General features: G+C 47.2%; 1 protein-coding gene across 2 annotated transcripts; it reads left to right on the top strand.

Moving 5' to 3' along the window:
- The first annotated feature begins 41260 nt into the window (after positions 1-41260).
- Positions 41261-111029, top strand: Nuak1 (NUAK family, SNF1-like kinase, 1). 2 transcript variants are annotated; one of them, NM_001004363.2, is made up of 7 exons: positions 41261-41814; positions 72193-72313; positions 87786-87937; positions 89608-89673; positions 101063-101182; positions 103705-103837; positions 106542-111029. In NM_001004363.2, exons 1-7 carry the CDS (start codon positions 41572-41574, stop codon positions 107681-107683), a joined length of 1977 nt encoding a protein of 658 aa, NP_001004363.1. In that variant the 5' UTR covers positions 41261-41571; the 3' UTR covers positions 107684-111029. The 2 variants fall into 2 exon arrangements, with proteins under 2 accessions (NP_001004363.1, XP_011241905.1); XM_011243603.3 differs by lacking the exon at positions 72193-72313 and having other exon boundaries at positions 41567-41814.
- Positions 111030-126048: the final 15019 nt, after the last annotated feature.

The raw sequence follows: 126048 nt of genomic DNA, 5'->3' as shown, positions 1-126048 counted from the left end.
GTTGTGAGCCACCATGTGGTTGCTGGGAATTGAACTCAGGACCTCTGGAAGAGCAGTCAGTGCTCTTAACCATTGAGCCATCTCTCCAGCCCCGAAGTTTTGGATTTTTTTTTTTTGATTTTTCGAGACAGGGTTTCTCTGTATAGCCCTGGCTGTCCTGGAATTCACTTTGTAGACCAGGCTGGCCTCGAACTCAGAAATTCACCCGTCTCTGCCTCCCAAGTGCTGGGATTAAAGGCGTGCGCCACCACCGCCCAGCTGGATTCTTTATATCAATCATAACAATAGACATTTTTTACTTGCATAGAACTGTCAACTTTAAAATGGATTTTAAGCCCACAGATGGAATGCCAGATCTCATGTTTTGCTGTCCCACATTTCCAGCTGGGACTATGATCTGTCTCCTCTCGTGTGTTTGTAATTACTTCCCCTTTGAACCCTTTTCTTATCCGGCCCCGCCCCCACCTCATGCTTGCAAGCTTTCCTCTCTACTGGAATTGTGGACATTGCTCATTAATTTTCTAGTCCTTGAGGCAACATTTCACTGATGCAGGCTCCTATGTCCCTGAAATGAAGTCTCGGGTAGCCACGGGTGTTAGAGGAGAGCTCTCTGAGTTGCAGAACAGCTCAAGCAAGGACCTGGGGTGGTGGGTCTCCACGCTTCTGTGGTCAAGGCTGTGGACAGAGGGATGCTGTTACTGGGATTTCTGACCTTGGTCATGCTAAGCTTCCTGGCTCAGCCTCCTGGCTGGTTTTCATTGCATCTTGGCTTGGCCAAAGCCAAGCAGTTTGTGCTGGGCCAGCAGTTGTGAAATCTCCAGCAGAGTGGTATTGTTTATCTATTTTTAGAAGTGTGTCCTTGAGGCTACCAAGAATGGAGCGTGGAGGGGTTCCTGTGGTATCTCACTGCCTCTCTTGGGACTTGCCATCCGAGGACTGACCTCATTTTCATTCGCCCTCACTAATTGACTGCAGAGCCACGTCTGTGTTTCCCCAGAATCATCTCAGCTGCTTTTTCCTGCGTGCACCCATGTCTGAGCTACACACACACTGGCTTCTCCCCCAATAGAAACTGATCCTGGTGCCAGGCACTGCTCCAGTACATTTCTCTATAGCCACAGAGGAGATGCTGTAGACCAGTGGATCCCGATTTACCCACGGGTCTCCACTTTCCATAAGCTGTTAAGTAAGGGGAAAATGCAGACCTGTGACAGTTGATTCTAATCTGACACAAGGCAGCTAGTTGAAAATGTGGCTTACATTCCCCACTTCTGTTCTCTACCACCCTTCCCTTTACACCATTAAGGGATTTGGCCATTATTGTTTACACAGTTTCACAGAGCTTGCATTAGCTAGCAAGTCATCAAGATCACCATGACCCAGGAACATGGTGGGAACAACCACAGCTTATGTCGAGTGAATTCTGAGTAAGCTACTTGAGAACTAGGCATTGCTCATCTTTCAGTTCCATTTTTGCTCAGGATTTGGAGACAGTAGATCGTTCCTTAATATCTGTGAATGAATGAATTTCTGCATCGTTGGCTTCAGAGTTGGCAGACTCAGTCCCCAAGGGTTACAGGACAAAGTGTAGAGTTCAAACCGATATTCACTGTCTGAGTCTTTCTCTCTGCATCTAGAGAAAAGAAAATATATGAAAACAAACACTACCCCCAAGCAAGCCTTTTCAACCATCAAATCAGACCTTGCTCTTATTATGTCCTGCTCTTTCAACCAGTTCTTTGTCTTAACTAGGCAGTTTTGCTTTGTAACATAGTATCAGGCAATGACACGGGTCATTGACTCCTAAAAGTGCACCTGCCACCTCTTTTGGTGGGGTAGGGGTGGGGGCGGTGAGAGTATCGACAGACCCAAGAAAGAACATGAGAATAAAACTCATTTAACAAACCCACAGTAAAATGGATAATAGTTTTCAAAGATTTTTCTTTTTACTGCCAAAATATTATGAAATAAAAGAATCAAGGCTCCCCCTGGTTCCTACTCTGAGGGCTGGGTCTTCTTGAGTCTAGCCAATTGGGTAGTGTTTTGTTCAGATTTAATTTGGTGATTTTCTTTTTATATTTGATATACCACCTGTGTGCCATATAATCTGGTTTTTATCCCCTCTCAGAGACACACCTGGATAATCGGGTGATATGGCTTTAGTAATAAACTGGTTTATAGAGCTTGGGAGATACCGATTATAGGGGTAGACCAGATGTCCAAGCAGGTGGTTAGTATGTTCCTCAAGCTATTTCAGACATTGGGATTCAGAGGACTGCTTAAAAACACAAGGAGAATGGATGTCTGGCCTTTTGACAAAGCAGCCACAGCTGAGCCCTCAGGAACCTGGCTGCTATTGAGTGCAACTGTTGTGGCTTGCTTGTATCCTACACAATGTTCACCTCCATGCTTGAACTCTTAGCCTTCCTGTGGCTTCTGAGATGAAAGCAAGCATCCTTTCCATGGCCCACAGGCCCAGGCAACTTAGCTCATGCCGGCCTTTCTGACTTCATCTTGTTTCTTATAGGGACAGCAAATATCCACTCTGTGCTAAGCTTGGTTAACCTTTTGTAGTGTTGAGGGAAGGTTCCATTACCGCCCCTCTTACAGGGGGAGGGGCTGAGGGACAAAGACATCACTTGTCCAGGGGCATGTGGCTGAGTGGGGACTGAGACATCCAGGCCACCAATCCCTCAGAGACCTTTTCCTTCACCATGCCTCCAAGTCCTGAGGTCCCCTCCCTGCATGGGACCTGGGTGCTCTTGCTCCCCACCCCAGAGGCTTTCTCCCAGTGTCCATTATCCTTCAGCTCCGCCTCAAGTGCAGCATCCTCTGAGAGGTCTGCTGGCATCCAGACTTCCCAATCCTAGAGTTAGGTGTTCTCAAGTAGTATCCTCCAACAGGAGCATCTGTGACAAAGAGACACTGCCCTTGTGCCATGCAGTGGGGAGGCTGCCAGCTATACTTCTCCTTGGTGATGTAGAGTTGAACTATTCCTTTTGCTTAATTTTAATTTATTATAGATTAAATCAACACAGCTGTGGAGTGTTCCCCTGGGAGCACCTGTTGGGAGGGTAGACAAGGTGGTCGCTGCTGTCCAAACCATTCTTCACCCCTTCCTCTGAGCCTGCCCCACCTTTGCTGAGGGAGCCACTTCAGCTTTCTCCATCAGAGAACACCGTGGACAAGACCATCTGAAACCTCAGGACAGGGGTGATGCATCAGCAGCATGGTCACTGGTGTCACCTCTCTGTGTGACCCCAGCTCTAAAAGTCCCAAGTTCTGTGGCCCTCAGGTTCCCCACTGAGGAATGGGTGAGATTTTCTACCTCCGAGGGTTGCTCTGCAGAATAAATGAGGGTTGAGCTGGTGGCATAGAAGGCAAAGTGCTTGCTCTGCAGAAATGAAGATCAGAGCTAGATTCCCAGAACAAGGCGCATCTAACAAGAGGTGGCAGGCATGCTTGCAATCCCAGAGCTGGAAGATGGAGATAGGAGATCCCTGGGGCTGAGTGCCCTGCCAGCCTCCCTTCCTTGGTGAGTTCCAGGCCAGTGAAGAGACTCTGTTTTCAAAAAGGTGATGGATATCTCCCACAGTGGGACAGTGGGGCGTTGACCTGTGGCCTCTACCATCACGAATGCTTGAGCGTGCGTGAACACACACACACACACACACACACACACACGAATAATTGGTTGTCACAATGGTATTAAATTCTCAAGAGTCTGCCATACATTCTGTATCACTCAGCCCTCCCCACAGGCTGAGAGATGGAGGCAGCCCAGATGAGAGGACACTTGCTGTGGCAGAGACTCACTTGAGCTCAGCAGCTTCCCCCCCCAACCCCCACTGTTTGCATTTCATCTTGTGTGTGGAATCCCAGGCTGGCCAGCTGCTCCTCCCTGCCCTGTCTGCAGTCCCTGCCTGGCCAGATGCAAGAATGAGATGCATGGTGTGAGGCTCTATGGACAGCTCTGGACAGCTTCAGCCTTTGTGGGGCCCAGGGGGCTGAGCAGGGTGGGACAGACAGACCCCTCCCCCTCAGTACCCAGAGGCCCAGAAGCCTGGGGTAAGCGGAGTGCCAGGTGTCCCTGAATGGGCTCTGGTGACCTCACTGTGACCTTTGACCTTTCATGGACTCCATGGGTCACATAAGCCTGTCAGGCTTGGCGAGGTCAGGCTCCCTGCTTTAGTCAACACGGCCTGTATTCACACTCCATAGGCCCTCTTGGAGGCTGGGGGGGACTCAGACTCTGAGACCAGAAGGGAGAATGAAGAGGGTTGGGAGGAGGGAGGCAAAGAGAAGCTTTGTGGGTGAGGGGTCATCTCTGTCTGGAGTGCTGATAGCTAACATCTAGCAAGTGTCTAGACTGTGCTGGGTACTATTCATGCCATTCAAAATAACCTTTATGATTTAATCCTGTCTGACAGATGAAGAAACTGAAGGAACAGAGAGGTTAGGTAACTTGCTTATCATCACACAGGAAGTGGGAGAGCCAGAATTCCTACCCAGACAGTTGGACTTTCTCACATCAGTCTTCATGAACTGATCCAGTCTGATTGTTTTTGTTGTGGAAGAACTGGTTAGCAATCCCTGAGCCCTTGCCCACACCCTGCTCCATTTCTAGTTGACATGTGAAAATTCAGAGTGGAAAAGACTTGTTCTAGGAGACTCCCGCCTGCAGAGGGACTTCATCCAGCAACTGATGGGAGCAGGTGCCGACTCCCATAGCCAAATGTGAGTTGGAGCTTGGGGAGTCCTGTGGAGGATGGGAAGGGAGGATCGGAGGAACCAGAGGAGTCAGGGACACACCATGAGAACACATCCCACAGAATCAACTGGCTGGTACTCGTGGGGGCTCAAAGAGATCAGGGGGCCTTAGGGGACTGACCTAGGTCCTCTGTATATATGCTATGGTTGTATAGCTCAGTGTTCTTGTGGGATTCCACAGAGTAGGAACGTCCCTGACTCTTGCCTGCCTTTGGGCCCCTTTCCCTCCTACTGAGTTGTCTCATACAGCCTTGATGTGCCTGGTCCCGGAGATTGATGTAGTGTTTAGTTGATGGGAGACCTGCCCTTTTCTGAGGGCAAATGGGGTGGGGGAAAGGGTAGGTGGGGGCAGGGAGAGTAGGGGAAGTGGAGGGAGGGGAAACTGCACTTGGGATGTAATATATGAGAGAATTTCTAAAAAGAAAAGAAAAGAGAGGCACGCAGCCCCTCCTCCAGTTGTGGCAATCTGAAGTCACAACTCTGTCAGCAAAGCTTCCATATTAGTACTGCCTACAGCCTGCCTAGGGCGCGGGTGAGAGGCATCGAGAGGAGAAGGTGGTAGAGTCGGTCTCCATCCAGATTTGATGACTAGGCGTGAGCCCTGTCCCAAGTTAGATTGGGTTGTATTAGAGGGAGAGATGAGCTGGCTGCGACGGGGCGTGAGGTACACACCAGGGAGGGGGTTGGGCTAGGGCAAGGCTGCTGATTTTGGAGTTGTAAGTCATGGGTTACCACTCTGTCGCCTGTGTGTAAGGGAGGGCTGCTCCTTACACCCTTCTTCCTGAGGGTGGAAATGGTTCTTGCATATGTGTGAGCTGACATGGGCGTGCTGAAGCATGTAGGGTACAAGACCATCTCACCCAGAGACTGCTCTGAGTATTTACACACACACACAAACATACAATTAATAAAAACGTGAAAAGTCAATTAGAAAATCAGAACAAGACAAGTCTGAAAATTGAGCCGAGGTCTTCCTGACCCTGGTCACTTCGGCCTCCCTCTTCCCTTGCCTGAGACACTCACTCATGGCTACAGGAGCTGGTAACGTGCAGGGCTCTTCACCCTGTCTTGTATACTTGACAGTGTTATATTAAACAACAAATAACATAAAAGAATGAAATTACTTCTTTTTCTAAACACAATTTTTCTTCTTTTAGCTGCCAGAACAAGAGACCTAAAATCTCAGGTTTTAAAAAACATTTGTCTTAGTTCTTAAAAAGTGTGTGTCTCTGTGTTAGTGTGTATCTGTGTGTTTATATGTGTGTGCTTATGTATGTACACATGTGTGTAAATATCTGTGTGCTCATGCTTTTGTGTGTGTGTCTGTGGATGCATGTGTGGATGTAGGTTAATGTGTTTCTGGATGTTCATATGTGTGTGCACACATCTGTGTATGTCTATGTGTGTGAGCATGTATGTATGTGCACATGTATGTACCGATGTGTGTGTCTCTATGTGTGCATGTATGGGTGCATGTGTTTGTCTGTGTGTTTATGCATGTGTGTGTTCATGTGTGTATGCATGTGCACACATGTGTATATGTCTCTGTCAATGCATGCATGCGTGTACACATTTGTATGTGTAGGTACATGTGTGTGTTCATATCTATATGTGTGTGCATATCATGTATGTGTGTGTGTATATACCACAAGTGTGCAAGTGCACTCAGATGCCACAAAAAGCTTTGGATCCCTTGGAGTTGGAGTTACACATGGCTGCTGTGGGTGCTGGAGTTACACATGGCTGCTGTGGGTGCTGGAGTTACACATGGCTGCTGTGGGTGCTGGAGTTACACATGGCTGCTGTGGGTGCTGGAGTTACACATGGCTGCTGTGGGTGCTGGGAACCGCACTATCGTTCTCTAGAGGAGCAGCTTGGGTTCTTAACCATCTCTCTAGACCCTAAAATCTCAGTTTTAGGATTAGAATTTTTCAGTAGCCCTCATCACTAAGAAGAGAGTGGTTCATTGGTCCTGGAAGATGTCTGATAGAGCTGCATCAATGTCTATTGGGATCTGACATGGAAGTGACAGTCCCATAGCCCTCCATGCCTATGGGTTCTGCATCCTTGATTCAACCAGCCTCATATTGAAAACATTCGAAAAGTAACAGTCTATACCGTATATGTGGAAATTGTTTTCTTGTAATGATTTCCTAAACAATATACTGTAACCACTACCTAGCCAATGTGGCAGGCACATCAGAGATCTCTTAAGAGGTGTACCTTGGGGCTGGTGAGATGACTCAGTGGGTAAGAGCACCCAACTGCTCTTCCGAAGGTCTGGAGTTCAAATCCCAGCAACCACATGGTGGCTCACAACCATCCGTAACGAGATCTAACTCCCTCTTCTGGAGTGTCTGAAAACAGCTACAGTGTACTTACATATAATAAATAAATAAATCTTAAAAAAAAGAGGTGTACCTTACTGAAGGGTGCTCACAGGTTGTATGCAAAGGCTGTGCTATTAAATTCTATTTTATTTGCATGTGTGTAGCTGATGCACATGTGTGTGCGCATGGGTGTCTGCACCTACATGAACATGTGCTGAGGGAAGAGGAACAGGCTATGTGGACTGCTTTATCATGATCAACTTTATTTCCTTGGGACAAGGTCTCTCACGGAACATGGAGTGAGGTGGACAGCCAGCTAGACTCAGTGATTCTATTTCTCTCCCCATAGCACTGAAGTTACAGATGTGTGTGGCCACGCCCACTTTTTATGTGGGTGCTGAGAAGTCACACTCAGACCCCTTTCTTGTGCAGCAGGTGCTGGTACCCACTGATCCGTCTCCCTAGCCACCAATCTATCTTTCATCAAGGACCTAAGCATTTGCCAGTTTTAGGATCCCCAGGGGTGAGGGTGAGGAGGGTTAGAGCTTGTTCCGCTCAGACAGTGAGACGTGACTGTGTACTTAAGACATCACAGGAACTTTAGGCACATAATTTCATACATGTAATCTTTCTAGAAGCTCTCCCATTTTCCTGATGGGGAAACTGAGACTTAGAAGAGTGGAGCAGTAAGTGAAGCTGCTCATTACCAGCAGGCACAGCTGAATTCTAATAGTTGTCCCACTGCACAAGCAAGGCGGTAGCCCCGCGGTGGGAGCAAGCGGCAGTCCCGAACCTTCGCCCTCATTAGCAAGGACTTCTGTCGAATGCTCTGTTTTCATTCACCCATATTTTTTTTTCCTAAAAATCTGTCTCCTTGGGGGCAACACTTTCCATCACAGAAAGTGATTTGTTTTGGAAACGTTTGAGTAAAAACAGCTCTGCAGTTCTTGATTTTCAGAGCATGGAAAAACATGTGCTGTTTGGTTGTGTTTCCAACAGATGCTGTAAGAGGCAAGATAGTCCCTCATAAATTATTTCTTCCTTGACGATCACTCCAAACACCACCCAATAGCATTTTCCAAGAATAACCAGTGAGTGAAAGGGGAGTCAAGAAATAGACCGGTTAAGTTTGAAATCCATGTTCTGTGCTTTGGAAGCATCAGCAAGCTCAGCTTCCAGTTACCACGGAACCATGGTGTACTGGCTAGTTTTGTGTCAACTTGACACAGCTGGAGTTATCACAGAGAAAGGAGCTTCAGTTGAGGAAATGCCTCCATGAGATCCAACTGTAAGGCATTTTCTCAATTAGTGATCAAGGGGGAAAGGCCCCTTGTGGGTGGGACCATCTCAGGGCTGGTAGTCTTGGTTCTATAAGAAAGCAGGCTGAGCAAGCCAGGTGAGGCAAGCCAGAAAAGAACATCCCTCCATGGCCTCTGCATCAGCTCCTGCTTTCTGACCTGCTTGAGTTCCAGTCCTGCATCCTTTGGTGATCAACAGCAGTATGGAAATGTAAGCCGAATAAACCCTTTCCTCCCCAACTTGCTTCTTGGTCATGATGTTTGTGCAGGAATAGAAACCCTGACTAAGACAAATTGGTACCAGTGGAGTGGGGTATTCCTGTGACAACCTGACCATGTTTTGGGGAGGACTGTGGAAGGACTTTGGAACTTTGGGCTTGAAGATCCATCCATTGTTAAGACCTCTGTCGGATGTTGTGTAGGAGCTTGGAAGATAATGTTGAGAACACTGCAGAAGTTGGAGCTCTGGTGTGTGAAATTTCAGAGGGAAAATTAAAGACTCTTTTCAGGGCCATTCCTGTTTTGATTGTGAAGATTCTGTAGTTCTGGTTAGCTGGGGCTGAAGAATCAGCTGTGATTAACAAGATACCAGAACTACTAAAGCAAAAACTTTGCATTACTGGGACTATTGATGCTGGTTAGCTGGAGCTAAGAAATTAGCGGTGATTAAGAAGAGACCAGCATCATTGAGGTGACATCTTCTGGGAAGTATTTTCTGAAAGCACAGTGGCTGTGTTCCAGATATAGCCAAAGTTGTACCTTGTGCTGTGGCTGGACTTGGTAATGTGTAAGGGTCACCCAGGTGGTACTGGTTTTGAAGGCATGAAGGAGTTGAGCAGAGCAGCTGAGGCTTGGCACAGTGAGAGGCCATGGAAGGCCATTGGTGAAAGTGCAGCCTCAGTTGCAATTGATGGCCCAGGACTGAAGGGGTCATGCAGTGTTTTGGAGATGCCAGTACCATGAGATGACCACCAAGAGCAGCAGCAGCAGTGGAGTACAGGCATCTGGAGCCTAGAGGATGACTCGTGTGCTACAAAGGGCCTGGTTGGAGAAGTGACCCAAGCCCTTGGAGGAGCCCAGAAGATCGTGAGTTGGATCCCAGACATTGGACAGTTGGAGATTGACTTTTGCTTTTGATTGTGACTGTGCCCTGATATTTTCCCTCTTGAAGAAAGAAACTGTTTTAGTGGAGCCCACAGTTAAGAGACTTTTAATTGTAAAAAGACTTTGGATTTTAAAAGAGATGGATATTTTAAAGAGATTGAAATTTTAAGCATATGTAAAGACTGTGGGACTTTTAAAGTTATTTAGAATGGGGATGAATAAGATTGTAAGGGTTGAGGCTTACTAGTGATGTTTTTGTGTGTCAAGTTGACAAGGGGTCAATTGTACTGGCTAGTTTTGTGTCAACTTGACACAGCTGGAGTTATCACAGAGAAAGGAGCTTCAGTTGAGGAAATGCCTCCATGAGATCCAACTGTAAGGCATTTTCTCAATTAGTGATCAAGGGGGAAAGGCCCCTTGTGGGTGGGACCATCTCAGGGCTGGTAGTCTTGGTTCTATAAGAAAGCAGGCTGAGCAAGCCAGGTGAGGCAAGCCAGAAAAGAACATCCCTCCATGGCCTCTGCATCAGCTCCTGCTTTCTGACCTGCTTGAGTTCCAGTCCTGCATCCTTTGGTGATCAACAGCAGTATGGAAATGTAAGCCGAATAAACCCTTTCCTCCCCAACTTGCTTCTTGGTCATGATGTTTGTGCAGGAATAGAAACCCTGACTAAGACACATGGGTAGGCGTGGTTCCTGTTTGTGTTGAAGTTTTGACTGCCGGAATCTCATGTGCCCAGTAAAGCTGTGAGAAGCTCTGTGGACATGGCGGCTGGAGTTTGTGTAGTGCAGTGTGGCTCAGTGAGTCCGTTCAGAGAGGATTTCAGCAGCTCGCCCATCAGGGTTGAGGAGCAGGCTATCCTTATTTTATAGAAGAGGTAAGTAGAGTGTTCCGAGATTACGGTGGCTGGTTGGGATCACCTGCCTGGACAGCAGGGGCTCCACCTTCTCTCCAGTTAAGGGATCCATCTGTGGTCTTTCTGCAAGGAAGCCGGCTGATTGGGGCTGAACGACTCCTCTATAAACCTCACATCTTCTATAGAAAGAGCAACTAGATGCTCTAGAAAAGGCCAGAGAGGAGCCAGGGAGCCAAGGAGGGCCCAGGAGACTAATGTTTCAGAGCAAGCTCATCAGAAAATGGGTTCAGTGGGAGAAGTCAAGAAGGCTCATGAAAGTGTGTGGTCTCCTCCTTGTCCCTCCACTCTCTCTCCTCTCTCCCTTTTCTTCTTTTCTTTTACCTCTTCCTCTTCTTCCTCCTCTTATCGTCCCCTTCCCTCCCTTCCCCTCCCCCCTCCTCTCCCTCCTCCTCCTCCTTCTTTTCTTTCTCCTCCTTCTCTTCATGTGTGTGTACGTGTGTATGTGTGTTTACATATGTGTAGGCCAGAGATCAACGCCAGCCTTCTCCTCCTCACCTTCCACCACCTCCTGAGCCTTTTCCTGAATGACCACCTTGGGTGTTATCTGCAGTCTTGGATCAAATGCCAATAGTGAGGAACCAGACTTCTAGAGTGTCCTCTACAAATCTGAGAGAAAGTATCCGGCCTTGTTTGGTTTAGGGTTCTTGCGTATGGGGCCAGGGTGATGTGAATCCAGCAACCACTCTATATTTAAGCCATTGCCATTTCTGCAAGCCAGGTACTGTGGTTACATCCATGGTTTCATTTTCTTCCTTGCAGACACTCTAAGAGAAATACAACGAACCTCTATTTATTTCCATATGAGGAAGTTAGGACTGAAAAAGATTAAACCATTTTCCCAAGACACGTAGGCAATGGGAGGCAGAGGCTAAGACTTGGCACCACCTCCATCCTGGGCCAGAGCAGGCACATACAAACACCAGGTGGCCCTGTACACAAGGCACATAAGACTCCTCCAAACAAGAATAATGAAGAAGGAGACGCTGTGGTTCCATCATGGCTGTGTGAAGTGTGGGAGCCTCCTAGGTGCTTGTGGTGATGTGCTGGCTCTGACCATACCATGCTCCTTCCTGGGCCCTTGCTTAGAGCATCTTTCCAGCTTGTTCATCTCTCAGTTCTCTAACTCTCCCCATTCAAGGCCCAACACAAGACACCAATATTTACATTCCCAAGCTCCAATCTGTTTTTGTGCTGTCTTTTGGTCCTCAGTATGGGGTAACAGAGGAAACACAACTTTATCAGAATAGGGGTGTGTTTTTCTCAGTCCATGCATGATGGAAGGCTGGGAGAGTCTTACCACAGAGTGGCCTAAAAGGGCTGGACACTCACAAAATTAGCTGTAGGTGCCTATCCCCACCCCAGATCCTTAGTAGAGCTCAGCTTAGGCCTGGGAGTCAGGAGATGCTTGGATATGGACAGTGTGATGCTTTCCCATCTCTGCTGGTTAGGCCTTTTATTTACTGATGTGGGAAGCAGGTAAAGTATCCTTCACACTCAGCCTGACACTGGCAGGTGCTGAAGCAGCTCATGAAGTCTTGGGGCTTCTGCGGAGGGCCGAGATAGGAAGCTCATGATCAAATGTGTCCTCGGCACTGTGCACACACAGGGACAGGCCAGCATCCCTTGACCAGTTTTTGTGTGTTTGCTCAGCAATATCATGGACTGCAAGGGCCACAAGGGTCATTTCTTACCCAGGTCCAAAGCAGGGCCTTCACTTGGCATTAGAAGGGCGGTGTGCATCTCTCCTTTGACTCTTTTGCAGGACCTTGAACAAGGAACTCATCAGCGGCTACACTCAACCCCTGACCCTATCTTCTGTGAGGGAGCTAGCTCTGAGGACGGAATGAGAAAAGGGAGGCGTACCACTTGGTGTGCCACACACTGAGACACTATCTTCTTTCCTGAGGTTCTCTCCCTCAGGAATCCTTGGGGACAGAGCTCCTGAGTCACCTCTCTCCGGAAGCCTGCCTAGGCGCAAATCAGAGTGAGAACAAATTCCTTCTGTGTTTACCACAGGTTGGGCACTGGCCTTCCTAAGGATCCTCTTGACAAGGGATCCTAAAACAAGTGTTCGTTTTTTTTGTTTTTTGTTTTTTTTTTTTATGCAGTCTCCTTGGAGTGGTTTGCATGGCTTTATTCATGATCCTGGTTTTTAGCATTAGAGTTTTTATCTGGGCACATGCTTGCCCACAGCTTAAATCCCCTCTTACATGACTGCATTATCATGAAAATTAGATTAGATTGAAGATTCTGGACCCTTACAGGAAGATCCTGTTTTCTTCTTACTCTCTTTTCTGTCCAGTTCGATGTCACATGACCATGTTGGCCTTCCTAGGCACTGTCTCTGGAGCAATTTGTTGGGGGTTCCTAGCAAGGCATCACAACATTGGGGCTTATGTGACAGACATGCATTACCCTACAGTCCTTGAGGCTGGGAGCCAGCAATCAGGACTGTTCTAAGGACTTCTGAGGATGTGAGCTGCCCAAGGCCTCTCCTTGGGTTACAGGTGACAGTTTTATTCTGTGGCTTCACATCATCCTCCCTTTGTGTGAGTGGGTGTGCAGATTTTGCATGCTTATAGGGATACTGGTCACAGGGTATTACGGGCACATCTTGATGATGTCATGCTCACTTAACTACATCTGCAAATGACCCTGTTTTCTATTAAGATCATATTCTGAGGTCCTGGGGGTTAGAATTTCTGCCTATATGCTTTTTGAAGGCGAAACAATGCAGCTGGTATAAGCCTTGCAAACAGACACTGGGCCTGGACACCTGGATCACCTTTTAGACCTGGGAGGCTATGGCTGCCAGCTTGCAGCTCTCAATGTGAATTGCTCCCAGGGGGTGTCTGTGCATCCAAGATCACAAACCTTCCCAGGTGTAGTCAGGTGCCTGTCTGTGAATATAAGGCTTTCAACATGGATAACCCTAAAGGCCGCCATGGCTTCAGGGTACTTTTCGGGCTGCTGAATCTTTATCTGTAACCACATCACCACCCAGCACCTTCTGTGCAATCTAGCTTTTATTCCCGTTGGGTTGTTGCCAATCCTAAGGCCAGTTCTCAATAAACTGGAGGTCAGCTTTGAGTTGGCGTCCTAGATAACACCACAGAGAACCCAGAGCCTAGAAGCATCCTCTGTACCCAACACTGCCAACACAGCATGAGGACTCAGCCTATCTACAGTTGGTCTGGGATATGGACAAGAAAGAAATTCCCCTTTCCAGAGACTTCTATTCTCAGACTGTCCTGTTGCCCCAGAGCCCATGCCCCAGGGCTGCAAGGAGCCTGCTGCGGGTAATTTTCCAGGTCTCCATATTCTGTGGATGCAGCATAATACACCCTGCCCCCTCCCGAGCATGTCTACACATCACTAAAACATGCTTGTTTGTGGGTTTTACCCAGAATGTTGGAAAACTAGCTGGTTGTGTTCCAGGAGCTGAGCCTGGGGTGCAGCTGGGATCTGGGCTGCTCTGGTGCTATGACACAACACACTGAATTTTGACTCAGCTCCAAGTTGTCTCTTCCCACCATGGACCTTCTAGCCCTCACCTCTAAAGCATCACCGGGTTATCTGAAGTTCCCTTGTTCTGTCTGTTTTAGAAAGTTGCACGAGGCTGAATTGAGCCCAGATGAGGACCTTGGAAAGGTCAGAAGCACAGTCCAAACACAAGGTGCCATTACCATGATTGCTTTTGACATTAAAAGGCTGTTTTGGTCCCAGGTTGTGTGGAGCCAAGGCTTGACAGATGGCACTCTCTGAATGCTCACAGGGGCCTCTCTGCCTGGGGATTTTCCACTGAATGCAGCTTTCTTTCAAAGTTTTGTTTTGTTTTGAAACTGGAGAGCCAGCGAGGAGCCTGGGCTAATCCAAGATGCTGGGCTGAGCCACTCAACCGGCAGAGTGCAGGGCAGGCCTTTTTATCCCTACTTGAACCGATTGAACTTTCAGCTGACCTGGGAGGAGGTAGATTCTCAGGCCCTGACACAGCTGGTCGTGATAGACCGCATGCAAGGGGCAGGCTTATGACCCATCCCAGAAGCACCAGGACCAAGCTGAGCTAACTCCTGGTCTTTGTCTTGATGTGTCTTTGGAAGGGCAGGTATTGGGGGGTGAGGTGGTGGAGAGGGAGAAGTAAGGGAGTCATAGCAAGGTTGGACTTAGAGGGAAATGTGTCCATTTAATCCAACCTTCTCTATAGCTGATCAAGGCCCAGAGAGATTTCAGAGCTCACAAACATCACCCAGCTCAAGTCCAGAGAGAGCCAAGGACTTATACCCTCTCAGCCTCTTGGGCAACTTATCCCTCTGTAGAGTTGTTGGCTGCATCCATTGCATTTTTTTTTTTAACCAGGGTTGGAGAGAGGATGGAAAGGTTGGTTACCTGATTTCACAGTTGAGCAACAGGGTCCTCCCTTTGGTGTGGCTAGGTTTTGGTCAATGGACCGACTCCCCAGTCATTGCTGTTGAGATGAGAAAATGGCCTGGATGATTTTACTCAGATGTGCACCTGTAAGTCAAAGTCAGACTCTTCTTACCAGAGTTAGGGTGAGAGCCTGGGCCCTGACAAGCCAGGCTCTGCCACCTTCCATCCACAGTCCAATTGAAGACACAATCACTCAGGAGAAGTAGGAAAGGAGACTGTATTCAATGCAGCCACATTGGGAAGAGGAACAAAGAAGTCCAGTGCACCCTGGCGAGCCCATCCTGAGTGACCTGAAAGACGTTCATGTTTAAGCAGAGGGCAAGAGGTCTGCACAGCTATGCAGACCTGGCATATGGTCTTACCCATCACTATTGCTCAGGCCTCAGTCTGGCCTACAAGGTAGCCTGACAGATGTCAGGACTGTACAAAATATCTTTCCGGGAGACAAGTTCTTTCTAGGGCTGGCACCAGGCTCCCTTCCTGTCTTTTCCTTTACCCATCAGAGAAGTCCTGGAAAATTCCAATTTGATGGAATCTATTGCTTCACTGATCTGATAGCTAAAGGGAGTGGCAAAGGTGTCACCCTAGAATCTCTTCATTCTTGTCAGGATGGCCCCCATCAGCAGACTGCCCAAACCCAGGGGAATGAATGCATTCCTCCATGAAAACTCTACTTTGAGGTGTCCCTCTAGAATCTTCTGGGAAAAAAGTAGCATTTTTGGGAGTGTAGCTGACCTCTATGGACAGCTGGTGGTTCTGGAGGACTGGCATTCCTGGAGGGGCATCTGTCCCTCTTGTCAGATGATCTTGGTCTGGTCTTTACTTAGCTTGGGAAGTCTGGGTAGTCCAGACTAGCCTCAAGCCTTCCTCTGACTCCCCTTATAGATGAAAGAGTGAACTGAGGGTGAGGGGACTGGACAAGAGCCATCTCCTAGAGCAGAGATGCTAGAGGGTAAGCGCCCAGGCATGGGGCCTTCTTTCTCATATGGCCATTTCTGGGGCATAGAAGATACCAAAGGCATGGTACTGCTGTGTTGGCCAGTCAAGGAGGGTCTTTGCAAAGAGAGGTGGGAGTGGGCCTCTATTTCTTAGGTAGATCCAAGGAAATGGAGTACTGCAGCCCCTAACTGTGTCCTTAACTGCCTTCTCAATAACAGATCAGCATGTATTAAAACAAGAACATTAGGACAAAATCAAGCTCATGACTAACACACACACACACACACACACACACACACACACACACACACACACACACACTACAAAAATCCCCCAAGAAATTAAAACAACATTCCTGGATCCTGGAATCTTGCCTACAGCTAACCGCTGTAACTTCTGGGCACGTGTCCTCCCAATAGTTGGCATCTGTGTGCATGCATAGGATCTGACAAAAATAACCCTCTTTCTTGTGTAACGTGGGAGCCTCTTGAGAGCACGGGCAGGGTAGGTCCAAATAAAGAGGAGGGATGACTGGTATTGTGAAGGTTAAGGGTCAAACAAGAAGTGGCCTTACAACTAACAATAAAGAATTCAATCTCCTGAGGGGGTGCTAGGAGAAACCTGAGAGGATGTGGTTAAAGGGTAGAATACAGGGCTATGGAAGGACCCAGAGACTACAGGCAAGAGGCCATTCCTACCCTCTGCTCCTGCTACAACTGCTACAGCTCCCTATTGCTGCACCCAACTGGAAGCTAGAGGACATCAGAGCCCAGGACAGAAGAGACAACCCACAGGGATCAACCTCTGGGGCAAGAGAAAGGCTAGAGAATGGATCAGGGCAGAGAGTGGCACGTGACAAGTCTTTTTCTCCTGGGAGAAAGGAGTGAGTTTAGAGTCAGAGGGGACCATTGGGATAGCAAGACTGTTCTGCAAGGACGTGAAACTCAGAAAAGAGAAAACCCATTCTAGTCCATTTTATCTATGCATCTATGTATGCATGTATATATGCATGTATGTATGTATTCATCCATCTGTCTTCTATATATCCATTTATCTACATTTCTATCTATCTACTATCTATCTATCTATCTATCTATCTATCTATCTATCTATCTATCTATCTATGAAGCATGATTTATCATGTTATCTGTTTTTAAATCCTAGAAGACAATCAGAAGCACTGTAGATTAGCAGTTCTGTGCAGGTACAGAGCCAGATCAGGAGGGTCTGAGCTGAGGGCTAAGGGGGGTCACTGTGCAAGCCTGAACTGGCTATTTACTTCCAAGGCTCAGTTTTCTCATGTCACAATGAGACTGGCTGTGCTTAGGAGACCTAGATGAGTAAATAACATTAGAACATTGCCTGAAACATAGCAGAAAGCTACAGCAACAAGTCGTCTTAAGTAGACTGCTGAATACTGAGGCAATATTTTTCTGGTAGGAAAAAACCCACTTTCTGTGTGTGTGTGTGCGTGTGTGTGTGTGTGTGTGTGTGTGTGTGTGTGCGCGCGCGCGTGTCTATTTGTCCTCTGCTTCTCATGTTGGCTTCTCCCAGGTTAGATTCAGAAAGTAGCCCTCCAGAGAGGTTTTTCTTTTGGCAGGAGATGGGGGTCCTTTTTCCAGGTCAGCCTTTGGAAAGAAAATTTTCCAGGAAAGGAAGGAGCAATGCTCTCAGAGATGCTAAGAATTCACCAGACCCCGGCAGGCAGAAGGAGCTGTTTACCTTGTCTAGATCCAGAAATGAGAGAAAGGGGAGGGAGATAGAGAGAGGGGAAGGGGTGGGGAAAGGAGACAGGACAGAGAAAGGGGGGAAGAGATCACCAAGGGGAGTATTGTATTGGACACACAAAGATCAGCCGCTTGGGCTAAGTATTCACTAACTTTCTCTCCTTTGGCTCCCTTCCCAGAGAACCTGCTGTCTGAACTTCTGGGTGAGTTAGTGGGGCCAGCCAAACCTGCCTCACCTGGGTGTGCACTGGGACAAATCATTAAAGAAAAAAAAACCCAAAAAACCTCAATTTCAATTTGCCGAAAAATTGTAATAACATTCCTCTCTTACTTTTAGCAAATTTAAATGACTAATGTCCCCATGGGGCTGCGGAGGCACCTGACAGGAAGTGTAGAGCAGTATGTGGTCAGAACCAAGTCAAACCAAGGATCTGGGATAGACATTTTTCTACAGAGAAATGGTCACATCTACAAGTGGCCAATAAAGGCAGGACAATGATCCAGACACAAGCAATCATGTGTAGAATAAAAAAATGAAACTATATGGACTACCATTTCAAATCCACCAGGATAGTCATTATTACGACAACAATTTTAAAAAATCAGAGAATAAAGGTGTTAATGAAGATACAGAGGAATAGGACCCTCTGTGCACTGCTGGTGGGATGGTAAGATGGTGTTGCCACTGTAGAAGATAGGACTGTGGGGGTCTCAAAACAATTAAACAGAATCACCACATGATTCAGAAATTTAACTTTTGGGTATGGGTGTATCTCAGAAATGACAGCAGGACACAGAAGTGAAATATATACACAAATATGCATAACAGCATTGCTCATAGAAGCCAAAGCATAGACATGACTTAAATGCTGACGGATAGTTGGATGGATGGATGGATGGATGGATGGATGGATGGATGAATGTGTGGGTGGGTAGATGGATGGATGGATAAATGGGTAGGTGGATAGATGGATGGATGGATAAATGGGTGGGTGGATAGATGGGTGGGTGGATGGATGGATAGATAGATGGATGGGTGGATGAAGGGTGGATGGGTGGATTGATGGATCGGTTGATGGATAAACAAGATGTGGTCTACATAAACGCCATTGTTAAAAAGGATGGGAATCTGAAAACTGCTATGATGTCGATGACACTTAAAGTCATGTTTATTGAAATTAACTAAGCCCTAAAGCACACAGAGTAACTGAGGCCACTATCTTAGACACATAGGACAGTCAGATCCACAGGAACAGGAGCAGACTGGCTGTTTCCAGGGGCCAGGGGATGGGACTAGTGGTGATGATGGGAGCTCACTGATAAACGTGAACTTCCTGATTTCATACTTGCAACATGGCTGAGATGGTAACTTTTGCTAGAAGCTTTTCAAAGAATAAATACACAGAAAAACCCTGTCTTGAAGCAAAACAAAAAAACAAAACCAAAAGACAAAACAACCCCCCCAAAATAAACAAACAAACAAACAAACACCCCCAAACCAAAAACCAAACAAACAAAAGAATAAATGAAAAATGGGATCTAACTGAGACAAGGTCTGTCTCTGCCCCGCTGACTCCAGCGATGTGCTCCTTAGGACTACTGAGGGTGTGTGGATGGACACAGCTGTAAAGACAACAGTGAAGAAGCTAACTGCGTGCACTGTGCCCCTTTCAGAAGTTGTCTTTCAGCTTACTAAGATGTCCAGGTAGGGAAACCGGAAGCTTTGGGCAGAGGAGTCAGACTTGATTTGAAAGGACTGCTTTAGAAATACAAAGAAAGAACTTATTACTTAGTTTCTTGGGCTCTATGAGTTGTAGCATGATTCTCCTGCACTTTATGGCTAATGACCAGTTATAAGTGAGTACATAGCATGTGTGTTTTTCTGGATCTGTGACGGTATTCTCAAGCTCCATCCACCTGCCTGCAAATTTCAGCATGTCCTAGTTTTTAATAGTCGAATAGCCTTCCATTGTGTTGATATACTACGTTTTCTTTATCCATTCTTCAGTTGAGGGGCATCTAGGTTGTTTCCAGTTTCTGGTTATTATTATGAAAAAACAAAGCTTCTATAAACATAGTTGAGGAAGTGTCCCTGTGGTGTAGTTGGGCATCTTTTGGGTGCATGCCCAGGAATGGTATAGCTGGGTCATGGGGTAAATTATTCCCAGTTTTCTGAGAAACAGCCTAATTGATTTCCAAAATAGCTGTACTAGTTTGCACACCCCCACAAGCAATGGATCCCCCTGATCTATATCCTTGCCAGCACATGCTGTCACTTGAGTTTTTTTTTTTTTTTATCTTAGCCATTCCATAAAGATGGAATTTCAGAGTTGTTTTGAATTGCATTTCAGAAAGGGAAACACATCAGTCATCTGAGGTGGATGAAGAGAGAGTGGTGAGGGGAGGAGGGGTGTGGGGGGTGAGGAGGGGATGGGGATCAGGTGTGGGGAGTGTAGGGCAGGAGTAGGCTGGGAGTGAGAATGGAAATCGGTAGGGGCATCTCTGGGGCTAGCAGGAGACCTGGGACAGGGGAGGCTATGAAGAGTGTAGCTGATACTCCCCAGTGAGTACCCTAGCTGATACTCCCATCAGTGGGAGACTGAAATAGCCACCTCCTGTATCCAGGGGAGACTTCCAGAGGAGGAAGGGGGACACCAACCCACCCACAAAACCTTCAACCTAAAATTTGTCCTGCCTACAAAATATGCATGGATAAAGATGGAGCAGAGGTCGGGGGAACAGCTAACCAATGACTGCCCCAACTTGAGACTCAGCCCATGTGAGCGAGCCAATTCATGACACTATTGATGATCCTCTGCTGTGCTTGCAGACAGGAATCTAGCATCACTGTCTTCTAAAAGGTTTCATCCAGCAGTGGATGGAAACATATCCAGAGACCCACAGCCAAACATCAGGTGGAGCTTAGAGAGTCTTGTAGGTAAGTTAAGGATAAAGTTGAGCAAGCTGGAGGGGTCAGGGATACCACATGAAGACCTACAGAGTCAACTAACCTGGGCCCATAGGGACTGAGCCACCAACCAAAGAGCATGCAGCGGCTAGACCCTTCCACATTTGTAGCAGATGTACAGCTTGGTCTTCATGGGGGGTCCCCTAACGGTTGGAGTGGGGGCCATCTTTGACTCTGTTGCCTGCCTGTGGCTCCCCTTCCCCTTGCTGACTGTCTGGTTGAGCCTCACTGGAAAAAGATGCTCTTAACCCTGCAGTGAGTGACTTGATGTTTGTGTGTGGATTTACCCAAGCGGGGCTTCCTTTCTTTAAGGAGAAGGGGAGTGGGTAATGGGGAAAGGATTTGTAAGGGTGGGACTGGGAAGAGAAGAGGAAGGGACATTGTGATCTGTGAACGGGATGAAAAGTGAATAACGAAATATAGTAATAATAATAAAAAAGAAATGCAAAGTCCTTTCCCAGGTCCCCGTCACCCCGAGAGGCTGGCTTCACTCCTCTGGGATTACTCAGGTGACTTCCTGGTACTTTGCTTTCTTCACTGAACATTCCATTGCCCTGTTCTAATTCCAGGCTACACAACAGTCACTTCCTGGTAAAGCAAGGCCTATCTCAGGCCTCAATCACGTGGGGTGGGGGTGGGGTGGGGGGAGCACAGAGATGGTCCTTTCCCATCTTGGCAGTCAAGTGACCCCCCCCCCCCCCACACACACACCAGAGTAAACAGCAGGGAAGAGGCTCTGTAGCTTCCTTCAGAAGTGCAGTAGGTAGGCTGCCTCACTTCTCCATCCCTAGGAGAATCTGTCCACCATCCCCCACCCCCTCCACCGTCCCCTACCCTGCCTGGACCCTGTCCCCATCATTGTGTACACATCCCGGCTGCCTGTGGTGTTAGTGAGCCTTGTGACCAAGGACTTTAAAATATGATAGTTAAAATCAACAGCCATCCATTTAGCGTACAAGATTGTGCTGTTTGTCTGTGTGTCTGGGTGAAGAGGGACATCTGTCTTCTGGTCTCATGTATCTGAGGTCAGCAATAAGCTGACCCAAAGGTTGGCCACAGTGGGGACTCATTTGACTCATTTGATTGGCTACCAAATCAAGGTTATGGAAGATACATTTCAATAGGGGAGCTAATATTTATAGGTGAAACAGGGACTCAAAAGCATGGGTAGCTACCCCCAAATTTACCCGAGAGATATCTTAGACTATATATCCACAGGATTGATCAGGGCCACAGGTACAGTGGTTAAAATGAGTTTATTTTTCATGAATCATCATCTTTTTATTTATTATTGTCTATGTGTATGCATGCACATGTGCGTGTGTGTGCGTGCGTGCGTGCGTGTGCGTGTGTGTGTGTGTGTGTGTGTGTGTGTGTATGTCTGGCACTGTTTTATGAGACAGGATCTCTCCCATGTCTGGAATCTTGCGTGATATAGGCTGAGCTTCACTCTGAGTGGACTTTTCACACCTTTAAAATTTAAGACTGCCAGCAGGACAGAGAGAAAACCCAGCATGGCGGAGAACACCTTTAATCCCTGTGCTCAGGAAGCAGAGGCAGGCAGATATTTATGAGTTGAGATCAGCCTAGTCTACATAGGGCTATTTGGTGAGACTCTGCCTGTCTTATAACCACCACCTCCACCCCCCACCCCCCACCCCCACACACACACAAGAAATAAAAGAAAAGAAAACTGGTACAGAGAAAAAGTCACATCTTTGTTTTGAGAAGACCTTTCAGGACCTCAGCTTTGCAAAGGGGGATAAGACAGGGCTGATAATAGTGGTGTTAACTATGCCAAGGGTGCCAAGTACTTACTATTGTAACTGTCCTGCCAGGAGCCAAGATTTTCAAAAGAGAGACAATTTTGCCCTTCCCATTTGTGATGGGACTATTAAAATAATGGGGCTCCATGGAGTTAGGAGTTCCCCAGGAGCCCCATATTGGCTGGACAGGGAGGGGAAGGCTGAAGCCTAGTGCCAGCCTAAGGCAAGCTTTTCTCCCAGGACAGAATGTCACACAGTTCTGATGATCTGTCACACATCTTGTAGGTCAGAGTGGAGCAGAGAAAGTGATATAGGTCAGAACTGGGCAGGGCCACACTTTGAGCAAGACTGCTTAGGGAAATAAACCTCTGTCCTCTACTTAAACCTAAATCTCATGAGAGGACCAGGGAGACAGCCTTGGGTGCTCCCCAAACCTCTGCATGTGCTCTTCCAGATGCAGCTACACTGAATACCTTTTCATGCTTTTCACTATTTTTGGTCTCCTTACTTGATGTGTTGACAGGAGCCGGGCCTGGCTTGGTAGGGTTAGCTCCAGTAACACAGGAGGTGGCAATAGGTTTGGGGTAGATCAAAGTCCTGTGGGACTTTAAAAAAAATGTCATTAATTTTGAAAATTATTATATTTATTCATTTTATTTTTGTGTATGTAACTTGTGTGTGCCTCTGCCTATATGTCTGGGTGGAATCAGTTCTCTCCTTACACAGTGTAGGCTCTGGGGATCAAACTCAGCTTGGCAGACTAAGTAGCGAGCGCCTTTATTGGCTAAGCCATTGCTGAGCCCTGGTGCTGGCCTTGCAGCAACAGTTCTTACAAGCTGTTAGGACACTCCAATGGCTTGAGGCACAGGAAAGCAGAACACGACTGTCAACCTCTGCCTTGGATATGAGGCTGGATGGAGACTGAGAGCCTTCTCTGAATTGTCCCGAGCTACTCCCTTGGATGGGAAAGCATCCTTTGAACTCTCGAAGGGCTTTACCCTGGAGTGAGCGCAACTGAACCTTTCAAGACTTCAGTTTCCTCAAGGATGGGGGATGAGGCTCACTGTGTGGCTGCTCAGTGATGTTGAGATTAATGATGGTAGTGTGTGCTGTGCCAGGGGATTCACTAGAAAACCTGGAGATAGTTGGTACCCAGCATGCTCTTATTATTTAGGTGGCTCACTGCCTGATTCCCTACTAGGCCTCAAACTGAATTTTGGTTTCTAATAAAATCAGAACCCTGAGAAAAGCTGTTACTTCCCCGGCAGCTGTCTCCTAACCTTTTTTTTCTCCTTTCCCGTCTTGTACTGTAAAGCCAGAGCAGGCCACATAGCCCGCTTACCTGGCCGTGCAGCTAGCTGTGTGGCCAGGCGCTAATCAGGGTGGTGGATTGGGAAGTACTCAAGGAGCCTTTGTTTCCCTGGCTGGCCTCCACCCTTCCCTTTAAACTGATAGTAGGAGATAGGACTACCTGGAACCCCTGCAGCTGTCTGTGAGCTTGAGGTAATAACACAATGGCTTGAAAACAAAACAAAACAAAACAAAACAAAACAAAACAACAACAACAAGACTCCTACATCCTGGATGTAACTGCAAAACAATTTACCTCCAGGCTTCTCCTTCTTCCGTAACTGTCACCCGCCCTGGCTCAAGGCGTTTACCTGCTTCTTAAATTCCGCGAAATTGAAAGCATTGTCCCGTAATCTCTTCCCCTGTGGGAGGAAAGTACATTTTTTCCAAGGCTGTTCAAACAACTTCTGAACACTAAAAAGACTTGCCCCAAAAGCTTTCTCCTACATATCCCCCTTTTCGGCTGGCCAGTTTGAACTGCGCATGCTCATTTTGGATCTCCGTGGTATGGTGTGTTTGTTCGAAAACAAACCAGCCTTTGGCTCTCTCTTCTTGTTTGTGGCTGGCAACTTAGCTTAGATCGTATTTACTTAGTACCAACCTGGTCAATGGCTACCTTAACACTGGAGGTGCAGAGAAAAAGACCCGGAAGTAGAGGCTTAAAGCGCTCAGCGTTTAGGAGAAGGACAGGCAGAGAAGCAGATAATCCCACTGAAATCAGGAAAGGGCAGAGGTGTGTGGAAATATGGAGGAGACAGCCAAGCATGATGCAAGTCAACGAAGGAAAAAGAATATTTACTGTCTTACTGGGCTGGATAGATTGTGTGGACACACTACTTTTAACTTGAAGTCCTAGTTCATCAGCATAAGCCGGTTGTCTGGTGCCACACAGAGACTACTGAATCTTCTTAGCCTCTGCATCTTTAAGGTAGCCAGGTTTGACTCTACAAACCTGCTCTCTGAAGACAGCCATAGGATGACAAGAAATGGATGGGGAGGCCAAGATAGCCTGGACCCTAGCTAGACAAGCTTTGTAGGAACAACATTGTAGGCTTGCTTATTTGCATATGGCCAATCAGAGCAAGGAGTGTGAACCTTAAGGAAGCCAATCACAAAAACAGAAAGTCCTCATTATAGAGTTCAAGACCCCAAGATCACAGCCCTCGATTTTGTCTTGGTGTAACCCTTGGAGGCCAGAGGCTTTCTGCTTTTGCTCCGATAAGATCCTAGAGTGCGGGGTTCTTGTTAGCGCCTTCCAAGATATTAATGGACTGATAGAGCCTTTGATCCCAAAGGAATATAATCAGCCCTCAATCCGTGGGCTGCACATCTGCAGAGTCAACTGACCACGGACTCCAAATGTTTAAAAATGATCTGGCCTGACCAGCCCCCTTGTTATCACAGTTTAAACACTGTCTTATAATGACTGTTTACATGGTTTGATTAAGCCCCAGTAAGTTATCTAGCGATGACTTCAAGTATACGGAGGCTGGACATAGACTAAATCCAGACTATGCCTTTTTTCATAAGTCACTGGAGCATGGCTCGGGGAACTTTGTTCTCTCTAGGAGGTCTTGGAACCCTGAAGAATACAGAGGGACATTTGTGTGTGTGCATGTTAATGAGAAGGCTTTGTTTAGACAGCCTAGGTAATTTTTATATTGAATGAGCATGTGGTGTGTGTGTGTGTGTGTGTGTGTGTGTGTGTGTGTGTGTGTGAGAGAGAGAGAGAGAGAGAGAGAGAGAGAGAGAGAGAGAGAGAGAGAGAGAGACATAGAGAAACAGAAAGAGACAGAGACAGAGATCTGGGAAGATTTCTTTCAATAGATACCAGCTTCAGAGCCGACCTACATCGTGCTTGTCACAACACCTCAGCTCCCTGTGGCTTTGACTCTGCACTTTGTAAAGGGACCTTGCCAGGTGTTTCTGCTAGAATGAGATGGATCCTGTGGTGTTTATCACGGTCTCTGAAGCTCCATCATCTCATAAGACCAGAGCCACTAACCAGGCTGGACTCTCCCAGCCCACCCTCTGAATGGTGGCCTTTCATCCGTTCTACCGTCTGGCACTGACATCCGAGGGGTGCAGAGTCTTGACTTGGCAAGCTTATCTGGCTTATCTGGCCCCAGTTTTGCATCTTCTTGGTTAAGCCAAACAGAGAATCTACCCGAGTCTTATTAAAATGCAGGGCCAGTGAGCTGGCTCTGGAGGTAAAGGCAAGTTCTGAGTAATAATGGCAACATTAGTTTGATCCTTGGAATATGCATAAAGATGGATGGAGAGAACTGACTCCACAAAGCTGTCCTTGGACTTGCATATGTGTGCCATGACAAGCATGCTCCCACACACGCATGGACAAATGATAAAGAAGACTTTAAAATACATTTGCACCTGGAGTGTGTACCTTCACAGTGAACCAGGATAAGGATGCTTTCGGACTCCCATCCTGTCAAGGATGCCCCGACAATGGCATATGATACGTCTGATGATTTTACTTGATTATTGCTGGGCAAACAGAGGCCTCCAAAGAAACTAAAATGTATGCTCTTGGCTTGAATTCCAAATTTCTACAGATGATGTAAGTTCTCAGACCTCCACTGTGCTCATCTGCAAGTTGGACACAATAATGTATAGTTCTCCTAATGGTGCACTAGAATAGTTCCTAATTGTTCTCCTCTTTGCTGCTAGTTCATCTTTCTATCCATCCATCCATCTATCCATCTATTCATCCATCCATCCATCCATCCATCCATCCATCCATCCATCCATCCACGCATCCATCCAAGCACACACACATTCCTTTATTCACATTTAGCTGGTGGTTCTTTGAAGCTTTTCTTTGAACTTACAAGGGACTACCAGGATGCCTAAAGAGAAATCACTGCTTCAAAAATAGTAAAAACCATAATAAACCTCTTTACTTGAGCTCTGCCATCTCACCAGCCCATCATTCCCACTTTATAAATGCAGAAACTGAGGCCCAAAGAAGTCAAGCAATTTGTCCAAGGTCACACAAGCAGACATGGAGGGCTTGGAATTTGACTGAACTTTCCTTCACCGTATTCTGCGGTCTCTTGCACATTAGCATCCCTTCTATCCTTCCAACTTTAGACAGCTGCAGCTGCAGGCTCCAGGGTTGCATAGTCATGCGATGGCCTGACGTGGCAGCTAGACCAATCACCCTGGCACTCAGAAGTTTTAAATATTAAAAAATCCATATAAGCACACATTGCATGCTGGACATATGTTATGCCTGCTCTATCCCTCCCTTTCCTCACCTTGTCCCTGTCATTTGTCCCTTTTGTTCTTCTAGACAATTTTGCTTTTACTCTGAACACACACACACATGACTTTATGTGATTATTTAAAGTCTAGGAACCACCAATGACAGAAAGAATGAATTTGTCTTTCTCAGACTGGCACTATATGATCATCTCCATCTGTACCATTTTCAGTCAAAGAACCCAGAGTGAACATAACATTTTCTTTAAACAAAATGTTACTTAGTTTTTATGTGTACAAGCGTTTGCCTGAATGAATGTCTGGCCTAGCACACACGGAGGTCTGAAGAGGGCATCAGATCCCTCGAAACTGGAGTTATGGATGGTTGGGAACCGCCATGTTCGTGCTATGATTCGAACTCAAATCCTTTGCAAAAATAACAAGAGCTATGTCCAGTTTTCTGAGGACTGCCAGACTGATTTCCAGAGTGATTGTACCAGCTTGCAATTCCACCAACAATGGAGGAGTGTTCCTCTTTCTCCACATCCACGCCAGCATCTGCTGTCAGCTGAATTTTTAATCTTAGCCATTCTGGCTGGTGTGAGGTGGAATTTCAGGGTTGTTTTGATTTGCATTTCCCTGATGATTAAGATGCTGAACATTTTTTCAGGTGCTTCTCAGCCATTCAGTATTCCTCAGGTGAGAATTCTTTGTTTAGCTCCGAGCCCCATTTTTTAATGGGTTATTTGATTTTCTGGAGTCCACCTTCTTCAGTTCTTTATATATATTGGATATTAGTCCCCTATCTGATTTAGGATAGGTAAAGATCCTTTCCCAATCTGTTGGTGGCCTTTTTGTCTTATTGATGGTGTCTGTTGCCTTACAGAAGCTTTGCAATTTTATGAGGTCCCATTTGTTGATTCTCGATCTTACAGCACAAGCCATTGCTGTTCTATTCAGGAATTTTTTCCCTGTGCCCATATCTTCGAGGCTTTTCCCCACTTTCTCCTCTATAAGTTTCACTGTCTCTGGTTTTATGTGGAGTTCCTTGATCCCCTTAGATTTGACCTTAGTACAAGGAGATAGGAATGGATCAATTCGCATTCTTCTACATGATAACCGCCAGTTGTGCCAGCACCATTTGTTGAAAATGCTGTCTTTTTTCCACTGGATGGTTTTAGCTCCCTTGTCAAAGATCAAGTGACCATAGGTGTGTGGGTTCATTTCTGGGTCCTCAATTCCATTCCATTGGTCTACTTGTCTGTCGCTATACCAGTACCATGCAGTTTTTATCACTATTGCTCTGTAGTACAGCTTTAGGTCAGGCATGGTGATTCCACCAGAGGTTCTTTTATCCTTGAGGAGAGTTTTTGCTATCCTAGGTTTTTTGTTATTCCAGAAGAATTTGCAGATTGCCCTTTCTAATTTGTTGAAGAATTGAGTTGGAATTTTGATGGGGATTGCATTGAATCTGTAGATTGCTTTTGGCAAGATAGCCATTTTTACTATATTGATCCTGCCCATCCATGAGCATGGGAGATCTTTCCATCAGAAAATTGGACATAGTACTACCGGAGGATCCCGTAATACCTCTCCTGGGCATATATCCAGAAGATGTTCCAACTGGTAAGAAGGACACATGCTCAACTATGTTCATAGCAGCCTTATTTGTAATAGCCAGAAGCTGGAAAGAACCCAGATGCCCCTCAACAGAGGAATGGATACAGAAAATGTGGTCATTTACACAATGGAGTACTACTCAGCTATTAAAAAGAATGAATTTATGAAATTCCTAGGCAAATGGATGGACCTGGAGGGCATCATCCTGAGTGAGGTAACCCAATCAAAAAAGAACTCACATGATATGTACTCACTGATAAGTGGATATTAGCCCAGAAACTTAGAATACCCAAGATACAAGATACAATTTGCAAAACACATGAAACTCAAGAAGAATGAAGACAAAACTGTGGACACTTTGCTCCTTCTTAGAATTGGGAACAAAACACCCATGGAAGGAGTTACAGAGACAAAGATTGGAGCTGAGACGAAAGGATGGACCAACTAGAGACTGCCATACCTGGGGATCCATCCCATAATCAGCCTCCAAACGCTGACACCATTGCACACACTAGCAAGATTTTGCTGAAAGGACCCTGATATAGCTGTCTCTTGTGAGGCTATGCCAGGGCCTAGCAAACACATAAGTGGATGCTCACAGTCAGCTATTGGATGGAACACGGGGTCCCCAATGGAGGAGCTAGAGAAAGTACCCAAGGAGCTAAAGGGGTCTGCAACCCTCTAGGTGGAACAACAATATGAACTAACCAGTACCCCCCGAGCTCGTGTCTCTAGCAGCATATGTATCAGAAGATGACCTAGTCGACCATCAGTGGAAAGAGAGGCCCATTGGTCTTGCAAACTTTATATGCCTCAGTACAGGGGAACGCCAGGGCCAAGAAGTGGGAGTGGGGAGGGAGGGGAATTGGGGGGAGGGTTTGGGGGACTTTTGAGGTAGCATTGGAAATGCAAACGAAGAAAATACCTAATTAAAAAAATAATAATATTAAAAAAGAAATTGTCAGCAAACACACACACACACACACACACACACACACACACATACAAATAACAAGAGCTCTTAACCATGAGGCCAAGGCTCCAGCTTTCTTTACCTATGTCTCTGTTGTGCTAGTTGGTCCATAACTTTTGTGAAGGGTGCAGCAGAAGCACGGATGGCAGGTTTCTAAGATATACTGACTAAGAGCCCTTTGGGTAAATACGCAGGTGTGGTATAGCTGTGGCCCAGGCATTTTGGTGAGTTCTTCTGGGCCATTAAGGTACTGAGGGATCCAAACTCTGGATCGCTGCTGTGCTGGGCTAGTGTGGATGGAGAGGTTGCTCAGCCTCCTGCTTCAGTAAGAGGTTCTTTCCTCTTCTCCTGGACTACCTGAGGTTGTACCCACAGATGAATGGCCTCTCCTATTCACCCTGGAGACTTGATCTCTGGGGTCAGAGTCTACTCGGCCCCCTGCTGTGTGTGTCTTCTAGGTGTGGCTGGATCTGGCTCTGAAGACTGAGCTGACGTTAATTAAGGTGGTCAGAGTGAGAGCAGAGCAAGGAAGAAAGGACTTCTGGGTAGAAATACTCCATGGAAACTTTGATTTCCCAGAGTGCACTTCTAGGAAAGCAAAGGCCCCAAGAATCCGATCAACCTCTTTTAAAAAAGAACAGTAGGGTAAGACAGCTGCTCTCTTTGCAAAGGCAGGAACCAGGTGGGGCCAGGCTGAGCCTTCTGTCCTGTCCCTTGTTTTTTTCTGGCTCATAGTATTCTAAACTAGAGGTTGAACACTCATTGTATTCTAATTTATTATAAAAAGGATATTGGGAACCCAAACTGGACTGCTCTCACCAGGGTTTATTAAGATCCCTGCTTTTAGAAGGGACAACTGAAGCCTGAACAGCTTGTGTTAGCATCATGGTGGGAAGTGTTAGCAGACCCTGACTCTAACTTGGCTCTGATCTAACAGTGGACATTCCACATACACTCCTGCACTGTTGGTGGATGTTTTAAGTATATCTAATTTTTTTTAAACTTACCACTCTACCAATTTGGTAGTTAGTGCTCTGACCTTGAAGGTCAGTTAGTGATGGATGTGGCCCCCTTCACTTCATACCAGTCTCACCATTTCAACACATCTTCCTGGTTTCACAAGTTCTTTGAGCCTCTGTCACAGGATGTGAACATTTTCCCCCTCCCTGTGATAGACACATACATGGGCTCTGTGAGTCTATGCACACCTGTGTCCCGAGCTTGGGAGCAGGCACAGACGCTCCTGGCTAGATTCCTGTACATTTTTGTTTCTTCCTCTGAAATCCTATTGAAATCAGCAAAGATTGTTCCTGTTTGATCTCTTATCCCCTCTCCTAGCAAAGAGATCACCAGTTTGTTTGTTTGTTTGTTTGTTTGTTTATTAGCATAGTTAGGTAGTGAACCCTCTTAACAACTGTAACTGTTGGGGGGGAGCCCACCTTACCTGCCCCCTGCCCTGAGGACATCACACCTCTGGGTTTCGGCTGAATTTCCACTCATCCTAGTTTGCCCTCTCATTCCTGATTATTGTTTTAAGTCTGGACTCAGGAAAGTGAATCATCTCTCTTCTCGCTGCAATTGGGAATTCACGTTGTAAAAAGACGTAGCCACTGGGTGGCGCTGTGGGAAGACATTTGTCCGGGTAAAGGCGGCTGAGTACTTCTCTGAGAGAATTCGGGCTTGAAGCGGTGGAGACTTTGTAATGGGGGCAGGCTGGATAGATTGTGGTGGGCCTGTGGTAGGGGCATGTGTTGCTTATCCGAGTGTGAGCTTTCAGGGTTTGTGTGTGTGTGTGTGTGTGTGTGTGTGTGTGTGTTGTTTTTTGTTTTTGTTGTTATTCACTGCCTGCTAATTTGGGCACTCTGTGCTGTGAGGTCAGAGGTTTCATGAACCTTAAGCACTTGTATTGAAGGAAACAGGGAAGGCCAGATGGGTGGGACAAGGGTCTCCAGCACATTTCTGGAAGTTTCTCAGCTGTTCCCATCTGTCCTGCAGTTTCTTTGGGAGTCACTATTATACAATTCGATGGCCCGTGAGCTCTTCCTGAGGGCTGAGAACACTTTTCTATGACTGTGAGAGAGATGTATGTCTAACTGTCATGTGACAGGGAAGTAACTGGGTCCTGGCTGCTTATTTGTAAGCTGTAAGACCTCAGCGTGGCCTCTCACTCTCATTGCTTCTCTGTGACAAGCAGGGAAGATAAAAATACCAAATCCCCAGTCAGATACCATTACGAGTATTAAGAGATCACTGGTAGTAAGGTGTCCTGTAAACTGTAAAATACAACCCCAGTGGAGGTGTCAGAAACCCCCAGGGGGCAGAGATCCATCCTGTCTCTTCATCCAGGTTGCCACCTCGATAAACATCACTACCGATACTCCTACTATAGGTTAGATGCATGAATGGGCAGGGGTGTCCATGCCCCACGCAGCACGGGGCAGATTGGATAAGTGCCTGGCTTCAAAGGGTGAGGTCAGGAGCGGGATCCAGGACGCAGGCCCTGAAGAGGAATCTGGGGCTTGTGCCTCATCTGCTAGGAGAGCATCTAGCACAGTTCCAGCCAGCTGGCCCCTGGAGAGCCTGGCTCTGCTCAGGCTCAGCTGCCAGGCTCAGGCCACCTCAGGCCCCAGTGACTTCTCCCTGAGCAGGTGGGCCTAGAGTTTTGTCATCATCACTGGCTCTCAGATGACCGGCCTGGAATGTCCTCCCTCTCGTGCCCATTTTGAAGGCCTTAGTCCCTGGTGACTGTAAACATATCGGATGCAGGGCCTGACACAGAGACGCCATGGATCTTGGCCGATTGGGGCTGGGAGGCCTGTCTCCCATGGCTAACAAATACAAACAAAAACAGCCCAGGTAAACAACTTCGGGCAAGTGTGGAGGAAAGCCACGTCTGAGCCTATTTTTCCTGACCTACTTTTTTTGTTTGTTTGGGATAAAATTACCTGGGAAGTTGTCACTGCTTCACATGGTGGTCATGGATCTGTAGAAAAAAACTCTAATAGTAACTTTATTATAGTGGCAAGTACTATTTTGTCAATGCTTACCTAGTCATTACTATACACTATATACCTTAATTAGCCCCATGAAGTGATTATGAAGCGTATTGGATTACCTCTGCCACCTCTAGGGCATGCTACTGCTATAGCTATTTTCTGGACAAGAAATGTGAAGGTCAGCCACTTCCTGGATCATAGAATTAGGAATTGGAACTTAAACCATGCATTTGCTCCTTTATTCATTCTACAAATTATTAATTATCGAGCTTGGACTATGCACCAGGGGCTCATGTAGAGAAGCAATACTGTCAAGATCCCCTCTCTATGCAGACAGCATGGCAAAGGATGGGGGGGGGACACGGTTGGGGGAGGGGGATGGTAAGGAGAGGGGGGATGGCAGGGAGAGGGGGATGGCAGGGAGAGGGGGATAGTAGGGAGTGGGGGATGGCAGGGAGAGGGGGACATGGTAAGGAGAAGGGGTGGTAGAGAGGGGGATGGTAGAGAGAGGGGGATGGTAGGCACAGGGGATGGTAGGGAGAGGGGGATGGCAGGGAGAGGTGGGAGGATGGGTGGGGGAATGGTAGGAGGAGGGGGATGGCAGGGAGATGGGGATAGTAAGGGGGAAGGGATGAAATCCTGGGCAGGAAGGAACAAAGCCTGACATCTAGGGAAGGCTGAGTCACTGAGCTGAGTGGATCAGAGGGCAGAACCCAGTCCCTAACAAACTGTCCAGGCCAAATGCTCAGATTTCAACCCAGTGGAGATTTCTGTAGATCCATCTTTCCTGGAATTTGTCTTCACCTCTTTGCCTGGCTTATACATTTCTGGGATAGGCAATACAGTAATAATTTATGAAGGAAATAAAAATAAATGTATCCACTCCTTTTACCCATTTATTGACTCCTCCCATCTATCAATCTATATATCACTCCCATCTATCCATCTTCCTGTCTGTCCATCTGTTCATCTGTCAGTCCATCCATCCATCTGCCTGTCCATCCATCCATCCATTCACCAAACAATGTAAGGAAACCAATTAGTACTAGTCAGATCTATGCTCCTGCTGGAAATAAGAATAAGACATCATACATCTGTATTTGGACATCTGATAACCACTAGCTACTTGTAGCTACTGAGTTCTTAAGATGTGGCTACACGACACAAGAACATATATATATATATATATATATATATATATATATATATATATATATTTATATAAGTATAAAATGTATAATTTTTCTATAATATACAATACAATTGTATATATTACAGAATCATATAAGATAAATATGCATTATTTACTATGTAGAATAAAATGTATTATTTATATATAAAATAGTGAGCTAAAATTTTATATAAAAGCTAATATTTAAATGAAACAAACCAGAAGCCACCTAACATTGTCTGGTAAATGTAAGTTCCTTGCTTTCATAGGGTCATATTCCAGTGCAACCACTGAACATTAGCCCTGAAATGACCTTGGTATACACAATCGATTTTAGAAGACAGCATAAAAAAGAATGTAAACTATTTCACCAATTAGCAACCTTAATGCATTAAATATTGAAGTAGTATTTTGGGATATCTGCTAATATCAGACACAATATCAAAAGGTGTTCCTTTTCCTTTTAAGGCTGGGTTTCTATATGGAGCCACACTGAATTTCTATTTTACTTCACTAAACCTGCTCATTCCAGAGCGGCAGGCAGCTGGGGGCAGCCAGGCAGGCACACAATAGACCATTGGAATGTCATGAGCTAAGGTCTATAATAGACCCGGGAACTGAATGCTCTGGGGACAGAGAACTAAGCCTTAATTCTGCCTGGTGCAGGGTCAGAGAGGTGACGTCTTCTGCCAGTTTCTGAGATGGGCGGGAGCTTGTCATTGAGAGGACAGGCGGCATTTCCCAGAACTGAGCGGGGCCTGTGCAAAGGCCACAGCATGGGCCATGGAGAAGTGCCCTAGAATGTGGGATGCTTTGGTGGGAGGAGGTGGTGGGGCCGAAATCAGGATTGTCAGTGGCTGTCTGCCTGAGAGAATAAAGTCCAAAGTGCTAACGTCATTCCACAAAGCCACAGGGATGCTGTCCACTGTCCCCTCTCTGGTCTCAGCTCCCGTTTCATTCCTTTCCTAGATCATGCTGAGTGTATTTCTGCCCTAGGGCCTTTGCTCATACCAATCTGTTGGCCTTATCCTCTAGATACTTGAGATTATCCACTTGCCGATGCCCTTGAGGCTTGTGTTCCAGTGTCACCTCGTCGGAAAGTCTTCCTCTATCTGTTCCCTCGTACCCCTCCTTCCCAGGCCCCTGTGTCCTCAGTAAAACCCCAGGCCTCTTTCTTTGCAGCAAGCTGCACTTTTCCTCCCACGCAGCCCAGCATCTCCTCCAATGCCTATTTCAATTCTCCACTTTAAGGCTGCTACTCTTCTAAGGTGGCATGGGTACTGTCTGCTCTGTGTCCATTTCCTTTTTCTTGAGAAGACAACTCTTATTTTTCAATATAAAGTTGAAGAAAAGGAAAGACAGAGGACACTGAGCCCCCCCTAGCCCCACCCCCTTCCCAACCCTTGCCCCAACCCCTTGCCCCACCCCTTCCCAGACTCCTAGCCCCACCCCCTTCCCACAAACACAAGGAATTGAGGAAAATGACCATGTAAGGAATGTCAAGTCTGCTGGAATGGAAGCTGTAGGGGTTGGACGGTCACATGGGTCATCTCCTGTCGCACGGATTGTTCCTAAACTAAGATGAATACCTGTTTGCTCATCCCAATGGGCTCCTCTGCCCCGCACCTGCCAAGTACGGAAAATGCTAACCTGAGTGATTTTATGAGAACCCTTGCGTTACCCTAATTCTGTTTTACAGACTTTGTAGCCCTCATCAGACATGCTTGGGGCCAAGAACGTTGCAGATTTTTATTGTTTTAGATTTTGGGATATTTGCATATGCATGACCAGATATCTTGAGGATAGGACCCGAGAGTAGACCGGACATCCATTTGTTTCATTTATTGCTTTACGCATAAAACGTGACTATGTAAACGTATAGATAATGTAAGTGCACGGCACAGAGCGGTTTGCTGCCGGCTGGGCCATCGTGCTAGTGTCTGTAAAGTTTCCGAGATGGGGTTAGGGTAACTCCCACCCGCACCTATCGGTCCCATGAACAGACCTTGCCGTTTATGTTTGCCTGTACAAAACATAATCCCAGTGGGAAGGCAGCAGAAAATATTGATGTCTGATGAGGATCGCGTGCTCCTGCCTGGGTCTCACGTTTCTCTCTGCTTTTCGTTTTTCTGCATTAAATCATCACTCTTGTTAATCTGCTTTCTGCTATTGTAACAAATCCATGGGATTATTAACATTTATTTATGCTCATGATTTTGGAGGTTTCATTTCCATGGCTGACAGCCGTCTCTACTGCTTTAGGCCCGTGTCAAGGTGACACTGCGTCTGTAGGGGAACAGAGTGGGGTGGGACAGTGATCATTGAGAAAGGCCAGGGAGAGGAAGAAGCCCACGGTTCCCTCCATGAGCACACCCTGACTGGTTGGGAAACCTCCCACTAGGCCCATGTCTTTTTTTTAACAGAAAAAAATTAACTTATTATTATTTTTTACTTATTCACTTTACATTCCACTCACTGCCCCCCTCCTGGTCACCTCCCCTACACTCTTTTCCCCCTCCCCTTCTCCTCTGAGCCATTGGAGGTCCCTCCTAGGTATGCCCCCCCCAGGCTAGGCACTTCCTCTCCCACTGAGACCAGACAAGGCAGCCCAGGTAGAAGAACATATCCCCCATAGAGGCAACAGCTTTTGGGATAGCCCTGCCCCAGTTCTTTAGGACCCACATGAAGATGAGTAAAAGAATGTAGAATTTAAAATTACGTAGACAGAAGTGAAATTTTACGGTTGTGTTCATCTGCTACATATGTGCGGGGAGGCCTAGGTCCAGCCCGTGTGTGTTTTTTAGTTGCTGATTCAGTCGCTGAGGGTCCCAAGGAACCAGGTTAGTTGACTCTGTTGGTCTTCCTATCGCCTTACAGGCAGCACTTCTTCCTCCTGTTCTTCCATGAGAGCCCCCAAACTCGATCCACTGCTTGGCTGTGGGTGTCTGCATCTGTCTGAGTCAGCTGCTGGGTGGAGTCTCTCAGAGGACAGCTATGCTAGGCTCCTGTCTATAAGCACATCTTAAAGAAGACTGGCCAGTAGTCCCACACTGGGGACTAAGCTTTTCTGTACCCATCTTTTGGGGACACTTGCCAAATTATATGACTCTTCAACCAAAATGCTGAAAACACCTCTACTTTAAGGGTGAGAACACATAATAAAGAGAAGGGGGCCCAGGACCACACAGCTAGAAGGACCTGAACTCGGATGCTTTTGATTCTGGAGCCTGTGCCCTCAGTTGCCATGGTTATGGGCTCCCCAGCCATTTAGCAGGGAGAAAGATTTTGGTACCAATTCATGAGTAACTATTTGCTTTTATCTATCCCTTATTCAAATAGCATGAGTTCTCCCAAGTTTGGTTAATGGAGGTCATGTGGATGCTGTAACTGTGTTTACTACTCTAGCCTAGTAGCTGGAAGAAGAGGAACCAGGCCTGAGTTGTTCTCATTGTTAGACCCAAAGCTGGGCACGTAGCAGGGAAACAGTATTACTGAATGAATTTTTGTACCATTTCAACAAAACTGTGGAATGCTTCTCTGATTAGATCGCTCATATCTGCGATGCTAAATAAATAAATAAATAAATAAATAAAATCTCACCACCTCTAGTGAGAAGCAACGTAAGGGGCGATATGATTTCTTTGGGCTCGCAGTTTGAGGTTCCAGTCCCTGGTGGTGGGGAAAGGCATGGCAGAGTTCACAGCAGCAGGAGTTATGTGGCTCGGGATTACTCATCTCTCTGGGCAGCAGGAAGCAGAGACCATCTGGGTCAGGAGGATAACTCATCAGGTCCTCCCTGCAGCGACCCACTTCCTCCAGCGGGAGCTCACCTCCAAAAGATCCCACAATGGTCCAGAACTGTACCACCAGCCGGGACTCGGGAGCCTAGTGGTAACAGTGCATTGTGGAGGAACATGAACTTTCTGGTGGACAGTCCACAGTCTGGTGGACTTTTTTCTTTCTTTTTTTTTTCTTTGAGACAGGGTTTCTCTGTATAGCCCTGGCTGTCCTGGAACTCACTCTGTAACTTCTGCCACAGTGACGAATAAGCGTGTTCTCAAGTGATCATTTGCAAGTCGGGTTTCCACTCGCTCACAGAGCCAAGTTAGAAAGGTCATGATCTTAGGTAACTTGAACTTCACCTATCCATACAGACCAATAACAACTCACGTGAGTTGTACTGCAGGCAGATTGGAGCCTTTGCTAGATGGTTAGATTCAAATCCTGACTTAAACTGTCATTGATTGGTAACATGCAATGAAGCCAACCTTTGTTGATATTTTTCAACAGTGAAGCAGGGATCCCAGTAACACACACACACACACACACACACACACACACACACACACACGTCTTCGGAACCAAGCTCTTTCAAGGAAGGAAACATAGAACGCTTTCAAGTTGCTTTGAAAACAGCCATGTAGTAAAGGCCCAGTGAGGAACCTTGTGCCACTATAACTTGTGAGATGGCGTGGATGCTTCTGAGTACAGATGTTACAACATCTGTGCAGGATGCAGCACAGAGCCAGAAGCTATCAGGCAGTAGGATCAAGCTGCTAATAATTCCTCAGAACTCTGGTAGGAGCCTGGAGAGAAGCACGGTAAACCCGACAGTATTAGCCACTGTCTATAGAGTATGCATTCCATACAAGACCCACAGCAGCTTTGTGGGACACACTGCTACCGCTGGCAGTGACATGCAGTTGTTCCCATCACTACTGACAGGCCAGAGAAGTGACACAAGGAGAGGCGGAAGTAACAGCTCCAGACAGTCATTGTTAATTTTGGGACAGAACAGGAACCTGGTTTGTGTGACTCTAGAACTCGAGCTCTGAAGCAAGGAGCCTGGGCTCTGCTGGGGCTGCAGACGCCACAGCCACCTTTTCAAAGCTAGAGGAGGTAATTTCTCTGTATAAAAATAACCACATATGGGCTGGCAATGGCTCGGCAGATGAAGGCCCAACGGTCAAAGTTTGATTCCCTGGGTACCACATGGTGGAGGGAGAGAGGTGACCTCTCCAAGTTACCCTTTTATCTCCACATACCTGTATGTATGTACACACATACATTCCCAGAACAAATACACGTAACTAAAAAACCCACACATGTAGTCACATAAATGTTTTGCGTTCCAGTTATCAATGCTGCAGGAACTCAGGCTGAGCAGGAGTTCCCAGGGTTTGGACATGACAGTGTGCCACACACCGTGTTTGGGTCTTGCCTCCTTCCCATTTAAGGAGGGGTAGCCTGGCATCAGCAGAGGGGGACAGGTAGGGATTAAGTCTCCGTGCTGCTGTTACTCCGTACAAGCTAAGCAATGTTAGGCCACGCTCTAAGCCTTTCTGATATGCTAGCCCCAACGGAAAACAGAGATCACAGCAGCTACCTTCCATAGCAGCACTTGCTGTTGTAAAATGGTTAACAGCATACGGTAGGTTCTCTCCATCCAACACATAGGGACGAAGACCCTGCACTTGAGAGTGACCCTGCCCGAACAGGTCATCCGCCAAATCAAACATCTATCATCTTCCTGGCTGAACACATCAAAAGAATATTTGCCCAGGCTGCTTTTCCAGTCCAATCTTCCTGGGGGACTTTCTTGTTCCCTTTACAGGGAGTCTCAGCCTGAGCCCACTGTGCACTGCTTGTCAAGATGAGGACATGGGACAAGGCACTTTACTCTGTAACTAAGTTCCCAGGTGGAAGACACAGTGATTGTGGTACCTGCATGGAATCTTTCAACCGAGGCAAGTTATATAGCCAGATATGACCCTGAAGGGGGCAGTGGGGTAATAGTTTCCTACCACATGCTGGGGGAGGGAAGGGACCAGAACACTTGGCATTTTAATTACTAATGTAGAGACAATCTATTTACCTGAAATCCAAACCAAAAACTAAAACCAATTAGACCCACTAATGCATATTTGAAGAACAAATGAAAGTCTTAAGAGATTAAGTCATCCAACCAATCCGGTGGGGGTGGGAGCTCTCCCTGCAGGCCACCAACTTGTCTCTCAATCTACATGCAGGGATGTCTACAGACCATTTAAAAGCTGCCTACAGTTTCAGGATGGGGAATGGGGAGGGGGAGGGGAAGGAGAGGGTGTCCCTGAAAGGGCTAGTGGAACGAATAGACTGGGGCATGGTCTTTGCGTTTTTTTGTCTTATGTGAGTGCTTTTAAGGTAGGCAGGGACCGGCCGAGGGTTTCAGGCATCAGTAAGATAAGTAAATAAAGTTTGGAGATAAGACCATTATCAAGTCCAGAACTGAGCGGAGGAGTGAGGGCCGACAATGGGTGTGTTTCAGGCCATGACTCTGACAACAGGGGTGGGGGCGAGGGGCGTCTCGAGAAGACAGGCTGTTGCTAGAGTCCAGTGTAAGGTGAGAAGTAGACAAGAGTGAAGTCAGAAGGAATTTGGAGGGCGGGAGGAACCTGAGGGCTGCAGAAGGAAGTGCCAGTACTTGGAGACTACACCAGATGCTCTTCCTGGTCGGTCTTCCCACCCTAGTGTGGAACAATGTAATTTATGTGAAATTACTTTAAAAAATTTCTCAAGATACCTTTAATTTTTTCATGTCTTATTTTTCCTCCCTTCATCTCAGGAGAACCAGGGCAGCCTTGCTGGGAGGCCTTCCTGCCTGACCTTCACCTGGTGGGGTGAGATCTGGCCGTTTTAGTCAAAGGAAAATTCCCATCGCCTGAGGGGGTCAAGAGGCCTGCAAGTGGCCTCTGGCTTGGACAAGGAACTGCTCAGCAGGCCAAGGCCTAGGCTTATCTCAGAGCCTTGGTTTGTCGGAAAGGGGTCTTTCCAATGGCGCTGGGCAGCTCAGGGGACCCAGCTCCATCCAGGCCCCCACTTCCCTCCTCTTAGGTGTTGGTCCCTGTTGGACTCCCGAACTTTACCGGGAGATCGGAGCCCTGGAGAAGGGCCGGGTTCCTCCTTCGAGCCTCCCTTCGTTCCTGACTCCGCCTTTCTCCCTGAGAGAGCCGGGGTTCCGAAGCATCCCTCTCGGGGACTTTCCAGGCTCCGCGGTTGCTCCAGGAGGGCCCTGCCCTGACCGTGCCGGAGCTGGGGGCCTGCAGGGCCTCGGCGGCTGGAGGGGACTGTGACTCACCGCCGGTAACCCAACACCGCTGGGCCTCCTTTCAACCCAGCCTCCCCCTGCTCCAGCGAGCCTGGCGGCCTCCGCCACACCATAACAAACATGAAGAAGGGTGGCCCAGGAGGCTACAGCCCCGGGCCACAGAGCGTGAGCCTGGCTCTGTGCGTTGTCGCCTCTGCGGCCTCGGGGACCTGCGACCTTTATCCGAGGCCGATCGGCCCAAGCTAGCTGCGGACGGCCCGCAGTAGTTCCGGAGGGTGAGTGCGGGACGCTCGGGGAGGGGACAAGAGCACTGACGATCCCCAACCCCTCCACCTCGACCCACCCGGGACCTTGCGTCCCCACCCGGCGAGGACAAAGCAGCCGGGCCGCCGCCCCGGCCTGCGCCGCGCCGCACAAAGAGTGAACAACGACACGCACCCCGCCCCCTCCCTGCTCGGTGGCCCGGCGCGGAGGTGGGGACACCCGGGCGCCCGCCCCGCGTTCCCCTCTCGCCCCGCCCCGTCTGCGCGTCCTCCCGGCGCGGGGGCGGGGGGCGCGGCGCCCCACATAACACTCCTCTCCAGCGCGCGGAGCCACCCTCTCCCCTCCTTCTCGCCAACACCACCGCCTCCCCTGACATCGCTGCCACCTCGCCGGACGCTCCGCAGATTGCCGCGGCTGGCCAGGGGGCGGTGCGCCGAGCGTGCGCGCCCGGGACGCCAGATGTGCAGTCGCCGCCGCCGCCGCCGCTAGTGCCCCAGCGGCAGCCAGAGCCAGGTCGGGTCGTCTCAGCAATGCTGCTGCGGGGGCGACCTTGAACGCACCCCGGTTTCCCTCGGTGGGGACCACCCCGAGCCCCTGTGCCGGGACCTGCCCTCTCCAACTCGGCTCGCCCTGCGCTTGGTCATGGAAGGGGCGGCAGTGTCCGCGGCAGGGGATGGCCCTGCTGTAGAGACCGGCTTGCCGGGCTCTCCGCTGGAGGCGGTGGCCGGGGCGACTGCAGCCCCAGTGGAGCCCAGGAAGCCGCACGGGGTGAAGCGACATCACCACAAACACAACTTGAAGCATCGCTATGAGCTGCAAGAGACCCTGGGCAAAGGTACCTACGGCAAAGTCAAGAGAGCCACCGAGAGGTTTTCAGGCCGAGTGGTGAGTAAGGGAAATTCCTGGAGGGGTTCGAGCTGGTTCCCTGGTGGCCCAAGATGGGGGCGGGGAGACGGTCTGGGGGCACCACGCCACCGGGGCTCCCTTCTCTAGAAAGGTTTCAGCAGAAGCCCCCAGTCAGACTCCTCACTTTCCTTTCAGCACCCCGTGACTCAGGTGTATATCTCCGAAAACACTTGTTACATCTTGTCTGCACATATTTTGGGGGCTTCTCTCACCCCACCTTTTTTATTTTTTTATTTTTTACCCCAGCTAGCAAAGTAGTGTTTAGGATTCACATTTTGCAGCTTTGAGAACATGGGGTCTTCCCCAAAGACACACCTTCAGACCTTGTCCGGGAGTTCCTTATTTGTACAAACTCCAAAAAGACCTACATTATCAGCCATGAAGCTGGGCTCGAAAGTGTGGTGTCCTGTAGTTGCTCAGGACCCCCGCTTCTTTCCCATCTACCTGCAGTCCCACTTCTCCTTTCCACTGGGATGCTTGCTTACCCTGATGCTGCTCTTGCTGCAAAAGACAGACTCCTCCTGTCTATCAAACCTAAAAGCTTCTACTGAATGTCTGAGGTTTCTTGACAGCTTGCATTCCCGCCTCTGGCAAGCATGACATGTCCCTGGCAGGGGTGGCCATTCAGTCCCAGAGTTGATTTGCAGCAGGCTCGCTTGCCTTACCAGGTCCTGGCTTCAGGACTACTTAAATTGTTCAAGGGGTCTGGCCGGCCGCACCCGATACAGCTGAAGCTCTGCCAGGTGCCTCGGGGGCTCAGTATTGTCCCAGTTTTGGATTGTTGTCGGTTCCCCCTCTGCAGAACAGGCCCTTGAAATCCACACTGGTTGTGGCTAGAGTTGGGTTCAAAGTGACTGACTCTTGCAGAAAGAGTTTGTGTGGTGTATGGCAGAAATGCACATGGTTCTTTGATTTAAAGCATATCAGATGTACTTTAATCGATTTAGGGCCAAAGTCAGAAACTATGACGCTTCTCGTGTGTGCAGTTTTTCGGGGTACTGGGGGACTGGGGGAGGATGCTGTTGCTTATAAACCTAACCAGTAGCTACAGGGAGGGCAAAGCGAACTGTCAGTGTGTTGGTAGTATTTCTTTTTTATTTATATAGAGATAGTTCTGTGGAAACTGATTGCGGTCAGCAAGGTTTGCTCTTGTAATCTCAACTATGTGGCCAGCTGCAGAGCCCCTCCGCTTCTCAGACTCACTGCCCACGCTGACTTGCGTTATCATCTTTAAAACGTCTGTTATCAATGAGTTGGAGATAGGGATTTGTGTTCTTAAAATAAACTTCTCTGCCATACATGAATTTTATGATAATTGCGCAGGTGCCCTTTGCTTTCTAGACTGAGAATTCTGTGTGTGTGTGTGTGTGTGTGTGTGTGTGTGTGTGTTGGAGAGATTATCTGCAGATGAAGAGCCTGAGCAGCACGCTCATTCATGCGTTTCTTCCCGAGGTGACACTCCCCAGGCTGGACGTTGAATAAGCGGAAACTTAGTGTAGCTCCTTTCCCTGGTTGTCTTAATAGCTGATGAAGAATCGTGCTGGTAAGTTGGAAAGCAGGATAATGAAAAACAGGCGCTGTCTGAGGTGCAGGTTGAAGATGTGAGAAGGTGAGGGGTCGGAGCAGGGAGGGCAGGCCTGGAATCTGTGGTGGGGACCCTCACATTCTCACACCTAAGTGCTTGTGAGACAGCTCAGCCAGGCTTGGAATCTTTGTGGCATATGCTTGGCCGCTGAGCTCCATTGTGGCTTCCAGTCAGGCAGGCGTTCTTCTAGCTGTCTGATCCGCAGGCTGGGTTAGACTTGCATTGGTAGGCAGGCGCCTGCCTTCCTCTTTGGTGGGTGTCTGGAAACATTCTGCCAGGATTTAGCCTCATGGCCACTAGGGGGCGCCCAGAGAACGACAGAGGCTCATTTCTCCTCTGCAAGACCAGTCAGTCAGCTGTTATTGTCTGGTTCACCCTCCCTCCCATTGTGCTATTAATTTCAGCGAAATCTCTTGTTTTATTCAAAAAATTATGTAAAGATTTTGAAGCTGTCAGTAGAATACAGGCCCAGGAACTGAGAGTTACCAAACGGCTTCACTTCTCCATGGGTTTGTTTTCTACTTGAGAGCTAAGTTGAAAAACGTTAGCAAGACCCTCTAGTGAACCCTCCCTTTTTAACAGATTGGAACCTGAGGTCTGGGGGCGGGGCAAGAAGTCCTCCTGGGGCCTGGATCCTCCTCAATGAGTGAGCTGTTCACAGATGGCAGACAGGCTCAAGTGAAGAATGAGAATTGTCAGGTGGGAAATTCCCCATGCCTGTCTGAATAGAAGATAATAGAAGCAAACCCCAAAGCAAAGCAGAAAAACAGTGGTCAGCATTGCACTTGCCCACTTGGTGCTTGGTGACTCGGGTCAAGAGCAGCAAAACATTATCTGCGATTACCTCGTCTTGCCTCCTAGCTTCCGCTGAGGAGGCTCAGGGAAACACGGACTTGATTCTGCCTGCTCTGGCTTTGGGTGGATTTCCTATGGATGCTTTCCTCCAGCCCCGTTGGAGAGCAGCTCTCACATAGGAGCAAGGATGCTCACCTGTTCTGATTGCATGGCTCAGGGGCTGGGTATCGATGTAAATGCTTGGAAACTCAGCATTCCTGCCTGAAGTAGGGGTCCTGCTCACAGAGGACAGTCACTGTAGCTCTCAACAAGGCATACACCGCATTACCTTCAACGCCTTGAAGAGACATATGGTCAGGAGCTAGGGGCCAGCTGGTTCAATCCTCTGCGTGGTCCCGGTCTCTCCTTTTCCTCCTTCCCAAATGTGGTCTTACAGCCACAGCTTGAGCATGGAAGGCAGGAACTCTCAGCTGCTCAAGACAATAAGCCTAACACTGGGACAGTCTTACAGACAGGCTCAGAGCCCTGGGTGGCATTCAGAATCTTTATGTAGCCCCTACTGGCACTGGAGCCTCAGAGAAGCTATTTAACTGTGAAGTGCCAGTTTCCCCAGCTGGAAAGTTAGATGGCCACAGTACCAACTTCTTGGATTTTGGAAGTTGCAGAAGTAACTAATGTCAGGTGTCAAAAGGGAAAATGAGACATTTTGGTGTCTCTTCCTGGTGGATTGATTGTCTTCCGTATTCTCACTGATGATTTCATCTAGGTTTTAAGGCTGTTGGAGAGACAGGTTACTTTGGGCAATTAGCCTCGGATCTTGCAGAGAGTCGGGGCAAAGGAGCTACTCACTTTGCCAGGGTAATTACATTAATTAGGGAGGCACAGGCATAGGAGGGCAAGACGAGGTTCAGATAGGATCTGAATGTGTTTCTACAGGGTTGAATTTGGGCCCCCTTTATTTCACAACCTTTGTTTGGGTGAAATTTTGGGCAGGCTGTGGGATGAACTTCTGGGCCATCATAGGGCATGTACTTTTTGGGATCCAATTTCTTGGACCTTTAGGGCACACAAAGTATTGCTAAAACAAACATAACACAACAACAAAGAATTGAACCCAAATGGCAAACAGCTTTTGGAGGAGTGTTTGACCAAAGTGAATATCATGAGTGAATATCTCTTGCCAAAAGCAATTCCCCCAACCCAGCAATGGCAAACTGCACGTCTGAGAGCTATACAAACAAGTTGGCCTGCCAACCTAGTTATGTACGGGCACAGTGGCTGAGGTGCCCTGTTAGAGCTACATTTCAAGCTCAGTTTCCAGTGTATCAGGGATCTTGGCCAATGTGTCATCCCAACCTGTTCCAGAAATTTTAGTTGACTTTTTCACACCTGAAGTGAGTGAGCTTAGGTGAAGAGACCTGAGTCAGGGACGTCTGTTCTTGTTTAAAGTCGCCGTCCTCATTCCTTTGGGACGTATCGTAGCAGAAGTGAAGCCAACCTAAAAACAGTGAATGAATTCTGTTAGGCGGGGTGACTGGGGTTTCAGACTGTCTGCCACACACGCTGGGGAGCCATGCGTGAGTAAGGAGCTTCCTGTCTTCTAGAAGAGGTGGGGGAAACTGTTCCTCGGCCAGGCATCCCACTCCCTGGAGGCTGTCATCATTTCAGGGGAGGCAGGCAGGAGCTCAGTGCGGCTTAGTTCATCAAAGTGAGCTGACCCCAGAAAGAAGCGCTTGTTCCTGCAGTTACATCTGAGAGAGAGAGAGAGAGAGAGAGAGAGAGAGACTGTATGTGATTGTATGTGTGCATGCCTGTGTGTGAGAATATGCAAGGATGTATGTGTGTGTATGGGAGTATGTGTGTGAGAGAGAGAGAGAATATGTGTGTGTGTGTGAGGGTATGTGTGAGAGAATAAAAGTAAGTGTGTGTGTGAGAGAGAAAAAGAGAATATGTAAAAGTGCGTGTGAGAGTCTGTGTAAGAGAATATGAAAGTATGTGTGCACATGCATGTATAAGAGAAGATGTGTGTACGAAAGAGATGTATGTCTATGTCTTTTTGTGTGTGTTTCTGTGTGTCTTTGTATGAGGGAGTGTGCATGTCTCTGTGTGTGTGTCTCTGTGTGTGAAAGTGTGTATGGGGGGGAGGGAGAAATTATTTAAAGTGTGGGTTTGTGTTCGTGTGTCTGTGTGTATAGTAGGCCTGTGGCTGTACACACATTTATCCTGGTGAACCTGTGGAGACCAGAGGAAACCCTTGGGTGTCATTTCCTTGGCACTATTCACGTTGTTGTTTGAGGGTGTCTCTTTCTGGCCTGGAGTTGGCAGAGTAGCAGACTGGCTGGCCAGACCCAGGGGCTTACCTGCCTCTACCTCTCCAGTGCCACAATTACAAGAGTGTGTCCCACCTGGGGACCAAACTCAGGTCTTCCAACTGCACAAGGAACAGACCAACTGAATCACCTCCCAGCTGCCACCAGGAGATGGTTCTGAAATCATGAGGTGTGCCATACTGAGCCTAGAACTTTCCAGACATGTTCCCTAGTTTGACCCTCACCTCTAAGTTCGCTCTAGTGGATCGGTTTTGGTGAAGAGTTGAGGCTCACAGCTGGATAGCATCTCTTAAGTGTGTTTGGAAACCTATTGCTGCTGGAGAAATCAAGAGCCTTCTTTATGTCACACAGCTGGTGACTCTGGACATTCCTCTTTGCCAGTGGTACCGTGGGCTGACTCTTTTATGAACTTGGTTCTTACTGTAGTTCAGGAAGTGAATGCAGAGGCAGGGCTGTGACAACCAAGTCTTCTAGGATGCCACCAGAGGCAGATTCACGGAGTGAAGGGCTATCACAGATGGGTAGAGATTATAGGTTAGTGCCCGTGACCTCAGAAGGCATTGGAAGTTGTTTGGCAACAGAAGGCATGGCTGGTAAGGAATGAATGGAAGCAGAAAGTCTGCAGACAGGCAGACCTGCCCTGCACGCTCTCCGTCACCGAAGCACTTAGCTGGCATTCCCTACCAGCTCAGAGGAGGGGAAGCCAAGTCCTGCTGAAGCTGTCCCTGGATGTGGGTCTCAGGAGCCTGGGACCTGGGAGCATCACAGGGTCAGGTGAGCAGATCAGGTGCCGTTCAATGTGAGATTTATTCTGGGGTGCAGTGGGATGTCAGATTGGTCAGGTAGGCAGGGCGATGAGAACTGAAAATCACAGCAATCAGCACTGCTCGTGTATTGGGGTGGGCCAGGTATGTACCGACCGATTGACCTCCCCCTACAGATCTTACCACCCCATTTTACGGAAGCAGGACTGGAGGCGTAGCGAGCTGACCCGGCTTCAGCAGTGAGACCAGTGTTTGTACCCAGAAACCTTGACCGTAGCTCTTTTTGAAAGTAAGCTGAGCTGGATACAAGTCGTGGAAAGATTGTATGCCTGGGGACCTGGAGAGCTGGGGTGTTGGGGAGCAGGGAGAGTTTCACAAGAGTTGGCTGTGAGGAGATAAGAGCTGGAAGCATCTTGGGAGAGAGATGGGCTGAGGATGGTGAGGTGTTGCTTCTTGGCTGTTTTAATGACTCAGACCAAGGAGCTCCTCACCTGGACACACGCTGCATTCTTTGTGCCCCAAATAGCCTGCTCCTGAAGGTGGGGACGGGTGCACTCCATGGGTAAACAAGTTCATTTTCTTAGCCTGTAGTGAAAAAGGCATCCACGTTGTGCCAGGATTTCTTATCTCCTTCCTCTTAGGATGCAGGAAGAGTTAAGCAGCTTAGTCAAGGTTTTCTCATCTGTCACACCCCATCTAACTGTCTTGAACCTATCTCACACTGCCGCCCACCAGAGAGGCCTTGCTGAGCGCCAAGCTCGGAGTAGGCCCCCAACCAAGGCCTGTAGGATGGAACAAGAAGTATTGGAGAGGTGTGGAACTGAGGTTTATCTTCCCTGACCCTGGGAACGTTTGCATTAGTTGGCAAGGAGACACAAGACTGGAGATGCACGGTGAGCAGGGGGAAGTCGGCAGAGACAGGCAGACCCCTCCCTGCACAAATTCCTTTGCCGTTACATTGGCTCACGCATGTCAGGGAGAGACGTATATCCAGGGCTTTGTCGGGTTCCTGGCTGCGGCTTCCTGTCCTCAGTGGCTCCAGAGTCAGACAGCCGAACTCTCATTCGTCTTCCCCACATGAAAGTCTTGGAGCATCTGTAAGTTATGATTTGTGAAGTATCTGCTTTAAAGCAGAATGCATTTATCACCGTGCGTGCGGGTCCAGACGACACTGGCAAGTGCAACACTGGGAAGACCCAAGGCCCCAGGAGAGGAGGGGCCGGGCCAGATGACCCACCCGTGAGTGGAGTCTGGCTGACTTGATAAAATTCCCTGGAAACAGCCCAGGAGCAGCCAGATGTTGGCTTCATGGCGAGATTCCTCCGTAAACTTTTGACTGTATGTAAAAAGTAGGGCTGGGTGATTTCACTCTTAGGTCTCCCCAGGAGAAACATAAACACATGTCCGCATAAAGCGCGTCCACAGAGGGCTGGAACAGCATCATCTCTACGCTCCCCTAAGTGGAAGGCACACAAAGGATCCCCTCCCTGTGAATGGATACATGCGATGTGGTGTGTTCAGTTTACATACGACAGTCTTGTGATCTCTGGCATAACCTCACCTATTGAATATTTGTAGAATGCTATTCAGCAAGGAAAAGAAACAAAGGGCTTCATGCCACAGTGTGGAGCAACTGTGAAGACACCGTGCTAAGTGAAAGAAGCCAGTTAAGAAAGTCCCCAAAGTGAGCCAGTCCACGGGGACAGAAAGATTAGTGATTGTCAGGGCCAATGGTGGACTTGGCAGGAGAAGGAGAGTAGCTGCTACCTGGTATGTTTAATTGGGGGGGGGGCAGTTGGAAATGTTTTACAATGGTAATGATAATTGCACAAACTTTGAGAAAGCCCCAAATGTGTACTTCAGAATGAGGGAATTGAAGGTCATATTTCAAGAAAACTGCTGTTTGAAAACAAACGTGGGACTTTGGGGTAGGGGGTAGGGATGACTGGGGAAGGCCATGTCTGTCAGGCCTCTGAGATGTCAAACCTGCAAGACACTCATTGTATGTATGAAGTAGATGGTGGCATCCTGCTTGCCTCGGGACACACACACACACACACACACACACACACACACACACATACACATACATATATACACATACACACAATACTCACATACACATGCACACAAGCACACACATGCATACACACATACACACATGCACATACATACCCATACATGCATATACACATATATATACACATATACACCATATACACATATACAGACACATAAACTCATACACAAACATACACACAATACTCACATCACATACACATACAGATACCTATATGCACATATGTGCACACATATACAAATACACACATATGCTTGCACACACATGCACATACATATACACACGCATGCACACTCATACAAGACACACATATATACATACACATATGCACATATACACACATATGCACACATACACACATGTACTCACACACACACATCTTGGAGATAGACTGTCTGTATCCTTATCCCCTATGTCTCAGCCCAGTCCTTGACAGCAAGGTGACCTTGGGTGGGTTACCCTACTTCAGCTTTTGCTTCCCTCTTTCTCAGCAGGAACTCATGATGGATCTTGTCTGATGGCTTATTGAGGGGATCCTATGAGATGATGCAGCTAAGCCTACTGCCTGGTATGGTGACAGTGCCATCCACACTGCTAGGTAGTGCCAGTCTAACACACCGTCTATTCCCTTGCCTGGCACCATGTGCCTGCAGGGCATGCACATCCTACTTGGCGAACCTAGGAAGAAGCTGTAGCTGACCCATTCTTCCCAGTCAGAGGACATCCCTGCCCTGGCTGATGTGGAATCATGGGCCTTTCTTCCCTCCCACCCAGCAGTCACCTGGAGTGTTTCAAGTGTACTGAAAGTGGGCCTAACCGACACTGTGGGGACATTGTGGTTAACTCATGCCATTGAGATACCTAGAATTTAGAATCTAGCAAGCAGAGAGTAGACTTGTTAGGACTGCAGCATGACTCTCCAGTCTGCTTCTGTGTGGTTGGAGAGAGGAGGAGACTGAATTGTCCACAGCCTGCTTCCTTCTTACCTGCTGCTCACTTCTTGGGAGCTCTGCATATACCTTGGCTGGGTTGCCCTGAGCTGTCAGGCTTCCTCTGGAGGTCCCTGGGCTGCTCCTGAGCTGCCAGGCTTCCTCTGGAGGTCCCAGCCTTCTGTCCCCCGTCTGGGGAGCTCCACTGAACAGCTTTGTGGAGTGGGCAGGCTCTAGGTGCAGAAGTTGTCTTTGAGGTTTCCAAGACACTCTCCCCACCTTGTAAATCAAGTGCTGGAGGAACTCTAAACTTGCTGGACTGTGGAGTTAGTGTATGTCTAGAAAAAAAAGATGCCATCATGACCGGCCTTTCAGCTGGAGAGAGGAATCCCACTCCGTCTACTTTAGTTAGTGATACTGAGACTTCTATCAGGAAGGCACTGAGAAGAGGCTACGGATGATTTTGTTAGCGCCTTTCCTGAAGGGGTGGAGTTGGGACTCGGTGGCTCAACTTCCATTCTTTTGGATGGCAATTTAGAAAAGGGTTTAGTTCTTACAATGGTCCTCTTTCCCAGGCTCTAACCAGCAGTGTGGCTCAAGGACTACAGGGGCCTTTAAAAACTATATAAGATTAAAAATTAAAAACCTGTTATGTGAATAGATGGGTGTTTTGCATGCATGCCTGTATACCACCTGTGTGCAGGACCAGTAGAAACCAAAAGAGAGCGCTGAATCCCCCTAGGTCTGGAGTTACTGATGGTTGTGAGCCTCCTTGTGGGTGATGGGAACTAAACACAGATCTTCTGGAAGAGCAGCCCATGCGCTTAACTGCTGAGCCACTGCCCCATCTCCCACACAGGCCTCTGACTTCAGAAGCTAGAGTGTATTCTTGCTGGCTGTCATTGTGCTCTGCCCTGGGAACCAAAGGACACTCATACCGGAGTCTGCTCAGCTGGTGACAGGGAGGCCGATGATCTCATTGTGTTGAGAAATAAGAAATACACTTGGTAACCTGAAGAGAGTTCAGATACAGTTTCTTTGCCTGTGAAGTGAGAATAGCCATGCAAGTCAAGGAGATGAATCTAGAGTTCCGAGGGAAATCTGTACCCCTTATAGTGCGGCTGAATTTTTCGAGGGGTGGGATGCTCCCAGGGGACTTAAGATAAGGACCCAGTTGTCGCCACACATTTGGCAGCCAGCATTCAATTTAGTGCACATAGTAGGTGCCCTGCTACTCAGGACCTTTGTTTCACCTGTAAATGTAAGGGCAGGGACAGAATGACCTCAAAGGTACAACCTCTTGCAGTGTTTCTCAACCTGTGGGTTGTGACCCCATAGGGGTCACATATTTACATTATGATTTATAACACTAACAAAATGACAGTTATGAAGTAGCAATGAGATAATTATATGGTTGGGGGGTCACCACAACGTGAGGAGCTCTATTCAAGGGTCCTCGTGTTAGGAGGGTCGAGAACCACTGTGCTCTTGGGAGGCGAGTCAGCTCTAGGATTTCCGGAACATGGTTAGTGAAGGATGGACCGCATGCTCCAGGGCTGGACTGTTGGCAGGAGCTCTCCAGCTGTTTCTCACCGCCCCAGCTCTGCCTCGCAGCAACCCCAGCTTTCTTAGTAGGTCTCCACTGAGAGCTGGAGAACATGTCTTCCACTCCCCCTCAGGGTAATGAGATGGCAGTAGTGGGACGAATCGCCTCTGGTGACAAGAATCCAGAACATTTGCTGAGAATGGTACCCAGCTAGTAAGCAGGGGCTGTGATTAGTTGGGGTTGGGGGGGGGTGGTTGTGCCTGGAAAGAATGTCACTCGTGTTTATATTCTTCAAGGAGTCCAGAGGGTCTTTGGTCTGAGCGGCTTCCTCCCCTGCCCTCGCCTTTGCATTTGAATATGGCACAGGCTGTGCTCCCTTAGGCTTTACCAAGTGATTTGGAGTAGGGAACATCAGGGTTCTGGGATGGGTTGACTCCTTGGCAAATAGGATGGGGGTGAGATCCCCAGTGCTGAGGGATGGGGAAGGGATGTCTTGAAGACTTCACTAATATGTTTGCTACTGTTTCACCCTGAGAGGTGGACGGATGGTTCTAATCGCTCCTGCTCATATGTCCTTCCTTCTTGCGCGCGCTCGACTGGCCAGGAAGAATGACGCTGCAACAGGATCCTTCTGCACACGTTTATTGGGAGAGCTTGATTGTAGAGGCGAAAAGACTCTTTGCCCAGAGCTGGTGCTGCTTTTATAGGCCTAGGAGAGGCGTGTCTCATACCCTGATTGGTTATGCACTAAGCCTCATTTGCATGTTCCTCATCTGATTGGCTACTCTCTCTCAGTACCTCACTGAGCCTCATTATCATACCTCATTTGCATGTCTCACATCCGATTGGTTATACTCTCAGTACCTTACAGAACCTCATTATCATGCCTGGGCCAGGCAGTGTTTTTGCAAAAAACTTTACTGCATATGTACACATTGGTTGTTTGTCCAATCTTATGCATGGTGGCCAGCAGTAGTCAGTGCCACTCAGCAACGGCACATGTGGCTTCCCACACTTCCTCAGGGCCTGTGCTCAGTACCTGAGGGGCATCACCACACTCTCAGAGAGATGTGGCCACAGAGGGAGCCGGGACCCCGGCCACACTAGTTATCACTCGGACGTGGGGGTGAGAGTGCAACCCACGTCCACCTGAGCTCTAAATGGTGAGGTGAGCTTTCGCTGCTTCCCACGAAGGAGAAGGAATGAGTCATTTTCTTTCTTGTGACAAGTCTCTCCCAGGCAACAGGTTAATAATGTTTCTTCAAATGTTTGTTGAACCCTTTTGTGGGCTAGGCCCCTACACGGGGCGCTGGGAAGGAGTAGGCAGGCTCAAAGAAGCTCTCTGAACCTCTTGAATATGTGCCTAACCCTTGCCATTTCTAGATCTGTATCTTTACACTCCATCCCAATCCCTCCTTGCGAGTGCATTTAAGAGGGCTGATTCTCTGCCCCCACCCCTTAATTCAACTTCTCAGAATCTCATCACTGCCTGCGAGATACCCACTGTGCCTCTTTGGCTTCCTCGGAGCTCAGTGTTAGTGGATAGAGGTGCTAGCAAACAGGAATGTTGCAGAGGACCTCTAAGCAGCGCAGCTCCCTCCTGTACTTCCCAACAGACTCGGAAGTAAATAAACTGTCTTCACCTAGCAGAGCGGTGGGCAGAAGAGGCTAACAGACTTTGGTTTGTCTGGGGCGTTCTGAGCCCAGCACAAAAATGCCTTCGCCCTAGGTGAAGCATTTGTTCTGGGTGGGCAGAGCCCCACTTTACATCTTAGTAACAGGGAGCACGTTTCAGGACAATCAAGTGGAACGCTCAGAGCTGGGCAGGCAAACTGGTGGCTGGTATTCTGGAGAGGAGAGGGGCTAAGTGGAAATCTCACTGGGTGATAGCCACTTTCTTGGGTTTGTAGGCTGGTCCAAGGGCAGAGGGAGGATCCTAGTGGCCAGAAACCTTATTGAGTGACAAGCCTGTTCCCCACACACAAACTGCCTTACCCTCCTGTCCTTTCCCGATTTTAATTTTTTCATTTCCTCCCTCCCTCTCTCTTTTTTGAGCATGTGTGTGGTAGGGGAAGGTTGCTGGATTTGGGACCCAGAGCCATGTGCAGGCTAGGTTGGTTCTCTACTACTGAGCAGCATCCCCAGTCCGTGACTTATTTTGATCTCGATTTCTTGTCCTTGAACCTGTGCGATTATCATGGTCAAGATATCTTGCAGGGATGTAGAGGCTCAGAGGAAGTGGCCAATGAATGACTGTCCCCAAATCAGAGCTGCAATTCCCAGGTGAGGCCATCATGAGTTAGGGGGTTCCTGGCTGCATCTGCGAAAGACCTGTGGTGCCAGACACTGCCCCCAGCTACAGTGGTGCAGTGATGTTGAGACAGACAGGTCCCTGTTTCCACAAAGCTTACTGTCTGCATCATCAGTGCAGCAGGAGCAGAGTAGCCCCTGCTTATCCTCCTCCAGGCTAAGATGCCCACTAAGATGCCCACTAAGATGCCCACTAAGATGCCCACTAAGATGCCCACTAAGATGTCCACTGCCCAGGGCCTCTCACCAGCCTTCTCTTCTAACGCATCCCACGTGGCTGAGAAATATGGGCAACCTGAGCTTGTGAGTTATTGCAGCATCTGTTTTGCTAATGAAATCTCAAAGCCAGGCCTGATGGGGCTGGCCTGTAATCAAGCTATTTGGGAGATGGAGGCAGGAGGATCATAAATTCAAGGCCTACCTGGGTAATTCAGTGCGACTGTCGCAAAAATAAAAAGTACAAGAAAAGGCTGGGGCTGTGGATCGGTGGTAGATCGCTCGCTTAGCAGCTACAAAACTCAGAGTTCAATCCCTGCCAGCACTGGAAAAGAAAATCCCAGGATATGAATGTGCTGGGACTATGTGAAGCCTCAGAAGAGAAACACTGAGCTGTGCAAGAAAAACACAGTTTTCCAGAAAAACACTGTTTTTGAAAGGTTTTGAAAGTTGCTTTTATTTATTTTGAAAACCCCTGTTTTTATAACTGGAGGTGCAGCAGAGAAGCTGGGCTTTGTTGCCGCAGCTAGCAGAAGAAGGAGAGGGTCAGGCTGGACTTTTTATGGCTTTATCTGGTGATGTCGTTTGCAAACCACAAACAAAGCAAAACAAACAAACAAACAAACAAAAACCCAAAAAAAGCAAAAACAAAAAAACAAAACAACCCCCCAAAACCAAAATGAAACAAAACAAACCCTCCTTCCTGCCCCCTTGCTTCAACTAGAAGAAGCATTTGCTTCTTAAAACAGCTCACGAAGGAAAAAAAAATTATAATAAATATTTAGCATTTCTCTGGTGGCAGCAGCCTGACATTCCTCCCAGCCACACAGTGAGTTCTAATTTGATGAAATGTTTGCATCGGCCACCAATTTTCTGGAGGAATTTAAGAGGCTTGTATTTGTGCTTAGGCTTAACACGAAGAAAACTCATAAAATCTGCCCAGTGTCCTGGCCCGGTGGGATGTGCTCCCCAAGGACACAATGGCCATCAGTGGCCGTGACACGGGAGAAAGATCTCATTCAGTCATCTTTGGCTGACAGTGGGGTGTTCTCAGCTTCAGTCCCTGGGGCTTGGCTGGGCTGAGTACCATTCCCAAGTCATCATGGGCTATAAAAACTCCAGCCAGAGCACAATGCCTCGCACCTGGCTCTGCCCGGGAACATCAGGGCATCCCGTAAGTGGGCGAGATAGCACATGGTGCACCATCTTCGTTCACGGTGAGGCCCGTGTCTTTTTTTTCCCTCCTAGTCTTTCTTTCTCATCTGCCTCAGACCAGCACTGTCAAAGAGGGACACCTGTGGCTATTATGAAGATAATAATAGATTAATTAGTTAATCTATTATTAAGATTAATTGCCATGATATCAAGGGATAGATTCAGTTTCTTGGTTGCACAAGCCACAGTTTGAGTGGCCAGTAGTCCCTGTATGGCTGGAGTCATCTACCAGTCCAGGTAGTTCTGTTTGGCAGAGCCTAATGCTTGGTAATGAGGTAGGGACAGGCTGTGCCACCCCACACAGCTTCCGGTACTGCCTGTTAAGTATCTCTTCCACTGTTTTGATGTACCCACGCCCCAATCATGTCTAGATGGGGACCTGGGAAATAGCATATACTCGATGAGCTTTTAGATGGACAGGAAAATGCCTGTATCAGCATTGTTTGGTGTGTGCATCACACCTTCTGAAAAAAAACTCAATAGATACATCTAGGGTTACCCTTGTCTGGAATTACCTGATATTTTTGACTTTGTCCTGTGTGTCAGGCACTGTGTAAGCCTCTGGGATGGTGCTTATTTCAGATAGCGATTTTAAATCTGGAGGGACGAGCCAGTCGACAGGATGCAGCTGTGAGTGTCCACAGACTGTCTGTGACACCCCTGCCCCACCCCTACCCCTGCCACCAAGAGTCTGGTTAGCCGGATTGGGTTAACCTCTGGGACACTTAGTAGCGTTTGCATGTTGACTAGTATACTCAAGTGATTGAAGGGGAAGGGAGCAGACTACAGTTGGCTCTTCTTGACAGTGCAGTACTGTCCCAGGGACCCAGCACAAGGTTTATTCTGTCTGTGTTTTCTAACATGCAGGGTGAGCTGTGATGCTTGGTTCTTGTCTTGGGATAAGAGCTGCCCTCGCTTTCCACGTTATCTTAACACAATGTGACAATGAGAACAACTACATAAGCACGATTGCATGCCCGTGATGTTCCAAATACGTTAAATAGCCAATCTGATTTCATCCTCTTAGGTGCCTTAAGTGCTGCACAGCATCGTGGCTCCTGTTTGACAAATGGGTGAGCTGAGGCAGGGAAAAGGGAGGCCGTTGTTCACTTAGACTGCTTGTGAGTGGATCTGTATCCCAAAGCTCTGGGGTACTGCCACTCACGGCCTCTGTATTTACGCAGACTCTCTGGAATGCCAGATGCGTGCTTTCCTCCAGTCGCTTAGAGGCAAGTTCAGGTATATTTAGGAAGGGCTTGTTTAGAGAAATAACACATGTGGACATTATGATCTACAGTGGCTGCCTCTGGATAGCTGTCCATCCCCACAGGTCTGTCTCTGTACCTAAGGAACACAACTCATTCGGAGGACATTCCTATAGGCCTACTGTGTGCCAGCCCTGATTAGTTTACAAGGTATATAACTTTTATAAAGACTGAGCAGGTGTGACCCCAGGTCATTGTGCACAGCTCCCCCATGTCCCTAGAGTGGAAAATACCAGTTGTAGTGTGGGCGTCACCGAAGCTCAGGGGCCTGCACTCCTGAAGATGTGCCCATCTAGGTCTGGTCACACTGGTCTTGCTCCTAGAAGGATTAACCTCCCATATGCTACCGGCATGTTTCCCCCATAGGGATCTAGTTGTCCAAGCCATTCCACAGGGCCTAGGGGTTCAAACCCTTTGCCCTGTTGCATCATGGGCTGCCCCGTAACTCGGCAGCTGGCTTGTTTTCTTTCTAGGCCCCAGAAGTAGTGACCTTTGCCTGTCTGTTTATTTCAGGGAAATAATTCCATCCGGCGAGTATCGATTCCCTGGGGGCTACAGAAGCATGTCTGGAGGGACTTCTTTGAGTGGGGTGTCCTGAAACGGCCTCTCAAAGGAGGTGGCAGCTGCTTCCTTTCTCTCAGCCCCTTCTCACTTTGCCCTCTGAGATCTTCCTCTGAGGTTTTAGTGTTTGAAGCCTGGGGTAATGTTCTTAGACCTATGTCTGCGTAGATCTGTTTGTTAGCAACATTGATAAGAATAACCATAAGCATGCTTGGAACGTATACAGGGCTGTATGGATGTGGTAGTGTGTGTGTGTGTGTGTGTGTGTGTGTGTGTGTGTGTGTGTTTGATGCTTAGTTCATTGCCCTTTGCTTGTTCTTAGCAGCAGTGGGGTAGACATAAGTCTAAAACCAGCCTTTTAGCCTTATGAGGGGGAAGTGATGATCATACAACCATTTCCTGGCCTTAGAGGAGGCTGCGTTTCGTGGCATGAAGACTGCAGTGTCAGAGGCTGTTGACCTGGCTGGATGCTAACCAAGCAGAAGTGAATGCAGAGAAACCTTACAGCTCCTGCGCATTCATCTTTCCTCGAGCTGCAGGCAAGGAGATGTAGGAACTAGAAAACTGGATGTTTAATGTGGAAATAGTAAGGAGCTATAATTGAGAGTTCTGGATGCACGCATGTTCATGTGTGTTTTCCCTGGAGGATGGAACCCACTTGTAGATGAACTAAGTCTCTTCAAAACTGTAGGCATTCACTGAGGAAGCCTGGTCAGGGAAACGAGCCAGAGCCCTTTCCTTGGTGCCTTCAGCTCACTTCTGAATGGTCCTTGGTAGCCTTCTGGAATCTTTCTGTCTGTTATTCACAGTTTATCTGGCCCCTCCATCAACTTGTACTCCTTTTCTTGTATCAAAAGAAATTGTCTGCTCAAATCTTGAACGTTCATGGGACAGAGAAATTAAAGATTAAAAGGGAAGTTAGTTGACACGACTCAGGTTTTACGTGTAGGCTTTACTCTGTATGTGCACTCATATGTAGTACATGCATTGCCCGTGTATTTTGTATGTGCGTGTATGCACGCGCACATGAGTGTGTGTGTGTGTGTGTGTGTGTGTGTGTGTGTGCAGGCAAAAGTTGGTGTCAAATGCTTTCTTGTGTGCATATAAGCATGTGCACACAAGTGCAGGTACCCAAGAAGGCCAGAGGCATTCAGCCCCTGGAGCTGGAGTTACAGGTGTGTGTGAGCTGCCTGCCATGGGTACCTGGATCAGAATTCCAGTCCTCTGCAAAAGCAATATATGCTCTCAACCTCCAAGTTGTCCTTCCAACTCCCCCCCCCTCCTCTTCCTCCTCTTCTTCCTCCTCTTCCTCCTTACTTTTGGAGACAGTGTCTCTTGATGAACCCAGAACTCACAGACTAGGCTAGGCTGCCTGATCAGCAAGCCCCAGGATCCCCCTGTCTCCACCTCTACAGTCCTGGGCTTATAAATTCAAAACCACTGTGCCCAGCTTTTTACGTGGGTTCTAGGGCTCTGAGCCCAGGTCTTCTTCACGCTTGTGTGGAAAATGCTTTACTCACCGGACATCTCCCTATTCCTGTAGTCGCCATGTCTTGATTCTGTCAGAAATGCTGTTTCTGATCCCATTTTTCCAGCTTCTCTACATTGTTGGCTGTGACTAAACTTTTTGGAATGACATTAAATGAGAAATCTGTTGTCTGCAGGGTCCCAGTGCATGGATACTGGGGCATTTCTTTGGGGAGCTTTTCTGGGGGGGGATATATTCTATTCTTATTTAGTTGTTGGAGCTGTGTCGGTCCTGAGAGTGAATCTAGTGAAGTTTGGTGTTTTTGAACCACTGGATGAGCCAACTTATGGGGAGCAGGCTCCTGGGGTCATCAGCTGGTTAGCGTGTTGCTGACCAGGGTCCCATGACTCAAGATCACGTGTATTTCCTATTCTCTATCTGTTACTTGTGTCTTACACTGTGGGCTAAGGGATAAGTAGTTTGGTAATTAAGGAGTCATGGTTGTTTGGAAAATTGAAACCAGAAAAAATAGTCCTTCCCTACTTCCATCATCCTGGTTGCTCAAGTGACAGAATTTTGAACTGCTGTTGTTTAGAGGGAGTAGGAAGCAGACTTTATTCCCTTTAGCTTGCCCAGCCAGTCTCTGCTGGAACATAAGTCTTAGATTAATTCTGAAATGGACTCAGAAACACCCTTGAAAGCAACTCGCCTGATTATCAGCACATAGCTTACATTTTATGACCTGCTTAGAGCCCAGCTCTTGGGATGAACTGTCTTATTTACTTCTTCATCTTCTCTGCAGATGGGGTGTTCACATCAGAGACAGGCTGGCTTCAGATGTCTGCTCCAGGATGTTTTAGCCCAACTGTATGAGTCCATTAAACAAATGTAAGCGTTTGAGGGGAGAGAAGAGCTATGTCTCAAACCAAATGTTTTACATGGAGAACATCTGGGGAACATTGGTATTTGTGTGTTTGGTACATCAGAGCGCAGCTTGCTGGGCCTCTGCTGGGATGTCTCTGGCCCTTGGTGGCTGGGTTTGACAGTTGTGCAGTGAAGGCCTGGATCTTACGAAGCACTGTCACAAAGGCAGTGCTTGGGGTGGACAGTCTCTGTAGCTCCACACTCTGAAGTGTTCTGGTTAGCTCCCTGACCAGATCACCACAACTCAGGAATGGTTTGATAGCTTGACCCCTCCCACTGAGCCCTGGTCTCCAGAGAAAAGAGATGTTATATAATGCCAATATCTACTTTACCAGGTAGCTTTGAAGACTGGACAAAATGCCAAGGAACATATGTGACCCAGGGGAAGCAACACTGGCCCCAGAGTCCAAGGATCTGGGTTGAAACCATAGTGTTGACGGATGATCTGTGGAAGCACGAGGGAACCCTTCTTTAGATTGTTTGTCCTCCTGCAGAATAGCCTATCTCATGAAGGGCGTGTAAGGTGCAGTAGGATGATGTATACTTAGTGGGTTGTTTATACAACGTGGCCCCCTGTATAGGTTTATGGCCTTCGTCACAAGTACAAAGGCAATGGATGCAGGGTGCCCTGGGATCTGGGAAGTCTGACTCCAGTAACTGCTAGTTAGTTATTGGACCAGATTGGTGACAGAAGGGTTGAGTAAGAAAGGATTCATTCTTGCAAAAATGAAGGCCTAGGATAGCCATCCTGACTGATTCATCCCAACTCATCTATTGATAGAAAGTTCCAGACTCTTTCATAGCTTTTGAGGAGGCAGTGTCAAGACAATGATGGTCCAATCTTATAGTTTGCTCGCTATGCCAGAGGGATTGACTATGAACACTCACCCCTTCTCTCTTTGTTTGATTATATTTCAACTGGTGTGGGGTAACATCAAGATTGGCAAAAATTTGTAGGTGTGAAGAAAATTTGTTGGACAATTTAGAATCTCGCACCTTCATGCAAAACAAGTCAAAACGACCCTTTCTGATCTTCCTCCATGGAAATCCCACAGTAGTGCACATGGAATTATTGTGTTCCTCAGAGGTATGGATGAGAGGAAGTTTGAAGAATCTGGATGAGTTCCAAACATGGCATTTTGACCAGTACTGGGCAAGTGAAACTGTCACAACCCATTTTAACCGAGACTGGTCTGGCATGCTACAGAGGGTGAGAGTATGTAAGTCACCTGAAGGGAAGGTCTAGGCCACTGTGCAGAAGTGGGTCAATGCTTCATCTAGAGCAGTTTCCCACAGTGGCTCGCTGAGGGAATGGACTCCCTGCCATTGCGTTATAGAGCCATGGCTCCCACGCCTCCCTTTCTGCTTGTGACTGCCCATCTGCCATCACCGACCATATGGACAGTGGAAAGGGATAACCACGGGTGCATATTTTAAGATGGAAGTGGCCTAACTATGAGCTGGGAAAAGGTTTCAGGTGGATCTATCTTTACATTCAAAAATTCTGACTGAGCTCACTCACCAACCACCTAACTTGTCTGCAGGAACTGTGCCAATCACAAGGTCACTGTGGTCAGGGTCTAAGAGTATGGCCCTAGGCTTAGCAAAATACATGTCTGCTCTTTACCAGTTGTCCCTAACTGTACCAGCAGTTCCCGACCCTTCCTCAGGCTTCGTTTGTGTTCACGGAGAAAGCATAATGTTGTTGGGAGACTTTAATGAGCAAGAGGCTGAGAGATTGAACTGAGTGATACCTGGGGCCAGGAGCATACTAAGGTAATCATTGTGATCACTGTGAGTCACCCAAGCCTTCCCCAAGCATGGTCTCTTCTCATCTCCATGGAAAGATGGGAAGTTCACAGTCAAGTGATTTGGGAGCAACTGGGCATCCAGTGCCTCAGAGACTCATCACGGTAGAGTGTGGTCCGGTTGGTGGAATAGGGCGACCCACTGCGGCTTTGTGTGTTTTAATCTGACTTTTAAAATCCTTAGTGTACATTTTCATGGCAACTCTTTTATGGACAATACATGGGTACTTGCTCCATCCTGGATGTGCTATAATTTGGTTTGAATAGGCTGTAGAAGTGGTGTCTTAGGGTTTTACTGCTGTGAACAGACACCATGACCAAGGCAACTCTTATAAGAGCAACATTTAATTGGGGCTGGCTTACAGGTTCAGAGGTTCAGTCCATTATCATCAAGGCAGGATCATGGCAGCATCCAGGCAGGCATGGTGCAGGAGGAGCTAAGAATTCTACATCTTCATCTGAAGGCTCCTAGCAGACACTCACTTCCAGACAGCTAGGGTGAGGGTCTTAAAGCCCACACCCACAGCGACACACCTACTCCAACAAGGCCACACCCACTCCAGAATAAGGCCACACCCACTCCAACAAGGCCACACCTCCTAATAGTGCCACTCCCGGGGCCAAGCATAAACAAACCATTGCAGGTGGCTTCAGTGTGAATAGAGTTTATGAGTAGTGGTGAGGGAGGCTATGGGAGGGGACCCAGGTGTCCAACATAGGGCTATGTCTCAGGACCTATGGGTACTTGAAAAGATGGAAAAGTCAGTTGCAGGTGGTAGGACGCAGAAGGATCCTGGCAGAGAATATGGCTGGCTCAGGCCTCCAGAGAGACATGGTCACACTCTTCCACCCAAGCCATTCCTTGAGTCCCTAGGATAATCACAGGTCCCTTCCTCGATTTTCCCAGGGATGGGAAAGCAAGGGTGTAGTACTGGCTAAGTCTCCATGGAGTGGGGCTTCAGGAAATGCCAGCCCAAGAGAAGCCCACTCCATGGAGGTCACATTGTCATTGCTTGGGACTGTCTTTTTACTGCCACCAGCATTTCTGGGCAAGCTTGTAGAGTGCTAACTAGGGGGCTGAGGAACCTGAAGACCTTTCTGTAAGGGGCCTGAGCTGGGATCAGCCCATTTGTTCTCAGTAACGAGCAGCAAGGGCTTCCTTTTGCAAGGAGCGAAGGTGCTGAGGCCAGAGGGTGTGGCTGAGGTGACAGATGAAGCCAGTGACATCTTCAGCACCACGATACTATGACTTTGCACACAGTAGCTTTTATTCATAATGTTTCCTAATAGCAGGGATTTCTGTCAGGATTAAAAATAACTTCTGACAAATCTTTCCTTTCCTTATCAGTAAGACCATCCACGATAAAGATAGAAAATAAAGCTTTCCTGGAAGGAGTGGCTTCCTGTCCCTGAAGCCTTCACTTCTCCATCAGGGTCCCTCCACCTTGCAGCATCTGCAACTTAACTTGCTCAGCTGGCTAGCTCCTCTGCATCCATACCAAGGCATGCTCCTTGTGTCCTGAAGCTCCATGTGTCAGCCCCCTGCCCTGCCTGTTGGGTTTTACCATCTTCAGGACTTTATTTGGACCCCACAGCCAAGGTCAGCTCAGTAGACTATTTTCCTTTATCTTTGGAAACTGATCTTGGCTTCTTTGGTCTTTTGTGTCCTTTGCCCATTGTTTCCAAGGTCACTGATTCAGCAACTGTCCCAAGTTCCTATTTAAAATAGCATTTGCAGTTAATTAGGCAAGAATGGTGCCCCTACCCTCATTCCTAGACCCACTGCAGCCCCACCCAGCCTTGTCCCACCCTCACCCCAGCCCCACCCCCAGCCTCATCCCAGCCCCAGTCCAGCTCCAGCCCCACCCTCACCCTCACTTCACCTCTAACCCTGCCCCCTAGCCCTACCCCCTAGGCCTACCCCACCCCTAGCCCCACCCCAACCCCACCCTCACCCCCAGTACACTTCAAGTCTAACAGCCAACCAGGCTTCAGAAAGTAGAACAAGGTTTGGAGCACTCAACTAAAAATTAAAAACAAACAAACAAAAACCAAACAAACCAAACCACCGCTCCCACAGCTGAGGGCATCTCCCTGGCATTAGAGGGAGGTTAAAATCCTGAGCCAAGCTCTGAAACAACTCATATTTTGCCAGTGTGCTCAGACAGAGCGGTCATTTCCTTTCCCAGTTTATAAATAATGCAAGAGTTCTGCCACAGGAGCCTGCCTCACCTGTAAATGTTAATAAGTCTTCGTGCGCCAGGTTCTACATCCGGACTCCCTGCTCGGACTGTTAGTCCCTCTCTTGTAGCCTTTTATTGTGAAGCTTGGGAACCTGGGCTTTTACTTTAACTACCCTGGGACTCAGTTTCCTCTCTGTCTACTAGGGAGGTAGGCATGGGGCGCTCTACCATCCATACACCTCCAGCATCTCCTGACAGTGCCCTGGTTTCTCTTTGCTTTCTCCCTGCTCCTCCATCCTGTACACAGCCTGATGCGATCCCTGTACTGGCCTCCGAGGTTAGACCTGAGAGCAGCCTCCTCTTCAGACGAGGAAACAGCATGTGACTCGATTACCCTAGAACCTTCCCAGCAAGTTCCTGAAAGTACCAACAGGCCCAGGTACTGATACTGGCTTCGCAGGGGTCCCCTAGAACTTCCACAGGTCCATAAATACAAGTGGTCCAGCTTTGACTTACTACAGTCCTGTTCTAAATAGCAGCAGGGGAATCAGAAATTAGGTGGAGGTCTTCCAGGTTATCTGCTCAGCCAGCCTCAGGCTCTTCCCTTCTACCTTCTTCTCAAGGCAGTTGTCGGCTGGGAGGAAACCAGCTACGCTTCGTGGGCTGGGGATGTGGATTAGTGGGTACACAAGTGTTTGCTGTGCAAGCATGAGAAACTGAATTGGGATCCCCAGCACACATATAAAAGGCAGTGTAGACATGTTGGGCCACCTGTCATCCCAGCACAGGGCGGGCAGAGGTGGATCTTCCAAACAAGCAAACTAGATGAGCTTACACCGTCGGCTCTGGATTCAAGTGAGAGACCCTGTCCCAATATATATTGGAGAGTGACCTAGAAAGACAACAGCAACCTCTGGTCTGCGCTGCGCATGCACGCACAGGTATCCCGGCACTCTTCCTTGTGCCCCCACCCCCATAAACGAACATACACACCACACGCATTCACTAAAACAAGTCAATTGTGCTGCTTGGCTTTCAGAAATGTGCAGAGCTAAAAATAAACAGGAGTTTGGTGATTCTAGGCACAGCTCCCAGCCTCACATTTCCAGTGCCTTTGTGTATCTGAGGATGTCTGAGTGAGCCTCTCTGATGTTACCAGCAGGTTATTTAACGCCCCAGGCTGTGTGCAGGCCGTGAAGTCACCCATCCGCTTTGGCTTCTGTGGCCCTTGCGTCACCCACAGGCTCACCTTGAGCCAGGGCAAGTGAAATGCTTCCTGGCAGCAAGGTTCCCATATGCCAGAGGTAAATGATCCAGCCACGGGCTTCCTGCAGGAAGCGGCTCACTTTTAACTGCCCTCTGTATACACAGGCAGCTCATTGCTTCTGTCAGTTATTTGGTATGTAATGTGACTGTGCCATATTTAAGTTAAAGAATAGTAAGAGCCAATGTGTTGGTGACTTAAGCTGACAATTCTTTTGTTGGTTCAGTTGTTTGTTTGTTTGTTTTTCCGAGACTGGGTTTCTCTGTGTGGCCTGGGTTGGCCTTGGACTCATAGAGATCTGCCTGCTTCTGCCTCCCCCAGAGTGCTGGGATTAAAATTGTGTGCCACCACTGTCTAGCAAGATTACAATTCTTAAGTCTCAGAACATAGTAGACTCACCCGAGACATAAAGCCTTTGATATAGTGGGTTCCAGGCCAGCCAAGGAAACATAGTTAGACCTACTCTTAACACAGACAAGCCTCTCCTTCATCACCCACCCTGTCAATCCCTTTAAACAGAACAAACCAAACCCTGTGATAGATACCAGGCATCCCCTGCCCCGTCCCACCCCCCTCACTGCATTTTAACCCTGCTTTGCTCTCTTCCATTTGGAGCATCCACTGCCCATCTCCTGACAGACCGACCACTGGTTCAGAGAGCCTGCCTGCCCTTCCGAGGGCAACTCCTTACTCACAGTTGGCACGATCGCCCAACACTACCTTCCCGCGTGTTTCCTTTTTGCCCTTCTTGGTTTCTGCCAGGTCAGCCATGGCCACTAGCTTGTGTTTCATAAACCCTGATACAACACCGGGGGATCTGCCCTGAGGTCTCTTAGTCCTCAGCTCCTCTTCTTGCAGCATTGGTACTCTGCATGGACTTTCTTGGCACAGCCCTTGCAGGGCGGGATGGGGTGGGGGGTGGAGGGGAAGGTGGTAGTGGTGGGATGACACAAAACAGGAAGAGTGACTGAGTAGACAAAGATGTCCCCAGTATTTGCTCTGAGCTGGCCCAAAACTTTCACTGTTTAAAATCTGGAGCTAAACCACATTGTTTTTTCATAGCAGAAGAAAAATTGAAATCATCCAAGGAATTATTTTGTTTCTAATGGTAGTTTTAGGAAAGACGGGGTAGAGAACAGGTCTGTATTTCTCAGAACTTCTTGCAGGGGTGGGCTGCCTTAGGGCACACACATCCAGTTCTTGGCTTTCCTCTATTCCTTGTCTGCAAAAACACCCATGTAGGAACATGAATAAACAGGCTAGCAAGGAAGGCCGAGGAGCCACCTGCCCTGAGGCAGAGCTGGCATGGGCCCTATGTGGCCTGTTGGATCCTGGCAGCTTGTTGCTCCTCCACACAGAGTGGAGGGTCACTGAATTGATTAGGGTTTGGGTTGCAACATAGGCTTCTGGGTGGCATTATCATGATCCAGGCAGGGGTTTCTGAATCAAGGCCCTCTGGTGATCTGGGGAATCTGGGGTGTGTGTGGCCCATATGGAGAAGTCTGTCGAGCTCCAGGGTGAAAGCCCCAGACACTGGCCCTACCACATGGCTGCCTGCTTCCCTGCTTTGGAGCCTGGGCTCCCTGGTAAGAAGCGAAGACCACGTTCACTGCCTCTGATTACGTATCCTGTGGCTCCTTCGGTGGTACATGGAATGGGAACGTGGCAGGTGTGAGCTCACACCTTGTGAACGGCAGAGCAGATGGGTTGCCAGCTGGCATTGCTGGGATTAGATGCTCTCCTGTTCTAAGTGATGCTTATGATCTGCCTGTCCCTGGGAGCCTCACTCCCCCAGACCCCTCCTTCAGAGCCCTAGCCCCTCATTCCCAAGGAGCCCCATCCTACTGGCCTTTGAAAACTCTGGATTCTTCAACACTTGCCAGTGTCAATGTTCTGACTTTGTTGTTGTTACTTTAGTTTTGTTTGTTTCTATGTTTTGAGAAAAGCACATCACTGTATAGCCCCGATTGGCCTGGGAACTCCCTAACTCACTATATAGATGAGGCTGGCCTTGAACTCACAGGGATCCTCCTGCCTCTGCTATGGAGTGCTGGGGTTAAAGACAGGCACCACCTTCCTTGACCCTTGCCATACTCATCCTCCTTGTATCCACAGCCTCTCGGCTCAGTGTCTCACTATATAATGTTGTAGTTAGGGCCAAATGAAATACGTTCTGTGGGCTCTCTGTGAACACGTGCTAAATGTCTGTTATTGCTCTTACTAGGAACACCATCAGGAGTTTGGCTTGATGGCATAGACTGGTATCCAAGCCACCTAGGAGGCTGAGGCTAGCAGGGAACGAGTTTAAGAGTCGTTTGAGCATAGACCTATTTCCAGGACAGTCTTGGCAAGCCAGAGAGACCCTGTATCTAAAAGAATACGTGAAATAGAGTGGGTCACGTGGCTCAAAGTGCTTACTTAGTATGCCCCAGGCCCCAGTTCAATCTCCAACACAGCAAAAAAGAACAAAAAATGTTAGCTATTTACTATGAATGTTACTGTGTCAGGACCACAGACAAGCAGTCAGAGGAGGCTCCCAAAACCCATGGTCCCTTGGAGAGCATCACTGCTTTGCTGAGAGCTCACTACCTTGGCGAGCATCACTGCTTTGCTGAGAGCTCACTACAGAGAATCCCAGGTTCTACCCCACACTTCTAGATCCAGAGAATATGCTTTAACGAGATGCCCAAGCATGCCATATTTAAGAGGTCCTGCTTTAGAATATTATCTGCAGGCCAATATAGGGCAGGGCATGACTACTCATTCCTGTGAGGGGACTGGGAAACCGGAGGGACCATCACTACCTTGGTTAGAGTAGAGTCTCCTCCGTGAGCTAGAGCAGGGCCTACTGTACACTAGCATCCTTTCCATGGTCTCTCTGGAAATGTATTACGTTGTCCACCAGTGTTTGCCGTTGTATAAGAATGGAGGAGGATGGGGGGAGATGATGAGGGGGAACAGCCCATGCTATGACTTGCTGTGCTAATGACTCCTTGACCATGGGACAGAACCTGCATCACTGTATCCTTCAACCAGGCCTGCTTTGTAAACACTACCATTCAGTGAACAGATGTCCAGGCTCTTCAACCCCATTTACAGGTGAGGAAAGAGAGAGCTGTGGGGTCTGGGATTGCCCAAAGCTACATCCCTCCAGGAACAAGCCTGAGCAAACGGCCTCTGTCTTTCTTTCTCCTGCCCTTGCCCCACTTATCACCAGGATTTCAGCATCCACTGAACAGCTATCTTGGAAGAGGATGCCCGCAGGCTGCAGAGCAGGTGGCATGGGGGGATTAGTCAATGAAAGAAAGCCTGCCAACCTCATAGAGGAGACTGAGTCTGTTATGTTTAACAAGAGATGGGAATTGGCTGGGCCGAGTGTGCCTTTGACAGCACTCAGCACAGGGCAGAATTCACAACTCCCTGGCTAAGCCTGCTGCTACTGCATAAGGTTTCTACATTAAACTATAGGGTGACCTTTTTTAAAAGCAGACTGTTTTACACATCGCATAGTGCTGTCTAGACTGGGCAACGTTTATGAACGTGGCTGTAGTGTGACACACACACACACACACACACACACACACACACACACACACACACCCCTGAGCCTCTCGCCCCAAGCTCACCCTCAGCCTTGTGCTAGAAAGAAGTGGACCTGGGGTAGGGGAAGATGTATAATTTAAGATATGTGGTCATTCCATTTATTCACTCCTTCTCTCTGTGAGTTCTGAGAGATGTGAGAGGTGAAAAACTGGAGAGAGGGGCTTTCCTCTGTCGTGCCACACGAGGTTGCATAGTTCTTAGATGGCTTGGCCGCGGGAGGAGTGACATCATTTCTCTTTGTAATTGTTGTTCTTCAACAGTTCACCTGTGTTTCCCTACCACCTCTTGCCTTGAGGGCATGGTGGCTGTGTCCTCCTGCATGTGTGGCCTAGTCAGGGACAGGCGTTCAAAAAGGAAGAAAAAAAAAAAAAAGAATGAACATTCACAGTCATGAAGGCTGAGATCATGGCCCGTTCATTGCATTTCTTTGTTTAGCTGGTGGGGATTTGGAAGAAGGAAGTTGCGCTGGTGACTACATTACAAAACCAGTCTCTCTCTAGTCCTGCCTGTACTTTGGGGCAAGCAAATGTGATCTCCATGTGTAAGCACATCTCTTGCTGTGTCTTGAGGAACTAGCAGGAATTTCAAGTTTGCTTTAAGGAAGAGAGGAGGTTCTACTTACGGGATGCTAACTCAGAGTAAAAGCGGCTAATGTTTACCGAGCAGTTACCTGGTCCAAGCATGGTCTTAAGCACCTGCCATGCAGTGTTTGCAGGGCCCTCGAAGCAGATTCTGTTAGTTCCTTACGAATGGATGAAGAAACTGGGGCATGGAGAGGTTATGCAACCGGCCCAAGGCCACACAGCTAGAGGATGGTTTTAGCCAGGGCACCGAGCCATGTTTCTATCCTTTACCTCGTAGCATCTGTGCACTGGCCCAGCTTATCCTTCAGCTTCTGGAGGCAGATACCCACTTACGGATTGTGGTTATGGGTCTCTGTTCTTAACACCCTTTTAAAAGTGTCCCATTTGGTTGTCTGGGTCCTATACAAATAGTCCTGGTGTGCAGCAAACAAGAGAAGAAGAAAGAGGACTTTAGTTGTTATCTAATGTCCTGAAGTGAGTGGAGGGTCTAGAAGGAGTGACGTGGCAGTGCCAGTCAGAGGGAAGACACACAGCAGAGGCTGGCATGAGCTGGATGCCGTATCACAGCACACAGAGCACCTCACAGAATCTGGCTTGCAAGTTAGATGGTTAATGAGTGCTGACTCTCAGGATTCTTGTGTTTGTTTCTTGGTTTGCCACTAGTTGGCTGGCTGACCTTGGAAGGGTCATCTCCACAGTGGAGGCCAGCCTCTGCTTTGGCAGTTACAGTCCGTTTGTTCAGTGGTTCCTGGCTTTCGTTTCTCCTGTATTCCCACCCGGCCCATTTGCAATGGGAACAACATTTTCAATGGAAGACGCAGTGCATTCCCAGAGAGGTTTCTGTTAGAAGGACAGTCACCCTGGTTTTTAACGATTGTGGTGCCCTTTGAGTTTCTGCAGTGCTGAGTGGGGCTTGATGAGAATGTGAGCGCTTCCCTCTCATGCCCGGCTAGAAGTATTGCCTTGCCAGGGGCACCACAAGGCTCTTGGCCTGCCGCTGGACTCTTGCAGGGCCTGGACAGTGGGCTCATTTTCTCATGTGTTAGAATGTCCTTACCTCTCTGACCCTGGATGATGAAGGAATGTGTTACTATCGTGATTTGACAGTTGGGCTTCCTTGAGGTCAAGCTCAGCGTGCTGCGTACCCAGAGGAGGGTGGTGGTTTCTGACCTTGGCCCATCTTTAGTTTTTGAAGGAATGTGGAAGTTGGCCCAGCAGCCACCCACATCCTCCAGGGCCTGTGTGTGTTCAGTGTCTGCTTCATCCAGGAATCAGCTCCCAGGATACAGGCCTCACTCAGCCAAGATAAAGCTTCTTAGTCCTGCTTTCCCAAATCTGATGTAGCAGCGGAGGATCATCTGGCTGCATACTGAATGGGGCTGTCACGAGGGCCTGGGTAGCTCTGAGCCTGGCACTGCGGTTACAAGGGGCCCCGGGGCCGTAAGGCTCCTTCTTCTCTGTGCAGTTTCCTTTAACCAGTCCCAGGGTCTACCCAGGAGCTAAAGAGGGTGGTGCCTCCATTGGGTCCCCATCTGTGCTTGTCTGAGCCACTTTTGATCAGCAAATGGGAACAGGATGCCAAGGGATCAGAGATCATGGTCATGTGGTTTTTGGACAGCATCATTAAGCTTCTGCTCTCCCATTTTAAGATACTTTTATTTATTCATTTATTTGTGTGTGTGTGTGTGTGCATGTGTGGTATATGTGTGCATGAATATGTGGATGTGTGTGGTGTGATGTGTGCATGTGGATCTGTGCGTGGTGTGATGTGTGCATGCATGTGTGTGCATTTGTGTATGTGCATGTGTGAGCATGTGTGTGTGAGATCTCAGGTAGACATACTTTCACGAAGATGTGTTTTTATTTGTAGTTGACGGGAGCTGGGCAGGGCAGGAGTTGAAGTGCTCAGGGATGTGGGTACATTCCTGCTGTGGTGGGCTGGGAGCCACCTTGTGATATCACCTGTCAGGATGTAGTCGGTTGTAAACTGCTTCTCACGTGGCCTTGTTCTTTTGCAGATAACACCGTGTATTCTTACCTAGAGGAATGGGCTAGCTGCCTCTCTCTCACCTAGGATAGGATGCTCATGTGAGAGACATAGGCCAGGGGAGGGCACATTTAAGGAACTAAGCAGACTTACAGTGTGGCAGCCGAAGGTTGTTAGGCTCCCTGCTTTTGTCCCTTGCCAACTTGTTTGCGAACAGAGAGAGATCCATTCCTCATTAGGCTCCTGTTGCCGGCTGATGTTTCTTTTCACGTGTCTGAGGAGTCTGCGGACTGGCCCTGGTGTTCTCCACAACTTTGGATTCATGGGCACTTGGGGCTTTTGGAATTGACGGGCTGGTCCCAGAGTGAGGCTGTCCCACTGTTTGCTTTGTCCTGGTTTGTCTCTGGAGGATTGTCTGTTACGCGCTTTGTAATGGGATGCTCCTGTAATAGGATGTCTGGAGGAGGATGGAGGAAGGATTTACACATTTTAAGCAAATGTGTAAGCAGGGCTGAGATTGGGTTTTCAGAATGAGGCTCTGAAGGCTGAACTGGCTCTGGGATTGGCCACCCAGTGATTTTTTTCTTCTCTTTAAGTCATTGTCTCAGCCTCACAAGGAACTAAATGCTTCCAATTTCACCTTCCATAATCACAATCACCCTGCGAAGCCACCTCAACTTTGCCCCCTCTTCCCCTCTAAAGGATGGATCGGATCCCTAGACTAAATGAACTGCTGCCGCTGCTAATGAGGAAGAAGATGAAGACCCAAGCCCTGGGTGTTTATAAACGGAACACATTGCAGGGGTTGTTCTGGAGTGGTTGTGGTGGTTGTCAGTTTGGCCAACAAGCAACATCTGCACTTACTTTCCACCCCCAGCAACAATGGTTGATTTGCTTCTGTTTAGTCCTCTGAGTAACGTTTCCTTTCCTGACTTTATAGGTTGCTATAAAATCCATCCGTAAGGACAAAATTAAGGACGAGCTAGACATGGTTCACATCAGACGAGAGATTGAGATCATGTCATCCCTCAACCATCCTCATATCATCAGTATTTATGAAGGTCAGTGACTCTCTTTCTCCTACTTCTGTATTAGTTACCGCTTCACATTCCGCAGGGGCCTTGCCAAGACTTTGAGGTAATTGCCCTTCTGGGCAGGAGCCAAATATTTTGCTTCATGATATAAAAATAGCCAAGCGTTATCTCCTATCTGGTTACGTTGAATGCAACCAGATACACATAGGGCAGCTCATCTGAGTCATAAAACATCTCTGGCCACCACCATCTTCCCTCTTGGCTTTGGCTGTTGCTAAGTAACCTGTCTTACTGAAAGCCAGTAGTCGAGAAAGACAGGTTTCTTATATAAAAAACAAGGCTGCTTACTGGATGGCCAGTAACTGTGGGCACATTGCCAGCCTCAGCCCTCAAACTTGATGACCACGCAGGGGTCAACAGGTCCCCCAGGTGATTCTCTTTGAATTGGAAGTAAACACAGACGGGTGGAGAAGGCGCTGAGAACGAAGGCCACTGAGCCTTCCCGATTGGAGTCCAACTTGAAGCTGTTGTGTAAAAAGCACGGGGCAGGGCAAGGCTTGTAAAAGTGCTGACGTTTCATTTTAGCTTTGGAGCTTTACAGGAAGTAGTAGAATGTCTGAGCCTCCCACAGCAATAATTCTTCATATTCTGTAAAAACCTTACATAAGCCGTGACTGTCTATTATGGCAGAGATTGAAATTCAGGTATCGCTCACAGTTTGACAAATAATTCTTAACGTTTTTTTTTTCCTTTTAAACTAATTTCTCTCTCTGTGTATGTGGTTTTTATTCAGGGTTAAATTATACTGCTCAGGCTTTTGCTAGCTTTTTTCATTTTATACCCTGTATATCTGTGTCAATAAAGACTTCCTATAAAGACATTTTACAAGGCTTTATAATATTTCATTTACTAGGGGCATACCATAATTTATCAAGTCTAACTTTCTTTAAAACGAATTATTTACTTATTTCATGTATGTGAGTACACCGTAGCTGTCTTCAGACACATCTGAAGAGGGCATCAGATCCCATTACAGATGGTTGTGAGCCACCATGTGGTTGCTGGGAATTGAACTCAGGACCTCCAGAAGAGTAGCCAGTGCTCTTAACCACTGAGCCATCTCTCCAGCACTAAGAGTCTAACTTTCTTTTGCCAAACATTACTGTTACTCCAGATTTCTGATTGCTATAAACAAGACTTTATTGACCTCCACTTATGTATCCATTTCTGATTATTTTCTTATGAAAAAGTATTGCTTTTAAACTTATTATGTCCAAATATTTCCCTAATATATAAATATATGTGAATAAAGTTATATACATTCAAAAATATGTTGATATATTCATGTAAATATGTTATTATTAGTTTATTGGGGGATTGAGAAAGGGTCTTATTTGTCTGAAACTCACAGACATCCTCCTGTCTCTGCCTCCTGAGGGCTGGGATTAAAGGTGTGTGTCATTACCCTGACCTCCCCAGAATATTTTTAAATATATGGCTAAGTCAGGAAAATGGACTTCTTTTAAAAATGAACTTTCTTTTCATTTCCAATCCATAAAAATGTATCAGGTAAAGGAAATAAAATGGCGGCCCTAGATTTTTTTTAAGTTTATCTTTATTATTATTTTTTTTTAAAGCTATTGCATCATTCTTTTCTCTTTGCTACTTTTCATCTGAAAGTCAACATTGGCAATACTTTTTCTGCCTTCTCAATTTTTTTCTTTTTTTGATATCCTTTGAGATGGGGTTTAAAACTTTTTTATCTTAATTCTTAATTACGTGACTCTTATTTGTGTGGTGTTCGCTTGGGAATTCAGTGCCCATAGAAGCCACATGAGGGTGTCAGATCCCTTGGGGCTGGAGTTACAGGTGATTGTGAGCCACTGACATGGGTGCTCGGGGTGAGACTTGGGTCCTCTGTAGGAACAGTATATCTAACCACTGAGCCATCTCTACTGCCTGAGGATGGACTTTTGTTGTTGTTTGTTTGTTTGTTTGTTTGTTTTTTGTTTTTAGAGACAGGGTTTCTCTGTATAGCCCTGGCTGTCCTGGAACTCACTTTGTAGACCAGGCTAGCCTTGAACTCAGAAATCTGCCTGCCTCTGCCTCCCAAGTGCTGGGATTAAAGGCATGTGCCACCACGCCCAGCTGGATTTTTTTTTAAAAGGGAAAATTTCACTCCTCCTGCAATGGCCTTTGAAGTGCTGTGACTGGGTCAGCAACCTCAGCATCATTTAGAGATGAGTAGAGATGAGTGTCAGGTCCTCATCTGGGACCACAGAATAGAATATACTAGAGGTAGGGCCTGGCAGTCTGCAGGCTCAGCAAGCTTGGGGACCATCGACTTCTGCTTGGACCCCCACTGCAAATCTGTGAACTGGGCAGGCCAGGTGTTCCCATTGTGTGGATGTGGACACTGAGATCCTGGAAGGGTAATAACGACTTGTTGGGTGCACTAGTTTGCTGTCATAATGCAGCCCCTCAGGCTGGTGGCTTCGAAAAGGAAAAACCCTGTTTCCTTTAGTTCTCAAGACTGGAAGTTGAAGCTCGAGCTGATGGCAGTGAGGTTCCTTCAGAGGGTTGTCTCAAGCGTCTCCCTTGGGCATGTAAAAGGCCATCTTCTCACCTCGTCTTCAAAGAGTCTTCCCTGTATCCTGGCCGAGCTGGATTAGGGTCTATGCTAACGGCCTCATTGAAACTTATCTCTGGGAGGACATTTAGATCGAACCGTGTCTTGATGTACAGAGCACCTTAGTACTTCAACCTGAGTTTTGAGCAGGGGGCACAATCTAGCCGGTTACACAGCTGATTGGTGGCCCCAACACTGGGCCTCCTGACTGTATTTTTTTTTTCTTTCGGCATTGTCTTCACCCTGCTTCTGCCCTCGTGCCCTGCTGTCTCTGTGGCCACTCGACTGGCCTTTTCTTTGTTGACCTTGCTACTCCTTCAGGCCTGAAGTTTGGCAGAGGAGAGTGGTGGCAGCTGGGGGACGGAGGTGAGGGATTGCACATCTGGGAGATTGTGTGCCAGTCTTCTACCATGCCCAGACAGAGAGGTGTCTTCTCTGGAAACTGAAGGATGACAGGCCAACCAGGAGCCTATGCTGTGTGGATGTGTGTTCATTTGCTTAGTGGATCACCTAAGTGGTCATTTGGGCATTAGCCAAGCCAATTTGCACTAGGAAGACACTATTTACAGTTTCTTCTTCAATAAGGACCTTTAGAATCATCCTAAGCACACATCTGCATGTGCCTGTGTCTGTGTGCGTGTATCTATGTCAAGGTGTACATGCACACAGACAAACACACAAAGAGACCCACCAATGCCACTGGCTTCAGCATGATAAAATAATATGGTGCCTAGCCCTGTTTAGTGAACTTTGGGTTCTCCTGAGGGAAGGAATATCTTGTTTGGCATTAATGGTTATATTAGAGTGGTATAGTCCCAGAGGAAAATGGCGTGCTAAAATACCCACTGTGTCTCAGGCCTCCTCACCCTTAAAATACAAGAGCAAAGGATGCCAGCTCCACTCTTTCTAAGAGGTGGCATGCAAGAAGGGGAGATGGGAAATATGCAAGGTGAACGAGTGAATTTTGACCACCAATTTTTGAGATGAGTCCCGCATGGAGCAGGGTCTAAGTCTAAGCCCTTGGGACAGCTGGGCTTTGCAGGCGAAGGGAACGCAGGTGGGTATGTTCGACATTTCTGCCCACAACCTTGAGAAGAAGCTTGCGGCCACCCCTGTGGGCTCACTGGCCAGGTGGTTTCTAAGCTGTTTAAGTGCAGGTCCACGAAAGGCTAACTTCAGTAAATGGTATCTTCAGTGAACCAGCTCGGCTACTAGCCAGATCTTAAACTTAATTCCTTTTAAGCATGTCTTTCTGGAGGCAGCCTCTGGGGTGAACTGTCCTGTTGGTCCTCTGGTGAGGGTGATTTACCTTCAAATTTGTCAACTGCCTGTGGATACAAACCGTCACCGGCTTCTATTGCTAAGTCAATAAAGGAAGAGGTGTGTGTTTTCTAGTGTGTGATGTTGGGGTAACCTAATCTCAGAGAAATCTCAGGCAGCATCTCAGGGTGGACCCCTGGTTCCCACTCAGAGGAATTCTATCCCCTCAGCAGGGAGGCAATTGACAATGTGGAAAAACAGCAGAAAAGGGAAGTGCAGGAATTTTCAGCTTGGTCGCCCAGAATGGAAGAGATAAAAACAGATTTTGTCTGCAGTTCTGATTTCAGGGCTGAGTTCAGACATCAAAGGCGGCTTGTCTCACCCCTGTTTCCCCTTTGAAAGCCTAGGAAACCCCATCCGCAAACCCTCTGGAGACTAATAGCTTTACTGCACAGCACAAGGCTTGGGAATCCAGCCTCCCATCTGGTAGTAGTACCACATTTGAAAGCAAAAAGGTGGGGCGTGGGGGCCGTGCAACCTGGGTCTACATGTGTGTGCCCTTGGCTTGGCGTTCTGTAAATCTCTCTTCCTGGCCTTGTCTGATTGTGTCACTTTACTGACTTTTTGTATTTCAATGTGCTGGAGAGGATGGCCTTCATCCCTTTAGTCTTAGGAAAGGGGAATCCTGGCTTCCTGCAACACACAGAAAGGCTTATTTTGGTATTCATTACCTACCATAGATCTATCTATCTATCTATCTATCTATCTATCTATCTATCTATCTTTGTTTTTTCAAAAGAGGGTCTCTCTGTGTAGCCCTGGCTGTCTTAGATCTCTTTGTAGACCAGGCTGACCTCGAACTCATAGAGATCTACCTGCCTCTGCCTCCCTAATGCTGGGATTAATGGCGTGTGCCACCATTGCCCAGCTGATCATTCTCTTAATTAAGAGTGTTTAAAAATTGATCATTAAACTTAAAAAAAAAAGAAGGAACGAAATAGTTAAACTTCTCTTTTGATAAACATGCCAATCTTCTGCTTGCCTGTGAGCCCTACGCCTGCTCTTCTGGAGAAGACGTAGGAGCCTCTGTTCTCAAATAGTCCCTGTGTTCCTACTGTCAGGCACTTTGGATGAAGTTACTGTCAACGTAGGATTACATGTGCAAATGAACAGAACTGCTAGGCATGTGTTGGGGGTCTGCTTAGTAAATGCTAGAGAATTGCTTTTTGTTTTATTGTACATGTAGCATGTGTGTGTATGTTTGCATTTGTGTAGGAGTATGTGTGTGTGTGTGTGTGTGTGTGTGTGCACATGTGTGAGCATGTGTGTATATGTGTGTGTCCTAGGTTGATGTTGCCCTTGATTGCTTTCCACCTTATATATTGAAGTGTGGGGGTGTCTGTCATTTGAACTCAGAACCCCCTGATTTGAGCCTATTTCTATCTTTTGTATGCTGGGATTATAGGCAGGACCCATGTTCTTGGCTTTCATATGGGTTTTGGGGATTCAAATTTCAATCTTCATGTTTACATGGCTAGTACTTTACCCACTGAGCTGTCTCTTCGTCTGGTTATTATGGTTATGCTATTTAGAGAAGGTTGGGTAGAAACTTACTGGGGTAGGCGGCGGACTGAGGCCGTACTACTCAGGTTCATGATTCTTCATGTTAGGTGCACATGGCAATTTGTGACTCTAATATCTTCACCTCAACCCCAAGGCTTCTGATTGGTCAGGCTGAGAAACGTGGAGTGACCCCTGAAACCAAGAGGATGATAAGTGTTGCTCTTGAAACCAGTCTTGGTATGATCATCTGTCATCAAAGAGTCAGAGACCATATTCTGGCCACAGTCACCAAAGAGCAATGAATGACACCTTCAGTCTTGGGTTGACTTTGTAAGCAACGTGGATGCCACCCTCCTTAGGGACCTCTGAGCACCATGAAACCATTTGCTGCGCTTGGCAAAGCAGTGTGTTGTGCTTCTGTTTATTCTTTGGAACCTATGGCAAATTGCTGGGTATTGATTTATTGTGCTCCTCTGTTGCCAGCCCCACAAGTTCCAAGTGAAGTCCTTGCAGGCTGGGTCCAACTGCAAGGCCCATCTCTGTTCACAAACCCCCAGGGTTCGCTTGCCTCATTTTAACTGTAGGAGTGAGCGAGCCTCTCAGTAGTATGTCAGCGCAACCACATTTTAAATGTTTCCTGTGAAATTAGCTCCTTGACCTTCAAGTGTATTATTTTCATTTGATTACATCCAAGTGATTTTCTTTCTAGAGGCCGGAGATTAGAAATAAAACAAACAAAAAACAAATGTTTCTCCCTGATTGTCTTGCCTCGCCCTCCTGAATTTCCTGCAATTCAGTATTTCCTAGTGCTTTAAATAATGCCACTTACACTTGAAGACGAGGGTTTTTCTTTTTTTTAAAGAATACATGAAACTATATTGTGTTTGAAATACATAGCCTTTTGAGATGGACTGGGGTCATTTAATTGCTTGCTTATGCCATCAAGAACTTGCATTTAGGAAGGAAGGCTCATGAACCCCCAAGAGTGGCCTTATATGTGACTGCCCAAAGGGAGATTGGGGACCTATAACTTTTACCCTTCAGAAGTCTGGGCATTTTTGATTAGAGGATTTATTCTTCTCTTCAGTACCTCCATGAGTTCTGACAGAGAGTTCATGCTGTCACTGGTGTGTGTGTGTGTGTGTGTGTGTGTTTTGTGGTATCAGTTTCACTGTACTCTAACACTGATGGCCAACCAGCAACCAGGGACTGAAACAGGGTTCCTGGTTAAGAGAGCTGGGCTTAGGGATGGAGAGATGGCTCAGTGGTTAAGAACATTTCCTGCTCTTGCCAAGGACCTGAGTTTGGTTCCCAGCGTCTCCACCGAGTAGCTCATAACCTTCTATTACTCCAACTCCAGGGGCTCCAACATCCTCCTCTCATTAAGTCCCACACTCACGGGCTCATAGCCACACAGAGACACATGCATACATGTATCCTATGATAAAATCTGAAATAAGAGAGCTGGAGGGAGGGAGAGAACTGCACGTAACTTTGCAGGGGCCCCCAGAAGTCTGATGTCTGTACAAGTGAACTCACTCCCTGCGTCACTGCCCTCTTACCTCCTGTCTCTGTATGCCCATCTGTCTGTCTGTCTGTCTGTCAGTATCAGTCTGTCTGTGCCTGTCTCTGTATGTATCTGTCTCTGTCTCTCTGCTATCTCTGTCTCTCTCTGTCTGTCTCTGTCTCTCTGTCTGTTTTTGTCTCTGTCTCTGTCTCTGTCTCTGTCTCTGTCTCTCTCTCTCTCTCTCACACACACATACACACACACACACACACACACACACACACACACACACACACACACCCGACACTTGTGGGCAGGTTCCGACTATGCAGACTTGTAACTCTGGCTCTCACCCACGTTCCTCCTTCTTCTTACACCATGAGGCTTGCTGCCCGTGATGGCAGCTGTGTGCTATCACAGTCAATCAATGAGGCTGCAACTGAGAGTGGCAAGCTCTGCAGAAAGGCTCAGCCCTGCACAGGAGGCCAGTTATTAGTTCTGCCGGAGGGAGGGAGGGAGGGAGGGAGGGTGGGTGGGTGGGTGTAGGTACTGACTTAGCTTCTCTTCCTTGGCCAGGCGGCTGGGGTGAGCCAAGCCCCCCAGCCAAGCCTGCTGCTGAGCATTGTGGAAGAGGAACCAAGGCTGTCTGTGTATCGCTGTCACTGCTGGGTCAGCGTGCTTGTTTAAGGAAACAGACTGTAGTCTGGGGCTTTCCCTTCTACTTGGAGTGCTTGTGAACATTCATATCAGTTAGCAGGGATAATGACTGACTAAACTCATAGTCTCATAGTGACTGGTATGCACTCCCACCTCAGCCTAGCCCACCACACCTTGCGTGGAGTTTGTGGTGGTACCTATGGACCCATTTCACCTTAGAGCCCCGCTAAGTTGCTATGGAGATGCTCCCCCCTCCCTAGGTACCATTTAGGGAGCTGAAGTCCAGTGACTAGTCCAGGCTGGTGCCCTTGAGACCTCTCTCTTCTCTATCTTAGCCTTCTCATCTGCCCCCTAGAGTTTTGAATTGTCTCTATTCTCAGTTTTTATAACTCTGACATAAGGGAAAATTTTTTTAGTGAGCCTGCTGCATCTCCTCAGAGCCCATACCTTGTTTTATTTCCTAGTTGTTTGATTTTTTTTTCTGCCTAGGTCTCTGTAACCTCAGTATCCTGAGAGTCAGGATTACAGGCATACACCACGTGACGTCTACCTCTGCACTGGGTGGGTGGCCAGGCTGGGTATGGTCCTCCTTACGCATTCCAGCCAGCATCCCTCATGTTGGTGTATTGTAAGGCATGTGTGAGCCAAAAAAGCCTTCCATTGTCCAAACTGGGAAGTGCCTACCCGTGATTCAGCTCTGACCACCCCACTGACAATGGGAACTATTAGTCTAGCTGTATTTTCTCACCCTTACTGTGGGGAGCCTGCAGACATCAGAGGACTATTTTGTAAAGCCATGGGCCCCTGAGGTATTTGCAATTTAGTTCTTGGGACTGTACTTTTGAAGAATTAATCCTGTACTGACTCAGTGACTAATTAGGTGGCCACCGACTCTTTCAAGAAGAGATTCTTGTGTTTCTGAAATGAAAAGTAGGCTGGGGGTTCCTGTGAGAATCTTCCTTGTCTTTAATAAAAGTGAGTCCCCCCCTGGGAGTAGAAAGGTACTTCTGGCAGTTTGAGGACATCAATAAAAGCACTTGTTGTCTGGTGTGAGTCGAAGGATCCTGGACAGATAGAGTGCTGAGAACTCTGGCCAGTCCCCTCCTTAGCCCTTGCTCCTTTTGCTTAAAACCAACAAACTAGTCTTCCTCCCTTGAGAGTCCACATGAACCAGAAAGCTATCCTCCATTTCCATAGGAAGAAATTTTCCATTTTCCAGAAACATCTGCCTCCACCTGGAGCATTCTTTAAACTGATCCCCACTCTCCTGTCCTGCCTGGTGTATTTGTCTCAAAAATGGCCTGTGGATGGTTAAACATCCCAGGATGCCCTCCTCCTGAGTGTTCCTCCCAGGCCAGAGTTTTTATGTTATGCACTTTCTCAAGCCATACAAGCTGTGTTATTAGCCTTGGGGGCAGCACAGGGGAATCGTTAGGAGCTTTGTAATGAGTTTCGTTGTGAAAGCCAGACAATCAGAAGTCAGAAGTGAACTGTCAGAATGAGCATCTGATAAAATTCAGGTTTAATGTGGAGATGCAGCTGTTGCTATAGCAACCAGTCCTCCACTCTATCCCTTGAAATAGAAAATAAACAGAAAGCGAGAAAAGTAATCCAAGTTGGTTTCTGGAAAGGAGCAAGACGCTGATAGAAGAAAGGGAATGTGCCTGCATGTTCTGTGCTAAGCCAGAGCAATAGCAGTAGTATCTAATTAAAGCAAAGCCCTAGTCATTCGGCCTAGTAGGTCATGCCTGTTTCCCCCAGGAATCTTCTCAGACTCATTCAGATTTACATCATTGGTCCTTTGCTCTTGTCCTCTGAGTGCTAAGAGTCTGAGTCATGCAGCTTGACTTGTGGATTATTTGCTAAGCTCCATTCATTTCCAAGTAGGACATGACTTCTTGAAGGCAAAGGCTCTGATTTATATCGTTTATTCAGCTTTAACACACAGCAGAAAGCGCAGAGTTCAGAGACTGATGAAGGGTGCTCAGGAAAGGCTGAGAGTTAGACTCCATCAAGAAGAAAGTGTTGGGCACAGTGCAGAAGAACGAATGGAGGTGGGGGAATGAATGGATGGAAGTTGGGGATGAATGAATGGAGGTGAGGAAAAATGAATGAATGGAGGCAGGGGAAGAATGAATGAATGAGGTAGGGGGAAGAATAAATAATGGATGCAGGAGGGGGAAAGAGTCATAGTAAAACCATGCATAGATTTTTTTTTTAGTCATACAAATTTGAATTCAAAGTCTTATTGGGAATCTGTCCAACAATGATGCATATAGACATGCAGCAAAAGCAAAAGGCATGTGATATGCAAGGATGTTCCCAGTTAGGCTGGGAGACAGCCTAGTGGGTAATTGTACTTGTTCTTTCAGGGGACCTAGGTTCAGTTCTCAGCACACACATGGTGGCTTGTAACCAACCTTAACTCCAGTTCCAGGGAAGCCAATGCCCTCTTCTCAGTCCTGAGGGCGCTAGGCATAAACCCGGTGAATGTACCTGTATGTAGGCAAAATACTCATACATATAAAAATAAAATTAGCAAACATGACAATGGCAACAACAATAGTAAATGCTCCCAGAAACTCTGCTCACGGGGCTCCTCAGCTGGAGACAGCTCAGTGTTCATCTGATGTAGGATGAATGAATAAGCCAGCACAATGCCCCTGTATGATAGAGTTCATAGCATGAACAGACACTCTTCAATGACACAGAACACTGCGAATTATTCTCATCTATAGTATTTGTGGTTATTGAAGTCACACAAAAGAATATACCCTACATGGTCCATTGTTTAAGAACTTCAAAAGGAGCCAAGATGGTCCACCTGATTGGCTTATAGTCAACCCAGTATGGTATTGCTTTTTTATGGGCGAGGAGGTGGTTAGTGGCAGAGAGCTCTGATTAGGGCGACTGGAGCTGGCATGCTGCTCGCCGATGGGAGTAGTGGCTATCCAATCATGAAATGGGATAATGTTGACACAGGTTGAGCATCCCTGATTCAGAAACCTGAAGTCTGAGATGCTCCAGGATGCTAAATGTCTTGAGCATCAGTGTGATAGACCACACATGGAAAAATCTCATACCATGAGACATTGTTTCACATCTACAGTTATTAAAAATACAGGATTATTGTCTTAACTTTGGATGATGAACAACATGACAAACAAGGCAAGCAGATGGGAGAAAAGTGCTTTCTTCAGTTTACTTGTTACAGTCTGTCATGGAGGAAGCCAGGACAGACATTCAAGGCAGCAACTTGGAGATAGAACTGAAGGAGGCCATGAAGGAGGAAGCAGCACTGGCTGGCTTTCAGGCTCTCTCTCAACTACTTCCCTTATACATCCAGGACCACCTTCCCAGGGGTGACAACACCCACATTTCTCTATTAGTTAAGAATATGCTCCCACAGACGCACTCACAGACACACCCACAGAGACAACACACAGGCACACCACAGGCACACCCACAGACACATCCATACACCCACAGATAACACAGACACACCCCACATACCCACAGACACACCCACAGACACAACACACAGACACATCCACAGACACACCCACAGACACAACACACAGACACATCCACATACACAACACACAGACACACCCACAGACATACCACACAGACACACCCACAGACACACCACAGACACAACACACAGACACATATACAGACACACCCACAGACACAACACACAGACACATCCACATACACATCCACAGACACAATACACAGACACCCCCCCACACACAGACAACACAGACACACCCACAGATGCACCCACATACCCACAGACACATCATAAACACACCCACAGACAACACAGACACACCTACAGACCAATATGATAGAGGGTCCCTCTCTGGTGTCCCGAGTTTCTGTCAACCAACCAGCATCAATGCCTTCAGCCTACTTGTACTAGATGTACATGAAAGATAAGTGAATATCCTACTCAAACTGGGCCCTCCACGTATGTCATTATGGAGATGCAGATAGTCTAAAATTCATGGAAGCCATACCCTTGGTCCCTGTACTGGTTTCACAGGATCACTGTGATCTGTCAGTGCTGAGTCTGTGACATGCAGTCAGTGGTAAGGAGAGGGAAGGGGAGGTCACTGGGAGAGGGTTGTTTCAGGGGTTGAGCTGTTTCAGAGGTCCAGGATTCCAGATGCTACTCTGGCCTTCCTTCCCATCTTTTCTGTTGTCTCGGCAGTGTTCACTCACCTGCCTGGCTGCCCAGGGCTTTCTCTGGTTATTTATTTGCTACCTTACTTTGTATTTCATCACAGCCCTCTTGCTTCTCCTTCGGTGGCACCTGGCAGAGGCTGGCAACTGTTGGCTTTTCTCATGGCGTTTCTTCTACCCAGTCTGTCTTCTCTTGACTTGGCCACATCTTTTTTAATTATCCCCAGTGCCATCCACATAGTGGGTGCTTTCTGCGGTTCTGTTGCTTTTCTGAAGCCCAGGCTGGGCAGCACAGGGTCCTGGCACGATGCTGTGGGCTGACTCAAGCTGAGCTAAGTTTCTATTCAGGGCCTGCAGTTTCCTGGTAGGCCTGGCAGGCATGTCAAGGGCCACAGTTTTTCTTACCATCTTGGAGCCACCAGGCTTCTGGGTAAAAGTGTCTGGCCAAGAGACACGGGCTTTCATTTTTCAGAAAGGAAACCCTTCCCAAGTGATGGAAAATAAGCTTTTGCTCAGTGACTAATAATATAAACACAGACAAGATTTCTGGGCTTATAAATAACCAGTTGTAAAAAGTGCTCAAGGGGAGCAGCCCATTTTTGTGAGAAGAATGGTCACAAAGATGTGTGCCACTTCTCCGTTAGTGACCTTAATCATGGGTGAGGAGCCTCAGGCCTAGGACACAGAAGCCAGTCATTCCTTAGTCTGATTCCCAAGTCCTTAACCTTAGCTATCATGAATACCAGGCTCTGCTGGAAAAAGTAATAGATGATCTGTGGTTCCTTCCTGTTTGAAGACCCTGAGCGTCTAGGGTAACGGTGGCATGGTACAAAGTACCACGTTGGCAAGGAAAGTCTTAGGGCAGTCTTTCCCTGAGAGGTAGGGGAACAAGTTATTTAAGCACTGAGGCACAGTGCTGAGGTCAGCTCACTGATCCTGTCCCCCCAAACTCTGCTGGCCTCATTGCTTGATGAGAGTCAGGCCAGAGGGATTGGTGTACGGATGGTAACAGGCTGAGCTTTGATCTTGAAGACCGATTGTGTTGTCTAGCCCAGCCCTACCTGGGTTCTCTGAAATCATGGCGACTGTTCTGAGTCTTGCTATATACCAAGTGTTCCTCTCTACAAAATAAAAAGGCTTAAAGGACCACATCCACATGGTATCATTCACACAAAATGCCTCTTAGCACAGGGCTGGCATATAGGCCTACCGGTACTCAATGCTGTTGTTAAGTAACAACTGGAGGCTTCAGCAGCCTCCCTGACAGGCCATTATGTTCTCCAAATGCAGAATTCTCTTTGGCAAGTTAGCTCATCTCATGTGATATTCAAACACTGGCTGTGAACCTGGCCTGCCTCCTATGGAGGGTGCAAATGGTGTCTCGCAGCCAGGCCTGGGCACAGGGAGAGTTCCTTGGCCCTGCTCATGGCCCATGACAACAAGGGGGTATCTCATGCAGATACCATTGCAGGCATCCAGTGTTTCCTGTACTGGGCTGAGAGCCCTTTCTCTGAGTGTGAGTAGGGATATAGAGATGTGCTGGTTCACCTGCAGAACCAGAGAGAAAAACCTGCTGTCCAAAGGCAGCCAAGCCCAGGTGTGAGAATTTTCCATATAGTCCATCTGTTTAGTCACCAGGTCTTTTTTTATTCCCCCAGAGTTCCTTGCAGGATCCCTGCTCCAGGAAACAGAGTCTTTGCAGCTGTCTGCTTCTCAGGAACTTGGCAATGGAGTGACAGGGAAGGGCTGGAAGCCAGTGAGGCTGTAGTGGGGTGACGCAGGTGGAGGGACCCAGTCAGAGTGTCAGGCTGTGCCAGCAGAAGTTGCTTAGTGAAGTACCTGTCACGCTAAGCCGCGTTGAAGTGTACAGTTGAAAAGGGAGGAGCCAGCTTCTGAAGGTCCTGTCTGCGGGGAGGTGTGCACCCGATATTCAGATGAGTCTCAATCACTCCGGTGTCAGGGATGTGAGAGGCTTTGTTTATTTGTGCGTGTGCATGTGTGTGCATGCGCACGTGTGTCAACGCACGTTTTTCTTCCTTCTTCCTACCTTAAAAAACCAAAACAACAACAACCTAGGATGTAAACTGCTTCCCGAGGGCATGTGTATCGCTCACGTTTGCAGCCTGTGCCGTATGTCCCAAGGCCACCCTCCTACTTCCTAGAGTTTAGAGTTAATGAAAAGTCCAATCCAGGATGAAATCCTGGTAGGAGCCCAGGAGGTTGGGTACAGAGAGGCCAGCAGACTCCCAAGAAGTCAGCCAGTTTTATCTGGCTGCCCCCTTTCCCTCCCTCTACCTTCCTACTGCCGCCTTGCCTTCCTCTTCATTTTATCAGAGAGAGTTGGCTGGACTGGCAGGAGCCAAAGAGGAACTGGTGGGGAGGGTGACCCTCTAGAGGCCAGAGACAAGGTGTGGGAGGGGAGGGAGCCCAGGCCGTAGGCAGGCAGATTCCAGTTCACCTCAGTTGCTCATTGAATGGGCGTGTTTGTCTCAGTGCCAGGCCTTGGGGGGGTCCAATAATATTAAGATAAACAATAACAACCAAGGTTCTGGAAGGCTGTGCGTTCAGGCTTCGTTCTGAGCATCTACCATCCTGTTATCCCTCCGGTCTCCCAACAGTCCTAAGAAATGCTTTCTAAGTTCATTCCCATTTTGCATTTGATGTAACAGAAACACAGAGAAGGCAAGCAACTTCCAGGAGTCACACAGCCAGCAAAGTCAGGATGTTAGTAGGTTTTAGCTCTCCCAGCTCAAGCTCCGCAACCAGGCGGAGGAAAATAGATATGTAACCAGGAAATAAGGTACGATGAGGCCAGGGTAGGCCAGGGATGTAAGGGGCTGATGACGGCATGTGATGTGCAGATAAGTCTGAACGAAGGCTCTGTTGATGAACGCCTGGCCAGGATAGGTAGGGGTGAGGCAGTGGGAGAGCAGGGAGGTGGAGGCAGTACCGTGTGTGTAAATGTGAGAAACGTGAATGACTGACAGCTCTTTCTGTATTGTTGGACATTGAAGTGGGCAGGAACGGTCAGACTTGATAAGGTAGAGGTTGGCAGAAGGAGGGGTCTAGGGTTCCCTCTGCATCTCTAGGAAGGATGTACTTCCAGACAGTTAAAGGCGTCTTACATGACAGCTGGTGGACTGTGGCTGAAGTGGACCGAGTAACTAGAATCTCTCTTCCTTGCCTTTTCTCCTCGCCCCCTGTGTTGCCCTTGGGTGTCTGTGTGGGACTGCAATTTAAACCTAACAGCTGGGGAACAGTTGGTGAGAGGGCCTTGACAAACATTATGGATAAAAGATACCCATGGTAGGTGGAGGTCGGCTGAGAAGGGACTGGACTGCAGGCAGGGGCACCCAGCTCCAGAGGGCTGCAGGGGTCCTGACTCCATTCCAGGTTTGGCTCTGGGGCTCCCTGGTCATGTCTGAAACCAGACTAAGTTGGTTCTGGTCAGCTGTTTAGGAGACTTCCTCCTTGTGTGGACCTCAACTGTACAAGATGGGTGTAGGGACAGAATGAAGCCACCATTGCCCCAAGCCCCCCTGATATTGAATGCACAGATTCTCAACCTGTTCCCTGAGCCCCATCCGGCTCAGTGGCATCTCCATGGTCTTCCTTGCTCTTTCTCTGCAGTTGGTTGTCATCGGGCTTTCTGGATAACAGTGTTTGTTTATTTCTCTTCCTGCCCCCCACAGTGTTTGAGAACAAAGATAAGATTGTGATCATCATGGAATATGCCAGCAAAGGAGAGCTGTATGATTACATCAGTGAGCGCAGGCGCCTCAGCGAGAGGGAGACCAGACACTTCTTCCGGCAGATTGTGTCTGCCGTGCATTACTGTCACAAGGTACGACCGGGCCTGCAACTTCGCGCGTAGACTCATTATAGCTTTAATATTATAAAAGCCTTGGTTAGTTCATTGTGACATGTGTGGAGATGTTACAGACTAGGATGAGAAAAAAAAATCTCCCTATTCAAATCCCATGCTTGTGTGTGTGTGTATGTGTGTGTGTGTGTGTGTGTATGTGTGTGTGTGTGTGTACACGTGAGGCCTAAGGTCATTGTCAGGTATCCCCCGTCACTTCCCACCTTGTCTTAGAGACAGGATCTCTCACTGAATCTGGAGCTTGCCAGTTCCACGGGGCTGGCTTGCCAGTGAGCCCTCAGGTGCTGCCTGTCTCTGTAGATCAGGGGTAGGGTGATGGACATGTGCACCCACAACCTTTGGTTGGCCTCTCTGTGGACACGAGAGACACTCATGATCAGACCACGCAGCCTTCTGTGACTCCGCCTTAAGTAATGCTGGAGAGCACCGCAGACTACTTCCGTTGTTTGAAGTGTGTGAATTTGTGGGTTGTGTATGAATGGGATGTTCTTAGGCTTGTTCCATCTTCTTATGTCAGTCAGGAATGTGACCATGTGAAACAAACGTCTCGCAGTATTTCATTTAAAGCCAAACAGAGTCGGCTTTCCTGTACTCCACATCTCTCCTCTGGGAGATGTGTTTTTTTTTTTTGGGGGGGGGCATTTCGGAATCTCCGGACACCTCCTGAGAGCTTGGATTAGCAAAAGCAGTAGTATGAATACTTGTCATCTCTCTCCAAGTTGGTGGCTGTGGAGACATTAGAAGCTGTCAAACGGAAAGGAAAACAAACTGAAAGAACCAGCTACAGGCATGTTTGATATAGCAGCTTTCTCCGCAGAAGCCATTTACACAGCGGGGAATGCTGGGAACCTACTCCCCCCACATCCACATCCAACATGGTCCCCAAGCACTCTTTCTGTCCACCCACCCCAGAACCTTCTCCGCAGCCCATTGGTGTCCTTTCCCTTCAGCTGGCTTGCTGCTTTCAAGTCCAGTCCCAAATTGGCCAGAGTTTGCCTGAATGAAAAGGTCACGCGACATAAGAGTTCCTAGTGGCTCTGGTCTCATTGGCCTGCACCCTTTTCATCAGCCCTGAGTCCTGCAGAGTGGAGAGGGACTTTCAAGTCTTTCCAGCTGGCTGCTTAGGGAGTATCTAAGACAAAGCTTTAGGAGACTGGGTCAGGCCTCTTTCCAGCATGAGGGATGCAGGCAGACAGGCAGGCAGGCAGGCAGGCAGGCTGTCCCTGGGGCCCTGTGCTCCAAGGCACCCACTGAGATGTCTGCTGTGTCCCTGGGACCCTGTCTCAGACACAGTGGAATTACATTCCCACAAAGAATCCCCCTGCTGGTTTACAGGCTCTGGGGGGGGAGAATGGATTCCAGTCATTTTTCTGTTAACCACACAGAAAGTGACTAATGCTCTCCTGTCGCTGGTTGCTGTCTGGGGAGCGTCCTGACAGTGAGAGCAGGCCTGAAGGATGGAGGTGAAGACCACCGGGACTGGCTGGTGCATTGCTTTCATCTGTCAGACTTGTTCCCTGTGCCCGGCCTCCGCTGCCCCCTCCCCAGAGCTCTCTTGTCTGTCATCTCACACGCTCCTGCTCTGGCTCCTGCTCCTGCTCCTGCTCAGTTCTTCCGTTTCCTCGTTGCAGAATGGTGTGGTCCACCGGGACTTGAAGCTGGAGAACATACTGCTTGATGACAACTGCAACATTAAGGTAAAACTCAGCCGGGGTGTGGGTATGGCGGGTGGGCGTGGCTCCTCATAGCCCGGATCTGACACAGCCGCTCCCTCTGCTGGTTGGTGGGCTCTGGGAAAGACTCTCATCAATAGGCTTATCCAAACAGTTTAATTTAGCAGGCATTACTGAGTCCCCTACAACCTGCCAGACTCTCTTCTCCCTGCTGGGACAATGACTGACACACAGTCCCTGTCCTCAGGAAGCTCACAATCTGGAATTCTTACCACAAAAGTAACACACATATTTCATAGGTGTTTTAGTTCCCATGTGCTTAATACTTTCATAAATGACTCTTTCAGGCAGCATGTGAAATGGGCACTGTTCATCTTATAACTCACATGTACATAGGGAAACTGAAGCACAGAAAAATCAGATAACATATCTGTAGTAACAGTTATTGCTATATAAGTTCATACCACAATGCAGAATGTGCTAGAAGGGCCCCAGATTATTTTAAACCTAGAAGTCGCCTCACTTTTTTTTTTTCCGTCTTTGAGGTAGCATCTCATGTAGCCCAGGCTGGTTCCAAACTCGCTATGTAGCTGAGGAGGACCTTGAACAGATGGTCCGCCTCGCTTTACCTCCTTAGTGCTGAGACTACTGGCAAACAATCCAGAGCCCACTTAGAAGCCTTGCTCTAGCTGCCGTGCTGTGACTTCCCACCCCATATCTCTGCTCCTTTCTCCTCACCGTCTCACACTTGAACCAGCTATGGAATTGAGAGCTGGGTAAAAATGGTGGTAGTTCAAAAAGGGCGGGTTGGGAGCTGGAGAGATGGCTCAGCAATTAAGACCATTTGCTGCTCTTCTAAAGAACCTGTGTTTAGTTCATAGCAGCCATGTTGGGGTGCCACCCATAACTCCAGGGGATCCCACACCCTCTTCTGGCCTCTGAGGACACCTGCACTCACAAGTGCACAGGTCCACACACCAGACACACGGACCTACGCATAATTAGAAACAAAAATCAATCTTAAAGAAAGGGCGAGTGAGTGATGGGGTTCACATTTATTTCTGACGGCTGCTGAAGCTGGAGAGCGCTCTAGAGGGCTCAAGGGCTTCCTTGGGAGCACTCTGAATGTCCCTCAGACCCCTCCACAAAGCAAGCAAACACCATTTCAAAATCAATGGAGCTTGCTGTACGGGTTTCGTTATGAAATGGCCTCAGGACTGCCCACAAGAGCCCTCAAATGGACCCTCCCCAGACAAGGGATAGCAACAACTGCACGTCTTCCTCTTCAGTTGCCCCTGTCGTGTCAGTCAGTGGGTGTGTGCTGGACCACATCCTTACTTGGAAGGCTAGAGCTGTTTTAGGGTCTGTAGAACATGGCTGTCACGAGCATCCTTTGAGCCGTCCTTGAGAGACACATCCCCATGGCCTGCCACTCACGGAAGAGTTGACCTCAGTTACATATTTCTGTCCAGTCCACCGAGCCTGGTGAAAATGATGGGTTGAAACAGTTCTCCTTCAGAACAGGAAATGAAATCTCAAATCCCTTTTTGGCAAGTGGCTGGATTATTCTAGAAGGAGCACTAACTATCAAGTGTAAAAATTATGGATTGGGGATGTGTTTCAGATTTCAGATTTCACTTGCTAAAATTGAAAATTGTATTGACAGGGGGAAAAAAACCAAAAAGCCAACTTATGGGCTGTGGGGCTTCCCAGCTCCTTGACCTTGGAAAAACCCCACATAACCCAGTTCCTCCTGTTACAAAATACATAATAATAACAGCCACAGACTTGCTCTAGGTATTTTCTATGTTCAGAATTAAACTGTCAGAATCAACCGTCTGCAAATGAGTCCAGTCTAGGAGTGGAGGCTCTGGAGTTGGATGGCCCAGGTTTGTGTGGTAGCCCTGTCTCTTGCTGATAGCAGGGTTCAGGATAAATTTCTCACGCACTGAACTTAGCTTCTCCTGTCAGGTAGGAAGAAGAGCTGTGTACTGTTTGTTTATTTTCCCCAGTCAATTTTTTCCCGAGAGTTTCTGTGGGCAATCCCCAGTTCTAGGTACCGACAATAAATGTGAAAGTAGTTAGAAATGCATTCAGAGGAGGTGGTGCTTAGCTGTGTCCATCCCAAGAGCTTGCCTAAGTCTAAGTGTCTGGCCCCTGCAGGAGGAAATGCATGGAAAGCCAGAAGCTTGGGCAAGTGGTTCTGGGATGGGGTGGTGGTCGGGCCTGCTGTCAGTTTGGACCCTTGCCTTCTAAGGGTTCCATATCATCTGTTGATCTCAGTGATACCCTGTCCAGATTCTTCCTGCCACCTGTCGCCGGGAGCCCTCGGAACTAAATGTAGACTATACAAGGTCTGGAATGTGAGCCTCTCGCCTGGGGATTGGGTTCTGTGGTACAGTGGGACCTCTTGGTCCCATGCTGTAGCCCCAGAAGTGATAAGGTGCATAGCTTCCTGTGGAGTCATAGAATTCCCTAATGGAGCAGAAGAATGGCCAGAATTCAGAGAGCAATTGTGTTGGGGACAATGGGGCAGCAGCCTGGAAGAACAGCTCATTTGTAAAACCCAAAGCAACAGAGAAGTGACTGTAGGGCATGGGGCTCCTGGGGACCAGGTTTTCCACCTGAGAGCCTCTGTTTTTGTATCCAAGTAGCACACATAGTACTTAATTACAAAAGTCAACTTTGGTCCTATATTTTTCTTTGTCTGTTTTCTTAGGAATCTCTGCTCCTGACATTGCCCAGGGTGGGAACGTGTGTGAGCATGTGTGTGTGTGTGTGTGTGTGTGTGTGTGTGCGCGCGCGTGTGCGCACACTCACACATAATCAAATCTGTCCTTTTAACAAGTCATTATTTACTGTTTCCTCCGTTGCTGCAGAGATGTCAACTAAGACCTGATAGTCTAGTTGAAAGAACTTGTTGAGGGTCGATTTCCAGCCTGGACTGTCTAAGGGGTGTGCCTGAGATCAGGAGTTTGTTGTCTTTCTCATTCCAGAGCATCTCCTGGTGCCTGGCACATGTAAGCATTATAACTGATTGATTTGTGGGCAAAGGAGCCCCTAGCCAGGATTAAAACTCACTCCCATGTTTGACTTCCAGGCAAACTCCATCCTCTTGCACCCACTTCCAAGTGTTTTAAAAATGTGTTTCAGCTGGTGCTGATTTGCCTTCCGGCTGCATGGGAATCCGCGCTTCCTGACTCAGCACTTTGCAGATGCATATTTAGAAAGGACAGTTGCTGACAGAAGCAGTCATACACATGGCCACAAGCTGGCCTTCTGTGTGAATGAAAGGCCATCGCTGCCTGGCCTAGGGGGACCGTGGGTACAAATGGACTACCAACCAACCGGATGTGAGTGGCAAGATCGATCGTGCTAAGGGCAGGGGGAGTGGCTGTCACATTGTGGGTCCACCTCTCCTGTGGCCCCGCGGGAAGTCTCTAAAGATGCTTCTGGCTGGAATGTGTTAGATGTTGCTGCAGTTTTGGTGTGAGCCATGTGACTGGTTGCTCTTCCCTTCTGTGCCTTATGCTGATTTGCAATGAGCACATCTGGTTTTGGAAATTATCTATCTGGCCACGGCAAGAGGGTGCGGCTTCTAAAAATATTCACGCAGTCCAACGGCAGAAGGAATGAGCGCGATGCGCTAGCTGCCTTGGGTCGCATTCCACCCTCTGTGGAAGCGTGGACTAAAATAGCACCCAGCCTAGCATTAATTTGCAATTAATGAAAACAGGCCAGATTCACATCCCACTCTCTGGGAGAATGGAATGCTGACCATTCCCAGAGAAGGCTCCTGTAAAAGTGCCTGCCGGAAGAGGGCCAGGCGCCCGGGTCAGCTGACCTCCTCTTGCAGGGCTGGGAATCTGCAGGGCTTTCAGAGCTCAGGAGAGAGGAACAGAGGGGAGATGATCTACTGCCCCTGTGACAATGGAGGCATGGCTGCTGTGGATAAGAGAGTCGCTTTGAATGGCAGTGACAAGAAGAGATAGAAATCTTGGCAGCTTAGCAAGGCGAAGCTTGGCATCATGGACCTCTGGGCTTTGGAGTGTGAGAACTTTGTAGTCTTGCATTAACTCCTTCATTTACCCATCAGGTGCACCCGAGTGTGTATATGTGGGGTTATTTATATCACAGCATACCTGCGCTGCCTGAGGTCATTCTTCTATCCTTTCAGGAGCTGAATATCTAGTATAGAGCATATGGCTTGATCATAAAATACTTAACCAAGTGTCAAATGCTATGTCGTTAGTCCTGTGCCGGGTGTTGGGGGATTTAATGGGGGAGGGATGGCCAGGTCCCTCTTGTCTTGGAGCTCTGAGTCTGGTGGTCATTTAACTAGTAGTGATAACTAGTCACCAAATATTAAGAAGGCAAAGAAGATAAGGTGTGCCCCCCTCCCTGCAGTGGACTTGGGGTTTCAGCTGGGGCTGAAACCAATAAACAAAAGAGTATGTGATCCACTTGTGCTGTGAAGGAGGTTGATCAGGGTGGGGACGGCGCCTGGCAGTGCCGTTCAGTGAATCTGGTCCAGAAAGGCTCCTTTGCATTGCCCTTGAAATCCTCAAATCTACAAAGCTTTCTCTGCCTTCCTGACCTTGGAACACACGGTTCCCTCTGTCTGGAATGCCCTTTCCATTCCCCCTTATCTGTCTATCCTCTAGGGGGTCTTCCTCCAGAGAGCTTTTCTTATCCCTTGGCAGACCAGATGCCCCTGTGCCATCTGGACGTGCTAAACAGGAAGGGGTGGGTCTGTCTAGCCAGATGGAGCAGAAAGCCTTTGAGGGGGAAGTGGTGACAGGCAGAGTTCTGAAGGCTGGGGAAGGGTCTGCTGGGGAGGGATCTGATGATGAGCTTGCAGAGGGAAGGAAACCGAAGGACGAAAGCACATTTGCTGAACTCCTGCTGGAAGCCAGAGCCCTGGGCCAGACCTTCCATGTGTTGTCTCCTTTCGTCTTTAGAATGTCCTCACCAGGGTGGGACCAAGTGCCTCATTTTTTTTTTTTTTCAGACAGGGAAATTCCTATAGCTCATCAGGAATGAGGCCGACTACAAACCTCTTCTTCGTTATTGCCAACCCCAAGATTTGCCCTGTCTCAGAGCCGGCCATCCGATAGGCCTTTCATATTCTCTTTATCTGAGTGCAAGTCTGTATCTGACTTGCAGACAGCTGCCCTAGGAGAGAACCTCAAGTGCTGATGTGCCGATGACCAGCTGAGCAAGTGCAGCCACATAGGACACTGGAGATGTGTATGCAGCTAAGTGGGGCTGGGTGGGTGTTAGCATCCTTTACTAGGTAGCTCTTGCCACACCCTCTATTAAGAGTTTCCCAGATTGCTCCCGATTGGTGATTAATGGTCTCAAGAAGTAATTCTTCTGAAGATGAAAGCCCGTCGACTCCCTACCTACGGCTCATTGTTCGGGTTGCTGCCCTCCTTCCGACTGCATAGGCCAGTGGCTGTCCAGGGTAAAGCCACAGTAATTAACTCCAAGGCCGGAAAGGAGCGATGGAGTGTGTCTTCCTGCATGGAATTACTATCTTCCTGTAGTTACAGAAAGCCTATTTCCTGTGAACAATAACTCCCTTTGACATAGAGTTTAACAGCCAGGATGGCTCTGGGAAGGCTCCTTGGGCAACACAGGTGCCTCAGTTTCTTCCTCTGCCAAGAGGGAATAATAATAATAATAATGATAATGATAATGATAATAAAGACCTTTCTCCAAGGGCTGTTGTGAGACCTGGTCACAGAGGTTTATGTAAGGCTCCTAGGCACTGACTGGCTCACAGCTGTGCTCCTGTGATCAATACAGCTCTTGCCCACTTGAGTTTGATTCTCACAGCACCCGGCAGTGCTGTTGTGGATCCGTTTCCTAGCAACTGAGACTCATAGATGTAGGAGTGTCACAGTTCTGTTATTGAAGGCCTGCTACACAGTAGACCTGGGGTTCACACTTGCCATGTGCTTGTTAACTTGGTTTCTCGACAGCCCTTCCTAGTGAACCACAGTGTCACTGTCAGCCATGTTTTACAGGTAAAAGTCTCAGGCTCAAGAGGGCTGAAGTACAAGCGAAACCCCTGGGGTTCTTGTCATAATGCAGCTCTCCGCCCAGCAGGCCTGGGGCAGGGCCTGAGATTCTGCTTTCTAAGATGCTCTGAGATGCTGGTGATGCTGGTGATGCTGGCTCAAGGACCAGGCAGGAGTAAGGCTGGACTGACTGGCATGCCTTAGAACTGCAAAGAGATGGAGCCCGGATTGAGACTAGCGTACAGAAGTTCTACCTGCCTCGGTTTTTCCTCCTCCCCAAATGCTGCCACTCACACTGGACACGCCCCTTTCATGCCTAGGTCAAGGTCACTTCTCTTGGCTCTGAGGTTGGACAAGAGTTGTGAGACCATTGTGTAGATAGACAGGTCTTTATTTTTATTTTTATTTTTATTTTTATTATTATTACCGAGTAATGACAAAGTCTAAGTCCAGCCCCGATTCTTAGGACTCCTAAGCCTCTGATCTTTGAGTGCAGGGAGCTTCCTCTAGACACCGGCACGGGCTGGCAGACATTCCTACTTATCCTTGTCATAAGCCTCCCTTGGTAGCAGTTAAAATCGACAAACTGGTACCTCTTTTTGCATCACCTGAGCTTCTTGTTCATAGTGACCTTGGGGTTGATTCTTTTTTGAGGATGCCAAAATGTGCATAATGTAACGTAAAACCTCCTGCACTTGGGTGTCTAGCACAGAGGCAGGAAGCATTCTCAGTGTTGTAGAACCATCCCAGCCCCCAGCTGCAGCCCAGCAGCCCAACTCCGCACCTGGTTCTCCACGCCCATTAGGTTCTGGCTCCTTGCTTTTGCTTCTCTTCCCCCCAGGCCCTGACCATCACTACCGTTCTCCTGTCTATGATTTGTCTACTCTAGGGACCATATATAAATAGAAACAGACAATGAGTGTCTTTTGTGTGTGTGTGTGTGTGTGTGTGCCTGGCTTATCTCATATTGCACTTGTCTCTAGGGTTCAACTGGGTTGAAGTGGGGTTAATCCCACTGACATGTGAATGATCCCCTTGACCCCCAAATTTATCTTTTCCACTCTGATTTTCACTTAGCAGGGCACACTTCCAAAGGAGATGGATAGTTACACAGACAGTCCAAATTAAACCCTTGAGATTTACCGTCTCTGATGCCTTTCCGAGTGGAGGCTGAGCGGCAGGGTATATAGAGTGAGGTCAGAGGGTGGTTCTGATCCAGCATGGGGGCAGGGCAACAGTTTGGCAACAACAACATACAAACAATCAATAAAAATCAACCAATCAAACAAACAACCCCCACCCACCCCAAAACACAGCGAGGCCTCTTTCTCCAAATCTTAACAGTGTAGCCAGCCAGAGCTACTGTAAAGGGCCTGGGGACGAACGGGCTTAAAGTCTGTCTTCTAAGACGCTATGAGGCGATGATGATGCAGGCTGGAGGACCAGGTAGGAGTAGGTTTCCACTGCCTGGCTTGTCTCCGTTAGAATTCTGTATGAAATGGACTCGATGGATGGACCTGTCATTTTACAGAGTTGAGCATCTGGGGAGCCCTCATGTATCTTGTTGCTTTTCTTTGTGATCGTCAGCAAATCATCTTAGGACCCTGAGCCTTCAGCAGTTTCCCTTCCCACCCTCCATTCAGGTCTCTTCCACATGGAGGCCAGTTCTAAGGTGCAATGATTTTGGCATAGTTATGTTTAAATTTAGCCCTCACATGTTTTGTTGTTGTTTTTTTTCCTCCCCTGCACTCTTGTACATTTTGCCTTTTCTTAGGTTGATGGTGCTTGTATTTAGTTTGGGTCTCTTCGTAGAGTAGAATTTATTTAGGAAGGAAGCCTTAAGTAATGGCATTTGGTGGAAAACTAGTACCATAAACCAAAGAAAAGCTCACGAGTGAAATAATACAAACCAAATAGACGCATTCTTTTTTGTTTGATGTTGGTTGCTGCCCCAGGCTGTGAGACTAAGGCCAGTTGGTCCTCTCTGGTAAATGTGGAGATGTTTTAATTAGACCCTTGTGGCTTACCGCCTTCCTGACTCATGTCAAAGAAGAGAATAACTTCTTCATTTTGTGATTCAAACTAATTCACTTGCAAAACTGGCTCCTTGACCTTCTGTTTTCTATTGACAGTCCCTGGTGTTATAAGATGCACTTTCTCATGTGCTGTGAACTCAGTCACTTATCTGTGTTTAAAGACAAATGTGCCATTGCTGTTGTCTGTATATTTTGCATGTGCTTTATGACATTTAATTGTCATGACACCACAGGGGGAGAGGAGATTTTCACCCCCATTTTACAGATGAGAGAACTGAGGCTTCTGAGTGGATTCATACCCGCTAGTGTCTCCCCACTTAGCAATGGTTGACATAAGCTCCCTGTGGCATTAAAAATCCTAGAGTCTAGCAGCTCAGAGTCTGAGAACGCTGAGTGTGTGTTGATTAATATTGCGTTTCCGTTCAAGTGCCAAGAACATGGCCTAATCTGGATTTCTATTAATCTCATGTCCGCAGAAATGACAGTTTTACAGGGAGGCTGATAAACATCGGTCTGGGAGGATGGGAGTGGGGTGAAATATAAACACACAGCTCTAGACGCCTGCGAGGCAAGCAGAGATGCCCAGCCCTGGTGGAAGCTCCTGGGGCTGTCAACTGTGTGTACGTGCAATGGGTGTGCTCACACATGCGTTTAAAAGCTCCCACACGCCCCAGAACTTAGTGTAGTCTCAGAGCTGCAGCCCTAGCCAGAGGGAGGCTGAAGCCTCAGGACTCCTTGGAATCTCCAGAGCTGAAGCTGGTCCATTCTTTTGATTGACAGGGCGTGCTTTGTAAAAGCTTCCCACCAACTTCCTGAGAGGCAGTCTGGGGCCTTGATAAGCAAGTGGAATTCAGAGCGGTTGAGTGCAATCTGAGAGGGGGGTGGGGGATGCCTTCTCGGAGGGTGGCTGTGCACAGCTGCCTTGAATGACATTCCATTCATCCAAGGATGGCTCCTTTTTTAAAAACAAAAATAGGCCTATTCTAGGGGCTTCATTCAAAACAGCTTCTGTGGGTCTCAGCACCCGAGGCTCCCCAGCCCTGTGGATAGCCCCAGCTCCTTGCTAATGCTCAAGTGCAAATCAGGCTGGAGATGGTAGAGCACACAGCGGGTTCACCTTACAAGGCTGGCTAAGACTGACTGAAATCCACAGACCCTCCCGGGGCTGTGTGTGTCTGGGGCTGGAAGTGTGAGCGGTGCACACTTGTATGGCTGCCCAGTGGTCACATTTCTTTAGATGAGTAAATCCAACTCCCTAAATCTGTCTCCTTGTTTGGTAAGTGGAGTTCTTAAAGCACTGTGGTAAAATTGCCATAACATAAAATTGACCATTTTGAGCATTAAAAAGATTTAAATCTAATTTTAGTTAGGTGTCCTTATGACATTGGGCATAAAGTCTATTTATATTTTTTTTCTGTAAATACAGTTTTTTTAAATAGAATTGGATTAGAGAATTCATCAACACTGTACAATTGGGAGTTTGTGATACATGGCAGTTGGGGTTACTATTATTTTATATAACTATTAATTCCTTATACTTTTCAAAACATAATGCATGTTTCAGTGACAAGTTTACTTCTTGGCCAGGGGCAGCTGCTAAGGAGAGGGTGGTACAAAACTGTGGAAGCAGACACAGGGACTGAGAGTCTGGTAGAGAAGGCAGACATGTAGGCATGTGTAGTATGTACAGATGTGTCTATGTTTACATGTGTGTGTGTATACTGTATACGTGCAGGTATAAACACAATGCTCTGAAGGACCTGACATAACACCCTTTACAAAACTTAAGAGAGTGAGTGCACTAAGGAAGTGAGGTTAGATCAGACACTTACGGGGGATGTGCATGCTAGGGGGTGGATTCACACGCTCCACCTTATCGCAATCAGTGGTTCTCCTCTTATTCTCACAATATGTCTGGAAGACAGGATAGGGAGAGATCCTGGGTTTCTGTTTTCTGTCCCCATCCATGTCACGCAGATGGCGAGCGGGAGAGTTTAGGCTGAAATGTAATGATTTAATATTTGGTGCTCTGTGTGTTTCATCTTGAGTCAAATGAAGAAAAGGTGGCGGCAGCGGTGGTGGTGGTGGTGGTGGTGGTGGTGGAAGTCAGGATTCCCCACGGTGTGACACACATGCCATTGTGAGTGTAGTGACATGAATTGTCACTTGTTGCCTTTAGTCAGGACTGGTGACACACCTGTAGTCCCAGCAGGTCAAGCGACTGAAGCAGGAGAGCCACCAGATCATGCTCTACCTGCCTACAGAGTTAGACCAAGGCCTTTCTGAGAAACTTACTGAAATCCTGTCTTCAATTAACAGTAATAATGTGGGGGCTAAGTCCACTGTGCTTAGTCCCTAGTGCTACAGGGAAGGGAAGGCGAGAGTTAGAGAGTGTGGCTCAGTGGCACAGTGCTTGACTGATATCCCTAACAGTCTTCAATACAGTAAACCAAAACAATTCAAAAAGTCCACTTCCTCTTCCCTGAGATTTCACCTTCCATGGCCAATCAATCACCAGGAACCAAAATATCTTATGAAACATTCCAGAAGCAGTGTATCAGCTTTAGATTGTGTGCCATTCTGAGTGGTGTGACGTAGCCTTGCACCATCTGTCCGGATGGGAAGTGAGCCATCCATCTGTCCAGGCTATCCACATTGTATATGCTACCCACTCAACTGTTGCTTACCAGTTGTCCCATTTATCAAATTGACTGTTGTAATACCTGTGTACCTTAGGTGACCTTATTTTACTAAATCCTGGTACAAAGTTCAGGAACAGTGACACTGCTTGCTAATTTTATTGCAATAAAGTATATTGTTATAATTGTTCTGTTTTGTTATTATTTATTATTGCTAATCTCTTACTGTTTGACTTGTTGTAAACATACATGTTTAGAAAAATAAACCCATAGCAGATATAGAGGATAGTACTCTTGAAAGTTTTAGCATCCCTTGGCAACTTTGGAACATAATCCGTAGATAGGGTCTCCTCTGTACTTAGTGCTTGTTGGAAGCATCAAGTGGCAGATTTCGTGTAAGCTGTTGTAGTTGGGATGCTTTGGTTTACATGTGAAATGTCCCCCAAAGCCTCATGTGTTTGAACTCTTAGTCCCCAGTCAGTGGTTTTGTTTGGGGAGGAAATGGGTTATTAAGGACTTTGATGTTTTATACTTTAGCCATACTGGTATTGGATACTCTTGACTGCCATGGGAGATTTTTGTTTGATGCGGACTTTAGACTAGACACAGTGGTGGCCCACGTGTTCTCCTCTGCCCTGGGCAGTTTGAATCAGTTTGCAGACACTAGCGACTTCCCTCTAACAGATCTCCGGGGTCTCTCTTCTCTTTTCAGATTGCTGACTTTGGGCTCTCCAACCTGTACCAGAAGGACAAGTTCTTGCAAACATTTTGTGGGAGCCCACTCTATGCGTCGCCCGAGATTGTCAACGGCAGGCCTTACCGAGGGCCAGAGGTGAGCAGTCTGCTGATGTAGGGGATCAGAGAGCTGGAGGGACAGGGAGAAGGAGGGAAGCAAGAACTAGATCTAGGGAAGTGCTTAAAACCCCCAAAGGCCATGCAAAAGAAACTTGTCCTCCTTTGATTTATAGGAACAATAATATAGAGAGAGAGACCGGGAGAAGATGCTTGAAACCTTAGTAAGCCTTAGAGAGCAGGAGATAAAGATGCCTGTTCCAACGACCGGGCAGCTGCTTAGGATTTCTTTCTTCCCTCCCTCCCTCCCTCCCTCCCTCCTTCCCTCCCTCCCTCCCTCCCTTTCTTCCTTCCTTCCTTCTTCTTTCCTTCCCTTTCTTTCTTTCTTTCTTTCTTTCTTTCTTTCTTTCTTTCTTTCTTTCTTTCTTTCTTTCTTTCTCTCTCTCTCTCTCTCTCTCTCTCTCTCTCTCTCTCTCTCTCTTTCTCTCTTTCTTTCTTAGGTTTTTCAAAGGTAACACTTTAGAAATAATTGAGATCATCTAAAAATAACTGAGATCAAGTTAGTAAAGGGCAGGCTATGCATACTCTCCCTCTCTCTCTCTCTCTCTCTCTCTCTCTCTCTCTCTCTCACACACACACACACACACACACACACACACTGGCCTTTTGTCAGTTGATAATTATTTTGTGATCCAAACTTGTTGTTAACATAGGATTTGCAATGCCCACCCAAATCTTGCTTTTATGCATATACTATTATATTTTTAATAGCTTCCCTGGCTCTAGACACTTAATTTTTCCCTATTGTATCAAAATAAAACAGAATAAATGAAACTCTTATCTCTTTTGCCCATGTTTGTAGTAGTGTTTATATTTAAGAAAATAAATTTTTATGGCATCTTCTCTTTTATGAGAAGTGAGTTCTTTTACCTGCCTTAGAGAACTTTCATGGTTGCTGTAAGATATGCCTCTGTCCTAGTTCATTTTATATGGCAATATATGTAAATATATTATGTTTATAATGAACACCATGGTCAAAAGCAGCCTGGGGAAGCAAAAAGTTTATTTCAGCTTGCAGCCTACAGTCTACCTAGAGGGGAATTCAGAGCAGGATCTCAAGGTAGGAACCGGGAGGCAGGCACTGAGTCAGAGACCATAGAAGAACACTGTTTACTGAATTGCTCTGGGAGGCTTGGGCTCACTTAGCCTGAGTCCTTATATAACCCTGGGCCACCTTCCAAGGCTTGGCACTGTTGCCAGTGGTCAAACCCTCCATGTTACTTTAACCAGGAAAATGCCCATAGAGTGGTTTATAGACCAATCTGATGGAGACTTTTTTCTGACCTGAAGTTCCCTCTTTCTGGATGACCATACCTTGTATCAAATTGACAAAACAAAAACAAAACAAAAACAAAACAAAACAAAACACTTAGCCAGTGCAGCATCTGTCTAACTATGAGTTAGGAATTGCTCTCTTATAAGAACCCCCTTCCAGGGGCTCATCCACCCTTCTCCTTTGAATAGCAACTGCTTGGTGGGTAGAAATGCTTTCTCCCAAATATTTATCCATCTGAGTGTTTTGGTGGCAGGGCTGGGATAAAGGGAAGAGTGCCCAGAATCGCTAACAATTAACATAAAGAGAAGGCCTCCAAACAATAAAATATAAGCATAGAGCATAGAGATCAACTTGGAAAAATGTTTAAATCTGCCCTATAAATTTGTCATTGAATGCCCCTTTGGTCTTAGGTGGTTAGTATCTGGGGTTGCATGCTGGCATTCAGGTCTGCTCAGCAAACATGTTTTATTTGGCCTCATTTATCTCCATTAAAAAAAACTGAGCAAATGTCTAATAGCTGAGAGATTCCACAAACAAGTCATATTTCAGACTTCTCTGTAAAAGCCAAAGCCTCGGGCAGCACTGGGGCAGCACTTGTACTGTACGATATAAGCCCTAAAGAAACTGCTTGCCTAATATAGGCGAATGCACTCTACAGTTTGTCTCTGTCCCCAACTTTCCTCACTTACACCCCAAGATTTTTTCATCTTTGTCTTTGTCATTCTTATCTGCCCAGCTTTGGTAGGATTTGACTTTGGAACACCTGAGCCTTCTGAGAAGGTGAAGGGGGGAGCCGATTCTTGTGTTAGCCCCGGGGGACCCTGTGCCCCAGCTTTGCCTCCATTTCCTAGAAAGGGCTTTTCTGGGGAAGAGATTTAGTGGTCTTGTGTCTCTGTCTCTGTCTGTCTCTCTATTCTATTCTATTCTATTCTATTCTATTCTATTCTATTCTATTCTATTCTCATTTTTCAAATTGAGCTGGAAGTAATCTAAACCCTACCTGCCTCTAGGAATCATTATGAGGAGGACCCTGGGCTGTAAGCACTTGAGAGTGCTCTGAAACAGGGTGGACTAGAGTTGTTCATTGTCAGGCTGTGGTAGGGATCTGCTTTCCGGGTTCAGGCTCCCGAGAGTGCTCTCTCTGGGTAGATGCTTACACACAGTGATGCTGGAGAGCATCTGGGGTCCGTATACTATCTCCTATGTGTCCTGTCTCTCTGCTCCAGGTGGACAGCTGGGCCCTGGGTGTCTTGCTTTACACTCTCATTTATGGAACGATGCCCTTCGATGGCTTTGATCACAAAAACCTCATCCGGCAGATCAGCAGCGGAGAGTACCGGGAGCCCACACAACCCTCAGGTGCGTGCCCGAGGGAGGCTGGTGGTTGATGGGAGAGTATTCAATGGAGGCTGGTGGTTGATGCGAGAGCACTTGGCTTCTCTGGCCCAGCTCACACTTTCTCTAGATTTATAAGAGCATTGCCCATTACTCCTCACTCTTCTCTCATAACAGCTCTTGGAAAAGCTGGCTTTTTAGGTGAGATGTTCTCCAGTTGAGCAAAAGCCCTTCTTGCTTTTTCTATTCTGTATAAAACGTGGCAAGCCGGTTTCCCACTATATATGAAAGTTCTGGAAAGACTTTCTGTTCCTCAGAGTCCCTCAAACCTCAAACTCAGAGACCAATGGCACTTTGGCTCATGTATGAATGAAGTTTATATAACACATATTTTCTCCTGAAGGCTCATCACCATCTTCTTACATTCGAGGACAGTATATAGGACTTCTGACTGGTGTGTGGGGCCATTTTAAATGGCAGATTTCTAGCAAGAAGGACACAAGCAAACAGATTAGGGCTGCTTATTTCCAGCCTGACAGCCCATCCAAAGAACCAGATCTATGCCTGATTTAGAGCCCGAGGACTTTAGTGCGCCCTGTACACAGGATGCCTGCAAAAGAGCTGCGGGGATTGACTTGGAGCTTGCAAACAAGGTTAGGTAAAATTTGTCAATGTAGAAGAATGAGGGCTAACATGGGTGGATAGGTAGTTGGTAGACAGATGATAGATGATAGATTGATAGGTAGGTAGGTAGATAGATAGCTAATAGATAGATGATAGATAGATGAAAGATAACAGATATGTGATAGATTATACGTAGGTAGATAATAGATAGATGATAGATAGATAGATAGATAGATGATAGATAACAGATATATGATAGATGATAGGTAGGTAGATTATAGATAGATAGATAATGGATAGATAGATAGATGATAGATAGGTAGATGGATGGATAGATGATAGATACAAGATACATGATAGATAGATGATAGATAATAGATACATGATAGATGATAGATAGGTAGATAGATAGATAATCGATTATTGGCCTTTTTCTCAATAACTGATGCCAGTAAAATTCTTGGCACATTGTAAGAGTTCAGGAAATCCTTACAGAGTGACTGATTGTCCTGTCCCTTCTCAGGAGTGATCACTGTCCCCATTGCTCTTATCAGCCTTCCTCAGTGGCTGGGAGAGGAGGCAGCCTCCCAGGGTAGGTACAGGGCACAGCTTGGTGCTGAAAGTCAGTTTATCAGCCGCGAGCTTGGTTCTTACACCTTCCTCAGCATCCTTGGAGGCTTTCCCCCAGATCTCTCTCTCTCTCTCTCTCTCTCTCTCTCTCTCTCTCTCTCTCTCTCTCTCTCTCTCTCTCTCTCTCTCTCTCTCTCTCTCTCTCTCTCTCTCTCTCTCTCTCTCTCTCTCTCTCTCTCTCTCTCAGAGGCTGTAGCCACCTGGAAGGCAGATAAAGATCAGCTCTCAGTTTGGTGGATACCAATAGGGCTTATGTCAGCCTCAGGAGGTGAGCTCACTGGGCGTGGCTCTTGATTGGCATGGCTCTAGGATCCTGGCTAAGACCTTGAGAGTGGGGCCAGCCATGGCTATGGCAATTTTCCCTGCCCAGGTGTGTCGGGTAAGAGCCACACCTGACACAGGTGAGCGTCTGTCTCTCGTGCTCTGCCTCCAGCACCTTTTCCAGGGCACTGACTGTGTATTTATGCGTACCTACCATTGGAAGGCTACCAATGAACACCTGCTTTTTGTTTTGATGAGAATGCTATTGACCAAAACAGTAGAAGCAGTAGTGAGATTTAGTTTGAATTCTTTCTCTATTGCCTAGCCTTCTGTACTTGATGCAGATCTGGAATGACAGGGAAGTCAGTAGTTCCAGGAGATCTCTTTATTTGTGGGAAAGCAGATCGTGGCTGGGGAGATAGCACAGATGATACAATGCTTGCCTTGTAAGAGTGAAAATATGGGTTTGATTCTAAGAACGTACCCAGAAACACCTGGCATGGTAATACTCATTTATGACCCCACAGCTGTCTAGTTATAAATGAATGGAGCCCAGGACTTTGCTGGCCAGCCAGCCAGGCCTACTCAGTGAGGTCTTGCCAGTGGAAGACCCTGTCTTAAAAGAAAAAGTTTGAGGGGAGCTTGAGGGAGGATTCCTGAAGTTGTTCTGTGTCGCCCACCTACACACAGATGTATATATGCAACAGCAAACACACATGTGTACTTGTGTGTACCACAAAAAGAAGGAAAGCAAACAAGGATGGAGCAGCTTTGTGGCTCATGGTTCTGAGCCTTGGTCAGGTTTTTGCTGTACAGTCTAAAGACTTCCACTTTCTGCTTGAGCATGAAGCTGGAACACTCCAAATGCATTCTCTTTCTTTCTTTCTTTCTTTCTTTCTTTCTTTCTTTCTTTCTTTCTTTCTTTCTTCCTTCCTTCCTTCCTTCCTTCCTTCCTCTCTCTCTCTCTTCCTCTTTCTTTCTTTCTTTCTTTCTTTCTTTCTTTCTCTCTCTCTCTCTCTTCCTCCCTCTTCCTTCCTTTCTCTCTCTCTCTTCCTCTTTCTTTCTTTCTTTCTTTCTTTCTTTCTTTCTTTCTTTCTTTCTTTCTTTCTTTCTTTTTTACCTGAAGTAAGCACATCTCTAGCCATTTGTGGAAAGTCAACCCCACCCAAAGCTCCCACGCAGAGCCTGATTCTCTTTGTCTTTCACCCCTTAGATGCTCGGGGACTCATCCGGTGGATGCTGATGGTGAATCCCGATCGCAGAGCCACCATCGAGGACATCGCCAACCATTGGTGGGTGAACTGGGGCTACAAGAGCAGCGTCTGTGACTGTGATGCCCTTCCTGACTCTGAGTCTCCACTCTTGGCACGGATCATCGATTGGCATCACCGTTCCACGGGGCTGCAGGCTGAGGCTGAAGCCAAGATGAAGGGTCTGGCCAAACCCGGGGCCTCTGAGGTTGTGTTGGAGCGGCAGCGGTCACTGAAGAAGTCCAAGAAAGAGAACGACTTTCCCCAGTCTGGCCAGGACTCCGTACCTGAAAGCCCATCCAAGCTGAGTTCCAAGAGGCCCAAGGGCATCCTGAAGAAACGGAGCAACAGCGAACACCGCTCCCACAGCACTGGCTTTATCGAAGGCATTGTGAGCCCTGCCTTACCATCCCCTTTCAAAATGGAGCAAGATTTGTGCCGGACTGCCATCCCCCTCCCCAGCTCCCCCGAGGCAGATATGTCAGGGAAGCTCAGCCTCAAACAGTCTGCCACGATGCCCAAGAAAGGCATCTTGAAAAAGACCCAGCAGAGAGAATCTGGCTACTATTCATCCCCAGAGCGCAGCGAGTCCTCGGAACTGCTGGACAGCAACGATGTGGTCATCAGTGGTGGCCTCTCGTCCCCTCCCCCAGACCCAGCCAGGGGAACTTCCCACAGCCTGTCCTGCCGGAGGAAGGGCATCTTAAAACATAGTAGCAGGTACTCAGATGGTGGCACAGACCCTGCCCTCACCCGCCCTGAAATGCCCACACTGGAATCCTTGTCACCTCCCGGTGTCCCCTCCGATGGCATCTCTCGGAGCTACAGTCGCCCGTCCAGTATCATCAGTGATGACAGTGTCCTGTCCAGCGACTCTTTCGACTTGTTAGAGCTTCAAGAGAACCGGCCAGCCCGCCAGCGCATCCGCAGCTGCGTCTCTGCTGAAAACTTCCTCCAGCTTCAGGACTTTGAGACACCACACAACCGGCCCCGGCCCCAGTACCTGAAGCGGCTGGCAGACAGTAGCTTCTCCCTTCTCACTGATATGGACGATGTGACTCAGGTGTATAAGAAAGCGCTGGAGATCTGCAGCAAGCTCAACTAGCCCTTCAGGGCACAGAGGATGGGATGGGTGGGTGGGTGAGGCCAAGGGAGAAGGGGAACAGAACTCAGCCTGAAGGCTGGTTACCTCTTTGCTGGTCAAGGCAACGGATTGGGAAAGGACTAGTAATGTCTGGCCTGGCCAGTTTACACAGCCTTGAGTCAGCACCTAAAAGGGATAGAAACCATTCTTTACCAGTTCTGCCTGTGCCAGTTAGAATGGGGGTCCTAACTGGCATTCCCAGGTGACATCTCACGGGGGAGGTGGTGTTGGCCAGCAAGAAATGGGAAGCGGCATTATGGGGAAGGGTGTGTTTCCTAGAAGTCATCTAGATGTTTCTGGAGGAGGGGAAGAAAGACTGAGACCATCTGCTTTGGATGGATCCATTAGCAAGCCTGGTCTGACTACACAGGGGCTAGCAAGACTCCAGCAACCTGAGTGTGAATTGGTGATCAATTGGTAATGTCTGTACTGTGGTCTGAGTTTAGTAGACTAGGCACACCAGGGAGCATTGAGTGAGTACCAATAACTGCCAGGGAATCAGGACCGGAGGCAACAGCATACCTGCCCTGGCTAAGCCCTGGGAGTTAGGTTAAAGCAGGCTGTTTTAAAGAAAAACAGTTAACTCTTTCATGGCACAGCATGACATGTGTTAATTTGCTCCTGGACCTTGAGTAGAAGACAGGGCTTGCTTAGAGAGTGAATATGCTGAACTCTGCTACCGAAATAAGTCTGGTGGTGGTGACTTTCTGGTTTTCTGGGATCTGCCTCTTCTTTCTCCTCTCTCTTGCCTTGTTCTTCTTTAGTGGGATCTTCTGAAGGTGAGCAGGAATAAAGATGGCAGTGTGAGAGCCCAGGGCTTTGTGTGTAATGGGGCACAGAGCTGCTGGGGCCTTTGCTCAGTGAATGGACTGACGGTGAAGCATGCCAGCAAGGGGCGACTTAACACTTTCTTAAATATCTCAGTATTAACTGGAACCCCGCCTCTTGGCTTCTCACCTGCACAAGGACAGGATGCTACTCTGAGTCTCCAAAGCATCACTGGCTCAGCCATAGGCCCCATTCACCCCAAGTGTGGAATCTTGACTGTAGAAGAGTTGCTTCTAGGGAGTTAGTATGTAGGTGAAATATGTGGCCGAGGGAAAGCCCAGTTTGACAGAAGGTTCTTGTCTCGCCAGGCCTTAGTATTCTGCCTCGTGGTTTTGATCTCCCTCATTTTGGGGGAATAAACAAGTTCCATTCATCCATCCTTCCATCCATCCATCCATCCATCCATCCATCCATCCACAGAATAAGATGTTGAGAGAGCAGAGTGTGGGGGGAGGAGGCTTAGGGACGTTTCCTCGGGAGCCATCCAGATGGCTCTGGAGGAGGCAGAAAGGAGGTGTATGGGGTGACAGGATGCTTAAAAATGTTCCAGCTAGTTATCTAATCTCTGAACACTAAGATTACAGGTGATGTCATCCCCTCAGAGGGGACCCTGGGGACACTGGGGGCGGGGGTGGGGGGGATTGAAGTGGTCTTTCTGGGCTGACCACGGAATCCACTGGCTTAGTCAAATTAGAATCCTTCTTCTAAGGTGGCTGCCTTGTGGGAGCCTCTCAGACAGGGTTGGGGGAGGATGCATCCGTCACTGCACTGAGGACAGTTGTCAGGGAGATGCTGCTCTATACAGCAGAAGGCTGCTTTGCATCACTGTGTTTGGGCCCCGCGCTTTCCTTTGGGCTGAAGTGAGCAGGATGTAGTGGGAAGCTGCTTCGATTCTTTTCCTTCAGTTTCACCTCCTACCTGAACTGTGGCAGGGGCTAAAAGGGAGGAAAATCTATAGGTAGAGAAGTGGCTCTGGCGCTTGGAGGTGTATAGACGGCAGCATGTAACCTCTGAATCCTCCCGCTCCCTGCCTCCTCTCGTGAACAACCCCGCCTGCTGCTACACTGCTGGCCCCTGAGCAGGCAGCTGGTCTCGGGTGTAGCAGCCATTGCTGGTTGATGGAATTTTTCCCTTTTGCCAGCTGATTGTGTCTGTTTAGTATTCCCCACCATGCAGTTGACTCCATTAGGAAAACCACGCCCTTCGGCTTTCTCCCCTTCTCGATCACCAGGGTCACCAGTGTGTTCTCTTTTGGCGGGACTCTCAAAGACAAGGGGTTGGGGAGGGGAAACCAAATGTTTCACACCAAGAACAGAGGCTCTCGGGTGTGGGGTGTGTCCTCCGTTCCAGGGCTGACACTGAGTTGAGTCCAGGTCTGCCTTGATCTGGAGGTCTCAGGCACCTGCAGTGGCTATGAGGGCTGCTTCCCACGGGTGGAGGCTGGAGACGTGGCTGAGTGGTTTCCCAAGGCCCTCCCCGCCCCCCTCAGTTCTGATACCTGCTTCTAGCTGAGATGCTGACTGTCCCTGCAGGAAATGAGTTAGATCAGAGAATAAAGCCCTAAAAAAAGCAGTTTCCCAATGGAGCCCTGTTATCCCTGCCAGTCAGTCCCCAGCCAAAGAAGGGATGCCTGACTCATTTCCGCGGAGTCCCCAGTGAGAGACACAGATGACCCCATGGGCAGAGTGGGAAAGTCGCTGCGTGAGCTGTCCTCGTCCTTCCTTTGCTTCTAGGGCACTTCTATTCTTCGTTTACACATCTGCCAAAGGGGGTGGAGTTGTACTTCGTTTTACAGGTAAATTTCAAGGCACAGTCAGTTTTTAAGAAAGTGCTCCAAGACCCTAGGCAACGTGACAGTTCTCAGTTCCCTCTGAATTTTAGTCTCTGCTACCTGGTGCTCTTTACCAAAGGAGCTCGCTGCAGGGTGAAATTCAGGCGTGTTCTGCCCAGGCCTGCTGTCTTGAGTACAAATGTGAATGATGGACTGACTGCTTGTTGCCAAACTGGAAATGTTTTGTAGGGATTTACTGGCATGGTATCATTCCTAGGAAGAAGAAGAAAAAAAAAAGGAAAAAGAAAGAAAGAAAAAGGGACAGGAGAGGGAGAGAAACTTGACTGCACATTTTTTTTTTATTATTAAATCCATGTTGTGACTTTTATTTAATTTCTATATTTTTTGGTAATAAAAAGTTGACTTTTTAATTTGAATTTGTCTTTTTTTATTTATTGGTCTGAAAGGCATTTCAAAGGTATTATAATAATATATTGGTGTAATTTAATTGGTGCAGCATGCCTTCTGGGCTCCAGTCAAAGTTAGTTTTTAACTTATTTGATTGGTTTGAGAACAGCCTACAGGGAGAGGAAGAGAAGAGCTGGCTAATTACCCCAAAGTGTTCATCTTTCATTGGAAACTGAATTTTTATCATTTTTGTTTCTGTTTTTATTTTAAATTAAATAAATTGCAACAAACTGAACCAGGGCCTTGTTTCGTTGGTTGTTTTTCCTTAGTCAAGTGACTAACAGGTCCAGTACAGATGCCAGAAGCCCCACCCCTTCTGGTCTAAGCAGCCTGGGGATGTTGGGTTTCACTGCATTGGAACTGAGGCCTACAAATGGGACCTGAGATAACTGGGTTTGCTTTCCTGTGTCTCCTTGCATTTGTGTGTGTGTGTGTGTGTGTGTGTGTGTGTGTACATGTGCAAGTGTGTGTCTTTGAGTGTGAGTGTGTGTATGAGTGTGTTTGTATGTGAGTCTATGTGAGTGTATATATGAGTGAACATGAGTGTTTATGTGTGTGAGTGTGTGACTGAATGTGTATGAGTGAGTGTATATCTATGTGAGTGTGTGTATGAGTAAATGTATATATGAGTGTGCATATGAGTGTGTGTGTCTGCATGTGAGTCTATGTGAGTGTGTATATGAGTGCGCGTGAGTGTTTATGTGTGAGTGTGTGAGTGATTATATGTATAAGTGAGTTTGTATGTCTCTGTGTGAGCCTATGTGAGTGTGTATATGAGTGTGTATGTGAGTGTGTATGTATGAGTGTGTATGAGTGAATATGTGTGAAGGCCAGAGGACCCCCTTGGCTGCTGCTCCTCAGGAGCCATACCGTTGCTCTGTCGAAGCTGCGTCTCTCACTGGCCTGGGAACTGTCATGTGGCTGAAGCTGACTGGGCCAGTGAACCTTGTGGCTCTGCACTTCACAGTTGGCGTGAGACTCCAGCAAGGAAAGTGACTTTGCAGAGCAGCTGCTGTTGCAGCTTTTCTGATGCTCTGGAGGACTGGGGTGTGGCTGTCACCTTTATATCTCTCTTCCCTGATTCTGCAGCTCCTGCGAGGCCACAGGCTCCAAAACCACATTTTAGTCGTTGTTTTCTAAAGAAGTGTGTGTGTCCTCGCTGGCGAGACTCCTTATCATCACAGACACGACTGATGACCAGGTTACTTCCATCTGGGATGGAGATGTCACTGAGGGCTAACAGTCATGCTACCTCCTCTCTGAGCATCAGCTTTCCAAAGATAATCTTCCTGGGTTCCCTCAGGGCCATGGTGGATGGCTGCAGTTTTCTAATGGGAAGGCCACTGCCCTGCCTGTGGCATCGGTGACTCCTGTCTTGTCATGGTGTCTTCCATGAGCAGACACCACCCCTTTGCCCCACCTGACAGCTCTTGGAAAGAGAGATGAATAATCAGGAAAACTGAGGAGTTCCTGGGTCCTGGCCGTAATGTTAAATGGCAGTAAGCCCTATCTGAGTCCAGAGCATTCAAGAGCCCAAGAGCAGTGCTGGATCCATAGAAGAAAAGCTTGACTTTGCAGAGAAATAGGAACCCATCCTCATTTCTGATCAGGAAGAGCCTCAGGAGGAGCACCATCACACTTGGCAAACAACAGTTTACACGTTGTATACACACCCACACACTTGCGTTTACAAACACGCAATAAAAACAAACAAACAAACAAATAGGATGCCCAGTTAAATTTGAGCTCTAGATAAACACCAGGGTAATTTTTAGTGTGTACCCCATGATTCCCACGGCTCCATATTTGGGCCACGTTTATATGTTTCAAAACGTATCACCTAAAATTCAAGATTAGCTGCATTTAACTGTATTCGCATCCTGTGTTGTACTGGGTGGGACTTCGCTGGCTAAATTGGCTGGGTGTTGGGTATCACTAAGGTGGATGAATGGATGCTTCTAGCCTATCCGATTTAGAGTGTACTGCTGCCTCTTCTCTTCCTTATTCTATTGCTGTGAGGAGACTCCATGACAGTTTCAGAGGGTGGGTCCATGATCGTCACGGTAGGGGGTGTGGCGGTGGGAAGGCAGGCATGGCAGTGGAGTGGTAGCTGAGAGCTCACACCTGACCTGAAAGTTGCAGGTAGAGCTCGAGACACTGGCACACCTCCCTCAACCAGGCCGTGCATCCTAATCCTTCCCAAACAGTTCCACAAACTGGAGACCAAGGATTCAAACATATGAGCCTATAGGGGGTCATTCTCAACTAAACCACCACACCTCTCAAATCATGCTATCATGGAGAAATTTCTATTCCAGTTCAAACTGCTACCACTCCTTGGGCCTCATTTTTTTCAAAGTCTAATGGCTCTCTCTCTCTCTCTCTCTCTCTCTCTCTTATTTATTTATTTAGTGTGTGCTTGTATACACAAGTGTGTGCTTGTGTATACAAACATGTTTGCATGGTTAGATGAAAGCCAGAGGATAATCTTGGATGTCATACTTGAAACATCACCTTCCTTAGTTTTTTGAGACAAAGGTCTCTTGCTGGCCTGAGGCTCTCTGGTTAGACTAAGCTGCTGACCCAGGATCCTTCCGCTTGCACCGCCCCTGTTCTGGGATTATAAACATGTCATCAACACCTGGCCTTTTTTCCCAACATGGATTCTGGACCTTGAACTTAGGTCCTCTGTTTGTAAGATAAGCATTATACCAACCGAGCCATCTCCCTGGTCTCCAATGGCTCTATTGATAGCATTCTTGCATAGCTCTGGCAGCTGTGAAGAAAGAGTAGGACAAACTCTAATGAAGTAATACTGAGTATGAAACACCATGGGAAATAACAGACCCTTCTTGATAGAGTAATATCCATTGGCTTTTATCCATTTCTTCTTCATTTAACTTATTTTTAAGTCATACTGGAGATATTTTAGCAGTACCTAGGGCAGGATAAGTATGAAGGATGGTAATGCAGACTACTGCTTCATAAGCTCTTGGTTAATAATCGCTGTACTACATACACTCCAGACCTCCAGGGAGTTTTAAAATAGGGCATTCTCAGGGGGCATCTGCCCTGATGATTCTTGCTTCTTGTCTCAGTCCCCGACTCCATTCACAAATGGCAGACATTGCAGAGAAAGGAACTAAGTTGAAATTTACTTAGAAGTGGAATCTTTAGGAAATATGTAAATCTGTACTCACAGAGAAGGAATGCCATGCCCATGACTTAGAGGCTGAAGCAGAAGTGACCTAAACCAACCAGTGAGGAAAGGCAGGGTGACCCCAGTGAAATGTCCACTCTTCTGGGTTACATAGATGCTTGTAGAAGAAGACAAAGCTAAAGGAGCTAGCCATCGGAAGTGTGAGCGTTCAGATTTATTCTAGACAGGGCAGTAGATGATGCAAAGGCCCTGGCGTTGTCAAAAACAACAAAGCATCAATTTCTGATCCATTGGCATAGGGCAATCATGGGCCAGGGAGTGTAGTGTTTGTTTAAACATGTGTGTCCGTATTCTAACAAGGACTGGCTGTGATCATTTATGACTTTGTATTTCCTTAATTACAAATGACTGCATCCTTCAACAGGTGGTCCCCAGACACGACACATGCTGTGATGTGCAATTTAAAATGAGAATATTGTTCTGCTACAGAAATTGACTGCCACTTATTGAAATGTATGGAGGAGATGTTTTTAATTCACAGGATCATGCAACACTCTGGGGATGGGAATGGATTGGCTGTGATTCTACGTCTGAACACTGTGGACTACACACTCAGGTTTTCCTGTTACTAGACCTGCCCGATGCCAGCATAGCCGTCTTTTTCCAACTGAAACTAATGCAAGAAGTTAGCAGTTATTTTTGTTTCACAAGCCCAACAATTACTTTCCTCTTGATGAAAAAGCACACTGCCTTCCACAGTGGTGGCCTAATCTCCAGCAGGACAATTTAAGAGGGGAATTGTGTATTTCAGCTTAGAGTTCCAGTCAGTCATAGCAGAAAGGATGCTGACTCCTGGCAAACAGGAAGCAGGGAGGAGAGGAAGGGAGCAGGGATTGGGGATAATCGTCAAAAGCATGCCTCCCGTTGACTTAGTTCTTATTGCTAGGCCCAGCTACCCAAATAGTGCCACCGGCTGGGGACTAGTAATTCAATGCAAGCTTAGAGGAGGAGCAACTCATGGAAAATACATCCACATCTCTTTCAGACTAGGGCCTTTCATTATATCTTGACCAACTAGTTCCTTGGTTCATTCTCTGCTTGGTTTTGTTTCTGAGTTGGTCTGGTTAAGCTATGGTCTGGCAAAGTAATAAGCAACCCCTGACAGGACAGTGGCTCAATATAATTGGATCTCTCTCTTTGGCCAGCACAGGTTCGGAGGTTGTTCTTCTATGCATCTCCAAGCTAAGATTCTTGCATTCTATGGCTTTGACATCCTAGATTTCTTTATTTATTTATACTATGTAGATGAGGGGGAGAACAGAGGTAAGCATCTGTAAATACCAGGCCTGGATATGGTATAGATGTGCTCAGCCCACCTCCCATTGGCTAGAGCTCAGCCACCTGCCCCACATGCCATCGTGAGTAGTCTTTGAATAGCTCGTAATTTAAAGGCAGAGAATAAAATGGGTCAGGTGAATTCATGGCAACACTTCCATTATAACCTTTTCTGCTTCCTATGAGGAGCTCCTAGCAAGGAAAAGATAAAGAATTATAATATTAGCCAAGTCATAAAGTAGTCTATGGTCTCATCCTTTATGTCTGTCATCTTTAAACACTTCTCATGTCCCCTTACCTCCATTATCATAGAGGAAGAAACTGTTTTGGGGAACAAAAGGCAATGACTTGCCTAACTAACCCAACTGTGAAACTATGAAGCTGGACTCACATGTGTGCCTGGCTGCCTGGCTGCCTGGCTGCCTGGCTTCTGAGCTGACAATGTTTGTTTCGTTGGTCACTTAGAACAATCCTGAAACTCAGACTCCTTGCCACCTTATTCACACATACAGTTAGATCCTTGCAGGGACCCAGATAGGTGTCATCAGGAAGGAAGACACAGGCCAAAGTCAGTGTATTGTTCAAATATGAAGAAGAGAACAACCCTTCCCAGTTCCCCATTGGTGTTACGTTCTAGAACATCCAGTCTCAGCAGATGGGGAACATCAGATGACGCAGATGTCCTAACTCTTCTCTTGTGGAATCGGATAGAGGGATTCGCCTCTTTGCTGTGTTGCTCAGAACTCCAGAGCGGGGACAGGAGTTCTTTAGTGGCCAGGTGCAACCCACAGCTGTCAGCACTTGCAGGTGAACATGCTTTCAGGTGTTGTTTCCTGTGTTGCTGGCCCTCAGGAGATCCCTTAAGTCTTCCTAGAGGCCCCAGAGCTTACAACAAGCTGCCTGGAGTCATGTAGAAACTCAAGATGCTTGAGTGTGCTTCACAGCCCTGCCTGGAGTCAAGTGCTGCAAAGTAACTTCCGTCATGTGGCCATCAAGGCTGAAGAATGTCTTCAAAGCCCTGGGCTGGGGGTGGAGTCAGCACAGACATTCTCTCTAGTCAGGTCTTACTGTCAGATGAAATCGGGCCCGGAGGATGCTGAACTTTAGAGGCAGCAAAAGAAAGGGGGCTTCAAAAAAAAAAAAAAAAAAACAAAAAACAAAAAGCTACTCCAAGAATGTTCTGCACATTGGAATTTGTGAATCACTGAAGCCGAAAAACATCTGATTCAGCAATGCCAAGGGCATTCCAGAAGCTTCGGCCATCCGTCTTTGGAGTCCAGACAAAGCATGTGTGCAAAGCTGGAAGCCAGATGCAGACCTCAGAGCAAGCCAGCTGGTTTGCTCCAAAGAGGTTCTGGTTGTGGGTTCAATCTCTGTGAAGTACAGAGGGCCCTTGGAAGTGGGCCCAGTCTGAACTGTCTTCTCAGACACACATGATGATGAAGTAAAGACGTGGGGATGGGTTCCTTTTCTAGAGAAACAGCCAATAAGCACACGCTCCACTCAGGCACTTTGGGTACTCAGAATGGTGGATCATGATGCTCACGAGGCTGCATTGGCTCTGCCCAGAAAAGAAGATTCGAGAGTGAGCAGACCAAAGAGCCAAACCATCTTCTGAGGGTCCAGCAGTCACACATCACTGGGGTTCTACCTGACATCTGGCCTTTAGCTTTCCATTCTGGATGATTTCCCAGGATCCTGCTCCAGACGCCTTGCCAACCACAGTGCTCACAGTCACACCTAGAACCTCCACCCCGTGTCCCTTCCCACTCCCCTTCTGCCAAACCACTTCTGCCTTTTCTCGGCCCTGAGCTTTTACCTTGCTTGGATGTCATCTCTAGGTGACATCCTTAGCATGAACCTCGAAGGAACAACCTGTGTCCTCTGGTGGCACTGGGCACATCCTCTGAGCCAGTGCCTCCTCTGAGAATTATCCTTTCAAACTCAAAGAAGTCACGGCATGTGATCCAACATAGATGTGGATGCAGAAGTAAGAGTCAAGTATGGCAAGTCTACTGTTTGTGACCTAAACATTTGTGTAGCCTTTATGGACTTAATTTCCTCATGGGCAAAGAGAGATGCTTTCATTGAAACAGGAATGTTTAAATTATGTCCCCCTAACATGAGTCAAGAAGAAACCTTTGCGGAGAACAACGACATTTACCAATTTCTGTGCTTAAAGTCTTCCCACCAGAGCCAATCTTAATATAGCACCAAACAGGTGCAGAACGTTCTGGAAATCTAAAAATTGGGCCATGCGTTTGAACCTCCCCTGCTACTACGCTGGTTTTCAAAAATGCCAGGCACATGGGTTAGGGGTACAGGATTGTTGTAGAATACTTGTCTAGCCATGTGTGGAGCCTTGGGTTGAACCCTTAGCACCCCCAAATATGAAGTTACTTTTCTGAGTGATACAGATAGAGAGACATAGCCGCATCGTAATTTTTGGGTTTTCATCACCGAGGTGTACCCCATATGTTTCATAGCACTGCTCTCTATTGCCTCTGGCATCAGAAACTCTCTCTATAGGAAACACATCTTGCCCCACTTTGTTAATAGTCATCTCTTCCGCTGTTACTGGTGCAGAAGGTACAGCAGCAAACAGAGTGGTAGAACCGGTTCTAAATCCTTTGGTAAAATGTTGGGATTGAAACAAAAGTCTCCGACTGTGTCTGAACTAAAGGGATAGCATTTAGACTTTCATTATTAAACCTGTTAGCTCTCTGTGCCTTCGGTTAGACTGAGCATGCTCCCTTCTAGCCCTAGACTGCTGGGCAGTGTTTTGTTATTATTATCATTGGTTTTCAAATTTGGCAAGTATTTTTCTTGAATTTATTAAGCTAATTGTAATTTTTTTTTCTCCTTGGACTGTCTTCATATGGTGACAGCTTCGTTTGATTCTTAAATGTTAAACTAACCTTGCCTTCCTGGTATAATTTACACCCAAACCATAGCAATTTGTTCTTTTTCTGTATTTATGAATTTTGATAGGCTGAAATATTTGACAGAAAATTTTCCTTCTTGTTCTCACCTCCCTCTTCCTTTCCCCTTCCCTCTCTCAACTCCTCTTTCTGTCTTTCCACCGTTCTCATTCTTTCTTTGTATGTCTTCACCTCTTTTTATTATTCAAGAAATATTGGTCATAAAATACGTCAGGACATGGTCTCCTCCTTTCTAATATCTGAAAGTTTTGTGTAGGACAGCTATCATTTCTTCGTTAAATATCTGACATAGCTCACCAGTTATGATAGTCAGTATTGATTGCTAAGAGACGCTCAAAGGAGGCAGACCTCCTGGCTTGCCTGTGAGAGATTCTGTAGATCACATTAGCCTTTGAGAATGACTGCATCCTATTTTTCTAGGTTAGGCTTACTGAAGTCGGGAGACCCAGCTGCAACTGGACTGGGTAATGAGAGAAGCAAGCGGAGCATCTGCACCCTTTGTTTTCCAACTGTGGCTGCAACTTGCAGGGGCACTTCCAACACCAGCCATGGCCGTCCTTTCCGTGATTGGCTGTATCCCCTGAGCCAGAAGAAGCCCCTCCTTCCTTAGGTTGCTTCTACCTGGCTTCTGGTTTTGTGTTGTTTTGTTCTGATCAGTGAGATAAATAACTAGGATACCACACTGAAGCTCCTTGAACTTGGAGTTAGTTTCCTTTATATTAACCAGTTTCATATTAGCAGTTTACTTTCTTCACCCAACACAAAGTTATCTAGATTTCGACTTCTTGAGTTACCTTGGGAAAGTTATCTTTTTCAAGGAAGTAGTTCTTGGCATCCAGATTAGCCAGTTTTTGGTGTGCTTTTTGTTCCTGATAGCCCATTGATCTTTTGTTTAAGTTTTATAGGGTCCATAGCAATGATTTTTCTTTTAGTCTTAACTTTTATATCTTCTTATTCTCTCTTCCCTGTCTGTTTTCCTAATAGTTCATCAGTTTTGTTTAATTCTCCTCAAAGAATAAAGTGTTGGATATATCTGTCTTTAAATTCTGTTATATGTTTTCTTGGGGGGGGGGGCTGTGATAATCATCTGATTTTGGTTATCTTCCCTATGTACTTTAGGTTTCATTTGCCCCTTTGTTGTCTCAGAGTTTTAGACACTTAAGCCATGACTTTTGATCATTTATTCTCTTCACACATTAACAATGAAAGCTGTGTATTTTGGTATAATAACTGCTAACACTGCATTTCACAAATTTTGTTGTGCTATGCTTTTATTTTCAATCATCCAAACTTGTTAATACACTCGCTTATTGGGTTATTTATAGTTATACAGCCTAATTTAAAAACATTTAGTGTTTTTTTTCCCCACCAGATAACTTTCTATTTGTGATTTTTAAACTCAGTTTGACTATAGTCAGAGAACACATATATTTTATTTTTGTTCCTTCTAGCTTCATGGAAACTAGTTCAAGGCTTAATATCTGGTCTACCTTGGTGGATGTACCATGTAGAGTAGAAAATATTCATGTGGTTGTGGATTGGTCCTTCTACTTAATGAAGTCAAGATAGTTGATAGCACTGTTTGGGTCTACTGTACCTTTTTAAAATATAAAACCTTTTTGAAGTACCTATCCCTGTAGACTTGGCCATTTCTACGTTCATTTAATCAGAATTTCCCTTATGTATTCTGAAGCTCATTTGTTAGGTGCATTACTGACCATGGTCATATTGCCCTGTTGACATAAAAACATCTATATTATAAATTATCCTTCTTACTCTAATAATACTACTTAGAATGGATTAAGTAATAATATAGCCATTAACACTTATTATTAGTGTTGCACTAACTTTTTAATTTTTATTTATATTTGATCTGGATTTTTATATTTAGAACAAGCTTCTATAGATGGTGTCTACTTGGGTATTGGCATTGCTTTTAATCTATCTGAAAATGTAGTCACATGACTTGAAAATGGAGGTGGGGTACTGGAGATTAAAGGTTAAAGTATGGATAAGGGGTAGGAGGAGGACAGGAAGCTAACCAAAGCTAGGAGTATATGAAAAATGCTGATGGAAGCCCTCTACTCTGTAAACTAATTAAAATATATAATCAAAGGGGAGTTTGAGCACAGGTCCCCTGAATGGGCAAAGGATGCTTCCCCTGGAAGAAATGGATTATTGAATTTAGATTCCACCAAGTTTGCAATTGAGATTAAGAAGATGGTAGTAGGCTGGGCAACCCTCATCCCTGTGAATGTCATCGTGGATTAAGAAAGGAAACCAACTTTGGTTTCTTAGGAGATGGTGAAGAAAGGGCTTCTGGGAGAAGGAGCGTCATGAATCCAAGTCACTTAGCCGGTAAGAATACAGTCCGAACTTGAACTTGGGCTTCCCATCCTCTGAGTTCCTGGTCCTAATTTATTTTGTCATCCAAGCATGGAAACTTGCTTGCTATGACCAAATGGTTTCTGTCTTCATTTCTGCTGCCATCGATTAAGCATTCTGCATGTGCAAGCCCTCCACAGAGTGCTGAAGTTTGTGTCCAAGGCCATTTGGCCTCTCTGCATGTCATCCAGATGTTTGCTGCCAACTCTGGGATGATTTCTTCCCCATTGTGGTCTGTTGAGTGGAATGGGAATCAACAAGGAAGTCAGGCCAGCTACTGCCTGGAAGACTGGGAGATGACTAACATAAAGACATAGAGATGCATTCTGTACAACATCTGGGCAACCGAAATGCAAAGAGAGGGCTTTTAAGGAGAAGCAAGAATCAAATGTTGATCTGCGGTGAGGTTTATTGCTCCTGGAATGAGCAGGCATGGAATTAGTGCTAGATGGGTTCATGAAATCACCACATTTCCTGCCTTTCCATGATTTTATTTCTAAGGTTGCAGCTAGGTAATAATTCGATAAAACTAATATGGCAGGAATGTCTGGCAGATTTTTTTTTTAATTTTTGGAATAGTATTCTTGGCTTGTTAGGCTGGTTCAGTTCCAGGCCTGGGGTGGGTGGGTGAGGAGGAAAGGCCAGCAGCAGTACGTATGTATGTTTTTCTCTTGCAGCCTCGGATACCACACAGCCTACTTCACTCGCCTTTGTTCACGTCCCGGTAAGAGGTCTTAATGACCACTTCCTGAAGTGTAATTCCTATTTGAGAATGATAAGGTTTTACTGAGGTCTGCATGGAGTAATGAGGAAATTGACACCTCAGTTAATGGTTTCTCGTTTCCTCTGGGTGCAACGAGGAACTTTATCTCTTTCCTTTGAGCGTTGCTTCGATGCATGCTCATGGCCATTCTTTGGTTAAGCTCCCAAGACCTATTTCATACCTCATCCTGATATATCTGAATGTGAGTATAAGAGACAGGCAGGTAGGTAGACTTCATTTTTATATTTATATAGATATATTGCATTTATATTATGCCCTCTTTTAGCTCTGTGGTGATGGAGATGTTCCTTTCTTTTTAAAATATTTTTTTCTTGCAGTTATGTGTCATATCCATGGCTATATGGTTCTTCCCAATACAATGTGATGCCTGAGGTCAGGGGTCACGGGTCAGGGGGGTACATCACCTACCACGTGACTTTATCACAGCCTTCATCGTTCTTCCCACTTGAATTTCTCCTTCTCTTGGATTCACAATTGGCTTAAGAGTTCACTAATGCCGAGACCCAAACATGGTTGATTGATGATATTTGACTGAAGTAGGGGTGCTGGAGAGATTTACAGTGGTCATCCCTCTTTCCTCTCTCTCCCTCCTTTCTCCTTGGCCTTGTGCCTTCCTTCCTTCTTTCCTTTTTCTTTTCTCTAAATTTCTATGAAAATGAAGTCAACCTAGAAACACTTCTGGTGGCAGATTTTATTCTTGAGAGCCAAAAGTGATGAGTTGAATGAGAGTCAAGAGAGAGTGAGTTGAACATAAGGCTGGAGGGCAGTGTATAATACAACCTCATTGTATCTCTGAGTCCATCCATCCTTAAAGCAAGCACCAAGGCTTCTGGATTCTGTTTGTTGGATTTGGCCATCTGTCTTCTTGCAACAGAAGATTCCTAACTGACCCGGCTCCTGAACATATGAGATTAAGACAATGAAACTCAGTGTTGACTAAGGCAAGATTGGCTTCTACTCTCATCCTGTTCATGGTGCAAGAGGGACATCACTTCATAGTTGAAGTTCTTAGCTCCAAATACTGGGAGAAAAATTTCAGGTTCTTTCAACAGAGATGAACCTTATTAAGGCTCATTATAAACACAGAGTCTTGCAGCAGGACTAGTCATTGAGATTCCATGTATGGAGCCAAAACCCAGCTATAGAATTGATTAGGTAGAGACCTCGCAGCTGGCACTAGTGGTCACAGTCTTTGTTCCATGCACTGCCAACATGTGACTAAGGACTGAACATTGATAATGTACATTTGTCAGGGTTGACACTGAAAACTGACATTCCTAGAATGGATCTTAATATAGGATCTGAACTCGTGTCAAGTTAGGCTAGGGTTTATCTAATTGGAGTAGATTTGGGCACATGTCTGTACTCCTAGGACAGGGTTTCCATAGTAACCTCCACCTTATAGTAGACATCTTAAGATGAGGACTTTTTTTAACATAGGAAAGACATTCAAAGGATCTGAATCGGATGAAAGTCACATGTTGAGCATATTAGGGAAGGCCAAGTTTAAGACCAGAACATCATGAACAAAGACATGACACTTGGGAACACAACTTGGGCAAGGTTTATCAAGAAGGCTCACGCGGCATGCTTTCCCTGGAGACTAGGCAATCACATATAAGCTTATTTTCAGGCTGCGTGTGATGAGCCCATGTGCTGATTTGTGTCCTTCCCCAAAGAGAGCTCACTATGTTTATGAAATATTAAAAAAAATTCTGGAAAAGTCTACAATCCAAAATATTTCTGGTCTTCAGCAGTTTGAATAAGGGATATTCAACTTGTAGCCTCATTTTTATAGATGAGGTAACCAGGGCTCAAAAAGTCACAAGACTAACTAGCCTAAAATCACACAATGAAGTGGCAAGACCAGATAGCAGCTCTCTCCTTTTGACTGACATTGTACCCGCCTCCCCCAACTTTGGACAGATTTGTTAGATTCTGAAAAGATGTCTGCAGGTCTGTGTGCCCAGACTAATGTCAATGTGGCTTTTACTTCGTGCCAAGTGCTGAATTAGGCTATTACATCTTGCACTCTGCATGTAATGAAGTATTTGGAACATTCAGAAAAGCCAAATAACTAGCCTAGGTCTATGGAGTTCCACAACCTGTGATCTTTGCAAGATATTCTAGGACAGAGGTCTGAGGAGGGAGAGGAAGTGTGTGCTGATGAAGAGGAAGAGAATGGCTGTGTTGGGCTGTGTTGGGAAGAAATAAAGAAGACCCCAGGTGGTGGTACCGTTCTTGGGTTGAGGAAGCATAAGGCATGTGGGCAGGAAGCCCAGAGTGCCATCTGGAGTCTCATAATATCACCAAGATGCTTTCTCCCTGCAAAATGAGGACAGCAGGCCTGTGCAGGGCTGCAGACTCACAAGGATGCATCCAGCCTGTGCCTTGGAAGCTGAAGCTGGGCAGGACAATTATAAGGCAGATGGGAGCATGGGATCACGTGCTTGGTACAGAGGCAGCCAGACTCTGCTCCCATTGCAGGCTGTCAGTAGGGATGCCCCTCCTCATATTTGCTCCCTGTGGGTACTTTCTACTCTGTGACCTCCTCCTCCTCTCTCCTTCCTTTCCTTTTTAACTAAAGCTTCCATTTTCTCAAATTCCCTCTTCTGCTCTGCTGGGTACAGGGATGAACCTATGTGCCAATGATCTTCAGGCGTCCAATCTCTCTCTTCCCACCCAGCATACCTATTTCTCCTCTTCGGTTTCTCATTCTCCTGGTTTGTACCAAATGCTAGGAATGGACATCTGGGAGGAGCCAACCTTGCTCCTGGCCTCACTTCCATTCCCTCCCTCCATCTCTGGCCATCTTCCCTGTATCTCCCAGCACCCCCTTTACTCTCACAGCGCCTGCCACTTGAGATCAAAGACTCTCCAAGTTAAGTTTCCTCTGTGCCGTGTCTCTCCTCTCCTTCCTCTGGCACATTCTGGTAGATCTACTAGGCAATACCACCAGACTTAGCAACGGGAGGAAAGTCAAATCATTTTGGAATGTCTTTGGGAAGTAAAGTGGTGACTCATTTACAGCCAGTCAAAGTCTCCAGCCGCTTCCATTTGTAATGATTATTTTCACTGTCAACCTGACTCTAGTAGGAGTCACCTAGGAGACCCACCTCTTAGGATGTGAGTGAGGATACTCCAGAAAGGTTCAACTACAGAGGAAAGACTGAGGGTGGGTGGCACCGTCCTGTAGGCTGAACTTCTGAACTGAACGAAAAGGAAAAAGGGAGCCAGGGAGCTGAGCACCAGCATTCATCTCTCTCTGCTTTCTGATCATGGTCACAGTGTGACTGGCTTCCTTCTACTTACTGCTATGTCTTCCCCATTATGACGGACTATACCCTCAATCCTTGACTCAGGATAAGCTCTTCCTTCCTTAAGTTGCTTTTTGTCCCTGTTCAGGGCTGGTCTTGTCTACTCCCAGACACTGGCATCCATCAGTCTCCTCTAGGAACACCACGATAATCACACACTTGTGGTCCACCAGTCCTAGGCATCTTGAATGTAGCTGCATGTTGCTTAGTCTGGGGAATGAATTACATCCATCAGACTGACCTGTGGGAAGTCTGTAGAGGTATTTTCTTGACTGTTGATATGGGGATGTTTAGTCCACTGCCCAAGTGGTTCTGGGTTGTATCTTAAAGGCAGCTGAGCAAGCCATGGGGAGCACACCAGTAAACAACACTACTCCATGGCCCCTGCTTCTGTTCCTGTTTCCAGGTTCTCAACCTGTGTTCCTTCCCCAATGGACTGTAAGTCGTAAAATGAAATAAACTTTCTCTTCCCAAGCTGCTTTAGTTCATGGTGTTTATCATAGCAAATACGAGGCAAATTAGAGTAAGCTGTTCTTACACGTTGACTTTAGCCTTAAGAGATGGCGAACAGAGGATTTTGTCATATTGGGTTAGATTTGTGAACTACAGAACTGTGAGGTATCAAGTATGCATGCATATGTGTGTGAGGGTATATGTGCACCTGTATATGTATATGCATGCCTGCATATGTGTGTGTAGCAAGTATATGTGGACAGGTGTGTGTGTGTGTGTGTGTGTGTGTGTGTGTGTATGTGCTCATGATAGCACACATGTGAGGGTCAGAGAACAGTTTTTGAGTCTTAGTTTTCTCCTCCCACTGTGGGTTATTGGGATAGAATTTAGTCATCAGAACCTCAGTTGACTTGCTAGCTCAAATGTGATTGTCAAACTGCTGCACCCAGCATGGCCCTCAATTGCAAGCAACTTAAAACAACTTTTTTTTTTCAAAAAAGATTTATTTATTTGATTTATATGTGTACACTGTAGCTCTCTTCAGACATACCAGAAGGGGGCATCAGATCCCATTATAGATGGTTGTGAGCCATATGTGGTTCCTAGGAATTGAACTCAGGACCTCTGGAAGAGCAATCAGTGCTCTTAACCACTGAGCCATCTCTCCAGTCCATGAAGCAACTTTTAATTACCTATGCAGAAAAGAAATGTAAAGAAAATGAGATGTGGTTTTGCCTGCCTAGGATGCTACTTGGATACACAAGACACCCATCCCAGCTATGGGTGAATCAGGACCTAGCTGGTTCACTTGGTTCTCTGCTCATTTAGCATCCTTGATTCATCTCCCTTCTCATATCATGGCTTTTCCCAGCTCTGAGCTGGG

The sequence above is a fragment of the Mus musculus genome, chromosome 10 (assembly GCF_000001635.26).
Source record: "Mus musculus strain C57BL/6J chromosome 10, GRCm38.p6 C57BL/6J".
NCBI lineage: Eukaryota > Metazoa > Chordata > Mammalia > Rodentia > Muridae > Mus > Mus musculus.
Note: the sequence above shows the minus strand (reverse complement) of the source record. Positions and strands in the feature narration are given on the sequence as shown.

Excerpts from the sequence above, each read along its gene's own strand:
- Nuak1 (NM_001004363.2), top strand. The coding sequence starts at position 41,572 with ATGGAAGGGGCGGCAGTGTCCGCGGCAGGGGATGGCCCTGCTGTAGAG. Across the intron at positions 87,938-89,607 it reads CCGTGCATTACTGTCACAAG|AATGGTGTGGTCCACCGGGA; the intron begins GTACGACCGGGC and ends TCCTCGTTGCAG. Across the intron at positions 101,183-103,704 it reads GGCCTTACCGAGGGCCAGAG|GTGGACAGCTGGGCCCTGGG; the intron begins GTGAGCAGTCTG and ends TCTCTGCTCCAG.